The sequence below is a fragment of the Hyperolius riggenbachi genome, chromosome 7 (genome assembly GCF_040937935.1).
Source record: "Hyperolius riggenbachi isolate aHypRig1 chromosome 7, aHypRig1.pri, whole genome shotgun sequence".
In the NCBI taxonomy this organism is placed as follows: Eukaryota; Metazoa; Chordata; class Amphibia; order Anura; family Hyperoliidae; genus Hyperolius; species Hyperolius riggenbachi.
Window position 1 is genome coordinate 98,771,411 of NC_090652.1, and position 109,291 is coordinate 98,880,701.

The following is a 109,291-nucleotide window of genomic DNA, read 5'->3' on the forward strand; positions in this document are numbered from 1 at the left end:
TGTTTTTAAAACAAAAAAAGTCAACCTTCAAATAATTATGTTCAGTTATGCACTCAATACTTGGTCGGGAATCTTTTTGCAGAAATGACTGCTTCAATGCGGCGTGGCATGGAGGCAATCAGCCTGTGGCACTGCTCAGGTGTTATGGAGGCCCAGGATGCTTCGATAGCGGCCTTAAGCTCATCCAGAGTGTTGGGTCTTGCGTCTCTCAACTTTCTCTTCACAATATCCCACAGATTCTCTATGGGGTTCAGGTCAGGAGAGTTGGCAGGCCAATTGAGCACAGTAATACCATGGTCAGTAAACCATTTACCAGTGGTTTTGGCACTGTGAGCAGGTTCCAGGTCATTCTGAAAAATGAAATCTTCATCTCCATAAAGCTTTTCAGCAGATGGAAGCATGAACCCACTTTTGAACCAGAAACAGCGGCAGAAGCGCCTGACCTGGGCTACAGAGAAGCAGCACTGGACTGTTGCTCAGTACTTTTTTCGGATGAAAGCAACTTTTACATGTCATTCGGAAATCAAGGTGCCAGAGTCTGGAAGAAGGCTGGGCTGGGGAGAGGGCAATGCCAAAATGCCTGAAGTCCAGTGTCAAGTACCCACAGTCAGTGATGGTCTGGGGTGCCATGTCAGCTGCTGGTGTTGGTCCACTGTGTTTTATCAAGGGCAGGGTCAATGCAGCTAGCTATCAGGAGATTTTGGAGCACTTCATGCTTCCATCTTCTGAAAAGCTTTATGGAGATGAAGATTTCATTTTTCAGCATGACCTGGCACCTGCTCACAGTGCCAAAACCACTGGTAAATGGTTTACTGACCATGGTATTACTGTGCTCAATTGGCCTGCCAACTCTCCTGACCTGAACCCCATAGAGAATCTGTGGGATATTGTGAAGAGAAAGTTGAGAGACGCAAGACCCAACACTCTGGATGAGCTTAAGGCCGCTATCGAAGCATCCTGGGCCTCCATAACACCTGAGCAGTGCCACAGGCTGATTGCCTCCATGCCACGCCGCATTGAAGCAGTCATTTCTGCAAAAGGATTCCCGACCAAGTATTGAGTGCATAACTGAACATAATTATTTGAAGGTTGACTTTTTTTGTTTTAAAAACACTTTTCTTTTATTGGTCGGATGAAATATGCTAATTTTTTGAGATAGGAAATTTGGGTTTTCATCAGCTGTATGCCAAAATCATCAATATTAAAACAATAAAAGGCTTGAACTACTTCAGTTGTGTGTATTTTAATCTAAAATATATGAAAGTCTAATGTTTAACAGTACATTACAGAAAATAATGAACTTTATCACAATATGCTAATTTTTTGAGAAGATCCTGTATGAGATAAAGGAAGCAGTGAAGTGCTGCATAGCATATATGTGAGATAAGGGAAGCAGTGGAATTCTGCACAGCATGTATGATACATGTGGAAACAGTAATGCATGTGACATAAGGGAAGCAGTGAAGTGCTGCACAGCATTCATGTGAGATAAGGGAAGCAGTGATGTACTGCCCCTGTACTGAACTCTCAGGAAGCACAGTGTGATAAGGGAAGCAGTGAAGTGCTGCGCAGCATGCTTGTGAGATAAGAGAAGCAGTGATGTACTGCCCCTGTGCTGAACTGTCAGGAAGCACAGTGTGATAAGGGAAGCAGTGTAGAGCTGCGCAGCATGCATGTGAGATAAGAGAAGCAGTGATGTACTGCCCCTGTGCTGAACGCTCAGGAAGCACGGTGTGATAAGGGAAGCAGTGATGTACTGCCCCTGTGCTGAACTGTCAGGAAGCACGGTGTGATAAGGGAAGCAGTGATGTACTGCCCCTGTGCTGAACTGTCAGGAAGCACGGTGTGATAAGGGAAGCAGTGAAGTGCTGCGCAGCATGCATGTGAGATAAGAGAAGCAGTGATGTACTGCCCCTGTACTGAACTGTCAGGAAGCACGGTGTGATAAGGTAAGCAGTGAAGTGCTGCGCAGCATGCATGTGAGATAAGAGAAGCAGTGATGTACTGCCCCTGTGCTGAACTCTCAAGAAGCACTGTGTGATAAGGTAAGCAGTGAAGTGCTGCGCAGCATGCATGTGAGATAAGAGAAGCAGTGATGTACTGCCCCTGTGCTGAACGCTCAGGAAGCACTGTGTGATAAGGGAAGCAGTGATGTACTGCCCCTGTGCTGAACTGTCAGGAAGCTCAGTGTAATAAGGGAAGCAGAGAAGTGTTGCGCAGTGTGCATGTGAGATAAGGGAAGCAGTAAAGTGCTGCGCAGCATGCATGTTAGATAAGGGAAGCAGTGATGTACTGCCCCTGTGCTGAATTGTCAGGAAGCACGGTGTGATAAGGGAAGCAGTGAAGTGCTGCGCAGCATGCATGTGAGATAAGAGAAGCAGTGATGTACTGCCCCTGTGCTGAACTGTCAGGAAGCTCAGTGTAATAAGGGAAGCAGAGAAGTGTTGCGCAGTGTGCATGTGAGATAAGGGAAGCAGTAAAGTGCTGTGCAGCATGCATGTGAGATAAGGGAAGCAGTGATGTACTGCCCCTGCGCTGAATTGTCAGGAAGCACGGTGTGATAAGGGAAGCAGTGAAGTGCTGCGCAGCATGCATGTGAGATAAGAGAAGCAGTGATGTACTGCCCCTGTGCTGAACTCTCAGGAAGCACGGTGTGATAAGGGAAGCAGTGAAGTGTTGCGCAGCGTGCATGTGAGATAAGGGAAGCAGTAAAGTGCTGCGCAGCATGCATGTGAGATAAGGGAAGCAGTGATGTACTGCCCCTGTGCTGAATTGTCAGGAAGCGCAGCAGGTTTGTGAGATAAGGGGAGGAGTGTTCTACAATCATTGTTCCGCACAAGTAGAGCATCATACATGTGAGCAACTGTGGCTACGCTATTGATTAAGGGATTTAGAAATTCTATTTTCAAATTAAGTACTATTATAATTAATATTGCTGATACTAGTATCTCATTGGGGAGATAATTAGTATAAATACTAGTATTCACTGTAATCTTGGCATTACACAGCCATTATATATTATGAAGAATGTAGCACAAGCTGTGTGAGCTGAAATAATGTCAGGGTTAAGGAAGAATGATGGGGAGATCCTGTGGAAGGAGTCACCAAGAGCTGTACATAGAAGTCAGCAGGTGACTGAACCCATGTGTAACTAACATATTTATGTGTAGAATAACTCTATAATACACAGCTAGATGGCGCCATAGCCAAGCTACGTGCACAACTTCCTTCCTATCGTTTGTGATCATTTCAGGTGAAAATCTAGAGTGTGTACAGGTACCCTCCGATGTCAGCGGCCTCCCCTTTAGTAACAGTCCAAGCTGGAAAATGGCTGTTTTTGTGTCTGCAGGAGGGTGCCATCCACTCGTCCTCCCTCCTCCTCTCTCCATACAACACAACAGGCTACTCAGTGACTGTCTGCATGATGATGCCTCCTCAGCTGCCACCCAAAATGAGTGTTTCAAGGGACAGTTATCTCAGGTGTGAACAAAGCTTTGCTCTCTTATGCTGGGAACACACGTTACATTTTTCCATTAGATAGTTGAGTTTGATTGATAAATTCCGTCATATCCGATATTCCTTTTGATCGTTTTACTGCTGATTTCTCATAGAAGTGAATGGAAAAAGATAAGAAACAGGAGCGGAAGATAAGAGAATGAAGCGGAGAATCGAGCGGAAAAAAAACGATCGAGCGGAGAATCGAACGGGAAAAACGTATCGTGTGTACCCAACATTAAACCATTTAGCGCTAAGGTACCAAGTTCCCATTACACCTAGGTCACTATCTGCATGGGTTTTGTCTGTCTTTGTGTGTGTCTCCTATTCTGGTCTGCTCCCAAATCGCCAACACATACTGGTAGATTAGATTATTAGATTATCATCCCCCCCCCCCCTCAAAAAAAAGGGAAGCAATCTAGCCTTGCTGTTTTAGGGAAATTAGACTGAAATGTTGCTTTAGGTCCCCATTAATGATACAATTTTGCTTGTGCAATCTTACCAAATCTGTGTAGAAGAAGGGTAAAGTGAGTGCATATATTTTGAATACTGTAAGTCGAGACAGGTAATTTTGGCGGCACCCGCGATTTGGATGCCGCCATAGGCTGTAGTGTGAATTATGGCTATAGGGGCATTATTTGGCTGCCAGCAATAGTTGCAGCTCAAATTATGTCTCCCCCAAACAATTTCACTTATCAGCAGAGGAATAGTGTGGAAAATGGCTGGGAAATTATCAGGAGCAGGGCGAGCCGTCTTTTGGCTTCACCCTGTGGCTAAATTTCTCAGTGCCTTTTTTACATGCACCCACCTCAGGTAGTCCCTCATAATACATAGGAATGGTAAGCTTGTACAATCAGGATTGTATCATTAGTGGCCACCTCCAGGGGACATTCAGTGATGTGATTTGTTCAATGAACTCTGTGAAGCATGTCAGAAAATTTCAGGTGTATACAAATGTATAACGATAACAATAAGTCAGATACACAATCAATCTGTTCTTACCTGGTCTGCTTCACACTCTCTCTCACAGGTACTCTGGGCGTCCACCCATAGGTTGGCATTCAGCTGGTTAGGACAGATCCCGAAATGCCCCCTGCTCGGGCTTGGACTGACACCTTGTGACATCAGGCAGAACTGCAGAAACCAAATTATTGCCCACATTTCCCTTCACCTGCCAGTCCAGGTGCCACCCTTGTGGGTACACTGCTGTCGAATGTGAATGAAATCCTATGTGTGTATAATATGTTCATGCACGTGCCACCTTCATCCTCTGTATTTTGCTTTATATGTTAGCTGCGTGCTTGCAGACAGTATGTGACTTTTTTGCATACCTCTGTCATGTAGAATCTTGTAACAACAATTCTTGCCACGAGAAAGCCATTTGTTACATTAATGCACACTCTTGTGTAGGTGATTGCAGGTAGTCTGTGTACAGGTATGTGTCTGCTGTAGGTACAGGAGGCAGTGTGGTCACAATATAAGCATGTCTGTGCTGCATCTAACCTTTCATAGGCATGTTTCTAGAGGTTGCAGATATGTCCAGGTGATCAGGCTAGAATGCCACCCCTAGCACTGCAGACAGAGGGGGGCATGAAGGCATCTTGTGGGCACAGCCTCTAGAGAGATGATGTCTGACGTGCCCAGATTCTCCTCTCCTGTCTGTCTCTCTCTCCCGCCCCTGCTGTGGGACAGGATAACTTTCTAATAAGCGGAGTCCAGGATGGGAGGGAGCTGCAGACCCTGTGTCTGTGTAAGGAGAGGGGGTAGTGTGTCTGTTTTACAGGGAGACATGGGGACAGCCAGGAGGAGTGGCTGGCTGCTGGTGCCTAGACACAATGTGCCCAGGTGACCCAGTTCTGCAAGAGCAAGGCATCTCATGGGCAAGGCTGTGCAGCACAGGTGGGTACAGGGTGGTATTCAGACTGCAGTCTGGCACTGTTTAGTAATATGTGTCTGCTATCTGTAGTGAATAGTGTGTGTGGAGGAGACAATGCAGCGGTGTTACGTGTGGTGGGATTGTTGTGGGCACAATAGCAGGTTACCGATGGTGTGTGTGATGACCTCTGAGTAGTGTGGGTAGTGCACACCCTGGGTGGGCACACTGAGACAGCGAGGGAACCCACAGAGGAGATAGGAGAGTGTGACAGGGGTGTACTGTGCGGAGGAGACAGAGCCACTCTTGTCTGCATGGAAGTGTGGCACAGAGGTGTGCGGTGTGAGAGGGAGGAGGAGGAGGAGTGCAGCCCTGTGATAGGGGTGGGTGATGGGGAGTAACCCAATTCCACCCCTTGTCTCCTTTCATTCAGACTCAAGTGCCCTCCCTTTTCCAGACACTAAAATGAGGGGGATCAAAGGGCGCTGGCACTTAACCCCTTCCCACACATAGTCCCTTTCATTGACATCTGCCTGACAAATACTGCCCATTCCTTACTTCTTCCTCTCGGCTCAGTGCCTCCTGGGACTACAAGCTCCACAATTCACTGGGGCTGTGATCTTGGCAAGTCTGGCTTCACCCATTGAAATCTCGCAGACACTTTTTAGGCTGTGTTTTCAGGAAAGCATTGCTTAGCTACATCTATTTATTATTTTAAGTATTCACCAAGCGCTGGCATTTTGTAAAGACTACATTTAATAGTTCATGTCACTCGCTGTCCCTCAGCTGCACCCACAATCTACTGTAATTTCCTTACTACAGTCATGGGACGGTGTGCAAGGGAGTCCATCATTTTACCATGGTGGAGGGTGGTGAACCAGGGCCCTAACGTCAGAGTGAGCGTAATAACCATGAAGCCACCGCCAGGCCCAAGGTTTATATAAACCTTTTTTTATCTGTCAGTAAACTTATGCCTTCCAAAGAATTTTACTTGACAAGACACAGAACATTTATATCGAGATTTTCTCCTGGGGGATTCAAAGCACCAGAGCTGCAGCCACTAGGGAACGCTCTATAGGCAGTAGCAGTGTTAGGGAGCTTTGCCCAAGGTCTCCTTTCTGAATAGGTGCTGGCTTACTGAACAGGAAGAGCTGAGATTCGAACCCTGGTCTCCTGTGTCAGAGGCAGAGCCAGCAGTCAATCCAGCCACTACTTGAATGAGTTAAGTCCTGGACTGATAAGATTCACTGTATTTATACTTCAGCAAATATTATTACAGGTTTGGTTAATGTTAAAGATTTGAAGGGTTGTTGAGTGCACAGCTCCAGAAGTAAGGAGAGGCTTGTGAGAAGTTCTGTATGAGGAAAGTCATAACAAAAGGTCCATACACACTAGAATAAACGTAGCCAAGGCTGCCACTAAAGACCGCCTATGCCGAGACTGTTATGTAAATGGACATAAAGAAAATACAATAATTTACTTATAACTTAACAACAAAAAAATTGTGGTAGCATAGAGAAAAGGAGGGGTGCGCGCCAATAAACTATTGGTAATCTAAAATCATAGATAAGTATAGAATATTATAACTTTATTAATATCTTCAAGAAAGGTTAAAACGAGAAAAGTTACTTATAACTTAAGACAGAAAATGGAAAATAATACTGTATATAGATATAACTATAACTATAACACAATAAGGCATTTGTCGGTGGACTGACTAGTTTGAATACTTTGCTGTGCCATATGGTGCTGTAATGGGCCCTTTGTATCCTATGGAAACAATTATTACTCCCTACACTCAAAACACTTGCTCACAATAAGCTGGAACACTGTTCCCCTTAAAGTGTAACTGTCGGGCATAAAATCAAAAATCAATTATTTATTTTTATCTGGTAAACAAGTAATAAGGCTGCTAACCAGGCAATCCAAAAGTTAAAATCGCTATTACTTTTCTTGTTGATAAATTATCATTCCCCAGTTTACCTGACTCTTATTTGGTACACACAAAATTTGGTACACAAAAAGGAAGTTGCAGGGCATGCTGGGTTGTCCTTTTTTGCTTCTCTACTTTCCCTCATACTTAACCAATGCAGCCTGATTGGCTGACGCCTCTTTCCCTACTGTTTTACCCTCCCACACCTCTGTTCCTCTCTGGACAATATTTCTCATGCTGAGACAATGCACTTTCTATAGTGAAGGGCGGGCTAATCAGGCAGAGGAGAGTAGGACAGGAAATGGCATCAAGATTGGCTTCAAAATAACCACACTTAAAATGGGAAATGCTAAGAAGGATTTTCTCTTTTTTTACTGTAGAAAAATCACTAAAATCGGTACAGTTTCAGAACTGTACCTGATCCAGTTCTGTATAATGCCTGAAGAAGAAACTTAATGTTTTAAAGGCTTGCAATTACCATGTACAGTAAGTCATTAAAGGTATCACCGGAATCAATGTTGGTTTGAGTTCTGCATTTCTGCTCCACCACACAGGCCACACACTTCACTTACTTTATATTTGGAGTTATCTTTTTCTTGTTTTTCTATAATAAGCTCCCACAGTAACCGCATTAAAAGAAACCAAGACTTTTGAAAATGAAAGATCTTAGTTTAAAAAATGCAGTATTATTTTTAGTATAGCGCAGACATCTTCCACAGCGCGGTACAGTGTATGTTGTCTTGTCACTTAACTGTGCCTCAGAGGGGCTCACAATCTAATCCCTACCATAGTCATATGTCTATGCATGTATTGTGTATTATTATTATTTATTGTATGTATAAAGCACCGACATGTTATGCAGCGCTGGACAAATATACACAATGATACAAGGATGACAGACATAACAAGGCTATACAACATAGAAAAAAGTTATACAAGATACATGATAAAGGGATTATGGGCTGGTTAGGTAGTCCCAGTAATACAAGTACAGACAGGGCCGGCGCTACCATAGAGGCAAAGGGGGCAATTGTCCCAGGGCCCCAGAGCTTGTAGGGGCCCCCAGTGGCTACAAGAGGAAGAAAAAATTCAAATCGACCTTATAGTTTTTGAGAAAATAGATTTTAACGTTTCAAAGGAAAAAAAATACACATTTAAAAACCTGCCGGATTTAATGGTTAATAGCAAATCCACCTTAAATGCTAGAAACCCTAAATTTGCAGGATATGTTAAGGAGATCATTGGGAATAAGAGGAAAAAACAATTTTTCAAAAAGACCTTATAGTTTTTTGAGAAAATCGATTTTAAACTTTTGAAGGAAAAAAGTATACTTTTAAATGCGGTAAATGTCACTTTTAGTAGCAAACCTAACGGTAGTGTAATTTTACATGCATCAAAAGAAAGAGCAATACATTTCCTGACGGGGTTTCCAGGGGGTCCATACGCAGCCGCAGCGCTTTGGCCAGGGATCGCTATACAGCCGCAATATGGCTGTATGAAGATCCCTGGCATTTTTTCCTATTTTCCCAATTTTTTTTGTTTAGAGTGCGGGAATTTTTTTAAAAAAAATTATGTGGGGTCCCCCCTCCTGAAACTTTTTAACCCCTTGTCCCCCATGCAGGCTGGGGTAGCCAGAATGTGGAGCTCCGACCGATTGGGGCTTCACACCCTGACTATACCAGCTGCAAAAAAAGGTCCCTTAATGCCGATTTTTGTTCCGGGGTATCTGTTGGGGGGGCCCCCAGGTTTATTTTGCCCTGGGGCCCCATTGTTGCTTAAACCGGCCCTGAGTACAGGCTGTCACAGGAAAGGAGCACATGATCAGGTAGACTACACTAGGGAAGGGAGGACCCTGCCAGAGGCGTACAATCTAAGGCATGCAGTGTACAGTATGTATTGTAGTTTAGAGCAAACTTTTTTTTTTTTTATGGGGAAGCCAATTAACTTATCTGTATCTTTTTGTGCTTAGGCAGTTCACTGTGTTACAATTCCCTCCTTAGAACTGACTTCTATTGTACACAAATCAGTTAGTACACAAGCAAATGCTTCATGCTCTAGAACCTCAGCTTCAAGCTGAAGGCAATTCTGTCTCTAACACGATACGATTCTTTATACGATTCAATTACGATTCTATTTACGATCCGATTAAGTCCGACATGTCCGATCAGAATTCGATTCAATTCAGTTCGATTTGCCATTGCAAACAATAGCAAATCAAATTGAATCGAATCGAATCCCGATCGGACATGTCGGATTTAATCGGATCGTAAATAGAATCGTAATTGAATCGTATAAAGAATCGTATCGTGTAGATGGGGCTTTTAAACAAAGGGAACTCATGTAGGCTCATAAACCAGTCTTTTTCCTGGGGTGACAAATTGTACCACTCACACCATTAAATAAATATAGGCAAGAGAGCTACTGCCTAAAGCCAGACCATAATGGCTGCCAAGATAACTACACAAAGAGAATTGTGCTCATGCTCCTGGCACATATACTGTATAAGGCAAAAACATCAGGTGTTTAAGGATATGGTCAATTTACATGCAAACCATCAGTGACCCTCTTCACTCAAAACACATGCTTACAACAAGCTGGAACACTAATAGCAATAAAATAAAATGAGAGATGTCAAAATAGAAGAGAGTAGTTTCCCCCCAAAAAAACAAAAAAGAACCCAGCACTCGACCAGTTCCTACCTACACCAGTCAGTGCGTAAGCAAGCACTTTATGCTCTAGAACCTGAGCTTCAAACTGAAGGCAACTCTGTTTATTATTATTGATTTATTAGAGAGTAAGAAACAAACAATTTGAAGGAGCGCTTAATGATTTCAAAGGGTGGAGAGTGATGGATATGTTTTGGAAGGGGATACCAGAGGAGGATTGTGGCTTGGGAGAAGTCTTGTATACGTGAATACGAGGTAATTCTATAGGAGGACAGAAGAAGGTTGTGTGCAGAGCAGAGATTGCGGTTGGGTTAGTATCTGGAAACTAGTGAGGAGATGTACAGGGGAGAGAGGTTGTGGAGAGCTGAGAATGACCTTCCAGAGGGATAGGAAGATATCCAGGAGAGATTGAGGCCCTTTATGTCTACAGACGAAAGTATCTGTAGGAGTAAGGTATGGTCAACAGTATCAAACTCTGAGGACAGATCCAGAATGATGAGTATGAAATAATGACCTTTGGATTTGGCTATAAGGAGATCATTGGCTACTTTAGTAAGAGCTTGTTTGCCAGACTTGAACTAAACAAGAAGGGAGTTGAAAGATAAATAATTGCTTAGTTCAGCATGAATACGACATTTTAGTAATTTGGGTGCAAAGGGAAGAAGTGACACAGGGCGGTAGCTGGAGAGTGCGCAAGGATCTAGAGATTTTTCTAAAGTAGTGGTGTCACAACAGCGTTTTTAAGTGAGGACGGCAAAAAGGCCAGGGTTGACAGATAGAATAGTAGGGAATTAAGTACACGGATGAAGGATGAGGACAGTTGCAAGAGATGAGAGGGGAATAGGATTCAAAGAACAGATGCTTAACCACTTAATAGCAACGTGCCACATTAAAATGTCCTGCCCTGGACGTTTTAATGCGTCACTTGCCACATTACGCATGCACATTCCCGCCACGTGTATCCTCTAAGACTCGGAGATCAATGATTGGTGAAGGGGACGTGTTCCCGAAGCTAATCAAAGTGCCTGGAATTAATAAACATGATCCCAATCAGGGACCATGTCCTTTCATAATAATGAAAGTAAAAGATAATGTAAAAAAAAAAAAATTGAACACTTCCTGGTAACCCAGGATCGTGTTTGTAGCACTATCTTGTGGTGAGAAAGTAAAACCACAGTTAAAGAACACCTATCAACTAAATTGCTCTTCTGTAAACCCCTCATACTGTACCTATAGAGCTTTTAGCCAGCAACACTAGACATCTTTTTGTTTCTGCCCTGCTTGTACACACACACTGCTTTTTCACAGATCATACGAGAACAGCTGAGGGATTTTTAGATATGGAGAGGGATCTGAAGAGAAGGAGGCTTACTTTATTCCTGTTCTTGGATGCCCCCCTCCACATTCAGAATGAGCTATTCCTGGCTGTAACCTGTTTAATTTAGGCTGTGAGGCAGAGAGAGCAAGAGAGGCAGTAACACACAGAGCTGCAGCTGATGTTTACACACATTTGAAGTTATATTTCTGCTTGCTATCATTCTGAACAGATTCCAGTCACAGTATTACAGCCAGTGAAGATTGTTTCGGTATGCTGGATGTTCTGGACATACGGTAGTAATGACAACTGACAAGTGAAAACTGTTCTCTGTAAATGTCATATTTTGTTCACATAAAACATGAAAAGATGAAAAAAGCCTTTGTATTGCTATTTGCTAGTAATTACTGAAAATATATATGGCATTTAGAATTTGTTACCTTTGATAGTTGTCCTTTAAATAAATTAAAAAACGACTAAAATGAATCCCTTCCAAAGGCAGCAACAAAAGATACTGAGATTTGTAGCTATAGGATGTTCAGGTCTATAAAAGAGGTGAATGTGATTTAGCAATCTATACAGTGGTAGTCAGTATTCAGCTGATTGTCACGTTTATGAATCTATTAATCTGAAAGTACAGTAGGATCTCATTTATAGAAAACTTGGCTATTGTAATCTACCCCTCAAGGTCCCAGCCAATCACCATTATAAGTCTATGGGAGTAAAGTATAGTAATCTGGAATATAATAAAACTTTGAGTAAAGTAAACTTGTTTTTTGGCCCCTATGTGACGGTGACTCTGGATATAGTGAAAAGTGGGAGGCGCATGAAACCAATGATCGTCTGCATATGCTCCAATACCTCCGTGGGTGGGACTAAGAACAGGTTGAACTGCAGGATGATTGGTTGCATTTTGGAGAGAGGCTCCATGATTGGCCCAAGTGTGAGCAGGAGGTTTTGTTTACCCCACTGCAGGACATGTTCTGCGATTTGTCCAGCCTGTGATTAGACACTAATTACCTCACCTGTGAATGTTTGTGGTTTCCTAAAGAATGTACTGTTTGCGGGCCGTGGGGCCAGGGTTGGGGACTCTGCTTTAGGCGACCGTGGGAAACCCCATTAGCAGCCAGCTACGATTGAACGGCATCTCGTTTGAAGCATGTAATAGAACAATAGGAAGGACTGTGTAAATGCATATTTAAAGAAAATGGCATATTTTCATTTTCTGAATTTAGCTTGATAGTAAAATCAAAGATATTCTAAATGTAAATTCAGAAGTAGATATAACATATTTAAAGAGATCCTGTAAGGAAAAATGTGCCCCTATGGTGTATTTACCTTGGGAGGGAGAAGCCTATGGATCCTAATGAGGCTTCCCCGTCCTCCTGTGTAGCCCCAATACATTGCTCCGAGCTTCTGTGCAGGTGCAAGGCGTCCTGCTTAGTGTGTTCATGCTCCTTTAGGAAGGGATGGAAGGCTCCTGAGGATCCAGAGGCTTCCCTCTACCGAGGGTAGAGTACCAGGTTTGCTTTAAAGAGAACCTTAGGCGGTATTTAAACTTAAGAAAAAGCACAAAATGATCCAGGGTGGGGGTAGCCAGATCAGGCAGCGTCTATTACCGCCACTCTCCGCCGCTCCCACGTGCAGTTCTCCTCCACTTTCACTTCTGTGACCTCTGGGGTCACGGTGCTGCAGAAGCAGCTCTGTGCAGAGAAAAGCAGTAATTGGCATGGATGAGGTGGAGAGCCAGCGACAAGGCTCTGATAGGCGGGGAAGGGGCGTTCCTCTCCTGCAAAGGACGCTCCTCCCCCATTAATTTTGTCGACATTCTGCATGTCTGCAAATTTGGAGGGGCTAGCGGGGTGCAGGGGTACCGAGAGCCGCAAGGAGGGCATATAGAGGCATGTTCTGCAGATGGGAACATGCCTCGGTGTCCCTTTTCTACATTTAAAAACCTGACCCGGGTACACTTTAAATGTTGCATAAGTTACTATATTTTTAAATGGAGTAAAAAAGTGTTTTGGTTTTTTAGTTGCTTTCTTTTTCATATATAAGTGCACTTTTCACTTTCAGCTGCTGATGTTTTGTGAGCAGAAGAGATGGATGTTGCTTTGCTCACTGGAGCAGTCTCCAAATTTGGTGTCTATATACAGGATCTTCTCAAAAAATTAGCATATTGTGATAAAGTTCATTATTTTCTGTAATGTACTGATAAACATTAGACTTTCATATATTTTAGATTCAAATACACACAACTGAAGTAGTTCAAGCCTTTTATTGTTTTAATATTGATGTTTTTGGCATACAGCTCATGAAAACCCAAATTTCCTATCTCAAAAAATTAGCATATTTCATCCGACCAATAAAAGAAAAGTGTTTTTAAAACCAAAAAAGTCAACCTTCAAATAATTATGTTCAGTTATGCACTCAATACTTGGTCGGGAATCCTTTTGCAGAAATGACTGCTTCAATGCGGAGTGGCATGGAGGCAATCAGCCTGTGGCACTGCTCAGGTGTTATGGAGGCCCAGGATGCTTCGATAGCGGCCTTAAGCTCATCCAGAGTGTTGGGTCTTGTGTCTCAACTTTCTCTTCACAATATCCCACAGATTCTCTATGGGGTTCAGGTCAGGAGAGTTGGCAGGCCAATTGAGCACAGTAATACCATGGTCAGTAAACCATTTACCAGTGGTTTTGGCACTGTGAGCAGGTGCCAGGTCGTGCTGAAAAATGAAATCTTCATCTCCATAAAGCTTTTCAGCAGATGGAAGCATGAAGTGCTCCAAAATCTCCTGATAGCTAGCTGCATTGACCCTGCCCTTGATAAAACACAGTGGACCAACACCAGCAGCTGACATGGCACCCCAGACCATCACTGACTGTGGGTACTTGACACTGGACTTTAGGCATTTTGGCATTTCCCTCTCCCCAGTCTTCCTCCAGACTCTGGCCCCTTGATTCCCGAATGACATGTAAAAGTTGCTTTTATCAAAAAAAAAAGTACTTTGGACCACTGAGCAACAGTCCAGTGCTGCTTCTCTGTAGCCCAGGTCAGGCACTTCTACCGCTGTTTCTGGTTCAAAAGTGGGTTCATGCTTCCATCTGCTGAAAAGCTTTATGGAGATGAAGATTTCTTTTTTTTAGCACGACCTGGCACCTGCTCACAGTGCCAAAACCACTGGTAAATGGTTTACTGACCATGGTATTACTGTGCTCAATTGGCCTGCCAACTCTCCTGACCTGAACCCCATAGAGAATCTGTGGGATATTGTGAAGAGAAAGTTGAGAGACACAAGACCCAACACTCTGGATGAGCTTAAGGCCGCTATCCTGGGCCTCCATAACACCTGAGCAGTGCCACAGGCTGATTGCCTCCATGCCACTCCGCATTGAAGCAGTCATTTCTGCAAAAGGATTCCCGACCAAGTATTGAGTGCATAACTGAACATAATTATTTGAAGGTTGACTTTTTTGGTTTTAAAAACACTTTTCTTTTATTGGTCGGATGAAATATGCTAATTTTTTGAGATAGGACATTTGAGTTTTCATGAGCTGTATGCCAAAATCATCAATATTAAAACAATAAAAGGCTTGAACTACTTCAGCTGTGTGTATTTGAATCTAAAATATATGAAAGTCTAATGTTTATCAGTACATTACAGAAAATAATGAACTTTATCACAATATGCTAATTTTTTGAGAAGATCCTGTAGACATGGAACTGCAGTGTGAAGGAGAAAGAGGGTTTTCTTACCTAATCAAAACTTCCCCGTCAGACCAGCAGGTGGGGCTCTAAACAATTATCACATTTTCATTTGTGATATTTAAAGAGTAACTGTTAGCCCAAAAAATCAAATTTAAATCTCTATTGCAATGTGTTAAATAGTTTGTAAGGGAGCCAAAAAGGCAATGCTGAAGTTAAAAAGCAATCTAATTTTTTTACTGTGTGACTATCATTCAGCCTTTTCCCCAAGCTCCTAAGGAGGACGCAAGGCCGCATAACAGATACTGCAGAGCATGCCCATGTCTGCCCGACCCCCCTCTCCCCCCAGGACCAGGTGCCGATGTCTGCCCGCCCCTCTCTCCACCCCCCAGGACCAGGTGCCGATGTCTGTCCGCTCCCCCCCCCCCCAAGAGCCAATGTCTGTCCGACCCCCCAGGACCAGGTGCCGATATCTTCTCACCCCAAAAAGCTGACACGGAGAGAGAGCGGGAGCGGAGTACATCTGCACACTTCCAGCGCCGCCACCGCAGCTCAGCCGCCGAGTCACATGTGAGAGAATCACGAGCAGGAAAGTGAGAGATGCACGGCGACAGGGCAAACTTGCGGTGGCGGCGCTGGAAGTGTGTCCTGGGGGGGGAGAGGGGGTCGGGCAGACATCGGCACCTGGTCCTGGGGGGGAGAGGGGGGGTCAGGCAGACATGGGCATGCTCTGCAGTATCTGTTGCGTCCTCCTTAGGAGCTTGGGGAAAAGGGTGAATGATAGTCACACAGTAAAAAAATTAGATTGCTTTTTAACTTCAGCATTGCCTTTTTGGCTCCCTTACAAACTATTTAACACGTTGCAATAGAGATTTAAATTTGATTTTTTTGGGCTAACTCTTTAACATTTTTCTTTTTTCTAAAAAGATTAAAAAAGGGAAATAAAAAGCATTACAGGTCTCCCTTAAAGTGTATCTAGCACGTTCCTTGCTGGAGAGAATTTTAGGGAAGTAGGTCATCCGTAAAGTTGACATTTTCTGACTTTAAAAATTAAAATCAAATGATCTCTTATGATAATATGACTTCAAAGCACTCTATTTTTTTATTTTAAGAAAATATTTTAATCCATTAAGGGCTTTTCTGTCATGGGAATGCAGCAGCAGGCTTTGAAATTGCAGCTAATCTCTCGTATCGGTTCCACTTCCCTCTATTCTGCTGTCATGACAGATCTAAGATTTGTGTGCTGTTAAACATCTCTCATATTCAGACAAACACAATTTATGTCCCATTCAGTTCTTGAGCAGAGAGAGAGAAGCAGGACTCTCCTCTTCTCATCATCCATTCCTGGTAGTCTGTGGTGGGATACTGAGGAACAATAGCCTCCTCTTCCCCACTCTCTGTGTTCTGCCAATTACACACAACCATTACCGCTACAAAAACCCAGCTGTGGCCCGACATGAATATTTGGCATTGAGCCCCCCGCGGGAGAATAGAGATTGCGTTACGGCATACCACACACGTGTCCTTCACAACATTAAGATGTAAGTCAGGAGGCGCAGGCTCACTGGGGGAATTGTGGATCAAGGGTCAGGCTGAAATGGACAAATATCAGGCCTTTCACGGGACAGGCTGGTGCAGAGAACAATGGGACGAGTATTGATTGATGAGTGCCGCGTCTGGGAAGAGAGCGCTCATTTCAATAATAATCGCACATTTTATTCATGTTTACCATTCATGGGGAATGATGTGAATCCTATGAATCAATCAGGGTTATGCATTATATATAAGGCTTTGTGCACTGTGTCCTGTGATACTGCAGAGTAGGTTCAACCTGCAGCAGAGAGCTTACAATCAAATATAAAAAGCCACAAAGCAGTAGAAAATCATAATTCAGACTAAAATAAATAAATGAACCTATGAAGTGAGTGACATTTGAGTGCAGATACCACATGTTTAAGGCTAGATTCACAGTGGAACTTTGCGTTGTGTTCCCTGTTCAACAGGAGCGCAATGCAACAAAAAGTCGTACCGGTGTGTTAACATCGCATACAGTAGATACAGTGAAACATACAATGAAAAGTATGCTTCCCTGTATCTGTTAATATGTGCGTTTAGAAATAACACCTGCATGCAGTGTGTTACCATAACGCAACACATTACACCGTAATGCGAACGTCGCATAGACATCATTGCAGTGCGGTAAGCAGTGGACTGTGAACCTAGCCTAAGGTCCCATTCACACTAGAGCGTTTTGCCGGCGATTTCGGCAAAATGCTCAAGCACTAGCACTTTTTAAAGCGCTAGTGCAATAATAACCTATGGGCCTGTTTTCACTTGGGCGATTTGCATTAATCGCCCAAGTGTATCCTGCACCATTTTCAGGTGATTTCCCGGTGATTGCGTTTAGTGCTATAGAAGCGCTGATCGCGGAAAATAGCCCCAAGTGTGCATGGTTTTGTAAGTGTGAATGTTTTTCATCTGTACCCTCCTTTATAAGATGCAAATAGATCTGTTTAGGCTCCTTTTACACTTAATCAGTTGCTCTCTGTTATAACTGAAAGAAAACTGATTTTCAAAGTAATGCCCATGGTTTCCTATGGCACAGTTCACACTTAAAGTGAACCTCCGGACTAAAAATTATGCATGATAAGTAGCAGATTTGCATATGATTTGCATCTGAATTGAATGCAAAGTGTGCGGAAAATCTATTTAGGTGCTGCACGCTGAGCTGGTGGTCATTTCAGATGCAGCCTTAGTGGTATGCGCTGGCGTTCTTCTCGCTGTTCAACCAAATGTAAGTTACACATTTCTTTTGCTTAGCTGCTCCCAAGGTTTTAAATTTAGGTTAGGTCACTTGCCCGGAGGTTTGCCTCACCGTGGCGCAAGTGTCTAGTATAATACACTTTGCATGCAAACCATATTGGAAGCTAAAGTTCCTCCTAGTTTAATAAATGTTAGCACTTGTCTTGGATGCAGGGCATGCATTTTTCAGTCTGGCAGAGGCGGTGTATCCCTGTGCGATTAACCATTTAATTGCAACATGTGTTTAGGGATGCGCAGACTTTCCCCCCACCTTTCCTTAAAGGGAAGGTTCACGCAGGAGCTGTAAAAAATAGAAATCAAAATCCACTTACCTGGGGCTTCCTCCAGCCCGTGGCAGGCAGGAGGTGCCCTCGCCGCCGCTCCGCAGGCTCCCGGTGGTGATCCCGACCTGGCCAGGCCGGCTGCCAGGTCGGGCTGCTCCTGCGCTCCAAGTTGCGTGTCACTTGTGCGCGCTGACGTCATCCGACGTCCTCCGGGCTGTACTGCGCAGTACAGCCCGGAGGACGTCGGATGACGTCAGCGCGCACAAGTGACACGCAACTTGGAGCGCAGGAGCAGCCCGACCTGGCAGCCGGCCTGGCCAGGTCGGGATCACCACCGGAGACCACCGGGAGCCTGCGGAGCGGCGGCGAGGGCACCTCCTGCCTGCCACGGGCTGGAGGAAGCCCCAGGTAAGTGGATTTTGATTTCTATTTTTTTACAGCTCCTGCGTGAACCTTCCCTTTAACTTTGCAACTATGTAACTGTCAGGTTAGCTGCTCCTAGCCCCTCCTCCTGAGTTTCCTGTTTGCATGATAAATAGTAGCAGATTTGCATATGATTTGCATCTGAATTGAATGCGAAGTGTGCGGAAAATCTATTTAGGTGCTGCACGCTGAGCTGGTGGTCATTTCAGATGCAGCCTTAGTGGTATGCGCTGGCGTTCTTCTCGCTAAAAATCTCCTCAGCAGAACCGAAAAGGCTTGGTGTTTCTTTAACAGGTTCACAGCATCAGAACTTTGTTTTTCTTACCAAAGCATCATTTTTAGCTGCATTTTTAGCTAAGCTCCACCCATCAAAGAAAAAAGCCCAGGCTTTTTTTCCCCTGATGCTGTGCAGAGCATGATGGGATTTCCTCATGCTGGAACTGTCTCATGCTCCCTGTCACCTCCTTTCAACCAAAAAGATGGCTGCCATCATGAAATCAAACATTTGCCTGTTCTTTTAAAACAGTGTGGGTAAGAGATTATATTACCTATCTATTTTAATTAACATAACTAATGTAACTTAATGACATTGTTTGTTTAGGCTGGAGTTCCTCTTTAATGCGTTTTAATTGAAATCTTCCCAATGCACTACTATGGAAAAACCGCGCACTAATGCATACCAACTGTTTAAGTGTAAACGGGGCTTAAGGCTTTTAAGTGGACATATGGTGAACAAGTAATGAGTAGTAGTGTAGCTACAGAGCCATGGGCCCCAGTGCAAATTTGACACTGACCTACTCCCTCCAGCACTGTGTATAACAATTGCAGGATGCCACTCACAACACAGACGCTCGGGACAGCTACTATGTCAGAGGGAAAGGAATGGTTTGTTAATGATTATCACTAAATATGAAAGTGCATACAGGGGTGATCATTACCACTACAGCACCAAGAGCAAAGGGTGTGTACCAATTGGCCAATGACTGGTCAACCTTACTATGCTCCTACTTTCTTATTAAATACTTAACTAGCTCATGCAAAATAATCATTTTGCACGGTGGGAAGATTGGAGTGCACCCGTAGGGGGTGGTCATACATAACCACTGTTTGCTAAAGACTTTACTGTTATTATTGATTGTGCTTCCGATGCTCTTTGGGCCAGACACAATTAACATCAATAATAACAATCAACTAGGTAGACTGTTGGATCAAGTACTTATAAAGTGATGCTTCTAGCTAACTGCATTCAGTTTGTATGGCCAATTAAATGCCTTGACTGCTTTCTATTGGCCCAGAACAGGCTGACACCTTGCAGTGATGGCACTACACATATAGCTATGAAGTGTATCTACAGCCAAAGACATAGGGACAGTATAGCTTCCTATGTGGTGAAGCTGACACCCCATAAGCAGTTATTAGAAATTAATTTCACTATGTCCTTGATCCTGTTTGCTGTGCAAGTGTTCCTTCTAAAAATTATCCATTTCCTCCATTTGAAGATATCAGGAAACGGATATATCGCCTTTATCGCTTAGGCTCCTTTCACACTGTATCTATTGCAGCACACAATATAATCACATCTCAAAGTGATGCAATTATGTGTCTATAGTACATTCACCTCAGTGCATCGGGATAACGCATGTTTACAGTTGCAGTGAAGCATACCTTTTATGCACTGTATGCTTCACCATCCCACATCTAAAACGCGATGCGACTTTTCAGCACTAATTGCAACGTGCACATGGTGGAAGGAGCCCAAGTATCTCTTGTGTAATCTATCTTCTGCCTCGTATTCCTGCGAGTCCTCTGTGCTTACAGGGAACACAGCAGTCGGATGTGATAAGTCATAAAAAAAAGAACATTCCCAGATAGCAATTTTCTGAACGCTGCTGTGCAGTTATACTTACTTGCCACTTATGCGCTGGGCAGGGAAGGCGAGTTGGACAAATCTGGGAAACTCCTCACTTTTGCCTGTGGCCATTGCTGTATGCACAACACGTTTTCCTTGACTGAAAATGGAGACAAGATAATTTTGGCAGTGTTGCACCGATGACTTGGAAGCTGCCCTAGGCCATGATTTGAATTATGGCACTCAGTGCGAGCACTCTAAAAACAGCGCAGGAGATTTGGGCACAGCCGGTGCCACCATAGGCCGTAATAGGAATTATGGCTATAGCAGCGCTCAGTGACTGATTTACATAGTTACATAGTTATTTTGGTTGAAAAAAGACATACGTCCATCGAGTTCAACCAGTACAACACCAGCCTACTCCCTCACATATCCCTGTTGATCCAGAGGAAGGCGATAAAAATCCTTACAAGGCATGGTCCAATTAGCCCCTAAAGGGAAAAATTCCTTCCTGACTCCAGATGACAATCAGATAAAATCCCTGGATCAACATCATTAGGCATTACCTAGTAATTGTAGCCATGGATGTCTTTCAACGCAAGGAAAGCATCTAAGCCCCCTTTAAATGCAGGTATAGAGTTTGCCATAACGACTTCCTGTGGCAATGCATTCCACATCTTAATCACTCTAACTGTAAATAATCCTTTCCTAAATAAATGGCTAAAACGTTTTTCCTCCATGCGCAGATCATGTCCTCTAGTCCTTTGAGAAGGCCTAGGGACAAAAAGCTCATCCGCCAAGCTATTATATTGCCCTCTGATGTATTTATACATGTTAATTAGATCCCCTCTAAGGCGTCTTTTCTCTAGACTAAATAAACCCAGTTTATTAACCTTTCTTGATAAGTGAGACCTTCCATCCCACGTATCAATTTTGTTGCTCGTCTCTGCACCTGCTCTAAAACTGCAATATCTTTTTTGTAATGTGGTGCCCAGAACTGAATTCCATATTCCAGATGTGGCCTTACTAGAGAGTTAAACAGGGGCAATATTATGCTAGCATCTCGAGTTTTTATTTCCCTTTTAATGCATCCCAAAATTTTGTTAGCTTTAGCTGCAGCTGCTTGGCATTGAGTACGATTATTTAACTTGTTGTCAATGAGTACTCCTAAGTCCTTCTCCAAGTTTGATGTCCCCAACTGTATCCCATTTATTTTGTATGGTGCTAGACCATTAGTACATCCAAAATGCATGACTTTACATTTGTCAACATTGAATTTCATCTGCCATGTATGTGCCCATATAGCCATCCTATCCAGATCCTGTTGCAATATGACACTATCTTCCTGAGAGTTGATGATTCTGCACAATTTTGTATCATCTGCAAAAATAGCAACATTGCTCACTACTGCATCTACTAGGTCATTAATAAATAAATTGAAGAGCACTGGACCCAGAACAGACCCCTGTGGGACCCCACTGCTAACAGTCTCCCATTTTGAGTGCGATCCATTGACCACAACTCTTTGTTTTCTGTCCATTAGCCAGTTCCCTATCCATGAACACAGACTCTTCCCCAGTCCTTGCATTTGGGCAGCATCAGAAGACTGAGCACAAATCACTACAAGGACACTAATTCAGCCGCCAGCAATAGCTGGAAGCCGAATTACACCTTTTCCCCACTATCTATAGCGGTCTGGAGGGGGAATAGTAATTAGCGCTGCCGGGACTTGTGCAGGAGCAGCGTAAGCAGTTTATCGGCTTTCCCCTGTGCCAAAATTTCCCAGCAGCTATGTTACAGGTACACCACTCAGTGACTAATTTTGGTGCCGCCAGTAAGCAGGGCCCAAATTAGCAACTTTGTAGGTAGTCAGTAGGGGAATAGTTTTAACACCAGGCAGCTAGAGCCGGGTTAGCAGTCTTTCAGCTTAACCCTGTGCCCAAATGTAGCAGTGCCATTTTTGATTGTATGTATTTCACTGACCACAGACTTCTTTCAGCAGGTCCTAATGTAGCATTCTATAGACAGCTGTATCTAGTCCTGTCAGTTTGTTCTAACTACATTAAAAGTATATCTAAAAGCGTAACAGCAGCATTTTTGTTTGTTTTAGAAAGTTTGGAGTTGTTGTTTTTTTCCGCTAGACAGACCCGCCATCACTTCCTGTCCCCAAGGCCTGGGATTCTAGTTCTACTCAACACAACACAAAATGACCATCTAAGCTCTAAATTGAATAAGGCTTATTCTTAGTCGTCATGAAACATGAATATAAACAGTGTATGAAAGCAGGGAATTGAACAGAATTACTATTTCAAATGGCCATAGGCAATAGAAAACTGCATGTGGCAGTGCTTGCTAAAGCTATGAGTTCAGTTCCAAAGGTGATATTTATAATAACAGACATGATGGCTTTCAGAATTTGCCTTATTCAACTTGGAGTCTAGTATGTTTAAATTTAAAATCTCCTTCATCTTAGAAGTACTGCCATTGAAATGCACCTAAAGGGAAAAAATTGCCCCATATGGGTACTTACCTCAGTAGAGGATAGGCTTGGGATAATCCAGAGGCTTCTTCTGTCCCATTCGCTTCCACCAATCCAGCACTGGTACCCTCCTCAAAGCTCTTTGACAAAGGCTTGTCAGTGCACAGCTTCGAACTTCCAGAGGGTCTCAGTGCTGAAACAGTGGTCTTCAGGAGGACATGGGAAACCTCAGGAGAATTCAGAGGCAGCCCTCTACTGAGTTAAAGTGACCCTGAGACGAAGGGGACTGAAAGTTTTTTTATACATACCTGGAGGGGGTATCCTTCAGCCCCTCTGCACAGACTGCTCCCACGCCACCATCTAAATCCTTCTAGATACTCCGGTAGTAGCCCCATTCTCTGGCACCAGTCAGCGCAGGTACAGTGTGGCCAAGCGCTCTCCCCCGGCTGGGAGCATTCTGCACCCGCGCAGAATGCTTCCGGCACCAGGAGCGGGGCACATGAATGCACAGCCAAACCGTGCATGCTTATGCTTAGTACGCCCGACTGGCCGCAGAGAATGTGGTTGCTACCAGAGCATCTAAGAGGATTTAGACGCCGGCATGGTAGCGATCTGCACGGTGGGGGCTGAAGAAAGCCCCAGGTAATGTATAAAACTTTTAGCTCCACTCATCTCAGGATCACTTTAAATATGACTTTAAAGTGGATTTTTTTTAAACAGTATAGTAACAGTATAGCTGCCCCTGCCCCCAATTCCTTCCACTTCAAGGAAACCTGTTGTGAGATTAATATGGAGGTTGCAATTTTTTTTTACCTTAAAGTTGGCAATGGAAACTTCCATATTTCTCTGACTGCAGGTCTCTTTTATGAAGTCATGTGTCAGCAGTTTATACAGACCCAGCACACAATAAATACACATCAGATCTTTCCTGTTACTCAGGAATTTTCTTTATTTAGAAAAAGTATCAGGATTTCACAGTTGGTGCTTGAGCCCTATTCCACCCACAGCACCAGAGCAGGAATGTGACTGGAACTCAAAGCAGCAGCAAATATCTTACTGGATAGGCTCAGCTTCTCTCTGACCTCAAATGTATGTAGAAAGGTGCCCATACATGTGCCAACACTTACATTACTTTTTTTTCTCCTGATCAAAAGTGATTGGTTCTGGCCTATTACTGAAGAGAATGACCAAGAACAAGGTGACTCCATCATTCCAATACAAACATTTCCAACACAGTCCATCACTTCATTTTTAACTAATGAAGAATGAAAACTTTCTAGCAATTTAATCTACAATTGGGGTAACTTTAAGATGTAATACATTTGTGTATTGGCACCTTAGAAACAGCCAGCAGATTACATAGCACTGACATCACTTCTGTAGTTTAGGCTTTAGCAGTAATAAGATGACAAATTCTAGTAAGACTATTGAGGTTTCAGTGACTGCAAGAGAGTTGTAATGCAGGGCTGTGGAGTTGGAGTCAAAGCAATTTTGGGTACCTGGAGTTGGAGGTTTCATAAACTGAAGAGTGGGATGATTTTTGCACCAAATCCACAGCCCTGGTAAGTATTAGACTAAGGAGTCTGAGCCATTTTGGGCACCTGAAGTCAGTCAGTGGTTTCATAAACTGAGGAGTGGGATGATTTTTGTACCAACTCCACAGCCCTTCTGTAAGGTCCCATTTCCTGGCAGTGTTTTGGCACAAGTTCCTCAGTGTCATCTTCTAACACCACTATACTGAGTGTATGATAATTGCCACTACAGGCTCCATACAATCTGTATGAACCTATACTAGAATGATAGGATATGACATCTTATCAGTCTTGCTCAAAGAGCCACTATAAAAGTGAACCTGTAAGTGAATAATCAGAGCTGCCACTGGCTCCCATGCTCCTCATGGCTTTGCTTGGAATGTTGAGACAGTCACCTGAATATATATGCTGATCGGCACTTCTCAGATTCCTTGCTAGGAGGGAATGGGACAGTAAATAATGTGAATGTTCTCACTTGATTCAGGAGTAGGGATGGTCAATGAGATGCAAAGCATTCTAAGTACATACAGGATTATGCAAATTTTTTATACAAATTCAATTGGTCCATTTTTAAAACTATATGAATACAAAATTTGACAATCCTGTATGAACTGGAAACAACTTCCATCTCATTGACTGTTCCAGTATTTTCAGACAGTGCAAAAGAACCCTGCAGCTGCCACGTGGGTAGCTATGCACCAACATAAATATGTTCAGGCCTTTCCACATTTCTGTATTGCCAGCAAGGAATTTCTTTCATCTGTCACTGGCCCAAGATTTGTTTATTTAATAAACTTGTTTGAAAATACACATTAATGTTAAGCAGTATATGAAACTTTTTTTTTGGGGGGGGGGGGGGGGGGGTGCTCCACCTCTAAGTTTTTCAGCAGAAGAAGGTATCACTTTACTGTTGCAGTAAATTCAAGTCTTACATTAAAACAGAAAATTGTCAGTTATTATACATTGTTCGTTAATGTTAACATTGTGGCTGCATTCCTTCATGTACCCTGTTAAGTTTTCAATTACCTTTATTAAGGAAAAAAAAAAGACAGAAAAATGTGGTCGTCAACTAATTGAGTAGATTGATAATGTGTGATTGAATCTACAAGTGATCTACTAATTCTCACAATCAGTTCCATAAGCTTCCGATTGATTTTTGGAAGTTTCGCAATAGTATCGGAACATGTGCAAGAGTACTTTGAATTGTACTGGAGAGGGAAGTGAAGAACGCAGCTTTCTACAGCAGTTTCCTACAAAGTGTGTGTGCTAAATCTGATTGAGACCAAATCAAATCTGTACTAATTTCAGCACAGGAGCCGCCGTGCGAACACAGTGAATCCAGCGGAGGAGACTTGGGCGCACAGGGAGTAACTTTGGCGCCGTCAGAAGATGGAGCTGACGTTACTTTTAATACACAATAATTCGGCTTCCAGCAATAGCTGGAAGCCGGATTATATCATTCCCCCACTATCCATGGTGGCCTGGAGGGGGAATAGTATTTAACACGTCCAGGACTTGTGCAGCAGCAGGATCAGCCATATACAGGCTGTATCCTGCGCCCAAATCTCTCATACGCTCGCCGTGTGTCTCTGAGCACATACGGAAATGGACCCTAAAATATTTGTTGTAGTTTAGATAAAAGATGGATATCTTCCAGATATCAGCCTACTGCCAAAATTTCAGCTGAAATCTTGTTTATTAATATCACCACTAGTGGCATATTATTATTTATTGTATTTATAAAGCGCCAACTTATTACGCAGCACTGAATAGCTAAGGAACCCCTCCAAATCTATGCATAACAATTGATAAGGAGAACCAAAAGCTGCTGAGGATAGCTGCCATGTCAGTGATGTACGGGTATGGGTGGGGAACAGTTTGCTGATGATTACCACTATTCAAAACTCGTTTGTGATATTTTATAATTTTCTGATTTGAAAAAAAAAATAAAATAAAAAAAAATGGTGGGATAATTTAAAAACATTTCTTCTAAAGAATAATGAGTACTTAGTAGCTCCTTTCTCCAGTATCTCAAAAGCCAGCATGCACTAAAGGAAGAAGGACTTCACCAATCAGACAGGAAATAGAAGACAGAAGCAGGGCTTTATTAAGTACACCACTTAAAAGAAGTGCCATCTTAATCTCATTGCAAAATAAATTTTGGAATACTTTCCAACAAGTATATAGATTAAGAATACTGACTTCCCGATCAGCATGCTTGTTCCAGGGAAAGGACTCAAAGCATCAGCTGTAAAAGATCAGCATTAAAGCTAAGAAACTAACATTTTGATATCATCAAGATGGCAGCCCCCATATTTCTTTAATGTGAGGTGTACTTTAAAGTTTTGTCTAGTGGGGAAGTGTCATTCTCTGCTTCTTTCATATTGTGTGCTGGCCTAGAAGATAAATAGGGTAGGAAATGCTAACAATGGAAGCTCCTATATTTCTAATACAGGTTCACCTTTATACTAAAGTCCTGCCATGAGGCATCTTTTTATATATTCCACAACTACAACTCCCAGCATTCTGTGCCAGTGCTGTGTAACTTCCTGTCCACAACAGGCTGTAAAGCATGTCAGTACAGGCCATTAATCAGCTGTAGAGACAACTTTCTCACACAGACATTCTTCCAAATGACAATGAAATAAACAGGTGGATCATTTATAGGAAGGCAAAAATATAATTTACACATCACATGGAAAGAAGGGTCATGCACACCTGTTAGTGTTAATCACCTGAGCAAGTCATAATGTGGGTATACATGACCGAGCACTTGGGAGGAAAACCAAGCAAATTTAATGTAAAAATAAAAAAAATCAGCTGAAGACCAAATGTGTGAGAGGATGAATTATGACAGTGATCAGTCACAGAGTGTGAGGAGATTGGTGGAAGGGCAGCACCTCACATATCACTGTGCCAGTGGACAACACAGAATGGCAGTTGGTTTTTTTGGTCAGAATGTTATGCTGGTTAGACTCTTTTATATTGGACATGAAAGAAAGTGGTAAGGACAGCTGAAGCGAGAGGAACATGAAGGCTGACATTTTTATTCCCCTATCACCAATACCAGTTGCCTGGTAATCCTCTGCCTCTATTGCTAAAATACCTTTAGCAATAGATCCTGAACAAGCATGCAGCAGATCAGGTGTTTCTGACATTGTCATATATAACAAGATTAGCTGCATGTTGTTTCTGTTATTTAAACACTACTGCAGCCAAATAGATGGCAGCCTACATATTCTTCTCACTTCAGTTGTCCTTTAACCTCCCTGGCGTTCTATTAAGATCGCCAGGGAGGCTGCGGGAGGGTTTTTTTTAAATAAAAAAAAAACTGTTTCATGCAGCCAACTGAAAGTTGGCTGCATGAAAGCACACTAGAGGGCGCTCCGGAGGCGTTCTTCCGATCGCCTCCGGCGCCCAGAATAATCAAGGAAGGCCGCAATGAGCAGCCTTCCTTGTTTTGCTTACATCATCGCCATAGCGACGAGTGGAGTGACGTCATGGACGTCAGCCGACGTCCTGACGTCAGCTGCCTCCGATCCAGCCCTTAGCGCTGGCCGGAACTTTTGTTCCGGCTGCGCAGGGCTCGGGCGGCTGGGGGGGGACTCTCTTTCGCCGCTACTCGCGGCGGATCGCCGCAGAGCGGCGGCGATCAGGCAGCACACGCGGCTGGCAAAGTGCCGGCTGCGTGTGCTGCTTTTTATTTTGTAAAAATCGGCCCAGCAGGGCCTGAGCGGCGACCTCCGGCGGTGATGGACGGATATATTCGTCCATACCGCTGAGGAGGTTAAAGGGGCACTATAGCGAAAAACTGTAAAATTTAAAATATGTGCAAACATATACAAATAAGAAGTGCGTTTTTTCCAGAGTAAAATGAGCCATAAATTACTTTTCTCCCATGTTGCTGTCACTTACAGTAGGCAGTAGAAATCTGACAGAAGTGACTGGTTTTGAACTAGTCCATCTCTTCATAGGGGATTCTCAGCAAGGCTTTTATTCTTTATAAAGATATTCATGAAAAAGGATTTAAACAATGATGCTGGCCGGCTTCCCTGCTCCCTACACAGTTTTTTGGCAGTTGGATAGAGCAACTGCCATTCACTAAGTGCTTTTGAAAATAAATATATCCCTGAGAATCCCCTATAAAGAGATGGACTAGTCCAAAACCTGTCACTTCTCTCAGATTTCTACTAGCTACTGTAAGTGACAGCAACATAGGAGAAAAGTAATTTATGGCTCATTTTACTCTGGAAAAAATGTACTATTTATTTATGTTTGCACATATTTTAAATTTTACAGTTTTTCGCTGTAGTGCCCCTTTAAGTAAGAACTCCATACGTAATTATTCTTCACATAACAGATGACCAGGCCAACTACAGTGAGCAGCTGCACTTCCCTACATTGTGAAGGTCCCCAACAGGACTCCTGTAGGCCTCCTCCCTACAGCCGATGGGGAATGTTTTCTACAGGAACAGATGCAGTGACCCGGATTGTCATACTTCTACACATTGCTCTTTCAGAGCAGCAGCAAATAGATTTGCCAATTATGTCACATCTCCATCCCACTGTTGTGGTTTACACTACTTCTGGGTATGAATGAATCAATAGTTACCAGAACTCATGCATTACACCACAGGGGTGGGATTCCTACCAGGGTTCACACACTCTTTAAAGGACAACTGAAGGGAGAGTGATATGGAGGCTGCCATATGAATTTCCTTTTAAGCAGTACCAGTTTCCTGGCAGCCCTGCTTATCTATTTAGCTTCAGCAGTATCTGAATCACACCAGAAACAAGCATGCAGCTAATCTTGCTAGACCTGACAATGTCAGAAATACCTGATCTGCTGCATGCTTGTTCAGGGGCTATGGATAAAAGTATTAGAGGCAGAGAATCAGCAGGATAGCCAGGTAGATGGCATTGTTTAAAAGAAGATAAATATGGCAGCCTACATATCCCTCTCGTTACATTTATACTTTAAGCAAGGTTATTTACTCCCATAAAGAACTCCACTTGAAGAGTATGTGGAACCTCTAAAGCAGACCTGAACTTCTGCACCAAAAGATAAGCACCAGCATAGTAAACTTTAAATGAAAGATTTTTGTCACAGCTGATAGAAATCCTGCAATAAATCTAGTGTGTTTACTTCCTGCTTTCATGGAAGCAATCAAAGGGTTAATGGCTAAGAGATCTAGTTACAGTGGTGATTAGTCACAGATGAGGGGAAATTAGACAGGCTAAACTCTCTAAATACATACAGAGTGCATTTCTCTGTTTTCCTTCTGTCCTGTGCAAGAGTTCAGGTCCATTTTAATACAGCCATTACATGGAGCTTGTACAGGTTAGTGCACAAAAGACTGACCAAGCTGCCTGCCACAAGGGTAAGTATACAGGCAGACATATGGGTAATGCTTCCACACTGCAGCAATTGCAGGCGACACAGGCTGCAATCAAGCCGGGGAGGACACACACACCGCAAGGATGTAAGAGGCAAGCAAGGACCAGCCAGCTTCTGCCTATGAACTCCAGCTCATGGTAGGCAGGTCAGTTACTCATGCACCACCCTGTACCATGGCTCCCAGGGTGATCACACTAACGAGAAGGCTGTGCAATTCCTGAGTTATAAGCTCCCTCCGGCACATAGTTGTATGACTGTAGGTTCTTTATACACCCATGCTTCAAATGAACGGGTTTGTGTAACTCTACACTCCAGTTGCTCTGGTCACTCTTGTATTTTGCATGCATGGTTTTCTTCCTTCCACATATGAAAACACAAGCATTTCTAACCCCTTTTAAATGTATGTTGTTCCTTTGCTGGTGATAGTCAAGCTGAAATAAAAGGTGAAATGCATATAGCATCCTGCAGGTGGCAACAGAGGACATCTAATACTGTGAACGCTGTAGGCAATCAGCAATATTACTAAATGATTTGTCTACAACTATGTACAGCATAGAACTTGGAGAAAGGCCTGCACTTTGGCCTCGATTCATAAACAGCAGTGCGATAACAAAAATCTTGTCGGGAAAATACCGCACTCGGTATTTTCCCGGTCTGTGTGCTAATTCATAAACATTTCCCCAGCTGCCCTTGGAGGTCGGTAAATTACCGCAGCCCATTGAGCGGTAGAGTAGAGCAGTGTCCCGATTCCCTCTTTGCCCTGCAGAAATGAATCACACAGACGGCTCTCTCTGGCTCTCCCACTGATGACTCAGACAGATGAGTCACACAGTCTTTCCCTGCCTGCAGAAATTACTCACACAGCCGACTCTTTCCACTGATGACTCAGACAGATGAGTCACACAGTCTTTCCCTGCCTGCTGAAATGATTCACACAGACGTCTCTCCGCCTCTTTCCACAGATGAATCAAACAGACTTTCGGATCTCTGCACTTTGCATTAATCAGAGCTGTCAGAGCTGTCGGTAACTTGTTAAGACCTCACCAGAGGTGTCGGTAACTACCGCCAGGCTTACCGCATGTTGCAGGCTTTATGAATTGACATTTGTTGACAATTTACTGACATGTGTTGTCGGTAACTGCAGCCAAGTCGGTAATTTAGCTCCCTCGTCGGTAATGTCAGCTTTTCATGCGGTAACAGCCTTTATGAATTGACATTTTGCTAAGTGGTCGGTAAAGTCTGCTGTTTTCAGCATTACCGCATGAGGTAATGCTTTATGAATCGAGGCCTTAATCTCTACATACAGCAAAGTCTTTTGTTCTGTTGAGCTAGGCACCATAAAAACAGCACAGAAATGCCCTACTGACACTGCACAGGGACTAAGGGGATGTTCACACCAGCCTAAAAATAGCTGCCTATGCTATCTGGAGACGTAACAGACAGTTGCAATTTACCTCTTCAAAGACCATATCTACCCAGCTAGTTCAGATTTGAGTGGGCACCAGCAGACAGAACTGCTCAGCCAGTTTCTTCTATATCAGACTCTGAATGTAAGGCCGCTTTAGCTTCCTCTGCAGCTTATTGTAATGTTAGGCTATAGAGTAGGCAGTTTTGTTACAAGCACACTGATTGGATTCTCCAAAGCCGTTATTTCACCATGAAATTCAATGAATCAGAAACCACACCAAATCTGTCCTGTGTAGACTTAAAGGACATCCGAGGTAAAAATAAACCGATAAGAAAAAAAAAATGTATCTATCCTCAGTCTCCTAAAAATGACTTAGGGCTGTAATTACTTATCAGTGAGGGTTCTGCTACAGTCTGACTTGGCCCAACCCAGACAGAAACTGTCACTTGCATACCTAATGTTCAACTCTTTCAGGCAGAGAGAAGAAAAAAAAAAAAAAAAAAGGAACACAGCATAGTTAAGTGTGCTTGGCGCTGTCCATACACATGTCTATCTCAATGTCACATGTCACCTCGGATGTCCAAGCCTACTTTTTCTATTCAGATTTGATCCTATGGATAGGGCGGCCCTCTAAACAGATGCTCTACCATTAGCCAATTTATTTAACAAAAACTATTCAATATATTTAAAGAGCAACAGGTCTTTTTAACGTTTAATAGAAAGACAATTCTCACAAAATGGGTTTAAAATGTACACAATCTTTCCATTTTTGTTACACTTTTTCTTTAATTCACTTTGCATTTTTATTTATTTATTTTTGATGACTACAGGTCATTTTTTTTTCAGATCATAAAAGGCACATCTTGAGCACACCATATGGAAGTAGGTGACAAACTGCCACCACCCGTTTCTTTTATTGGGTTCTCCCCATAACTCAGACCCATAGTGGGGTAGGAGCTCAGGCAGTGTAGCTCTATAGTAACTAGTGATCTTACACTAGCTAAGCACAAGGTCTCATGAAGCCAGGATTACTCACCATGGTCAGAGTAGGGATAGTCCCAGATTGTTGGGAATGCAAGTCTCTGGGTCAAATCACACGGCCCATCCACTCATCTTCCAGTCATCATTACCTCTCTCAAAAAGGACCTCTGGCTTGTTCAGCAAAATATCACTGGTTACGTCAACATTTAAGTTGCCGTGCAACAGCTAAAATGTCAGGAGGGGGCGGTATTTTATCTCTCTCCACTTCTCATATGGTATGGTATGATGCAGCAGGACAACAAAACCAAATAAAAGCATAAAACAAAAACAAAAAACAAAAACTTGATGTAAACAAGATAAAAACAATATGTGAACAATGACTAAAATCATTTGATGACAAGTCTCCTTGGAATGGCTTATGATGAGTTGCAAGATATGGAGATATGGAAGGGATATGGAGGTCTGGTTTTACTTTACTGATTACCAGCAGCTTTCTGTACACGTAGATTGAGGGCCACGTCATTAGCAGAGAAGGGTGGAAAGGTAGTGGAAAAGCAGCCACAAAGCACTAACCACGTCCCACATGGCACCAAATGATCAGTTTCACAGTTTAGAGGCCAAATACAAATAAAGTATCACAAGATGACCACTGTACAAAACCCTAAACCAAAATAAGTCCCATGTGAAGCCTAACATTATCCTCATGCTGGTCACAAATTTTTAAACTGCAATCATTCAATGGCACTTTTGATAAAAAAAAAAAAAAAAAAAAAAGGATTGCATCAACACAAAACCAAACTCAAAAATTAAGGACAGTCGTGTTTTTCTATACATGCGATTATCAAAAAAGTTAGATCTAACTGAACAGATTGTGCAAGATTCTTTGCTATAAATCATAAAATGTAAAGTTATGGGGGATTAAAATAGATTTGTGGCCAGCTTAACTCCAGTCTGAAGCCCAACACTAAACGAACAGGTTCACCAAAGACAGCTGACTTAAGGTGCTTACACACGTACGAGAACTGTCACTTGCAGGGATCAGTCCACCCGAGTGGGAGGGTTAAAGAGGGGGAACAATGCCCACGGGCCTGTCCTTGGCCAGATCTCTTGGCAACGCATTGGGGAAAGTTAGGGGCCAATGAACACACCAGGCTCAAAGAGGAACTTTAGTGAAAAGGAAGGGGGGAATCAATACATTGAAAGTGAGAAGTTAAAAAATAAAGAACCCAAGAAATGATTGATAATCGCTGTGTAATTTGTTCGTATTGTTTGATCCACAATCAGCCCGGACATCATCAGCTTTACTTCTGGCCGTCATGAAAAACTACACAGAACTAACTGCCATTATTTCTAACCACACCCACTAACATTGCGATAGGCTAAAAAGCAGTCATTTCCCACAATGCCTCAAGGTTCACAGACAGGAAACTGTCAGGACCTAGGTTCTGGCATCACACTGTGGGAGGGGTTTCACCACAATATCATCCATACAGAGCCCCCAATGATCTATTTGAAAAAAAAAATTAAGATTTATTGTGGGAAAGGGAGTATCAGCTACTGATTGTGATGAAGTTCAATGCTTGGTTCCAGTTCCTCTTTAAGTCAGCTGAAATAAATACTTATGACTGACAGACAAGCAGCCAATGACCGTTCATGAACGTTCAATTTGGCTGAGCTCCTTTTCTGTGCTATGGGGAGAAAGAGGATGTGGCTCTCTGCTGCAGGCCAGAAGCTAAGACATCTGTTGAAAAATGCCACCTTAGGAAACCGCTAGTTGGCCGTGAATGGATAGAGGGAGAAGATGAGGGATGTGGGCTAATAATTGCCGCTGAATGTAGACGAGGCAAAGCTCATGCAGTAACATACAAGTACCCAGAATTCCTATGTAAAATGAAGGAGATCTCCTGGAATTATGCTTGATAGATTGTGGTAACAACAAGCAAAGCAAAAGAACAGGCCCGATTTCTCAGCAGCTTCCATATTTGTGAATTGAAAATATGCAGCTTGCGTCATAGACAGGCAGCAATGCTTTTGTGTTGGAGTATGAAACCTGAGCAAAACAAAGATGGCTGTCGCTAAGGCATAATTACACACAAGCACTCCTTTAGCTGTGTAATAGGATCGGTTACTGTACAGTGGATGCTTGTCTGGTTTCTCTAGGAAAGTCTAGTTTTCTAACTGAACTACGGTTCTGTATGGCATTATCTACAATCATAAAGCCTTATTAGCCCGATTGTCACCCAACAAGAACCAATTCAAACATACCACTCCCATGTTCTACACTGCTGGATCAAATTACTACCAGAACAGTCAAATGAAATAGAAAATGACTGGTGAGGTGCCAAGATGGTGGAATTACACCTCCACAGGTGTCCCAATGAGTGCTATTCTGTGGAAGAAAGAGTCACATAAAAGGGTGCATAAAATATGAACAGAAGCAGCACTAATCACACACAATGGTTTTCTTGTTTCTGGAAGATGCATCAAATCAAACATTCTGAGGTAGAATTCTTTTTGTTGGGTCCCAGACTTCTTTGCAATCAAAGGACGCAAGCTGCCATTTTGTACTGGAAGCCATTTTGTTCGCAGAAAGTTAACAGGATAAGATTACAGTTTAGTAAAGTTTAAAGAAGAGCTAAAAACAAAGTAAAGATCTTAGCATATAACAAAGTAATTGTCTTCCTTCATGTTTGCAGTGTTCCCAAATGGAAATTAAATTTTTTGGTTAACATAATGTCTGTAAATATGTTGTGAAGCTGTTGGGTGAATGAAGCTTGCAGAGCAGAATACTTAAAATAAAACTGGAATGGGTGACAAAATGAAAGCCACTATCTGCTAACCAATCATCTGCCAGCTAATTTTCCGTCAATTGGTTGCTATTATTTGCTAGCATGGCTCCCCCTTCATGGGTATGCATTGCATGGCAACAAATATTTCTGCTCATCACTACATAGGTACATGGCCTGGGCTGGACATACTTGGGCTGGACATGCTTCCCAACATATCTACGGACAAAATAAAAATTGGCTTTTTTTTTTTCTTTAATTAGGGCTCTAAACACTACTGCAATTTCACTATTTGCTGGGATGATTGATTTTTAGGCTGTTTTTAGCTCTTTAGCAGGCATATCTGCAAGCACTTGTTAAAGAAGAACTCTACCTAATACTAGGTGGTGATGAGGGGTATATATATCATACTAGTCTGTGGTAGCATTCATGGACAATCTTTTGAAATCAATTATTTCGGGTCCTCCCGCTCACTTTAAGATCTGTTGCCACAGAAGTCGAAGCACCATTCCATCACCCTCGTCGTCACCCTGCATTGGGTGGAGATCTTTAACAACATTTTTTTTTTAATGTAGTGATGTCAAAGTTCAGTAACACATAGCAACCAGATTCAACTTATTGCCTCACTGAATAAACAAAGTTATGTTTACAGATAAACACCACAGAAGGAACAAAATTGTGTCACCCAACAAAAACAGATTGCAGCTGTTGCCCATAAAGGTGACAGAATGGAAGTCTACCCTTAATTGGTTACCGTGGGCAACAGACAAGTTCTCCTCCATGTGTGATAGAACAGTCCCAGAGCATTTAAATAATGCACTGTTATGCCATTCCATGCAGCAGTTAGTAAAACGTTTATAGCAGAAGCCCCAGTTTTGTCCCTGTCAAAAGGGAATGTAAGAATGTTATTTACAGAATTTTACAGAATTGTTGTGCGGGCAGGCATTATTTTTATAAAAACAAAAGTGAGCTGTCCGTTAATATATATACGTATTTATAAATAAGGAAAAGGAAGGGGTGTTCTCTTTGCATGGTGCTACCCTTGGGGAAGAAGTAGTGAGGCAGGTCAATCATGCAGTGTTATCTCCTTGAAGGAATCAGGATTGGGTGTAAGGTGGAGGCAGTTCATTAGTTACAAGATGGACAACCTCCACTATGATCTCTCACTCCAGTTCTCCAAACGTGTAAAAAGGACTGGCATCCAGGCCTGTGGCTCACTCATGGAGCAAATTCCCCACATGGTTACCTCAAGTGGCTAGACACATTGTTACCAGCCTCATGCGCTTTATACCTCCATGCTAGGAGATTTTACAGTTGCTTCTTGAGCAGTTCTGAGGAGGACTTTGAGGTGGCCGAATGGATTTGGAACGTTTCAGGCTGTTGCCTTTGCTCCCACCGCCACTTCCAGCTGCCCCGCCACTGCCACCAGCCACAGAGTAGGAACGTCCGTGCATCATCACAGCATTCATTCCGTTGGCCATGGAGAAGGACTTGAGGTGGCTCTTGATTGCCACAGGCAGTGGAAGCTTATCAATAAGGTGTACAGGGGTGCAGGAGACAATGGATCGGCAGCACAAATCCTGAAGGCTGAATACTGGAAGAGAAAAACACAAGGCAGTTTAAGGTGATTTTATATAAGGATATACAGTGGAGGAAATTATTTGACCCCTCACTGATTTTGTAAGTTTGTCCAATGACAAAGAAATGAAGTCTCAGAACAGTATCATTTCAATGGTAGGTTTCTTTTAACAGTGGCAGATAGCGCATCAAAAGGAAAATCGAAAAAATAACCTTAAATAAAAGATAGCAACTGATTTGCATTTCATTGAGTGAAATAAGTTTTTGAACCCCTACTAACCATTAAGAGTTCTGGCTCCCACAGAGTGGTTAGACACTTCTTCTCAATTAGTCACCCTCATTAAGGACACCTATCAAAACTAGTCACCTGTATAAAAGACACCTGTCCACAGAATCAATCAATCAAGCAGACTCCAAACTCTCCAACATGGGAAAGACCAAAGAGCTGTCCAAGGATGTCAGAGACAAAATTGTAGACCTGCACAAGGCTGGAATGGGCTACAAAACCATTAGCAAGAAGCTGGGAGAGAAGATGACAACTGTTGGTGCGATTGTTTGAAAATGGAAGGAGCACAAAATGACCATCAATCAACCTCGCTCTGGGGCTCCACGCAAGATCTCACCTCGTGGGGTGTCAATGGTTCTGAGAAAGGTGAAAAAGCATCCTAGAACTACACGGGAGGAGTTAGTGAATGACCTCAAATTAGCAGGGACCACAGTCACCAAGAAAACCATTGGAAACACATTACACCGCAATGGATTAAAATTCTGCAGGGCTCGCAAGGTCCCCCTGCTCAAGAAGGCACATGTGCAGGCCCGTCTAAAGTTTGCCAATGAACAACTGAATGATTCTGTGAGTGACTGGGAGAAGGTGCTGTGGTCTGATGAGACCAAAATAGAGCTCTTTGGCATTAACTCAACTCGCTGTGTTTGGAGGAAGAAAAATGCTGCCTATGACCCCCAAAACACCGTCCCCACCGTCAAGCATCGGGGTGGAAACATTTTGCTTTGGGGGTGTTTTTCTGCTAAGGGCACAGGACAACTTAATCGCATTAACGGGAAAATGGACGGAGCCATGTATCGTGAAATCCTGAACGACAACCTCCTTCCCTCTGCCAGGAAACTGAAAATGGGCCGTGGATGGGTGTTCCAGCACGACAATGACCCAAAACATACAGCAAAGGCAACAAAGGAGTGGCTCAAGAAGAAGCACATTAAGGTCATGGAGTGGCCTAGTCTGTCTCCGGACCTTAATCCAATAGAAAACCTATGGAGGGAGCTCAAGCTCAGAGTTGCACAGAGACAGCCTCGAAAACTTAGGGATTTAGAGATGATCTGCAAAGAGGAGTGGACCAACATTCCTCCTAAAATGTGTGCAAACTTGGTCATCAATTACAAGAAACGTTTGACCTCTGTGCTTGCAAACAAGGGTTTTTCCACTAAGTATTAAGTCTTTTATTGTTAGAGGGTTCAAAAACTTATTTCACTCAATGAAATGCAAATCAGTTGCTATCTTTTACTTAAGGTTATTTTTTCGATTTTCCTTTTGATGTGCTATCTGCCACTGTTAAAATAAACCTACCATTGAAATGATACTGTTCTGAGACTTCATTTCTTTGTCATTAGACAAACTTACAAAATCAGTGAGGGGTCAAATAATTATTTCCTCCACTGTATTATAATCATCTACCTCCAATTAGGGATGATCAATGAGATGCATAGAATATCAAGTTGATGCAGTATTATGCAAATTTTGTATGCAAATTAATGCAGCTTGAAAATGAAGCAATCAAATCCTGTTGAGGTAAAATTCGATTGGCCAATTGTCAAGCTGCATATATTTGCATACTATTGCATCAACTCGAAGTTATTTGCATCTCAATGACCATCCCTATGCCATCTGAATCACTGAGGCTCAACCTATAGGATCAATTTCCTTTATGCTCTGTTTATAGAGCTTCGTTGCATCGCAGAATAATTCTGCATGTCAACTCCATGCCCATACAATTCTATGGGGCTGTTCACAGTGCTCTGCTTAAAGGGGAACTGAAGAGAGAGGCATATGGAGGCTGCCGTGTTTATTTCCTTTTAAGCAATACCAGTTGCCTGGCAGCCCTGTTGATCCTATGCCTCTAATACTATTAGCCATAGCCCCTGAACAAGCATGCAGCAGATCATGGGTTTCTGACTTTAAAGTCAGATCTGACAAGACTAGCTGCATGCTTGTTTCTGGTGTTATTCAGATACTACTGCAGAGAAATAGACCAGCAGGGCTGCCAGGCAACCGGTATTGATTAAAAGGAAATAAATGTGGCAGCCTCCGTATACCTCTTACTTCAGTTCCCCTTTAATGGATCATAGTATTGTAACTCGCTGCATGCAGGCTCTAAATTAACCTCCTTGCCGGTTATCCAGAGCTCAGCTCGGGGTAACCTGCGTAGGAGGACTTCTCAGTCCCGGCTGAGCCGATTTTCAAAAAAAATTTTCCCCTACACACGCGATCGCCGCCGCTTGCCGCCGATTCGCCGCTACCCAGGAATATATTGGGGTGCTTAGGATGTAAGGAACAGGAACATATTCTTTCATTTTTCTGCCTGTGTTCCATGTAGGTCTGCTAGAAGGGAGCGGTTGCCGTTGATTGCTTGGGGCAAGGAAGTGGGTATTGTCTTGACCATATGAGGTGCTTTGAGTTTCTGCTAATGGGATTATCTGCCTGGCTTTTTGAACTCAGGAGACGGCCCATTGTCTCAATACACAAAGCAAGCCTAGTCAGGAAAAGTCTAAAACATGTCAGCTTGTGGTGAAGAAACCCTATTTCACTGTGAGGAAATTAAATTATTGGTGGAGTTGAAAAGCCTCACTTAATCTCTTGATGTATAGACATTGTAACCTGGGGAAATTGGGCTAAGGAAGTCTTTTGTTGGGTGTGGGTACTATAGTGGATGTTGGATCTCTGAATATCCAATTATGACTGAGGATGTAATTAAATCTAGTCTCCCCCCCCCCCCCCCGTCCACACAGGCTTACAGCCTCGAGGTGAATATTTCATTATAAAAACCGGGGACAGCTACCTCAAATGAGTTCTCTTCTGACGGTAGCTGCGGCTGGTCTCCTGGCCCAAGCTAGTGGACTCCTGGTCTAACCAGAATTGTGTCCGTCCACAAAAGTCCAAGATTCTTCTATCTGGATTCCTGTATTTTGGTAAGCAAAATCGCTTTGTGTGTTATCTTTGTAACTCTTAATTTTGTAACTTTTTTACTTTGGTTTTTTTTTGTAATCTTTTGTATATATTCTGTTCTGCATTGTTCCATGTTTTTCTGGAATATTCAATTATTATTTAATAAGCTTGACTTCTGCCGTACTAAACTAACACTCATAGCCTAGAAGAGATTGAAGTGCAACTGTGTATAGTCCATGCCTATTTGTACGCTTGAGCAACACTACCATATGAAATTGTAATTGCATTGTGTGTGGGGGCGTTTGTCATACGTTGGCCTAAAGCGCGCAGCTGACCAAACGTACGAAAAACACCAGTGCGAGTAGCGACAGCAGAGTGGCTAACAGTATCGTTCGGAACGACTGTTAGTGGTTTTGCTTCATTACAGTGTAAGATTGCAACTGTGTGTGGGTGCATGGCGTTCTCTTATTCGGCCTAAGCGCAAAGCTGACCCAAATACAAAAACGCAGATTGCGTGTTTAGCCCTCGACAGCTGAGGGGACGTGTCTAGCGAACCGCTAGTGGTGGCAGTGAGAAGTGTTCTGGGGGGTCACAGCCTTGTTTGTAGCTTAAATAAGGCTGCTCCCCGCGTGATCTGGTCAAACCCGCAGTCGGGAACCGCATACGCAGGCGTGCCGCGGGTCGGTTCCTGACACCTCTGACGTCCCGACGTCCATGACACCGGTGACGTCATCCCATGGCGACCGGGGAAGCCCAGCAGGAAATCCCGTTCTGAACGGGATTTCCTGCTTACTCTGATCGCCGAAGGCGATCGGAGTGGATAGGGGGATGCCGCTTGTCAGCGGCTATCATGCAGCGAGCCCTGGGCTCGCTACATGATTTAAAAAAATAAAATTATTTTTTTTTTTAAAAAAAGTGCTGCGCTGCCCCCTTGCCGCCAGAATTGTAATGGCAAGGGGGTTAATAACCATGTCCAGTCTCCATTGCAGTTTACACGCATCGTTTTTGACGACTCACCAGTCGGCCGGCCGACATGCGTATTATTGGACGCATTCCCTACTGCAATTAGCGCTGTTGCGGACCGCAACAGCGCTCGCTAATGGCAGTAGGGAATGCGTCCAATAATACGCATGGCGGGCGGGCGGCCGGCCGACTGGTGAGTCGTCAAAAACGAAACTAAGTGACAGCAGGGGACCAGAGGATTCCAGAGTGGCTCCGACGGCACAGGACTGCTGCAGGGGGCTGGTAATAGCCCCAGGTAAGTGAAACTCTTTACCCCCCCCCCCCCCCCCCCCCCCCCCCGTTCAGTTAAGGTTCCCTTTAAAAATACAATCCAGATAATAGACAAATAGATGAATAGTCAACAGCAGCTATTATAGATAACACCATAAATCAAATGCTTTGTTCAGGCCACAATGTTGAGGCATATTCAGTTTGTCTGTTCACCAAGATTTACATTTTAAAAATAAGGATGATGGTGACCCATCTCAGATTGGGAACTAGATTCCCAATCAGTGATTATTCCACCCATGGCCTCCCTATGTAGGCCAGACCTCAAGGCTGATAAGCACCAGCTTGTTCGGAGTTGGCTGTAACAGAACTCTGTACCATGTATGGGCACCTTTAGGCAATTTTTCATTTTTTTCTCGATTAGATAATTTAGTTCGATTATTCCGTTAGATCGAATTTAAAGATTTTTCCAGCATGTCCGGGAAAAAAAAAAAAGACGAAATAATCGTTCGAATTTCTTGATCGGAAAAAAAAAAAAATTAATTCGATCACTTAGATCATACATGTCAAACTCTGGCCCGCAGGCCAAATTTGGCCCTCAGAGCCAATAAATTTGGCCCTCAAGTGGTTTCCCCACTTAGCATTATGTTTGGCCCACTCTAGACCGCCAGGGAAGCTATATAAGAGGTGAAGCTCTAGAACACCAGGGAGGCCATATGGGGAGGTAGGGAGAAAGCACTAAACACTAGGGAACTGTATAGGAGAGGCTGGGGGACTCTAGACACCAGGGAACTGTATAGGGGAGGGAGGACCTCTAGACACCAAAGAACTTTATAAGGGAGGAAGGCGGCCAGTAGATATTGAGGTTGGCCCGCAACTAGGCCCCACAGTGTACAATTTTGGCCCGTGACTAGGTCCCAGTGTACAATTTTGGCCTACTTTGTATTTGACTTTGACACCCCTGATTTAGATCGAATAAACAGAAAATCGAATTTTTTTTATTGTATCGTGTATGGGCACCATAAGATTCATACCACGCATCCAGGGCCTGCACAGAAGCGGCTAACGCACAAGAATGATGATCCTATTGATCACAGTAAAGACCCTGAGCTATACTGTGCTCTCATACTCTGTTGGCAATTACTGATCTGCTCTTTACCAAGAATGTTCATTTGTAACAAAACATCGTACTCTCTGCACACAGGAGACACTCACCCCTGTTTGGCCTCCATATCTTCTCCATCCCGTGCCTCATGAGGACTATTCTAGAGAGTTCTGTAAAGGACTCTGTCACATTGAAGTTGCACAAAGGGCTGACCTCAAAAAACGTCATTCCGTTCTTCTCAGCATAGGCCCGAGCCTGCTCGGTGGGCACCTGCCGCTTGAAGGCCAAATGCAGCCTATTCCCCACCAATATACGGGGGACCCCTGGTGCATGCTGCAGAGAGAAATAACAGAAGGGTTAATCAATGTGCATATAAAAATAAGGAGGCTTACAATTAAAACGCTTGTGGAGAGATAAAAAAACAAACTTATTGCAGCCCTAAAGTGTACCTGAAATGAATGGGAAGAAATGATGTATACCTGCCTGGGGCTTCCACCAGCCCCTGTACTAAGTTTGCCCCCTTGCAGTCATCCTGGTCCTCTCTATTGTGCCACTGTCCGTCCTTTAAAGCCAACGAATCAGCTGAATCGCAGACTACCACTCATGCTTGGTCCTGGCCATGCGCACCACCTGAGTGCCACAGGAGCACGATAAAGGAAGTGCACAGCCCAGAACAGTGCATGCGCAGGGTCCTGCAACCCAGCCGATTGCGGACTTCATAGGAGCCCAACAGAGGAGACAGAGGACTGCAAGGAAGCTGACAGACTACAGGGGGCTGGAAGAAGCCCCTGCAAGTTAAAAATCCTTTCCTCCCTTTTGACTAAGGTTTACTTTAACACTTAGTTGTTATTGAAATACAATATTTTGCAAATGAGTTATAGACATCTGCAGATTAGGAAAGCTAGGAAATGGCATGTTAAGGAAGCAGACAGCAAAGCAGAAAAGGGTGGAGTTTGCCGGAGAAACTTATTGCACTGGACAGAGAGAGCATCATCACCATTGCCTTGGTGTGTAAGAGAACGCTATGGTACTTTACCTCATCTATCTCTTTTATCCATCGGTCGATTCCATCAAAGGACCACCGGTTAGTGATGTCATACACTAGGAGGATCCCCTGCAGGACACAAAGCAACAGTTATGGCAAGGAGTAGAAATGGGTTCATCAAATATACATGAAGTATATGTATATATGTTGCTGGTAATTTGATGAATCTGTTGGTATGCAATGCATAGTAACCAGTTATACTACAAAATAACTAATATAAGTAGTAAATGTGATAAAAGATGTGCAATTCATTATTTTACATAACAGATGCCCTGGAGTAAGTTTGTGATGTGGGTTTAGATAAGCTTTACCGGGTCTGAGACCGCTAAAGTGAGAATCTACGCTGCATCTGCGGCTCTCTAAGCCTGATGTGGTGTAGTTTCTACACCACGGCTTTCCACAGTCCAAAACCGATCCCCGTTTGCCGCTGTAGCAGACTTGGCTGTTACCCTGCTATGGGGTAAGGAGCCAGTTTCATTGGCTTTTGCCTTCGTTTTAGCCTTCGATTCGTTCAGTAAACGAATCGAGTGTTGAAAACGTATGTGAAAATAGTCATAATCTCATTATAGTTTCGATTAATCGAACATGTTTGATATTATCTCTATTTATCCATCTAATCGAGCCATTGGTAGGCTTGATGGCTGTTCAGATCGATTATATGTTCGTTTATGTTAGTCCGTCCCTGTAAAAAGGGATTTTCGTTTCGTTTCTTTGCAGCCTTCGATAATTGGAAAAACGAAACCATCAGAATCGAAAAAAAAAACGAAACCATGGGTGGTGATATTAACCGTACGTTCGATTATTTCGGGAACGAAAAGGACAAAAGGCACAATCGAAACGAAGGCTAAAACGAAGGCAAAAACTAAACGTGTATTCCCAGCATAACAGAGGAGGATTTTTATCCAGCTCTCTTCTATCACTGATAAGATAGCAGAGAAGCTGCTGGCTTATGTAAATAAAACACACACTGGAGTGTGCATAGAGGAACAGATCAGCACGGAAGAGTTGGCAGCCTTCCAGACACAGGCCGACAAGTCTGACAGGGGAAAGATACATTGATTTATTACAGAGATGGTTATAGTACAAAGTGCTGCAGTGAGCCAGAACAGATTAGAATAGGTTTAGGAACTTGTAGAATGGTAGAAAAAAACGTTGTAATTTTTGTTACAGAGTCACTTTAAGTGGCCAGAGAAATGCTGTCCTTATTGAGTTAACAGTTCACAAAAAATGCTTAACATCACTGACTGTTCTAGAAACTACCAGAACTTGTAGTGTTCCCCATTTACTTCATTTTCTGTATTTATGTAGCACCAAAATAACATGAAATTATTTTACAGAATACACTGAAGACCTAAGAAGTTACACTATGTGCCTCACAGGAGCTCCCAATCTAAGATCTCTACCATACTAAAAGCCAAACATACCACCACAGTGTGGTTCTTCCCAGTATTAGCTGACAGACACTAGGGGGCTCTGCTGTTAAACAAATTTGACTAGAGCTAAGAGACACTAATGTTATTAAAGGACCACCATCATGAAAAATTTAAAATTCGTGTAAACATATACAAATAAGAAGTCTTTTTCTTTCAGAGTAAAATGAACCATAAATCACTGTTCTATGTTGCGGTCACATACAGTAGGTAGTAGACCTAGAACATTTCACTGTTGATTAATTTGAGAGAGGACCTTAACCTCTTGGCGACCGCGTCACGCCGATGGGCGTGGCCGCGGCGGCAGCCCCAGGGCCAGCTAACGCCAATTGGCGTAAAGTCCTTAGGGCTCGCAGTGCAGGAGATCGTGTGCAGGCTGCGCGCGCATCTCCTGTTACTGGGCGGAGCAGAGCTCCGCCTTCAGTCTCCGAGCGGCGGTTGCCGCTCGGGAGACTGTTAAACGACGGAATCACCATCTAATTACATTGTACAGCGCTGTGATCTGCAGCAGCGCTGTACTGGGGACAGCCGTGTGACCTGGCTGTCCCCATGGGACACTAGAGAGCGATCGGCTCTCATAGGCAGAAGCCTATGACAGCCGATCGTCGTTATTGGCTGGCTGTGGGGTGGGAGGGAGGGAAAAGGGGGGGGGGGGGGAAAGCACATTTAAAAAAAAAAAAAAAACACCACAATATTTACAACAAATAAACAAACACTGGAAAGGGGGGGGGGGCGATTAGACCCAACCAACAGAGAGCTCTGTTGGTGGGGAGAAAAGGGGGGAGGAATCGCTGGTGTGCTGTGTTGTGCGGCCCTGCAGCTTGGCCTTAAAGTTGCAGTGGCCTTTTTTAACAAAAATAGCCTGGTCTTTAAAGGGGTAAAGCCCATGGTCCTCAAGAGGTTAAAATTCAACTTTAGGTGAATGGTGTGCTCTACTGGAAAGGAGGGGGGGGGGGGGGGGGCTGGTGCAACGACAAAAAAAAAAAAAGCCAGGTTGACAAATAGAATTGTACATCATGGTCCATTTGCAATTTCTCTTTGTCTCCTGAGTTTTCTCCTAGGTGATATTATCATGACTTGTAAATAAAGAGACTTTTAAACCACCAGCAAGCAAAAAAAAAAAAAAAAAAAAAAACCATTATGTCCATGGAGAAAAAAAACTTAGGAGATAAAGTTGATTGCACATGGGTCTATACTTCTAATCCATGGCAAACAATACAAAAGGACATAAAAATCAAAAATGGAGTCTAATATAACCGTTTTTGATAGGCCAACTCCCCCTAACAAGACAGTCTGAAATAGCTGTGTCTAAACGCATTACCAGTTTAGGACTCTGAAAGCAACAAGGCTATAGCATTACAAGATGATAGCATCCAAGAACGATTACATGGACACTAAATGTTCTTTATGACATCCATTTGGCATGGCAGACAAGGAGAAAGGGGCAGATTGACCCAGTCTGACTTTGTAGTATCTTATAACAAACAGCACTGTACTGGGAACTTTTCCATAGGCTGCCTCATCAGCCACCTGGGCTTCAGTGTGGGGTCTGGACCCAATCTGGCTGGAAAACAATGGGAAAAGGTTAGTGTCAGTATCATATTTACCTGAGCTCCTCTTGAATAAGACCGAAAGATAGTGCAAAACCTCCCCTGGCCAGAGGTATCCCTGTAGAGACAAACCCAACAAGTCAGATGTATGGAACATTACGGCAATGCATTTATTCTGGTCATTTCAATTCCAACTGTCTTATTATTGACACTAATAATTTTTTTTTTGTATTATACATTTGTGAAACTGGAAGGGGGGAAACAGCCACCACAAATAACAGGAACCTGAAGTCATAAGTGTTTGAAGCCTAACATTTATTTAATTTTAAGCAAGACAAACTGAGTGGCTGCCCTGAAGATCTATTGCATATACCCATATATACTTGCATATAAGCCAACCCATGTATAAGCCCGAGATACTCCTTTTCCCTCAGAAACAAGGAAAAAGTGATTGACTCACACATAAGCCCCCTCTACAGTAGCCAGATGCGCCAAAGGATCATACAGCTGTGTCTCAAAGAAGCCACTAGATGGCGTCAGACATGAGGCACAGCAATTACCACACAGGAAGAATCCCGATCATTGCACCACTGACACATTGCTTGCATGCTCAGCTCAGCTCCATAAGCCAGGGGACACAGGTAGTCTTGAGCAGCACACACACGGCACACCATGTTGCAGGGGATGGAGGCCACAGACACAGCAGGACGCAAGCTGGTAAGAGCAGGATCACTAGTGCAAGATCCTTATGCTCCTCTGCCATTAACAAAACCTGCTCCACTATCTGTTTTGCTCCACTGATTCGCATATAAGCCGAGGGGGTAACTTTTCAGCACATTTTTATGCTGAAAAATTAGGCTTATACACGAGTACATACAGTATATTTTGATACTTTTAGCTGTAGACGCTGAACAAGCATGGAGAGCAGATGTTTGACACAGATCTGACAAGACTATACACGCTTGTTTCAGGTGTGCGATTCATACACTTCCAATGCCAAAATGACCAGCAGGACTGGTATGGTTAAAAAGGAAATAAATATGGCAGCCTCCATATACTTCTCAGCTCAGGTTCACTATAAATGTGATCCTAAGCCACCAAGCTCTATTAGTACAAGAATGGCCTCAATAAAATGTAACCTTAGACTTTAGCATGCCAACAAGCATCCATAGCCATCTACAGACAAACAAACTGTAAGATGCTTTCCTTTGTCATAGATGTGGGATGCTTGGGCAAAAAATAAAAATAGGTCCTGGTGCATTAGGCTTTTGGCAAAGAGTTCTTGTTCAGATATTGAAATAACTTTTTGCAGCAGATGGTCAGCTGAAGCAACCAATATCATCTGACCAAACTAATGTCTATGGGTACATTAAAATGTCTAATGACCATGGGTACCGTAAAATGGATTCACCGATAACAATGGTACTTATCAGTCACCAAGCTTGGGGACTTTGCTCGCATGCTGGGAATACACCATGAGATTTTTGGCAGATAGACTGTTCGATACATAATTCCTGACAGGTCTGATTTTCTATCATTTTTCTGATGGATTTCTCATAGAAGTGCATGGAAATCGATCAGAAAAACAATTGGAAAATCGATCAGAAAATTGATCGGACAGAAAATCTGCTGAAAAATCTCACTGTGTATTCCCAGCATTTGGGCTCGTAAACATGCCCAACTGATGTAACCCGTCAAAGATCAGATCCCCTTAGGCGACATTGCTGGCCTGGCCACATACATGCATGTCAGCTGCGTAGCCAATGACGCGGCATTAACAATGAGATCGGCGGGGAATCAGGATTGCTGGGGTTGAGTAGAACGGTCCGCCGGATTGCTCGCGGGTTGTGCGTCAGGTGTTGTAAACACGCTCAATTGTCGGCTGAGGTGCGGCAGCCTCAGCCGAGATAAATCAGGCAGGTGTACGAGACTTTAGAACATTAGGTACTTTTTGTTCAAAACATAACCAGGTGGATTCAGAAGGAAAATATGAATACTGACAGCAGGGCTAATACTGTGGGAACAGCAGTGGCCTTCCTGCCTTACCGCCCATTACATTCATTTTCCATAGTGTAGTGGATGCAGCCTATATCCCCTCCCCAGGCAATGACTAACTTTCTGACTGCAGCAGAGGAAATCTCAGCAGAGGCTGTTCTTCTTGCGCCAACTGAAGAGATTCGGCATGCCCAGGAATCTGCTGGCCAGCTTCTATACTGCCACTATAGAATCCATCCTCTGCTCCTCAATCATCGTCTGGTACATGGGCGCAACGGCCAGCGATAAATACAAACTGCAGAGAGTCATAACGGACGCAGAAAGGATCATCGGGTCTCCTCTTCCACCCCTGGAACTCCTCCACTCTGCTAGGATGAGGAAGAGTGCCACTGTGATCTCCCGTGACCCCTCCCATCCAGGCAGTTGCTACTTCAAGCTTCTCCCACTGGGCCGCCGCTACAGGACTATACCATGCAAAACCACCAGACGGAAGACCACCTTCTTCCCCAAAGCAGTTCGGCTGCTGAACTCCAATCTCCCCCTGTCAGGCCTGCCTTTTGGCGTGCCCTAGCGGGGCCTTCCAGACAGTTCTCGCCGCTGCTGCCTTGGTTCTCACTGCCCAGGGCAGCATGGGGGGCCACCATCATCATCACTATTAAAGTTAACATCATCGTCATTTATCATTTATTGTTATTATCATCATTACTATTATTATTGAACTGTCCCTGCACGGCAGGAAGAACACTAACTGTTGACCGGGGTCCGCACTACTGAGGGTCAGACCTATACCATTACTGTAATTCCAACTGTTGTGTTGTGCGTCGTCTTCCTATACTATGCCTATGCCATGTGTACCACAAATAATTCCGAGTATAGCCCTGCTGTATTTGGCGAAAATAAAAACGGATTCTGATTCTGAGCTCTTTTCACAAAGCCAGCCAGAGCTCTTCATAGGACTACCACTAGGTGGCGCACAAAGCCTGGCTAGTAGTAGTAGTCAGCTTTGTGACAGATGCACTGAAGATACAGACAAGCAATGGAGAGGGGAGCAGGCTGCATTCACTGTACTAAGGAAAACAAATCTTATGGGAGGTAAGACAGGTAAGGCTGTGCTGTGTGCAAAGTACTAGCTGTGCGATTTGTTTTTTACATTTCGTTTTTTAATGGGCTGTAATCTAGAGAAGGGACGAACACCAAATTTCCTTGAATCCGAATCCAAAGAGATTTTGGATTTTCTCAAATCTTTCGATTCCTGAATCCTGTACATGAGAATTGTGTGATGCGTGTAAGAATAGTAGTTAGATTTAGAATCTAAGTTTTACTACTACTGTTCCACGCTTCACACAATTCTTATGTACAGGATTTGTTAGATTCAAGAATCGAAAGATTCAAGAAAATAGAGAATTTTTGGATTCGGATTTAAAGAAATTTGGGATTTGTCCCATACTACTACATAGGCATCATTATTCAACATTGTGAGCATGCAACGCCATCATCCCTATGGATGAGATAATCCCTCCTCCCTGTAAAATAAATGCCTCACTACAGTAGACTAGCAAAGCTGTAGGGTGTCAAAGGATGCTATTAATTTTCTGAAGACCTATAAACCCAGTGAGACATATTAAGAGAATTCTGTGCATCTTTAACACTACGCCTTAAACGGTTGCCATGGTTTTCAGTCAGTTTCCCAAGTTACCACCGCTGCAGACTGAAGATGAGAATACTGTATAAAAATGGTTGTCCCCTGTCACTAGATTCTAGCTACCAGTCTAGTTTTTTTCTAGTTGTGGCAGTACATTGTTTTCTTGCAGCGCCTGCTAATAATCCCCCATGTGTAATGTGTGATCCAGATTCTGGGACAGACTGTCCTTCCTTACCAAAGCTCAAGCTTCACACGCCGGCCGTCCAGCAGGATTGTAGTGGTTTTGTAATCAATGCCTGAAAAGGAAAGAATAGAAATATAAAACTTTCAAACAGAACATACAGGTCATTAATTCCCCCACCAACTGGCCAATGGGGCCACAGCATACGTGCAACATTGTGATTGGTGAAGAGTTGTAAACTAAATGCATAAATGTACATGGAGACATTTTGGCCGATTCCTGTCCCCTGCAAGATCCACTCCTGGGGATGCTCTGCAGTAGCTGGAAATATGCAGATCACCTCTCATCATTAATGATTTATGAAGCGCCAACATATTCCATAGCGTTGTACAAAGTAAGAAACAAACATGGAGTACATTATACAGAAAATGGGGTACCAGTCTATAGTGCTGTGACAGCGCTCCTCTTCTTTTCTACAATTTAAACATAGAAAAAACAATCGCACATAGTGCATTACTGTGAATCACAAAGTACAGTTCCCCACACGTGCATAAGTGCTCAATTGTGCATCACTCGTGGTCTCTACAGCCCCTCCACACTAGCAGCTCACCAGATTGACACCACCTCACAGTCCAGGTGGGTCTAGCGCTTAGCCTATAGAGCGGCCAACTCCAATGACACTTCCACGATAGTTTAGTTCACAATTGGATGATCCATATTTAATGACAAGTTCCACATGAAAAACATATAAGAACACACATAGCATAAAACCGTTGGGCTAAAAGTTATGGCCTGCGCAATATCAGCGCACTCACTTGTGTAGGAAGATAACAGGCATTTCAGGCATTGCAGCCTAGCAATAAAGCTTCTCTGCTGGCGGTGTCGGCGTCCCGAACTTCCCCGCTCCTCGTGGCAGCCTGTCTCCTGACCTTCCAGATCCCAGTGACGTCAACGCTCCTGGTCACGCCCGACGCGTTTCGTCCAATGGACTCATCAGCCCCTGATGAGTCCATTGGACGAAACGCGTCGGGCGTGACCAGGAGCGTTGACGTCACTGGGATCTGGAAGGTCAGGAGACAGGCTGCCACGAGGAGCGGGGAAGTTCGGGACGCCGACACCGCCAGCAGAGAAGCTTTATTGCTAGGCTGCAATGCCTGAAATGCCTGTTATCTTCCTACACAAGTGAGTGCGCTGATATTGCGCAGGCCATAACTTTTAGCCCAACGGTTTTATGCTATGTGTGTTCTTATATGTTTTTCATGTGGAACTTGTCATTAAATATGGATCATCCAATTGTGAACTAAACTATCGTGGAAGTGTCATTGGAGTTGGCCGCTCTATAGGCTAAGCGCTAGACCCACCTGGACTGTGAGGTGGTGTCAATCTGGTGAGCTGCTAGTGTGGAGGGGCTGTAGAGACCACGAGTGATGCACAATTGAGCACTTATGCACGTGTGGGGAACTGTACTTTGTGATTCACAGTAATGCACTATGTGCGATTGTTTTTTCTATGTTTAAATTGTAGAAAAGAAGAGGAGCGCTGTCACAGCACTATAGACTGATATTCAAGGACTTGTGATAGCGAACACTCGATTGAAGCATATGCTATTGCACCCGTTTGTACTTTGGCAGGCGCAGTTTGTGTTTATTATAGGAGAAAATGGGGTACACCTAATACAGACACCGGTACACAATACAGAACTGGTAATTACAGTGACAAGAGTAACATGATGAATAAAATGTATAACACATTTCAAGACGCAAAATTAATAAATTCCAAGACACAAAAAAGGGGGAGAGAGCCCTGCCCTTGTGATCTTACAATCTAAAGGAATTTGTCCCCTTCCTTACACAAAAGGCTAGTGAAATGCTTTTACATGCTCTAAATCATATCCAGTCTGGATTACTGTAACACCCTACTCTGGGCTACAAAAAAAAAAAACAAGAAAAACAAAAACAAAAAACAGGCTGGCATCTCTCCAGTCCCTGCTTTGATGGGGCCCCCAATGTTCACACCTTTTCCGAACTCCTTGTGACCCTCACAGCCTAAAGGGCCCATCTTGCAAGAGTCATAAAATAAGTGTGTACCTGGTAATCTTCACATCCACAACAAGTGTAGCCACAAAGGCACCTGATCTGAAGGAAGGACTCCCTTATCAGAAGTAGTTGGGGCCCTCTTACAGCTCTGAGCACCAGATTTACAGCTGATGAGCCTATAGACCCCTAAGCTCTGACACCCGAAACCCCACCCCTTAATACAGGCCACACACACACACACACACACACACTTAAGGCTCATACACACATCAGACCATAGTCTTTTGAAAATGAAAGATCACAGACCAATTTTACCCCCTTCCATGTAGTATGAGAGCCATACCTACACAGTCTATTCTATGGAGCTGAACTCCCCATCAGACAGAAATCTTTGCAAGATGCTGCACACACAGATGCTGTAGACATTCAAAAGATCAGTATCTGCAAAAGATCTGTTCCTGCAAAATGCATTCATAGTCTATGATATCTGCAGATCATCATACACACCTTGTTTAACAGACCATTCATCTGCAGATCAGATCCACCAGGATGGATTTTCAGATCTGCAGATGATTGTCTGATCTGCAGATGAATGTCAGTTAAACAAGGTGTGTATGATGATCTGCAGATCTCATAGACTATGAATGCAATGTGCAGGAACGGATCATTGGCAGGAACAGATCTTTTGCAGATACTGATCTTTTGAATGTCTACACTACAGCATCTGTGTCCGTACACATTCAAAAGATCATTATCTGCAAAAGATCTCTTCCTGCAATAGATCCATTCCTGCAAAATGCATTCATAGTCTATGAGATCTGCAGATCATCATACACACCTTGTTTAACAGGCAATCATCTGCAGATCAGATCCTCCAGGATGGATTTTCAGATCTGCAGATGATTGCCAGATATGCAGATGAAGTCTGTTAAACAAGGTGTGTATGAGGACCTGCAGATCTCATAGACTATGAATGCATTTTGCAGGAATGGATCTTTTGCAGGAACAGATCTTTTGCAGATAATGATCTTTTGAATGTGTACGGGCATCTTTAGAGCATCTTGCAAAGATTTTATCTGAAAAGGAGTTCAGCTCCATAGAAAAGACTGTGAAGGTGTGGCTCTCATACTACATTGAAGGGGGTAAAATTGGTCTGATCTTTCACTTTCAAAAGACTATGGTCTGATGTGTGTATGTGGCCTTAGGCTCCCTGCACACTGCAAATCCGTTTTCTGATTCCGATTCCGTTTTTCAATTTTGATTTTCCCTGAATACATTCAACAGAAAAACGGATCAAAAAATGCAGCATGCAGTAAAGATTAAAATCGGAATCAGGAGGTAAAAAACGATTAAAAAGCGGAATCGGAAATGCATGCAGTGTGCAAGAGGCCTTAAGGTGCCCATACATGGTAAGATTTTTCATTTTTTCGTTCGATAATTTAGTTTTATTATTCCGTTAGATCAAATATAAAGATTTTTCCAGCATGTCCAATTATTTTTTTTTGAAAAAAACAACGATATCGTTCGAATTTCTTGATCGAGAAAAAAAATATATATTTTCAACTTTCATTCGATTTGATTATTTAGATCGAATAAAAACGGGAAAAATCTAAAGTTTTTATTGTATCGTGTATGGGCTCCAATAGTTAGATGTGCCAGCTATAGGTGCCCCAGTATAGGTTAGCCAGCTATAGGTGCCCCTAGTATAGGTAGCTAGGCATAGTTACCCCCAGTATAGGTTATCCAGGCATAAGTGCTGCCAGTATAGGTTACCCAAGTATAGGTATCGGCTGTATAGGTTAGCCAACTATAGGTGCCTCTAGTATAGGTAGCTAGGCATAGTTACCCTCAGTATAGGTTATCCAGGCATAGGTGCTGCCAGTATAAAATAGCCAAATATAGGTATCTGCTGTATAGGTTAGCCAGCCATAGGCTCCCCAGTATAGGTTAGCCAGCTATGGGTGTCCACTCCGCTCCCCTTTCTTCTCTCTGCAGAGCGCGAAGGAGTAAACAGTGACTCTCCGGCTCCCGACGGTCCAGCGATTATGTCCATTCAGCAGCGTCAACGCGTCCATCGCTGTCTCCACAGCTACAGTGGGGAGCGGTGAGGGTACTTTGCAGCAGCCAAAGAACCACCCTTTAATCCTTGGGCTGCCTGTAGGCACATGCCTACAGTGCCTTATGGTAAATCCAGCCCTGCTGGGCACCCCTGCAGGAGCTGCTCCCCTGTAGTTAGGCCCCTAATTCAAGCTGTCATTTTCCCACTGCAAATCACAAATGCCTTAGCCACCTGAATTGTTGCCAAGGGTAACTTTCTAGTGGCTACAGATCAGCTTGTTAGTTAGAGGAAAGGGAGAGCATTGTCATCTTCCTTAAGCACTCCGCTTACATCTCCCAGCCAGGATTACCAAGCGGATTTCATTCTATTTACATTATTGATGGCTGAAGACCTGACGAAGGGCTCTTGAAAGACGCACACTTTCCAGCTATTAATAAATGGCAGGCTTTCCTGTTTTCCGTTGTACTTGTGCATTCAGCTTCCTTACATTATGGTCATCATCAATTATTTAACGAGTACAAACAGTATCTGAGAGCGTGGGGAGGTTACACGTTGTGGGCAGCTTCTTATCAATCAATGGATGTGATACAGGAGCTGGGCTCTATCACCAGCTACACATTTATGGAGATGTAATCCGCACTGAAAGCTGTAAAATCCTGAATTACAGTTTTGCTTTGGCAGGCTTTCACCATCAAATATTCACTGCACAAGTTTACCTTGATGTCATTTATTGGCTTTATCTACAGTGATTCATCCCTTTCTCACTCCTGTAATTACCATTCCTGTCCCCTTAGGGCCATGGCACCTGATAGATTTTTAGTAGCAGCAGTTTAGTCTAAGCATCTGCTACTAAATGTTGTCCAATGCAATTGCCAAGAACTAGGACACCAGAGCAAGTGGTTGCTGTGTGACATAGTGCTCAGACGCATTACATTAGTAGCAGCTGCTTAGCATTTTATGATCAATACTCTATCATCTGAGCGCCAGTTCCCACAGAAAATGCAGAAACAGTTTCTATGTAAAGCTGCATTTTACCTGAGGGTGGATAGGTTTCCAAATAGAAACCTATGGTGGGAATGTATCTGCTCCAGAGGCGAACCAAACGAGAAAACAGAGCGAAGACTAAACTGTCAGCTCTGCACAAAACCGAATAGACCAGTCGGGAGTAGGAACTGAGCCTTAGGCTGGGTTCCCACTTGCAGCTGGACCACATACGGCCAGCAGGAGTAGACAGTGTAGTGTTCACTCTGATGGTCCCTTGTGGTCTGGCTGCAGCCTAGGGTGGATGCGTTTCAACCATATACAAGTCTGTGAAAACTCGACACACGTTCACCCCATGCTCTTTTTACACCTGACCCGCTGCGTTGGGCATGCGTCTGTTAGTGCGCGTTATTTCCCCAAATGTAATAGAAAACCTGTTTGTTACAATCCCAACACGCTGGCATCTGCCACCCCCCCCCCCAAAAAAAAACAGCAAATAGGTTTTCTATTACATTTGGGGGAAAAACCACGCACTAACGCAAACACATGCCAAACGCATGGTAAAAAGAAGCCTTATTGCATCAAATCCAATGGCTCTCTTTTATGCTGAGCATAGAGGAGTCTACCCGGCGGCTCAATTAGCGTTCCTTATCTTCCGCTCGATTCCCCGCTATTGTCCGCCCACAGGGATCGAGCGGGGTATCGATCCGGCAGGTCATCGGACCTGTCGGAAATAATCGAGCCATCAGCGGCTCGATTGATAAGGGCGCATCGGCCCGTGTATGCCCAGCATTATAGACTGACAAATGTGAACGGATCTATTTGAACTATATATCACTCCACACACCCACCACTCTACAGATAAGATGAATTTGGTTATTCTCAGGATCCTTATTTGATGCTCAGGCCTTTTCCCATGCAGCCCCTACTCTATGGAACTCATTTCCAGAACCAGTGTGAGAGGCTCCTTCTATGGACAGCTTTAAGGATAACCCGAGCCAAAGCCCAGGTTTTAAATAACCAATTATCTTTAATAGAGAGAGAAGCCTCTGGCTCTTAGATGCTGAGTGCGGCCAACCTCCGCATCAGGACCCTGCATGGCCGTGCAATAGCCGTGTGAGCCCAGTAGCATGGAGACCTTGGCTCCAGCTTACTGAGTATGTGCAGACGGGCCCACGCCTCTACTGCACGGCCACAATACAGGGACATGTTGCGCTGCCCAGATGTGATTAACGACCATGCAGGGGGGGGGGGGGGTTGATTAGCGAGGGGAGAAATTAAAGAATTAAAATACAGAGGAGAGCCTCAATAGCAGGAGTAGGGAACCTATCGCTGGGAGCCAGATCTGGCTCACATACAAATCAGTAGGGGTTGATTCACCAAGCTACACTGCTCAAGCAGCATAGCTTTGTGTGGCAGCGCAAATAATATTTTCAAAGTAGTCATGCTACTATTGTAGCATGTACTACTAACTTACTTGCGCTACCCCAAAATCAACAGCTGCTTCAATTGTTCCACTCGGGACCCTGTCAGGTCCAGTGGACTTTGTAGGATGAGATCCCCGCACTTTGATTGGCCCACTAGGCTGCCTGTCACTTGACAGGCAGCATATTGGGCCAAAGTTCAGGGATCTCGTCCTACAAAGTAAATCAACCCCCAAGACAGCTAGCTAATTGTACAAGCTGTTAGTCGGCATTTCTCCTGTCTGGCTCTCGGGGAAATTGCGGATGTTGCTGAAACCCAAGAGAGGCTGAAGACGTGTCTGACACTTCTGCTGCCCAGAGGATCAACTGTATACACATCATCACGGCAACATGGCCTTCTGCTACGCATGCGCACTGTCCCAGTTTAAAACATTTTGTATGGCTCTCACAGAATTACATTTTAAAATATGTGGCGTTTATGGCTCTCTATGTGGCGTTTAAAGCCCATGCAATCCTACGGCAGTGTGCTCACTGCCATGAACGCTGCTTTTTGCAGTTAGCGTTAACCGCGTTACATGCAGCGTTTTGCCGGCGATTCTGAAGCAATCGATTAGCATGTATAGAACTGCTAATTACGATCGCTCCCAAAACGCTACTTCCAGTGATTTTCGCGTTTAATGCGGAAAATCAAAATCACTCCAGCAAAACGCTAGTGGTAATCGCAAGCGTTTTGCAATTCTAGGTGCGAACGGGACCAAAACGGGAACGGGACCAAAAAGGTACCTGCCCCTGCTCGACAGGATCCAGAGGCTTCCCTCTCTTCTGGTAAGTATATTATTTTGTACCTGAGCTTTGGCCCTGAGGTGAAAAAACTGATAAGATAAACTAAAAATGACTTTAATTGATATCCCACGGTTTTATTTCATACTAGTGACCTTAGCCCATTTAAAAATGGGCTAGGTCTGTCAGTAATCCGCCGTGCGCATGCACACCGCCAGCGCGCGAGCACACACACACTTACACACACACACCCCTTCTGGCCCCGTCCTCCGGTTCTCGGCAGGGTCTCTGCGCCTTGCTAAAAAGCACTGACACGTGGACAGATGCAAGGACACTTGCCTATTATTAAGTAGGATTTAAACATTTACCAAGTAGATTGAATGTTTTATGGTCTCTGCTCAATGGCAGCCTAGTAGGTGTCCCAGAGTTAAAATACATGAACTATTGACTTTAGTCTATCTCTCCCTTCCCTCAGAAGATGTATTCTGCCAGGAAAAAACTTTTATGGGTGCAATTTGCTCATAAGTGAGGTTTACTATATTCCCAAGGACAAGGCAGAAGCTGTCACTTGCATGCCTGAAAATTAACTTGTTCAGACAGCAAAATAAAAACAGCCTGTTATTAGTGTTTAGCACTGTACATACACCTTTATCTTGTCATGTCACATGTTGCCTTAGATTCACTTTAAGAAAAGACTAAAAACACATCTCTTCTCCAAAGCCTTTGAGACTGCAGAATGCAGGGCCAAAGCTCTTTAATTCCCCAAGAAGAAAAGTGCTATAAAAATACTATTTTGATATGCTATTTCACAATGCAATACAACAGGAAATTTTTTTTTATAAATTAAGTTTTCCGGTCAAGTGGGAACACAGCCTTAGTAGCTACAACTAGTAGTGACATTATACATTAGATGTGGTATAAACAACGGATACCGGATATTGATCGTTTACTGAGATGTGCATAGCGGTTTCCAGGTACGGTAGACGTCTCATGCAATATTGTACAGATAGTGGCCTTTTGTGCTGCTCCATGCACTACAATGCTATAGGAAATGCCAATCATGCACCTTGCTTATATTGGGCAGCACAGAGACAATAGCTGCAGCACGTACATATGTAATCGGCACGGGAGACTTGGGCGCAGGATACAGCCGGTATATGGCTGGTCCTGCTGCTGCACAAGTTCCGGCCGTTTTAAATACTATTTCTCCTCCAGGCCGCCATGGATGGTGGGGAATGAAATAATTCGGCTTCCAGCAAAAGCTGGAAGCCGAATTATTGTGTTTATAAGTAACTTCACTTCAGCAAAGAGTCCTTTGTCTACATTTTCATTCTGTACTAGGCTACTACTATACTAGTAATCAGAAAGGTAGAGCGCGCTCTCAGTCTATAATAGTGACAGAGGGGCTGTGACACCCAGTCCTCCTTACGGGAATAACAGTTCAGTCCCTCACACAAGGCAACTTCACCGTCTGGTGCAAAGTCCTCTTCTCTCGTCACATATGACCATCACAGGAATATGTAAAAAAACAGGAGAAATCACATAGCGTACTTCTGTCAGCAATTCAGTGCCTCCACCACCACCCTAGAGTGATACTGCTGTGACAGGTGTAAAAATGACACATCCAAATATCCACTCCGTGCTGGGTCACTCCCCCTATGTGCCCGCACTCACCCTAAAAGCCTCCTCAATCCGGAGGTAAGACTTACAAATGTTGGGGGATCTCTTGTACTTTTCTTCTGGCACTAGGACTCAAAGGAGACTTCCATAGTGTAAAACCATCTCAGTTTAATAAAAAAGTTTAAAATCGCACTTACAATTTCCTTCACCATAAACAAGCATGAATGATTCAGTGGGTGTTAGCTCCCGGGTAGCCGTTCACACCCATCCGACTTCAGATCACACTGTCTGCTGGGCTCATTCAGGCATCTATTCCGCGTTCTCTACTGCCGGTCACGTGGATTGTTAGCTCCGCCCTACGCGTTTCGTCATAACGTATGACTCATCAGGTGAGTCATACGTTATGACGAAACGCGTAGGGCGGAGCTAACAATCCACGTGACCGGCAGTAGAGAACGCGGAGGAACGCGGAATAGATGCCCGAATGAGCCCAGCAGACAGTGAGATCTGAAGTCGGATGGGTGTGAACGGCTACCCGGGAGCTAACACCCACTGAATCATTCATGCTTGTTTATGGTGAAGGAAATTGTAAGTGCGATTTTAAACTTTTTTATTAAACTGAGATGGTTTTACACTATGGAAGTCTCCTTTGAGTCCTAGTGCCAGAAGAAAAGTACAAGAGATCCCACAACATTTGTAAGTCTTACCTCCGGATTGAGGAGGCTTTTAGGGTGAGTGCGGGCACATAGGGGGAGTGACCCAGCACGGAGTGGATATTTGGATGTGTCATTTTTACACCTGTCACAGCAGTATCACTCTAGGGTGGTGGTGGAGGCACTGAATTGCTGACAGAAGTACGCTATGTGATTTCTCCTGTTTTTTTTACATATTCCTGTGATGGTCATATGTGACGAGAGAAGAGGACTTTGCACCAGACGGTGAAGTTGCCTTGTGTGAGGGACTGAACTGTTATTCCCGTAAGGAGGACTGGGTGTCACAGCCCCTCTGTCACTATTATAGACTGAGAGCGCGCTCTACCTTTCTGATTACTCGATTTGCAGTGTTGCAGCGTTGCTATAGTACGCGATCCACAGATTAGTGATATTGTAATTTGTCCTGAGCGCATGCACTTTTTTTACTACTATACTAGGCTGTATCAGTTAATTTAATGTGCTTTTAGGGCGTTGGGGGAAATTCTTACCACTGACCACCCCCTCCCTCCAACCCCATGATGGGAGGAAAAACTTTACAAGATGCCCCTGCACCATGGATGCACCCAGGTTTAGTATTTTTTCCCCTGATTTTAGTCCTCTAAACCTAGGTGCATCTTATGGTCCAAAAAATATGGTATATTTTCTGCTAGTAGAGAGAGTTTAAAGCATTCCAAGAATTTACAGAACGAGTTCTGCCGACTAAGATCCAAAGCATTGCACTTATCTCAAATGAGATAACTACTGAATCTGCAAATGGGTTAAAGACTTATCTGGCCTCACTCGCTGTTATGTATTTGCTTCTAGGGGGCTCTGCACCCCTCTGCTGGTAGTCATTTCAGATGCTGCCTGATCAGGAACGCTGCCAATTGTTTCCCATGTTTGATGTATATCATTGTCTGTATCATTATGTACCCCTTGTGGGTTTTCTTACTTTGTACAGCGCCACAGAATATGTTGGTGCTTTATAAATCAATAATAACAAATTAATAATAATAATAATAATAATAATAATAATAATAAAGATATGGTACTGTGAGAGCATTAAGAGCTTTTCTATAATAAGATGGAACAATTTCCCCGAGCCATTAGGGGCTGAGATGGTATTTCCAATCCAGCAGACAGCCCTCCCTGCAGACCTCTGAGATGTAATCCTATCCTCCAACCCAGAGGAGAGGATCCTCCAAGTCTAACCAGCTCTGCCACAGAAAACCTGCATACAGTACCCTATTAGCCATCATAGAACTAAACACGTCAAACCAGGCTGCCCTCCATCAAGCCATACAGGAAACCAAGCACGGGATAAAGGGATAAAATAACTACACAAATAGAGCATAGATTACACTTTCGGAACCATTTTCCCTTTAGCGTCCTTAAAGGACAACTGAAGTGACAGGGATATTGAGGTTGCCATATTTATTTCCTTTTAAACAATACCAGTTGCTTGGCTATCCTGCTGATCCTCTGCCTCTAATACTTTTAGCCACAGACCCTGAACAAGCATGCAGCATATCAGGCGTTTCTGACATTTAGCTGCATGCTTGTTTCAGGTGTGATTCAGTCACTACTACAGCCAAATAGAACAGGAGCACTGCCAGGCAACTGGTATTGTTTAAAAGGAAATAAATATGGCAGCCTCCATTTACCTCTCACTTCAGTTGCCCTTTAACCTTCTGCCGCCCGCGTCACGCCAGCAGGCGTGGCCGCGGCGGCAGCCCCAGGACCGCCTAACGCCAATTGGCATAAAGTCCTGGGGCTCTGTTTTGCATGAGATCGCGCGCATCTCATGCTCGGAGGGCGGAGCTCTGCCCCGCCTTCAGTCTCCGAGCGGCTATTGCCGCTCAGGAGACTGTTAGACGGCGATCACGCCATCTATTTACTAGGTGCAGCGCTGCGATGAGCAGCAGCGCTGCACTGGGGACAGCCGTGTGACACGGCTGTCCCCATGGGGGACAAGAGAGCGATCGGCTCTCATAGGCAGAAGCCTATGACAGCCGATCGCCATAATTGGCTGGCTGTGGGGAGGGAGGGAGGGTAGAAATTTAAAGTAACAGGGTTTTTTTTAAAACAAAACAAAACAATAATATTTATTAAAAAAAAAATAAACATGGGGGGAGCGATCAGACCCCACCAACAGAGAGCTCTGTTGGTGGGGAGAAAAGGGGGGGGGGGGAAATCACTTGTGTGCTGAGTTGTGCGGCCCTGCAGCTTGGCCTTAAAGCTGCAGTGGCCACTTTAGCTAAAAGCTTTAGCTAAAAATTGCCTGGTCACTAGGGGGGGTTAGCCCTGCAGTCCTCAAGTGGTTAATGCAAACTCCTAGTGAAGGTTATAAAATGTTTCACAAATGAGTTTTCAATGGATAATTTACTGATAAAAAGGAAGTGGGCATCACTACACCACACCCCCAGGCCCTGGATCTTATGCTGGGTACACACTGAGATTTTATGGTTGATTTACTGTCAGATTGATTATTTCCAACATATCCGATTTGCTTTCCGATCGATCTCCGAGCATTTTCCGATTGATTTCCATTAACTGTAATAGGAAATCGATCAGAAAATGCTCGGAAAGCAAATCGGACATGTTGGAAATAATCCATCTGACAGTAAATCGACCATAAAATTTCAGTGTGTACCCAGCATCATATGTTTCTAGTCTGTGGTCCCCCGTCCCGCTCCCCCTCTAGCTACTTGTGCAAAAGTTGTTAAAACGTGATGTAGGCAGCGAGTGGGGAAGCCTTCCTTCTTTGCATTCCACCGCTCGCTTGACTTCTTGCAATTCCACCCTCTACACTTCGGAGGGCAGCATTGCAGGAAGTGACGCGGCGAGCAGAGTAAGTAAAGAAGTATAAGCTTCTCCGCTCGCTGTCTACATTACATTTTAACAACTTAACTGGAGGGGGAGCGACCCCCCCCCTTCTGCCAACCGCTAACTCCCCCCCCATCCTTGCTGCTACCCCCACCAGCATGGCAGCTCCCTCCCCACCCACAGGCTGGGACACAGAAAACTGATCCGTTTCTGTGTCCAAAGAAGCAGTTTTTGCATAGATTTTCACTACCCCTCCGTGTATCAGGGATCGATCCGGGTCATTGAAAATCCTGCAAATCTGGACTGTCCGTTCGGGTTTTCAAACGGATCCCCCTGAACGCAGACGGATCCTTTGGAGTGAAGGAGGTTGCTATTTTTGACATTGGTATCCGCGGCTCCGTTTTTGGTCAGGGGAAAAAAAACGGAGCCATGGATACATTTTTAAAACAAGTGTGAACCTACTCTAAGCACAAACTGGTAGGATTTGCAGACTCAGCAACAGTTGCATTAAAGCCGGCTCCAGATGTGAGCGGTCAGTTAATGTGCAGGAATTATCTAATCTCCATCTTCAGGCTGTCGGCAGATTCACAAATAACAGTGCTAAGCAGTTTCTGTATCAGCTCTGGAAAGGGCAGACAAAGATGAGCATGGCCTGCCTGGATTCAGAGGTGTCCACTGCAGCCTAGTGACCCTCCGATCAGCATTGTTCATAGCTGCCAGTATGCTTTGCATGGACACTTGTCTGTAATGGCTAGAGCTGTATCTCCATATCTTAGTTAACCTAGCCATACATTATGCATATTAGTGGCTGATAGATCATAGATAAATCTTTCTCTGGCCGAATTTGACTGGAGAGCAATCTGTTAGCTGCCATAAACCAGAGGCAGATTCCGTTTAGCAATCAGCCTCGTACCGCCGCCTCCTCCCGGTGTACAGGTACCTCCTGGTGCCCCTGCATTAATACTTTACCTCTTTGCCGATGTGTCTGGACTCCTCTTCCAGATTTGCGCCCCACATGGTTGCCGATGCAATGCATGTTTGTCATTCACGATCAACACCCCCAAATACCGCCGCGCACCCAATGGCCCGACATCTTGAAAGTCCGATCAATACATGCAACCAATTTCGGGCTGAAAATGGTTGAATCGCCGATTGGGCATGCTTTTGGCAGCACTGATATAATTATCGAATCGGATAGTCGATTGGCCACTAAATCTATAGATGTATGGTCACCTTTAGAGGTCCAGTTTAGTTAGTACACTTAATAGAGCTGATAAATGTACATGCCAAAGTAAACTTTCACTTTAAAAACCGGATTGAGCAACTTTCTATTGAAAATGTTCTTCCCAATGACTACAGACTGCTCAGCCTGAAGTCTAATACTAAGCAAGGTTTCTGCACACTGGCCTGGAGCTGCTACATGAGATGCCCACTTCTACCTAGACAAGAAGTGGAAGCTAAAGATCAGATGGCACTTTTTTTGTCTTCTTTATTGGAGGACACCTATTTCATGGGGTGAGACTGGCTGCATACAGGATTGGCACATTCTCTGTGCAAATTGTTTGCAAAGGCAATGCTCTCTCAGGCACTTCAGGGTCCTCAATGTCACAGCAGACTTCCTCATAGCTTCAAGCCCACATTTATAAATATTTTGATTACAATGTTATTAGAGGGTAACTTTTAGATCTGTGCCTTAAAGAGACTCCGTAACAAAAATTGCATCCTGTTTTTTATCATCCTACAAGTTCAAAAAGCTATTCTAATGTGTTCTGGCTTACTGCAGCACTTTATACTATTACTGTCTCTGTAATAAATCAACTTATCTCTCTCTTGTCAGACTTGTCAGCCTGTGTCTGGAAGGCTGTCAAGTTCTTCAGTGTTGTGGTTCTGCTATGAACTCCCCCTTCCAGGACCCTGTATGCACACTGCCTGTGTGTTATTTAGGATTAGAGCAGCTTCTCTCTTCTCTCTTATCTTTTACAAGCTGGATAAATCGTCCTCTGAGCTGGCTGGGCTTTCACATACTGAAGAATTACAGACAAGGGCAAAGCTGTTTGCAGGAAGAAACAAGCAGCCTGAAACTTCAGTGCATGAGAACAGGGGGAAAGAAACACACAAATAATCTCTTGAGATTCTATAGGAAGGCTGTATACAGCCTGCTTGTGTATGGATGTATTTTCTATGTGTGGACATACTGTACATCAACCTACTTCCTGTTTTGGTGGCCATTTTGTTTGTTTATAAACAAACTTTTTAAAACTGGTTTTTAACCACTTTTAATGCGGCGAGGAGCGGCAAAATTGTGTCAGAGGGTAATAGGAGATGTCCCCTAACGCACTGGTATATTTACTTTTGTGTGATTTTAACAATACAGATTCTCTTTAAGATGGGCTTTAAAGTGTACCTGAGATGTGAATGAATAATGGGTGTATTTATACTTACCTGAGTCTTCCTTTAGCCTCATGAGGTGCGTGGTCTCATTGTCCTCTCTGTTATGCCCTCTTACAGAACGCTCACGTCTGCGGGAGTGCAACGGGAGTGTGCATGTGCAGAAGGCTGGCCAGACTCAAGAGGGAAGGTAACAAGAGAGCCAAGCGGTCAGCGAGTGAGCTGAAGACAGCCCCATGTAAGTATAAATACACCCATTATTAACATCTCAGGTTTCCTTTAACCCTTACATGGCAGCAGACATTTGCAGGTGTGCGGTGTTTCTGCATCCATATGCCCCAGACATCTTAAGGCATTTTAGTACAAAACTACTTCCACCTTCATCTATAGGCGTTTTTATCTCTCCACATTAATGTACCACAGATGTCTAAAATGCAAGTTTTGGCTCGGTGCCAATTTACACTACTTGAAATATGAAAATTAATTTGAAGCGGAATTGAAATATGATCGAAAAAAAAAAAAACCTCACTTACCTGGATCTTCTACCAGCCCCCTGCAGCCTCCCTGTGCCCGTGCAGTCTCTACCCAATACTCCGGTCCCCTGCCACAGCTCTGTTTCTTGACTGCAAGTCACCGTCCACACTATCCCTGGCCACGCCTGTCCTTGTTCCACTCGCCCTGGAGTAGGAGATTTTCTGCATGTGCGCAGGACGCTCCCGGCAACAGGAGCGTGAATGAGGACGTGTGCGGCCAGGGCTGTGCAGGCGCAGTGGCCGTCGACTTAATTCGAAGCTGCTGCGGGGAACCGGAGGATCGTTCAGACGCCGTGGGCACAGGGAGGCTGCAGGGGGCTGGCAGAAGCCCCAGGTAAGTGAAAGGTTTTTGTTTTTTTTATTAAATCCTACTTCAGTTCCGCTTTAAGTTTATTCAGAATCATGCAAATCTATGCAGCTTGCAGAAGGACCAATCAAATTCTTTCACTGCAAGATTCAAATTTTCACAGCGATTTCAGCCTTTACAAGCACCATTAGCTGTCATAATCAACTGGTCCATTTTACAATAGATTTTTTATAATGTGGTCTTGCCCAAATCTACATGGACCATACACAATTCAAACATTGCTGCCACTGGTGTATAGCTTTCAAAAAAAAAAAAAAAAAAAGCTGGGAGAATAAGGGTTAAAAATTATTATTATGTGTCAATACTGAAGAACACACTGCAACCATAATAATGTGGAGGTAACAGCACAGGGATTGCTCATTCAGGCAGGATGTTATTTAAGACTACCGTAATTAGGAAAAGATGTTCTTGCCTCACCCTCCCTGTGGTGAATATGGTTCTTGATACCGGCTCTTCTGCATCCAGCAACCACCAGCACACCAGAGGGTGTGATCCGGGCCAGCTAATGGAGGCTGTATTGGATGCATACCCTAGAAAGCCCAGATCTGACTCATGTCCCACAAGGAAGGCAAAGTTATTTTACAGAAAGGGTGGAGAGGAATGTCATGATACAGCATTATGGTTTATAATGCATTATACACAGTCTGAAGTAAGACTTATTACAACAAATATTTTTTCCCCAATGATGACGACTGCCAACAGCTGCAGAAGTCAGGGCTTATTTCGTTGGGATAATGGAGGGGAGCAGGGGAGTAACTTCTCTCAAGTATAAAGAGCTTTAGTACTGCCTGTGTCCCCCCTGGTAAAATTCCCTTCACTCCCTGTCATGGTGACACTCCAAAGCTTTTTTTGTAACAACTCTCTGCCTTCCTTTTATGGAACAGATTCACCAGAGTCACCCAGAACAGGAAAGACTGAGTTGGAACTAATCGACATGCTTTTCATACCCCTGGGACAAAAAACTGGTTACAAAAACAAACAAAATACTATGGGGGAGGGGGAATCCGACTGTCTCCTTAAGAACACACAGGTTTGCTTTACGGACTAAAGGGGATCAAAAATCGATTCTTCGATTGCCAATAAGATTGACCAATCGACCGATTTGCGGCCGATTTCGATAGATCTGGCAGGCAGGAAAATCTAGGTCGATCTGTTGAGATTGCTTATCAGTTTGCACTGGACCTAATGGTAATCTGATGCCATCAGATCGATTTTCAATAGATTTCAAACTGAAATCTATTGGAAATCAGTTCCTAGTAAAAAATGTTCCTAAACACATCAGGTAGATCAGAAATCTATCTGATGATCTATCTGCTGCTAATCTAACAAGTGTATGGCCACCTTTACACCAAACCGAACCCATCAAAGACCTCACTTCTGATCTGCTGGACTCCATCATAGATCCTTAAGGTGGCCATACACATAGATTTTCAGCAGATTTGACCATCAGATAGATTTCTGGCAGATGCCTCTGAAGTTGAATCTGACAGGAATCTATCTGATGTGTGCCACACACTACACTAGGAACAGATTTCCAATAGATTTCAGAATGAAATCTATTGAAAATCGATCTAAATGCATTATTGGACCATTGGATCCAATGCAACTCTATGGGCCATCGATCTGCTGCCAGCAGCAGAACGACCTAGATCTTCCATTGTGTCAGACAGATCAAATCGATCGAAATTGATCAAAATTCGGCTGCAAAACTATCGAATGGGGAATTTGATAGAATCGATTTCTGATCGATCGATTCTACAGAATTTTTCTGGATTCTATACAATCGATTGCTATTGTAGACAGAGTGGTAGAGCACTCCCCTTGGTTCAAACTGCGATGTGCCTCGGCTATTCTGGCAACACTCCAGAATCTTGATAGCAGAAAGAAAGCGAAACCGGCACCATCAATGTATTTATGCTCTTTTTAATCGGATACAAACATGCTGACAGCCAAAGTGCGACGTTTCGAGGAGACACCCTCTTTTTCAAGCTAAGCTGTGCATGACCAAACAAACAATGGCAGAACAATCCTATTTATACACAACATGGTCTAAAGGCAGCCTATCAGCGTTACGCTAAATCATTGACCAATAGGATCAGGTCCTACTTAGTGGACCTGAGGGAAAACCACAGGGCTGCCTACCTGATAGGGTCGTTTGAAGTGGAGTCAAACCACCTCCCAAACACAAGCCAGTCCCAGGTGGAGGCGAACGGCTACTCTTTGCTGGGCAGAGCCATGCGGAAGCGCACTCCCGCCAGGCCACGCCCACTGGCGGACCTAGGAGGAAACACCCCGCACTACGTAGAGGAGAGGGCGGCTACAAGCCGTCCGCTCCCCTTCCGCCAAGCAACGTGTGAGGTATGCGGAGAACTCCGCTCATACGTCGCACTGATGTAAATAGAGAGCCTGTGGTGTCCGCCCCCCTCTGGGTAGAAGAGCGTGTGTCTGTTTCCTAGCAACAGCACCGCTCATGCGCAGAGTGCCTTATGTGTGTGTGTGTGTGTATCGCTGTACACACTAGATCGTCATAACAGTTCATATGCTATTGAAAATCATGCGGATATAATAGCAACTAATGGTCATAGCATTACAGTATCTACATAGATAAACCAAAGTAGACATGACATAAAGAATAAAACAAGAGAAAATAAGAAATGATGAAAATAAATTAAGTGAATAAATACAATAAAAAATAAAACATAAATAATAAAAATTAAAAAAGTAAAAAATAATAGATGATGAGAGGAAGTCATGAGGGGAGGAGGAGGGTGGAGACAAGATGGAGGAAAAAATTCTAGAGAGCATCTGATGGGACAGGGATGGGATGGAGGGAAGGAGAGACGAAAAGGAGGCAGCATCTCAGGATACCCACTGGTAAATGATAAAAAATGAATGTCACAGAATGTACCATAAATCTATACGCACATATCAATGGGGCTGTACACCATGGGGCAATATCTATCAAATAAACGGTATGAGATCAAGTTCTCTGTTTAGACCTCTCGGCTCCATGGTGTCCAGTCTCTTTATCCAGTGGGCCTCCCTCCATAGTGAATACATTAGCCATCCACACACTGGCAGAAAATTTAGGATAAATGGCTACTATACCTGTGACACGGCCTATGTGATATATGCCCTCAAGTGCCCATGTGGGTTGTTATATGTGGCTGGGACAGACTACACAGAAGTTTAAAAAAAGATTGTCTTCGCATAAACATGCCATAAGGGAGAAATTAGTAGATCAGGCTGTCCCATATCATTTTGTGGCAGCCAATCATCACGTTAGCCAACTTAGGTTTCAGATTATAGAACAGGTACGTCCCCCAAGGAGGGGCGGAGATAGGCCCACTGGATAAAGAGACTGGACACCATGGAGCCGAGAGGTCTAAACAGAGAACTTGATCTCATACCGTTTATTTGATAGATATTGCCCCATGGTGTACAGCCCCATTGATATGTGCGTATAGATTTATGGTACATTCTGTGACATTCATTTTTTATCATTTACCAGTGGGTATCCTGAGATGCTGCCTCCTTTTCGTCTCTCCTTCCCTCCATCCCATCCCTGTCCCATCAGATGCTCTCTAGAATTTTTTCCTCCATCTTGTCTCCACCCTCCTCCTCCCCTCATGACTTCCTCTCATCATCATCTATTATTTTTATTTTTTACTTTTTTAATTTTTATTATTTATGTTTTATTTTTTATTGTATTTATTCACTTAATTTATTTTCATCATTTCTTATTTTCTCTTGTTTTATTCTTTATGTCATGTCTACTTTGGTTTATCTATGTAGATACTGTAATGCTATGACCATTAGTTGCTATTATATCCGCATGATTTTCAATAGCATATGAACTGTTATGACGATCTAGTGTGTACAGCGATACACACACACACACACACATAAGGCACTCTGCGCATGAGCGGTGCTGTTGCTAGGAAACAGACACACGCTCTTCTACCCAGAGGGGGGCGGACACCACAGGCTCTCTATTTACATCAGTGCGATGTATGAGCGGAGTTCTCCGCATACCTCACACGTTGCTGGGCGGAAGGGGAGCGGACGGCTTGTAGCCGCCCTCTCCTCTACGTAGTGCGGGGTGTTTCCTCCTAGGTCTGCCAGTGGGCGTGGCCTGGCGGGAGTGCGCTTCCGCATGGCTCTGCCCAGCAAAGAGTAGCCGTTCGCCTCCACCTGGGACTGGCTTGTGTTTGGGAGGTGGTTTGACTCCACTTCAAACGACCCTATCAGGTAGGCAGCCCTGTGGTTTTCCCTCAGGTCCACTAGGTAGGACCTGATCCTATTGGTCAATGATTTAGCGTAACGCTGATAGGCTGCCTTTAGACCATGTTGTGTATAAATAGGATTGTTCTGCCATTGTTTGTTTGGTCATGCACAGCTTAGCTTGAAAAAGAGGGTGTCTCCTCGAAACGTCGCACTTTGGCTGTCAGCATGTTTGTATCCGATTAAAAAGAGCATAAATACATTGATGGTGCCGGCTTCGCTTTCTTTCTGCTATACAATCGATTGCTGAAATCGACCAGTGCATTCCCTTTAGGAATATTGTACCATGGGGAATTAAAGTGGCAAGTAGAAAAGCAGATTGCTCACCCAAGTGTATGGTGACTGAGGCACCTTGTCTCGGGAGTTTTCTGAAACTTGGATAAGCAATGTATGCTGTTCAGACAGGCATCATTTTCCATTATACCCAATTGCTAACGAAGAGTTGGTGGGCACCTGAAAGGACCTAGAATGTATATTTCAGGTGGACCAAAGCCCCATGCACAGGCATGACTAAAGGCGGTCACTATCTGTTACCTCAGCCGATAGTCAGAGGTGTGTACAGTAGCACCTGACCAGCAAACGATCCAGCCGGCGAATCAACTTAGCCGAGTGATTGCCAACTTCACTGTGCACACCACTCCCCCTCCCGTCACATAATGTAATGCAAGTGCCGCTCTGCCGCCCCACAGCATCCCCGCATGGCAACAGAGCGCCTCTTCTACTATACAGCTGACTTCACATCTGTACAGCTCGGCCCAGCAATGTCATCCAGGGGATTGGGTTTCCATTTCTGACAGGCAACATCAGTCAAAGGTGTGTATGCACCTTAAGTTACAAGTGTGTACAGACCTTAAGGGCCAGTCTCCACATCCAGGTAGTGGATGTGAGGCGATCGCCGCACATCTCCCTGCAGGTACTTTCGGTTGCCATCTGTACAACCGGATGCGGCATCATGCAGCTTCCTGTCGGTGGCTATGGGGAAGTGGATGCGTGCTGCGGAAAACTGCAGCATGCTATCCATAAGTTCCCCCACGTCACATCGTGCCAGATCGTGTAGGTCAATTCGCGCCAATGGAAATTACTCCTGTGACGTGAATTGGTTGCAGTTTCTTTGCGGTGCCGTTTCCTCATAGCATCGCTTTTAGTGGAAACGGGCCCTAATGCTGGGAATACACTCTTTGTTTCGGTCGCTCAATTCTCCACTCGATTGTTTTTGCCGCTCGATTCTGCAGTCGATTCTCTTATTTTCCGCTCGTTTTTCTTAGCTTTTTCCATTCACTGCTATCAGGAATCGAGCGGCGAAACGATCGCACGCGAGATCGGACAGGTCGGAAATTATCTATCGAGCCATCTAAATGGCTCAAAAACTAACCGTGTATTCCCAGCATAAGCCTTTTTTGCACAATACAAAGCAGTGATTAGAATCACTTTCCACTGACATTCTTAAGGTGGCCATACACCAGTCGATTTGCCATCAGATTTGACCAACAGATAGATTCCTCTCTGATAGAATCTTATCAGAGAGGGATCGTATGGCTGCCTTTACTGCAAACAGATTGTGAATAGATTTCAGCATGAAACCGTTCACAATCCGTGGTGGTGGTGCCGCTGCTGCCCCCCCCCCCCCCCCTGCCAGCTATTATTATTATTATTATTATTATTATTTAGTATTTATATAGCGCCGACATATTACGCAGCGCTGTACAGTATATATATATATATATTGTCTTGTCACTAACTGTCCCTCAAAGGAGCTCACAATCTAATCCCTACCATTGCCATATGTCTATATTATGTAGTGTAAGTACTGTAGTCTAGGGCCAATTTTTAGGGGGGGCAATTAACTTATCTGTATGTTTTTGGAATGTGGGAGGAAACCGGAGTGCCCGGAGGAAACCCACGCAGACACGGAGAGAACATACAAACTCTTTGCAGATAGTGCCCTGGCTGGGATTCGAACCAGGGACCCAGCGCTGCAAGGCGAGAGAGCTAACCACTACGCCACCGTGCTGCCCGCTATACATTACTTGCTCTGGCCGGCGCAACTCCCCCAGTCTCCGCTGTCTTCTTCTCCGCGCTGGTCTCCGGTCCAGCTGGCTTGCTTCACTGAACTTCCTGTCCAGGGGAAGTTTAAACAGTAGCGGGCGCACACAGTAGCGGGCGCTGTGCTGTTTAAACTTCCTGTCGGGACAGGAAGTTCAGTGAAGCGGCAGCACTGGAGCGGAGAAGAAGACAGCGGAGACCAGGGGAGTCGCGCCGGCCAGAACAGGTAAAGCATCTCCACTGTATTGCGTCGGTCGTCGGGCATTCGAACACCGCTATCGACGCACTCGCGACCCGCCAGAGATCGAGGAAAATCTTCCGCATGGATGGATCGACAGGAACGATTGATTTCGGACGGAAATTGATCGTTCTGTCAGCGTTTGCGCGATGATTTCACAGCAGATTCGATCAAAGTGATCGAATCTGCTGCATTTCGGCGGGAAAATCGTTAGGTGTATGGGCCCCTTTAGAGGTTAACACCTTCAGGCTAAAAAATGTGAGGTATTCCTGTTGTGCATGTAGTGCTGATATCACCATCTCTCAAAGGGCACAAAAGAAATGTAAAAGATGGTGGATGGGAGGGTAGCATGGGAAAAAATAACAGTAGAAGCATATGTTAGTAGGTATAATCATTCTAAGGTTTAGATAACGTCATACATCTAGCGATTCTGATACAATCAACAAATCGATCAGTTTATTAAGGAATCGACTTCAGTAGAAAGTTGATCGACTAGTGGCCCACACACTACAGGTGATATCTTATGCGATTTACCTTCACTAATTGATCTGAAAGATGTATCCATGCTCTGAATACAAAAATGTATTCAATCGAATGACGAACAGCAGCCGATTCCTGTGCGATCGACCGATATCTTGCATCCTGCTTGATCGCTTAAGCTGGTCGAATTGACATAGCAGCCACTTTTCATCAACTGGGCACACTGGAACACACTCAATTCCCTCTCAATTCTATAAAATGATCAAATCGAGTGGTCGATTGTACAGCCAAATCGCTAGATGTATGACCACCTTAAATGTTTCCATCTGGAGTACAGTGGCCTTGCTATATGCTGGGCTACACTCCTTACCTAATCTCCACATTGAGATTGAAAAAGAAAAGGAGGAAAGAGAAACTGCACAACACAGTGGCGTATCTAGTAATTATACGGTATGTCAAAGATAAGCATTTCCAACCGAGAGAACAATTGGATGATGTGACAGTGGCACGGTTTTAAATCATAATCAATATACATTCATAATTGCATTCAATTTAAATGCAGAGCTTAAAGTTCCTTCAGTACATCAGTCGACACTATAAAATTCCATTCAACGGGGACAATGAAATCCCCTGAGGAATGGTGTGTTCTGACGTTACATAACAGCTCACACGCTGGGACAGCCTGCAGCATTGCCTGCTTATCATTTATTCATACTAAAGAGCCTGCATCTTAAACAGCATATGGCAGATTAAATGAATCTTAAAGGTACACTCCAGTCACATCTGAAAATCTGGCCATAACCACGTGTCAGCCTGGGGCTTTTGTCCTTTATTCATTAACAGCTGGAGTGCACTAGGAACCAAACTACTCTGCTCCTGGACACTTGGTATTTTTGGGACTACATCAGTTACTTAAAGCTGGTATACAGAATATGCAATTTTCACTTCAGACCCCATTTACGATTTGGGAAAAAGATCGAATCAGGCAAAAAATAAAAAATAAATAAACCGCCTACTGATTGCCAGCGACCGATCCGAAGGTCAACAACTATCCTTCTCGAACTGCAATGCTGGAAAGTATCTATCAAAATACTGTCTATGGTCGCATGTGCATGTCCTTTAGATCAATATGCAAACAGGAGGAGAAAAAAAAAAAGAAAAAAAAAAAAGGGATAAATGTGTGTCAGTACAAAAATCTAATCCCAACTCTGACTCCTCAGTTTATGAAAACACGACTCCGACTCCGGGTACCCAAAATGGCTCTGACTCCTCCACTCCGACTCCTTAGTCTAATACTTAACAGGCCTGTGGATTTTGTACAAAAATTATCCGACTCCCGACTCAGACTCCTCAGTTTATGAAATAAACGACTCCAACTCCGGGTGCCCAAAATCGCCCCATCTCTGACTACTCAACTCCAACTCTGCCTCCACAGCCCTGGATCTGATCACTCACTTGAATTGGATCTGAAGTAAAAATTGAATGGCGTTTACCAGCCTGAGGCTATGGGCCTATTATCAGCATTTTGCACAAAATCGCAAAGCGGCTGTGATTTGATTAAGTGCGGCATTTTCCAGAGTGCCAGTGATTTGGTTCTGCAACGACTGATGCGATCGTTCCCAAAATGCTGCTTGTAACGATACGAGTGGAACCACACCCATAGTGTTCAACTGGTGTAGCGCTTTGCAGATCGCAAGCAATGCAAAATCGCTCCCAGTAGGTCCCAGGCCTGAAGGTTCTCCAGGCACGGAAAGAGAGAACATTAGTAATTCTGCAAACCTGGCTGGAATTTTTCAAGGAAAGATTTCACGGCTGGTGTATTAACAAGTCCATCACTAAATCAAAAAGGTACTCATACACATCGGTTTTCAATAGACTCCCTGCAGTAATCTGTTGCAAACTGATGTGCTCTGTATTCCAAATGGATTCCAATCAAAGAGGAATCGATCATTTTGGCACATTGGGTGGCAGTATATGGCCAGCATTAGGCTCAGTGTAATTGTGGCCTTCAAACCCCCCAATGCTGAGCCACCAGGGACAGAGATATTTCTTTGCTCCAGCATTAGCAAGGTTTCAGCCAAACACCGGTACCCAAAACAAACATCCCCTGCAAAAAAACTCCCTTGGCACCAGCAAGGTCATATGAAAGAATCTGCAGATACACAATCGCTAAAACCAACCTTTTGGGAAGTTAATATTTCCAATCACTTTCCTGATCAGCAATCCATGAGATAGGAATGGCAAATAAACACATTTATACAATGGTTCTTTTATAGAATCTTTTCTTCCCAAGTACAGTTTAGTACTCGCTACATTACTCAATCCTTGGAAACTGCCGATGATCCATGATTTGTATACAAAAGATGTTTAGCAATGGGATGTGAATGACAGCAGTAGGCCACAAGAAGAATGGCAATGATGGGATAATTTAACGATGCAGGGGGAGGTGCCGTTGACTTTAGCAGACACATCCTTTAAAGATCTGTACACACTGCTGACAATGAATTATCTGATGAAGTGATCTGTCACTTAAAATGCCTGATCACCATCGTAGATTGTTCAGTCATCGTTCAATTCAGCTGTTTGTTCTATAGACACACCAGCACATAAAGTGTTGTTGACGCTACACGTGGCAACGTCACCTGATACAGGCGCATGGAAGAGAAGGAGATTATTTGCTGCGGCGTGACAGGTAAGCCTTCAACACTGCACACAGGGTGACACGAACCTGGCGGGAAACCGGCCTGGGGTCCACCAGTCATTAGGAAATTGAACACCGTAACAGCCGCACACCCGATTGAGCCTCCTTGCGGCTGAGATTTTCCAGCATGCCCCAGATCAATACTTGTCAAATTTAAAAAGGCAGTTTCAGAGCAACAAAAAAACAAAACAAAAACATAACACGGAAGTCAGACCGGGTGCAATTATAAGATGGCAGGGATGTTACTGGTTTGATTTTCTTCACAAGAATTGGACACAGGTTCACCATCTCCTTCTGGTCATCTCTAAAGTAATCTGGGTGTCACTCCAAAAAGTGTGAATAGGATCTGTGGCCAATCATCCTCTTCATTAGCTACCCCTCCCTTCACCAACTGATGCTGTGCTGATGAGCACCTTTGAGAGGTTAGGTGGAGGGATTTGGCATGTCTAATTTGTATTTAGTGCTAAAAGGCCATGTCTGGAGGGTCCTATACAGAGGCAGGCAAGCTAACATATAATTAGACCATCACCAGGTAATTCAACTGAGCATGTGTGTTCTGTTCAGCATAAATTATGCTTTAAGCTTCTATGGCCTAGTCTCTAGTTTGGTCCGTCATTTGTGACACAGACAAAAGGCCACACATAGAGCTGAGGCAGATGTAGCAAAGACTGGAAGATCATCATAGACAGACACACACACCTCACTAATGAGAAAAATCTGTGCTACGGAAGTTCCAGGTAATCAGGTAACCCTTATGGAAGAAAGGGCGCTGCCATAGACACCTATGATAAAAGCGGCGGAAAAGGTTAATTTGGAAGGGGGTTTCTCTTAGCATTAGGAACCACCAGGGGAGGATTCTGTGTGATAGTAGGGTTAGGTTTAGCTGTAGTAAAATATCTTTAAACCTCCACAATATTTTACTATGGACCATAGTCCAGCAGTAGAATATCGTCAATTGCAGCGATATTCTACTAGCGGCAATCCCTCGCACCTTTTTTCCAGGCGCCTTAATTGCATGCATGCAATCCCGGAGGTCCTGTACCATGAAGATATCCATACAATGATAAATAACAGAATAATGCGCTATATAGGAGAAGGGGCTGATGATTAATTCAAGGAATATTTCTAATTGAAATTGAGGTGCAGAGCTACTTTTATGCCACATGCCAATCATTTCTGAAGTGCAATATAGATGCACTCATTCCTTTCTCTATGTGCAACCTTAAAGCACGTCTACCTTTTATTTGTAACTAATCAATCTTTTAGTTTTACCTCTATTATTTGGGCACATCGGGAGCCCATCTATGAATGAATGAGCACCCAAGTCCTCCCTACCCTTCACTAGATAAAATGTGTCCCCTCCCCCCTTTTAAAAATCCCACCTATTGTAGAGAATCTTAACCTTCAGGGGTGTACAGACTCACCATCTGTCTAGGCAGCCATGGAAGCGCATAATTGGGAGTTGCTGTGAATCAGCACTGTCACACTTCCCCCAACCCTATGCGCTGCATCCTAGGAGCCCCATGTCATACAGTGCCACACCCCCTCCAATACAAACCCAGTGTTTGCAGATAACCGTGAGTGTGTGTAATAATGTACCAGCTCTAAGATGATGCAGGCTGCAGTTAGAAAATGGCAATTGTCAAGCTGTCATGCTAATCTATTGGTTTCATTACTTTTATTTTAGTTACATGGCTAAGAAGCATGCAGTTAGTGAAATTGGATCGGGATCTGATCTGTGCAGTTCTTGGTCGGGTACTGAAAGTAGAGGATCAACAACGCCAGTATTCGTTCCCTGAATATTTCTCAAACTTCAGTTTTGCAAGCTGAGGATATGCATATTATTAGACCAATTATGGAATCAATGGGCTTGGGGGATCAGTTTTGGTTTTAATGGTTTTTAATTCATTGTTGGTAAATAATTACTTTTCTAAGGCACTGCTGTAATATTAAGGGGCCCATACACTGGTCGATTTCAGCCATCGATCGATTGATCAATTCTATAGAGACAGAATACAGAATAAATTAGAGACAGAATACAGATACAGAAATTGATTCTATCAAATTCCCTATTCGATCGATTTGCAGCCGATTTCGATCGATTTGATCTGACAGGATGGAAAATCTAGGTCGATCTGCTGCTGGCAGCAGATCGATGGCCCATAGAGTTGCATTGGATCTAATGGTCCAATAATGCATTTAGATCGATTTCCAATAGATTTCCTAGTGTGTGGCACACATCAGATTCCTCTCACATTCCACTTGACAGGCATCTGCCAGAAATCGATCTGATGGTCGAATCTGCTGCAAACCTATAAGTGTATGGCCACCTTTAGACTTTGATTTGCACCAGCTTATCAGCTAGAGGAACTACTTTTTCTTGTTTTGAGGATATTACAGTATAGACTTTGGGTCGAAGACCTTAGTTCCTTTTTATTATTAGTGATTCAGGATAAAGGATAAAATTCCCAGCTGATGTGACTGAGTAATTTTCCGGCTCATGCTTGGGTGTAACACATTTGTCTCCATTCAGCTGTCTGTAACTATAACTTACAGTTTTGTCACTAGGTCATAAATTGTGAAGTTCCAAGGCTGTGGTACTGTATTGCTACACTGGTAGGATGGATATTAGAACACAGCACTATTTACTACACTGGTAAAAAGAAATTGAAGTACCCCTGAATCAGGGAAAACATTATTTGAAGGCAATGGTGGGGTGGATTACATATTCTAGAGTGTGCTGACACTGCTCAGGGGGTCCTCACCCCCTCCCATCCTCTTACCACTGTAGTCGCCCAGAAGTTCTTCCCAGAAGTGCAGAGCTTATGAACTGCGCAGGCACATGCTTCGAACTGCAGTGAATGAGTGCATGCTCTCGGGGTTCAGGACTCGATTGCACGGGGCTGCTCTGAGGACAATACACAGCACCACCACTCTCAGGAGTAGGTAAAAGGCATCTTTCATGGGGGGGGGGGGGGGGGGAATTGGCTGGAATCTGTTAACAAGATCTGTTCTCTTAAACCGTTTTTGGAGGGAGGGTACATTAAGCTTTTGGACTTGCTCATACGCCAGGGGTGGACTAAGTATTTGGAGCGTAGAAGCCGGCCTGTGCAATCCAGGAGCAAGCTTCACCGCCATCCATGATTGTGCAATTAGAGCAATGACAGCCTCTCTCCTAGGATTTCTTCTGCCCTGGCTTAGTACTTATGGTTCCCCTGAACATAATCAGTTAATTAGTGGCAGTTCATATGATATGTACAATCAGTACATCTTTCCATTTATACACCATCAGAGGACTGGCAGTAGTGCCAACACAGCATGTTGTGTGGGTTTGGCTATACATATAGCAATAACTTTTAAATAAAAAAAAAAACAGCTGAGCTCGAGTCGGCTGGCCAAATATTTAGTTTGGCTGGATTTCATCTGACAGATTCTCTTGGCAGACTGACAGAGATCTGAGGGTTTCAGTTCTATAAACACTCGCACAAAGACACCCCCCCCCATCACTACTGTAAAAAATGGTTTTGTCAAAATAGACCTGGAAACACATCTACTCACCGTTACTGTAGGAGTATGGAGACTCCGATGCTCCGTCCTGTAAGCTCTCCAGGATCTCACCCTTCCCAACATCGCTGTCCCCCACCAGCAGGAATTTCAGGAGGTAATCGTAGCTCTTCACAGGGCTGCCCTGAGTGCCCATCCTCCTTGTCAGAAGGCAAACGGCATTTCAGGCCCCTCCAGGTGCCGCTAAGCCAGATGCGGTTTGTCGGTGATAGCCAGAATGTGAAGGAAGACTACAGATGGGATGGGTATGATCTTCTACAGCCTCATTTAAATATCCCTAGGAGACCGGGTGGAAAGATAGCCCTGCAAAATAAAACAAAAGCACAACTTTCACTGAGAAGAATAGGTGGTGTTTTGACAGTAACCTTCCACACCCACATATTGCAATATCCTGCACATTCCTAGCCAAAACTGTCAGTAAGCATCCAATCTAAATAACACTGCATCACAATAATAAGCATGAGTAAAAACTGAAGCTATTAACGCATTTCATAGAATTGTACAATAACAGGGCCACTGACCACATATTAAACAGCACAAAGGGGCATCAAACCTCTGGAAGCACCAGGAAAAGGCCAATGAACAGCTTTGGCTAGAGACCATTGTCAAATGGTTAACGTTGTTTAGCTGTTAACTTCTTCAAAACGCAGAAAAACCGCAAAATAAAACACACACAAGTTGGAAAAAGGTCACAGAGTGTTAGATGGTCTCAGTGAAGGAAATTGTAAGGTCCCATAGCGACAGCTGGAAAAACCGTATTATAGCGAGTATATGAATTCCGGCATGTATTTAATCATCTCACCATGAAAGGTTATGAGCAGGTCCAGAAAAATCAGAAAAGTCTATGCAAATGCTGCAAAGAAAAAAGTGCTCAGTAAAAAATAAAAATAGTAAAAGAAATGGTGACTACGGGTAATTTTTTGGTGTCTTTTCTGCCAACCCTCACAGCAATTTATGTTTCTGGCTCAGATAAGCACCTACTGGAACCTAGGTTGCATTAACCAGTTCCTAAATTCTACATGACCAGGTCCACCAATGTGACAAAAGGATTACAGCCTCCCTCTAAGGCACAGATGGGACAAGCCAGAAGATTATGGACCATTTTCTCCTCAAACACGGACAATTTCAGCAAAAATACGCTGGCCCCACACACCCCCTCAGTATGAAGCCAGTATTTCCCATCCTGCTGATGGACGTAGTAGGAGAAAAAGGAGATCCTCCTGAGAGTCCGATCACTCCTACTGAACATTAAAATACTTCTATAAGGTCAGCCAAATAAAGCCATGACTAATACATAATCTTGTCCCTGCGTACTGTGGTGTAGCAAAAAGGATCCATTTAACATAACCTGACCTAAAGGATCCCTGAGTGGTAGGCTGCTGTTCGCTTGTCCATCCACACTGTCCTCATCCCCTGGTCATAAAGCACAGCACAGGATAAAAGCCTATTCTTCCCACACAGCATTAGCATACTGATGAAGGGAGAGGTATAGTGTCCTTTCTCCAATGGTGACGCAGCTTGCGATTTTGATCCCTCCTCACATGGGGGGCGGATTATGGAGCTATTTGCATGAAGAGCAAAACACAGGCAGATGGTTCTGCATTTTAACCACTGCAGGGCTGGAATGAAAGCTACCGTGATGCAGATGTTAGTGTCATTAGATGCTCTTTGGCAAGAAAGGAGTTACTTAAGGATGGGGCATATGCATTCTCCCTGCAACCATATAATAACCTGGAAGGCATTCAAAGCCCAGAAGATGAGAGTCAATCGATAGTGACTCATCTTAATTCATGCCTGTGCTTAGTGTATGCAGAGAAGGGGGATCTCCACATGCCTCCTGCTGACATGGAGGGGGGTTGGGGGGAGCACTTTCTCCAGCTGCTCCACAGGACAAAGCAAGACTATAACAAGGGAAAGCTTACCTCTACTTGCTATATGTCCGATGTAAAGAATGCTTGCAAACACAAGGTGACTCTCAGGCAACCTTTCTTTCAAGCAACCTACCATTCCAGTCGATATCCTGATTGGTGATCAATTGGTTGTAAACACCTAAACAATTTACACAGATGAGCAATGGCTCTTCCTATCAGTCCTTTGTTCCAAGCAAGTTCCTGTGTCATTGTGTTACAAGGTCAGTCCGTGTGACTGCATACCGTGTGACTGGCAGAATCAGCTGATCAGTACCAGCACATGAAAACATTTGGACCTATTCACACTTAAAAATAGCAAACTGTAGCGTTTAGCGCTACCGTTTTGCGCGGGTGATTTTACCCCGATTAGCGCAGTGAAATCGCTGGACACTCTCGCGAATCGACAATCAGCACTTGTTTAACCTCCTGAGCGTTACGCCGCTCAGGAGGATTTGCCCATTTGTGTCCCCATGCAAAGTTAGCTAGCTAGTACAAGTGTCCGGCACCCCCTAATCCCCTCCCCCGTTTATACATTACCCAGCCTGGATCCAGCGATCGGCGCAGACTCCCCGCACAGCTCCGATCTTCACTATGGGGAGGATCGCACATGACGTCATGAAGTCATGCGCAAACCCGATCCTCCCCATAGATAGACCAGAGCTGTGCGGGGAGGCTACGCGATCGCTGGATTCTGGCTGGGTAATGTATTAACGGGGGGGGGGGGGGGGGGGGTAAATCGCAGGCAATCGGGGGGAGCTGGACACTTGTACTAGCTAGCCTGGTGCTAGCTAAAGGTTTTACAGGCATGGGATCACATTAATTATGCATGGGGGACTCCTGAGGCCAGCAAGCGGTATGCCTGACAAAGTGTCGGGCATACCGCTAAGGAGTTTAAGCATTGTACCACAATTGCTCGAGAATCACAGTAAAATGCTGCAGGTAATACGTTTTGTGATTGCTGTTAATCTTGAAACATCCGAGATCGGGGGCAATCGTGGCAGTGAGATCACTGCCATAGTGTTATAATTGCACTAGCGCTTCAGCGATTAGCAGGAATCGCCCGCTAATCGCCATAGTGTGAATGGGCCCTTATTTTGCACTTTTCTCCTGGTGGATTCAAAGCGATTGAGCTGCAGACACTAGAGTGCGCTCAGTAGGCAGTAGCAGTGTTAGGGAGTCTAGCCCAAGGACTCCATATTGAATAGGTGATGGTTTACTCAACAGGAAGAGCCGAGATTTTAACCTAGGTCTCCTGTGTCGGCGCAGAGCCCTTAATCACATCACTATCCCTAATCACTCAGTGACTGATCAAGGTCCGTTCCTAATTGGCTAGCGAAAAAAATTCCCTTACAGTAAACAGACAACCCAATAATTTTAAAAGAATTGACAACCAATATTCACTTGTCCTAATTGAGAGTTGTGCAGAGCGGAATATATTTTGAAGCGCCGAGTTACCTGTGGTTGCAGTATTAGGGTATTATGTCACTATAACAGAGCAATAGATAATAGCTTTGTTCTCTCTCATGGCGAATCTGTGCTCCCTCGGCCCTCCGCCTCCCCCGGTTTGCTACAGAGCCTGCAGGCTAACTATGCAACTGCACAGCGATGTCGTCCGAGGGATCAAGTCCCGATCCCCATCAGAGCAACATCTATCTAGCCATCTGTACGGGCCTTCAGGCAGAAGCACACTACCTTACTAATGTGTTCAAAGGTGGGAGGAACTAGTGACTCCTACCAGCAGGACTGGTTGTCTTATCTGCCTCCAACTCCACTGACCTTAAGGCCCCTTTTCCACTAGCAATCGCTATCGTTCGCGCTGAACGCTAGCGATTGCGATTCAGAAAAAGTAAAAATACCTTTAACTACTTCAGCGCTCAGTCGTTTTCACTTTATGCATCCGAGCAATGTTCACCTCCCATTCATTAGCCTATAACTTTATCACTACTTATCACAAAGAACTGATCTAGATCTTGTTTTTTCCACCACCAATTAGGCTTTCTTTGGGGGGTACATTTTGGTAAGAGCCACTTTACTGTAAATGCATTTTAACAGGAAGAATAAGAAAAAAAAAAGCGGAAAATTATTTCGCAGTTTTCGACCATTATAGTTTTAAAATAATACATGCCTCCATAATTAAAACCCACGTATTGTATTTGCACATTGGTCCCGGTTATAACACCATTTAAATTATGTCCCTATCACAATGTATGGCGACAATATTTTATTTGGAAATAAAAGTGCATTTTTTTCCGTTCTGCATCCATCACTATGTACAAGCTTATTAAAAAAAAAAAAAATCATATTTACATAGATATTTAAAAAGTTTAGACCCTTAGGTAAATATTAATGTGTTTTTTTTCTTATTGTAATTTTTTTTTATTATTCTACATCTTATTTGGGTATTTTTGTGAGGGTGGGTTATAAAAAGTAATTTTTTTTAAATGTAAATATAGGTTTGTTTTTTTTGTATGTAGCTGTAGTTTTACTTTTTGGCCACAAGATGGCAGCCATGAGTTTTATTTACATGACATCACTTCTAAGCGTAACACGTACGCTTAAAGGGACGTAGGGAGACGTAAGAGTCAGAAAAAGTGAAGCTTCCAAGCTTTTCTGCGGGGGAGAGGAATCAGTGAGCTTGCACCATAGCCCGATTCACTGATTGCCTGGCTGACGAACCGCGGGCCGGGAACGCGCTTGCACACGCGCGATCGGCCGCGGGAGCACGCGCACATGACCTCCTGGACGCAGCTAGTACGTCCAGTAGGCGAAAGTAGTTAAATGAGTACTATAGGGGGTAGGGGAAAAAAAAGTTGAACTTACCTGGGGATTCTAGCGGTCCTCCGCAGATGTCCTGTGCCCGCGTAGCCACTCAACGATGCTCCGGTCCCTGCCTCCAGTTCACTTCTGGAATTTTTGACTTTAAAGTTGCTCCCGCTGATGTCACCTGGAGTGTATTGAGCAGGCCCAGTAGGTCTGTGCCTGCGCAGTACGCTCCTGGTGACATCAGCGGAATTTCTGACTTTAAAGTCGGAAATTCCAGAAGTGAACCACAGCATCGGTGACTGGCTGCAGGATGTCAGTAGGGGACCATTAGAAGCCCCAGGTAAGTCCACCATTTTTCCCCCTACAGCAGTCCTTTAATTCAATATCCTAGTTGCTTAAACAGCCCAAATGTACCAATTTTCTACTTGAATCAATGTCCCCAAATAAATATGAGTCCTCAGGCTCAATGCTTGATATTCAAACTGCTGAAACAACTTGGAACGTTTTTTTTTTGTTTGTTTGGTTTTTTTTAAACAAAGTGGACAGTCTACATATTCCTGTCACTTAAAAAACATACCAATATGGTGTCCCTGTATTCCCACCTCAGCACATGCTGCAGTCACATCCACAAATATAATGGGCTTGGTGCTCACAACAGTTGGTAGTGTTTATCTTAATACAGCGCTGGGCAAACTACGGCCCGCGGGCCAGATCATGCCCACTAGCGCTGTGAATCTGGCCCGCCACTGGGCGGCCGGATTCCTCTCCTCCCTCCCTGCAGAGCTGCGAGCAGGCAATAAGAGAACTCACATAATCCAGCGTCGGGTCTCCATGGCCACAGTGGTGTCACATGACACGCCATCAGGATGTGCCAGCTTGTAACACATTGTCACGTGCTGGTGGTGTGTCACGTGGCGCCACTGTTCCCATGGAGACACGATGCTGGAAACGGCGATTAGGCGACTTGACCCTCTTATTGCCCTCTCATAACTCTGCAGAGAGGTGGGAGGGAGATTTAACCTCCAGAGAACCAGTGTTGTAATATTACAACATCACATTTAAGCTACAAAAATAAACCCTCCCCCATTTTCTTATTTTTAAACCCTCATGTACATTACTAATAGGTCCTCTTGTTCAGTTCTGCAATACTATTGGATGGTTGAATGTGTAAAAAGGCCTGTTTATCTGGCTATGAAGTCATACAAACCGGGTGCTTATTTGGAGGGGGGGGGGGGGGGGGAGAGGGATTTTGGAAAAAAAGGAATGCAGCCCGTGGTCCGCGGCACAGGCCGCTCGAACTTTGTCCAGGCCTGTCCTAGTACAAATAGGCAGTGGCCATGAAAACTGATTACAGCTTCACACAGGACCAGCACTGATGAGATAATCAGCACCTGTATGGTCAGTCTTTTGTCTTATTTAAACAAAAAAAAAAAAAACACCTTGTGTGTCCCATTTCTGGAACCCTCAAGAAAGTAAGATTTTCCCTACAATAGTAATGCTGTCTCTTCCCATAAAACTTTTTCCTTTACCTTTGCAGTGGTGATTTTTCTTTGCCGTTGGCGAAATTCAAACAAATGCCAGTATTTAGCTCCACAATGGCAACGCACTGCAACTGGCAATATTGTTACTGTGGTAAGAATGATAGTAAAGTAGCACCTCATTCAGCTTTTTTCTTCACCTAAAGCAAATTCTGTTTCAGATGAGTAAAACCTTTAACCGTAATTATTTCACTGGCACAAAAATTGACATTTTATCATTTCATATCTTTATAATCGAACATTTTGGATTTTATAGGGCAGGAAGACAACAAAACCAAAGCACACCATGGACTATGCAGAGGCCTGTAACACAATGAGAGAATTGTTTATCTTTACAATGAGTGAGTTGGAAATCAGGAATGTATAGGCTCTGGGAAAACACACTGAACTGGTTCCTAATCATGTCAGCATTCAGTGACTCTTCCTCTCCATCCCAGCACCCCTCACTTCCCACTCACACAGCGCCTCAGGCCAAAACCATAACAGATCCCGTTACATTATCAGGCCTGCTGCAACCTAAACTAAAATCAGCATGAATCCTAATTATGAGCTCAACAGCAATGCAGCAGCACTGAGGCTGGGTGCTCTGCTGCATAGTTCACATAACAGTGTTGCATTTCTATTTGAACATTATTGGTGTAGAGGAGCGTGTGAAAGTTGAATGACCCTATTAAAGGGGCTTATACACCTAATGATTTTCCCGCCTATATACCAGGGCTGTGGAGTCGGTCCAAAAATCAACCGACTCCAACTCCTCGGTTTAGGATTTCACCGACTCAGACTCCTCGACTCCGACTCCTCTAATTTGCATATTACAATTTTGTTGATTAAAAGTATGTAACATGAAATTTGTCTCTTAACTGCCAACGCTTAGGAATTTTACAAGACAACTGAAGTGAGAAGGATATGTAGACTACTATATTTATTCCCTTTAGACTAAAACTAGTCCTTGGTAAGAGTACTTGTAAAAGGTACAAACCGGAACAAAGAACATTTATCAGGCCCTAGGCAATGTAAGTGTGGGTACATGTAAGAATGATGTGCAGGTACTCTGCAGGGGAATGAGGAGATTCTTCCTCTATTACACATTCTTCATGCACAATCTGAACAAGGTTTATGGGTGACAGACAACACCTCTGTGTTCAATGTGCACAGCATTCTCAGTGGATTCCTTGCAGCTCTGTGGAGAGTGCATATGTATATTTCTACTGTGTAACAAAGTAAACCTGAGACAGATGAAATTAAAGTTTTATACATACCTGGGGCTTCCTCCAGCCTCCTTCAGGATAATCGGTCCTTCGTTGTCCTCCTCCACCACCTGCATCTTCTGCTATGAGTCCAGGTACTTGAGCCAGTCGGGCGTAGTGCGCATGCACACACTCCACCGCCAGGAGCATACTACACCTGTGCAGCACTATTGCGCAGGTGCAGAATGTTCCTGGCTGTGGGAGCGGCATGCGGCCGGACAGCGCTGACTGGCTGAATTACCAGGACTCATAGCAGAAGATCCAGGTGGTGGAGGACAGCGAGGGACTGATTAGCCTGAAGGGGGCTGGAGGAAGCCCCAGGTATGTATAAAACTTTACTTTTCATCCGTCTCAGGTACCCTTTAATTCGTAGTCACCAAACCAAATTTTAACAACATATCAAATTATTTGATTTCATCAGCAAAGGGAGTGCATACATTTGCATAAATCAGCATCAATGCAGAATTATTTCCATCTCATTGACCATCTCTATTAGCGACACAGCTACACATCAGGCTTTATTCTTACAGCATAGATGTTATTTAGTATATATAAGAGATTCCTGTGTACACATCATATATACAGTCACAATCAGATCTGTATATCTGACCTTAAAAATACGGGGACTGCTTTATTGAAGCAGCACAAGTAACTAATTTTGATTGGTTTATTTCATTTTTGTGAACTAAGCACAGCTATTACTGTATATATACATTATTTGTAATGACTATTATCTGAGAAATAGAACATTTTATCATATTTTCTATTTTAATTACAGTTACAAATACATTAGGAGTCGGAGTCGGTGCATTTTTTCCCAACTCCGACTCCAGGCACCCAAAATTGCCCGACTCCACGACTCCACAGCCCTGCTATATATAGCAGATTCGATCACTGTGATCGAATCTGCTAAGAAATCGTTACGCAAACGTTGACCGATCAATTTCCGACCAAAATCAATCGTTCCCGTCGATTCCCGTAGTTCCTGTCCGTGCGGAAAATTTCTCTCGATCGTCAGTAGGTCGGGAGTGCGTCGATAGCGGCGTTCAAATGCCCGACGACCGACGTAATACATTACCTGTTCCGCTGCTGCTCCTCCGCTGGGCTCCGAGTCCGGCAGGCTTCACTTCTTCCTGTCCCGGCAGGAATTTAAACAGTAGAGCGCCCTTTACTGTTTAAACTTCCCCAGACAAGAAGTACAGTGAAGCTGGAGCCGAGTGCGGAGAAGACAGCGGAGACCGGGGGACTCATGCCGGCCGGATCAGGTAATGTATGCGGGCGGGTGGCGGCAGCTCCACAGATTGTGATCGGTTTCATGCTGAAATCGATTCACAATCTGTTTGCAGTGAAGGCAGTTATACGATCCCTCTCTGATCAGATTCGATCAGAGAGGGATCTATCCGTTGGTCGGTCTGATGGCAAATCGACCAGTGTATGGCCACCTTAAGAGATATTGTACTCATCTTTGGCAGAAAGGCTGCACTTTATGTAGCTTCACAACCACATCAGTTCTAGATGCTAGACCTGAACGATAAATCAAATTCAAACCGAAATCGGAATTTAAACAAAATCGCAATCACCAAGATCATGATTTCAGACTTCAACTTCTCCCGACAGTGTTGGACATACCTTCTGCATGAGTCCAATGATGGCAGTCCTCTCTCGCGGTTTGCCAGCTCTTGTGCACGGAACACTTCCTGGTTCCTGTGTGTCACATGACATACAGGAAGTATGCCGTGCATTAGAGCCTGCAGGAGAAGTGGATAGACTGGCATCGCTGGACTCGTGCTGGAAGGTATGTCCAGCACTGCCGCAGCTTGGGGGACAGAGAGGGCACAGAGAGGGACAGAGAGGGGGCACAGAGAGGGACACAGACAAAGAGGACAGAAAGACAGAGGGCACAAAGAGACGGGGACAGAGAGACACAGAGGGGGCACAAAGCTTGATTGCTGTCACAAATGGGGCTTCCCCTCTGCTCTAAAAGATAAGCAACATCATAACAATCTTTAAAGAAAAACATTTGTTACAGTTGAAACAAATCCTGCAATAAATCTGCAGTGTGTCTTTCATGGAAGCAGACATAGGGTTAACATCCTGTGTTTACAAATTGGCTTCTCTGCTGAGGTAGTCAGCTGACACAGCTGAGTTATCAAATTAAAACTAAAAGCTTCAGGTTCACTTTAAAGAAAACCTGTAACGACAGAAAGCTCCCCTGGGGGGTACTCACCTTGGGTGGGGGAAGCCTCCGGATCCTGTCGAGGCTTCCCCCGTCCTCCTGTGTCCCACAACGGTCTTGCTCTGGCCCTCTGAACAGCTGGGGGTGTAAATATTTACCTTCCCGGCTCCAGTGCAGACGCAGTATCGGCTCTCCGCTCGGAGATAGGCAGAAATAGCCAATCGATGTCGGCTCGCTCTACTGCGCAGGCAAAAGTCTCCTGCGTAGTAGAGCGGACCAGACAGAGATCGACTATTTTCGCCTGTCTCCGTGCTGAGAGCTGCAACAGCGCCCCTGCTGGAGTCAGGGAAAGTAAATATAACAAGCCTTGTCAAGCGTGGATTGCAGGAGACTTTGGGGGAGCCAGCGATGGATTGACTGCGGCTACAGCGGAGGGGTAAGCCTCATTGGGACCCGGTGGCTACCCCCTACTGAGGTGAGTACCCCCCCCCCCGCCCAGGGAACTTTTGTAACAGAGTCTCTTTAAAAACACCACCACTTTACTGCAGTGAGATCCAACCTTCTAGTAAGATAAATAGCTTTGTGCACTTCTAGCTCATTTTTTCACTAGAAGAACAACAAAAAACAAGCAAACAAAAAGACAATAGTGACCACATCAAAAGAATGTAAAACTGGACTGTTCTCTGTCCAGTGACCTACAGTATGAAACAATGCATAGCCAACATAGCAGCTATCACTATGCAAATGCACCAAACTAACACACCCTCCTGACCAAATCCATGAGTCAGTTCAGTTTCTGCCTTGTAATGTGTACTAATGGGCATATTCTTGCTGTATGCCACCGTGATGTCACTTTAATAACCAAAACTTCCAAGCAGGCAGCTTAACCTCAGAAAATTGCCTCCTTTCACAACATGCCAAGTACCGCTACAAAAATGTCTTTATTTTGAGTAAAATCAGAAAGCCAGTTTCTTGCCATGAATAAGAACCACTGCTCCCAAGTTTCTGCTACCAGCTGCTTAAACCGTACCCGGACATGTGACACGATGAGACAAACCTGGGCACATATGATATTAGGCCTAGTTAGAACTTGCTTGTCTTTACAAGTTATTATTTGCTCCATGCATAAACACTCTGAATTGCAGCTCGTTTACACTAGGAAATCGCAAAACGCTAGCGATTACCGCTAGCGTTTTGCAAGAGCGATTTTTCCGAAATAAACACAGGGAAAAAAAAAATCACTGGATGAAGTAGCATTTTGGGAGCGATCGCGATTAGCGGTTCTATACATGCTAATCGCGATAGATCCAGAATTGCCAGCAAACCGCTGCAGGTAACGCCTTTGCAATTAGCGATAATCGCAAGACGCCTGCGATCGCACCAGTGAGAACACTGCCATTGGGTAGAATAGGAGTAGAGTTTTGTAAAAACCAGGGCTGTGGAGTCGGTACAAAAATCCACAGACTCCGACTCCTTAGTTTAGGATTCCACCGACTCCGACTCCTCTAATTTGCATATTACAATCTTGTTGATTGAAAGAATGTAACATGAAATTTGTCTCTTAACTGCCAACGCTTAGGAATTTTAAAAGACAACTGAAGTGAGAAGGATATGTAGACTGCCATATTTATTCCCTTTAAGCTACTCCTTGGTACTTGTAAAAGGAACAGACCAGAGCAAAGAACATCTATCAGGCCCTAGGCAATGTAACTGTGGGTACATGTAAGAATGATGTGCAGGTACTCTGCAGGGGAATGAGAAGATTCTTCCTTTATTACACATTCTTCATGCACAATCTGAACCAGGTTTATGGGTGATTGACAACACCTCTGTGTTCAATGTGCACAACATTCTCAGTGGATTCCCTGCAGCTCTGTGGGGAGTGCATATGTAGAGTATAGTACTACTGTGCAACAAAGTAAACCTGAGACAGATGAAATTAAAGTTTTATACATACCTGGGGCTTCCTCCAGCCCCCTTCAGGCTAATCAGTCCCTTGTTGTCCTCCGCCACCTGGATCTTCTGCTATGAGTCCAGGTACTTGAGCCAGTCAGGCGTAGTGCGCATGCACACACTCCGCCACCGGGAGCGTACTACACCTGTGCAGCACTATTGCGCAGGTGCAGAATGTTCCTGGCTGTGGAAGCGGCATGCGGCCGGACTGCGCTGACTGGCTGAATTACCAGGACTCATAGCAGAAGATCCAGGTGGTGGAGGACAGCGATGGACTGATTAGCCTGAATGGGGCTGGAGGAAGCCCCAGGTATGTATAAATTTTTCTCTTTTCATCCGTCTTAGGTACCCTTTAATTCGTAGTCACCAAACCAAATTTTAAACATATCAAATTATTTGATTTCATAAGCAAAGGGAGTGCATACATTTGCATAAATCAGCATCAATGCAGAATTATTTCCATCTCATTGACCATCTCTATTAGTGACACGGCTGCACATCAGGCTTTATTCTTACAGCATAGATGTTATTTAGTATATATGTTACGGCCAGGACCCGAAGTGTGGCCACTTCTAGTCTGGCCGGCCACTTCGGGTTCTGGCCGGCCACTATGTGAAGTGGCCGCAGCGCAGCGGCCAATGTGAGAAATGTAATGTTTACGCCGTCTCGCTGCGGCCAAATTGATGACAAAACTTGCTTAATTTAATGAAATATAGCCGGCGGCAATGTAATAGAAGAACCTGCCGGCTTTCGCACTGCCTCTCCCCGATCCCCCACCCTCCTCTCCCCGCCTCCCATACAATACGTAGCAGCCAGCGGGGACATGCAGCTGGAGAGTCGTTCGTCGCAGCAGGGCAGCAGAGTGGGGGAGGCTGCAGACATCGCTTCTTCCAGCACCCGCACTGCAGGAACGGCAGGATTCCCCTGCCGCGACGAACGACTCTCCGGCTGCATGTCCCTGCCGGCTGCTACGTATTGTATGGGAGGCGGGGAGAGGAGGGAGGGGGGATCGGGGAGAGGCAGTGCGAAAGCCGGCGGCTTCATCTATTACATTGCCGCCGGCTATATTTCATTAAATTAAGCAAGTTTTGTCATCAATTTGGCCGCAGCGAGACGGCGTAAACAAAACATTTCTCACATTGGCCGCTGCGCTGCGGCCACTTCGCATATTGGCCGGCCAGAACCCGAAGTGGCCGGCCAGAACTAGAAGTGGCCACACTGCGGGTCCTGGCCGTAACATATATAAGAGATTCCTGTGTACACATCATATATACAGTACAGTCACAATCCAATACGAGGACTGCTTTATTGAAGCAGCACAAGTAACTAATTTTGATTGGTTTATTTCATGTTTGTGGACTAAGCACAGCTATTACTGTATGTATAAATTATTTATGATGATTATCTGAGAAATAACTATCATATTTTCTATTTGAATTACAGTTTAAATGCATTAGGAGTCGGAGCATTTTTTCCCCGACTTCAGGCACCCAAAATTGCTCTGACTCCACAGCCCTGGTAAAAATGCTAGCGTTTTGCGGGAATTCCCGCTTATAAGTGAACGAGGCCTTAGGCCTTTTTTCCCCCCATACCCTTTGCTGTGCACATTTCAGCAATGCTCATAACGTTTGGCACGCAAAAACATTGGAGGTACATAGACAGCACTGTCTGAGGTTCCATCTCGTGTTGCGCAGTACTGAGTTATCGCTGGTCCACAATGCGTGCTGTGCAATTCAGTCACTGAATGGAATCGGCAGAGTAGTGGAGACCAATGTAGGTGCTGTTTGCTGATGTATAAATGCAGGCAGATTGAGTGGCGTCCCGGGTACAGGTTACCCCGTACACAAATAAAAGGGGCAAAGCTGGGACCCTGGTTGCTCGGCCTGTGCAGGGGTGGGATTGCCTGCGGGGCATGCACTGTTGGGGAGTCGCAGAGACGGGTTTGAGAGACAGTGACTTAGTAGCACCTTCCTTGTACGTTTAGCACTTTTTGTTCCCCCTGGGGAAGGTCCCCATTTATAGAGGGACCGAAACATGTCAGGTTGTTAATGTAGGGGTGTGTATTTTGTATGCATCAGTGCAGTGAGAAGAGTGAATTTATCCCTTGCAATGTAAGCTGAGGATATCATACATTAGTATCACCTTCCACGGTTTTCTCACCAAACTAGTATGTGTTAGCAGCGCTACTGCGCTTTTATCTTTCATAAAAAGTTAAGTTTTCTTTGTAACTTTTTTTTCCTCTTTCAACGCTGATCTGTGTTTAAATAAATCAGGTGTGTGTTCTGTTTTAGGAAGAAGTTCCTTTTGAATTGATTAATTTCTGTAAGTAGCAGTAGGGTATTGTACCGTGTTAGCCATCAGTAAAAGCAAGAAGTTTTAAAATCAGGATGATACCATTTATTGGCTAACTAAAAATGAATAAAAATAAGCAAGCTTTCGGCCTTGCAGCCTTCGTCGAGCTTATATCCTGTTAGTTTGCAGGCTGGTGGTACAGACAGCTTTATACATGCAACATCTATAATTTCTGTAAGGAATCAATCGCTCTGGAACATTGGGTGGAAATCTGTGTATGGTCAGCTTTACTCTATTGTATTTTCTGTAGCAGGATGCCTCCAATTCATCCTCCGTTTCTACAGGACAGACCAGGCCGCACTGCAGTGAGCTGTGCATTTGTACGGTGATTACTTCAGAAGCCATCATGTGTACAAGGCTTTATGATATACAATAATAATAATTTCCAAGCTGCCTGCCGTGTCAGTCCGCCGACAGTGCGTACACACGCATTACGCGTTAGTGCGCCTGTAACGCTCAGCAATGTAACACAAGTGGGCTGTTCACACAGCCCACGTTGCGTTACATGTAACGCTGCACGTTCTGTGCAAAGTGCAGCATGCTACGGCGTTGGAGCGGCTATAGCCGCGTTAGACTGTTTGCACATGCGCAGTGGGGCGGAGAGGAGGCGGGGAGAGCCAGCTACAGTAGCCGCGCACATGGCTACTTAATATTCACTGCACTGGCGGGCTCTGATTGGCCGGCGGGACCACGTGATGCGGAGTGTCTCGCTCCGCATCACGTGGTCCCGCTGGCCAATCAGCGCCACTCTGGGAGACATTATAGGACTCGAGCCGCCTAACGCGGCTCACTCTACCGTCGGCTCTTGCAGCACCATACGTTGTGTTAGGTGCACGTTATGCGACCTTAACGTGCCACCTAATGCAACGTCTTGGTGTGCAAGAAGCCTAAATGTAAACACAAGCGGAAATAATCCGCTTTGTTTACATTTGTACAATGCTGCTAACAGTAGCAGCGTTGTACTAAATCAGCGTTCCCCGGCTAATCAGCGGCCGGGGATCGCTGTCACATGACAGGCAGGAGCCTGTTAGAGGCTGCACAGGACAGATCCGTTCCTGTGCAGCCTCCGATCTCCGGGGAACGGAGGGAGGAGAGGGAGAATCCTGCGGTGGAGGGGGCTTTGAGGTCCCCCCCCCCCCCCCCCGCCAGCCACACGCAGGCAGGAGCGATCAGACCCCCCCCCCCCCCCCAGCACATCATCCCCCTGGTGGGAAAAAAAGGGGGGCGATCTGGTCGCTCTGCCTGGTGTTTGATCTGTGCTGGGAGCTGTAGAGCCCACCCACCACAGATCAGCGAGATCAGCGCTGGTCCTTAAGGGGGGGGGGGGGGGGGGGTAAAGGCTGGGTCATCAAGTGGTTAAGGCATTAAGCAGGCCATACACTTGCCATTTTATTTATTTTTTTCAGATATCCGGCTAAATGCTTTTCAAAGATTTCATGCTGAAATTGATTGAAAATCTGTGTGTAGTGTGTGGAGGGATCTAATAAGATAGATCCCACTCTGATCAGATAATGATGGAAGAGGGATCTGTTGTCCATGTCTGCCAGTGTATAGTCACCTTTACAGACCTCTCGTACTTGGTGTCCTCATGTACAGTACATCTTGCATACGGCACTGATTTTGCTCTGAAATGGGCATGTGCGAGTTCCCGAACAACACATGCGAGAAAAATAGCAAGTTTTTTGTTTCTTTTGTACACAAGTGCTTTATACTACGCATGCACGGTTCACAACTCCTGCATGCTCAGTTCTGAACTGCTTGTACTCTGCAACTTCCTCAGGACTATATGACAGAGGGTGACAGTGGCTCATGACAAGGATAGGTAATGGGGAACTGGAAGAATCCCCGAAGAAAGAGAAGCAGGAAGAGTGGAAGCAGAAGGTAATCTAGCTCACCATGGGCTTAAAGCACACATTTTCACTTCAAGGGTACTATAAAGCACACTGAAAACAGCCAAAAAGCATTGTTTATACCGTATGTCCAAATCCAGAGCTTTCCAAATGTAAATCATCTATCCGCATGTTCTAGTACATGTAGCACATGACTAGACATACTAACAACCTCCCACAATAGAACCTTGAAGTAGTGGACCACCTCCACGCCAATACACAGCAACTAATAACAACCCTGAGATTAGTTATGTCTGTACAGAAATCAGACTGTCACCTGAAAGCATCTCAAATTATCATCATTTGGTTGACACCAGTCGGTCTATATGCAGAGTAGTCATCTATGGGTTGGTAAAAGAAGAAAAAAAGAAAAAAAAAAAAAAAAAAGACAACTCGTCTGTACAGCACACAGCCTGAACCGTTGCCCCAGGGATCAAGCCCCAATGCCTGAAGGTGACGATCTTTGTGTCTGTATGCACGGTACACACCATGCGTTTTCCCGCTCGATCGAGATCGATTCGACTATTTCCGACGTGCTTTTAGGGATTCGATCGTTCCGGCCATTCGATTTGCATGTTAAGTATGCAAAATCAACATCAGGAACAATCACAGCCAGAATCGAGCATGCGGAAATACGATTCCGATTGACCGGCGGATCGAGCGGGAAAACGCATGGTGTGTACCCAGCATTAGACATCCCTGCCCAATCAATAGGTTGGCCCTGGGTTTAGCAATATGTTCCAGGGCTTGCCAGTAACTGTTTGTTCCCACTTTTTATCATCTATATGCAGATAATATCAGCATTCCTGAAATAACAGAAATACAGACTTGAGCCTCCCACCTACTAAGAATGCTTTTGCAGTGCTAGCCAATAACCAGTGATAAGCATAACGCTACACCAATGGAATCCCTATGAGGATGGTCCCAATAGCGGAGTTGTGATTGCTAAACACTGCTCGCAGCATTTTGTGAGCGCTCACATTAGAGGCTACAGTAGTTAAATCGCGATCGCTTATGGAATCATGGAGAAATTGCAGCACTTCCACGATGTGGCAAATCGTGGGTGATTTGCGATTGCTGCAGTGTAACTGTGGTAGCTCCCAGGAATTAAAGTTTACATGAGACGTTTACCACTACACCATGTATACTTACCTGGGGGTTCCTCCAGCCGCATACTCGCTGCTGGCTCCCTTGCCTTCATCCCGGGCTGCCCAGTTGTCCTGCGGTAAGCCTAGTAGCTCCCTGACACTCCCTTACCATGAAAGGCCTGTAGCACCCTGGCACCCCTTACCATGAAAGGCCAGTAGCACCCTGGCACCCCTTGCTGTGAAAAGCCTGTAGCACCCTGGCACCCCCCTTACCAGGAAAGGTTTGTAGCACCCTGGCACTCCCTTACCGTGAAAAGCCTGTAGCACCCTGGCACCCCCCTTACCAGGAAAGGTTTGTAGCACTCTGGCACCCCCTTACCATGAAAGGCCTGTAGCACCATGGCACCCCCTTACCATGAAAGGCCTGTTGCACCCTGGCACCCCCTTACCATGAAAGGCCTGTAGCACCCTGGCACCCCCTTACCATGAAAGGCCTGTAGCACCCTGGCATCTCTTGCTATGAGAAACCTGTAGCACCCTGGCATCCCTTGCTATGAAAGGCCTGTAACACCCTGGCATCCCTTGCTATGAAAGGCCTGTAACACCCTGGCATCCCTTACTATGAAAGGCCTGTAACACCCTGGCACCTCATTGCTATGAAAGGCCTGTAACACCCTGGCACCCCATTGCTATGAAAGGAAGGCAGCGAGCAGCACTGCCTTCTCTACATGTAACATAATCCCCGGATATAGAGTGAGGCCACAGGCTCAGCACAAAGCCGCCCTGGCAGGATGCAGATGACCGGATGCAGTGCAGTACACATAGGCGGAACTCACCTCTTACCGGTGCGGGCACAGAGCCTGACACGCAGCTTAGTCTACTCCAGTCCCTTTCTACACAAGTCCACACAGCCCGAGGCGGCTACACTACTCGGGGGCTCCAGAGACCACCGCTGCTGCAGCTACAGGCGGCCTACACACACTCTGCAGTCCAAGCTTTACCGCGTCCAATACACCCCCTGTGAAATTCCGGACACTGCGCATGCTCAGAACAACAGGACACCCGTCACTAGAGGAACTTCCACCCGTTCCTGAACCATCGCCCAATCACAGGCAGCCGCCTCCGAGCCGCAACCCCTTCTTTTGCCTAACACACAAGTGAAAGTGCCTATTGGCGCGCTGTGTCACGCCCACTGAGCTTCTTGGCTACGCCTCCATGCTGCTAAACTTCCAAGCAGTGACTGTAGCTGTTGAATGTATGATCGGATTGACCCAGAAAAAAATAATCGCTAAAATCTTTTCCTGAAGAGACAAAGATGGAAACAAAAGATTCTTTTTTTTAGTGGGAAACAGAAACTCCGACTAGTTTTTATTGCTGTCTCACTTTCCTCTCTGGGACCACCAGTTTTCTAATGCTGCAAAGCTCCACAGGAAAAATCACAGGACAAAGGTGGCCACATGCCCAGGGCAGTTTCAAGGCTAAATTGCACCTAGGGTGAAAGTGTAAACATGTCACACATGCCGCTCCCCCCCACACACGGGAACATTATTTGCAATGTGGTATTGAGCCCCCCAATATAGGTAGCCAGGTATAGGTGGCCCCAAGTATAGATGATAGAGGGGGGAGCCACTGGCACACTGGGACTCAGCTGCAGGGAAAGGGGACTCCTTCCTCTTCTCAGCTCCTAGTCTACTGCAAAGTTATAGCACAACCTTGTAGAAACAACTTAGTGCTCACCTTCTGGGCTCCAAGCGAAGTTCACTTGCTGCCAGGCTCCTCTGCAGCGCTGCTCACTACTTCCTGATTATCAGAAGTTGTGAGCAGAGGCGGCCTTAGAGTATGCGGGGCCTGTGGCAAGTGTCATATGCGGGGCCTAGAGCCATAAGAGTAGGCCATATACCGTACCACCACACTCACGGGCTTGTCCACCTCTAATGCAGTATGCTTTATTATTGCTTAAAAACTTGTTAAATCGGACCCAAACCAAACATTTTTTTAATTCAAAATATTTAGTTGACACATACAAAGATAAATAAACACTCCTTCAAGCCTATGAGCATTTCAGTGCATACTTTTCACCCTTCTCTTTTCATAACTAGGGTTATACAGGTGGCAGCCATTAGCAAATCCTCCTTTGCCGGACACCATCTACTCCACCAACTTGCCGGATTCTGTCCCGGCAATATGAAAGGAAGGGAGGGGTTCCTCCAATAAATGTAAAATATTTTATATTTGTCATCATGCAGCTGAAAAAAGGCTGCTATTTATTATTATTATAATTTAAAAAATAGATTTTATTTCTGAAATCTTGTATTTTTAATTTGGGTCCACTTTCAAGACCACTATGCCAACCAATATAAGAACAATTACGATACGTAATGTAATCAAAAGGCCGATGGTACTACCATTAGCCGTTTGATTACATTACGTATTGTAATTATTCTTATATTGGTTTTGTGGTCTTTAACCAACTGGGATGGGTGCTAGGCTGAATGGGAAGTCCAAAGTTTGTATTTCATTCCAGACACATTCCCTAGCCTACCGGCCTAGCACCCATCCCCAGCTCCTCAACCAGCCTTGTAACAATTCCCAGCTTCTCAGCCAGCTTAGAACCCATTGCTTGCTTCTCATCCAACCTAGCACCAATCCCCAGCTCTCCAAAGCAGCCTAGCACCCATCTCCTCTGCCAGCCTAGTACCCATCACCAGCTCTCCAGTCAGCCTAGTACCCAATCCAAACTCTCCAGTCAGCCTAATACCCAATCCCAGCTCCCCAGCCAGCGGAGTACCCATCACCAGCTCTTCAGCCAGCTTAGAACCCATCCCTTGCTCCCCAGGCAGCCTAGTAACAATCTTCAGCTCTCCAAGCCAGCCTAACAGCCATCCTTAGCCAGTCTGGTACATTCCTTAAGCTCCCCAGCCAGCCTGTTCCTATCCCAACTCCCCAACCAGCCTCTACCTATCCCTAGCTCCCCATGAAACCTAGCACCAATCCCCAGCCAGTCTGGGGGCTCCAGCCTGAGCGCCCCCCCCCCCCAACCCCAGTCCATGCTCAACTGACCTAAATATGCCCCTGGGGCCCTCAGACTGAGGCTCTTGCACGCTACCTTACTCTGACATTTGGGAAGCTTCAAGGTGCATAGGTGAGTTGGCCTTTGAAATCCTACAAATCCCTAAGCAAGCACATTTTTCTCTTGGGTATATCACAATGGTACATGCTAGGCTGGCTTCAGCATGTAGCATTGTAGTGTGTTGTGTTGGTGGTATAATGGTTAGGATAGCAGCCTACCACGCGGTAGGCCTGGGTTCAATTCCTGGCCAATGCATGTGAGTTGGCTTTTGAAATCCTACAAATCCCTAAGCAAGCTCATTTTTCTCTTGGATATATCATAATGGTACATGCTAGGCTGGCTTCAGCATGTAGTGTTGGTGGTGGTATAGTGGTGAAGAGAGTTGCCTACCAAGCACTAAGACCTGGATTCAACTCCAGGCCACGGTATGTAAGCTGGCTTTTGAAATCCGACAAGACCCTCCTCTTCTGGAGGAGGAGGAGGGAGTGAGGGAGGATTACACTTCCTGATGTTGTAAAGTAGTGTAGGCCTGCAATTGAATCTCGAATGAGATTTCTGACCTTAAAACACTGCTTTGTGTCAAATCTAGATTTTTTCTGGCACTTTTGATGTCTATTCCACTCATCTATGTCTTCCTCCAGGTATTAGACCCCTTGAAACATCTTTTCCATCATTTTCAAGCCAGTATAATTTTTTCTAAATATTCAAGTTTGCCTCTCCATTGAAGTCTATTGCGGTAGGTTCGCGAACCTAAAATCGGAGGTTCAGGCCATCTCTAGAGGGAACCTAAACAGAGGGATATGGATGTTTCCTTTTAAACAATACCAGTTGCCTGGCAGTCCCGCTGATCTCTTTGCTGCAGTAGTGGCTGAATCACACACCTGAAACAAGCATGCAGCTAATCCAGTCTGACTTCAGTCAGAGCACCTGATCTGCATGCTTGTTGAGGGGCTGTCGCTAAAAGTATTAGAAAAACAGGATCAGCAGGAGAGTCAGGCAACTGGTATTATTTTAAAAGCAAAAATACATATCCATCTCAGTTTAGGTTCCCTTTAAAAAAAAAAAAGGGAATTTGATTTGATTCTTCACTGGTATAAATATATATATATAAGAAAAAGAAAAAACTTAAAAATTTTCCTTTACAACCAATAGTTTTTCTTGAATTGCTGTAAAATTAAAACTTTTTATTGTATAATGTGTTGGCACCTTAAGGGAGCAGGCATGTATTGGCAGCAGGTCTCATGCCCACTGCTTCCCCTGTTCTCCATTTCCTTGTAAATGCCCCTGTATGTCGTGAACTACTGTGCAAGGGCTGGCCTGCTCTGCATGAGCACTATGAGTAATTACATAGTGCGCAGAGTTCCCCCAGCCACAGGATAGCGATCAAGGATGCATGCACTGAGCCAGTACTTGTAGCAGCAGTGCACAACGTTATGAGGGATTAGTGGGCATGAGAACTGCTGCCCATACATGCTGCTCCCTCCCTTTGTACAAATGACTTTTCCCCGGATATCCTTTAATAATAATATTTTAAATATAATAATAAAATAATATCACAAGTGGGGTAAAGGATCTATACTTACCTAGGGCTTCTTCAGAGGCAGCCTTGGGGGGTGGGGGCGCAAGTGGGGTGATTCTCAGGCCCCGCACCTGAAGGCTGCCCCCGCATGTCATGCCTGCCATACTATGGAGGTAACAGTAAAAAAGGGCGCAGGAGGCTAGTGGACAAATCGGGCGCCACCATAATAAATATCGTTTACTGGGCGCCGAACGGGAAAAAAGGGCGCCCGAGAATAATAAAGTTTTCCAAGGGCGCCCGAAGATTTTTAATGTTTTATAACTGCTTGTGATGATTTACGTTTCCTATTTCAATAAAACATTATTTTAAATGTTATCCCTTACTGTTTGTAAAACATTATTATTCACAAAATAAAGCGATCAGTACGTAACGTAATTTGTAATATATTTTATCCCTTAAGGTGACCATACACTGGTCGATGTGCCATTAGATCGACCAGCTGACAGATCCCTATCTGATCGAATCTGATCAGAGAGGGATCGTATGGCCACCTTTACTGCAAACAGATTGTGAATCGATTTCAGCCTGAAACCGATTCACCATCTGCTGAGCTGTTCTGCCGCCTGTCTCCCAACCCCCGTATACATTACCTGAGGCTGGCTCCCGGGCGTCTTCTCCGCGCTTCACCGCACCGCTGTTCTCGCTCCATCCCGGCCCTTCCTGTGTTACTCCGTGACCAGGAAGTTCAAATAGAGCGCCCTCTATTTCAACTTCCTGGTCACCGGAGTGACACAGGAAGTATAGCGTACACTGGGACATGCGGAAATGCGGTGCAGCGAGGAGAAGAGGACCCCGGAGCCAGCTTCAGGTAATGTATACATGCGTCGCATCGGGCCCGAATCGTACGCCGCAAGCGACGCGCTCCTACCGCCGGGCGATCGAGGGTAATTTCCCGCACGGCGCGATCGACGGACCGATCCGATTTCGGGAGGAAATCGGATCGGCGGGTGCGTTTAGCGCAAGCGATTGGCAGCAGATTCGATCCCAGGATCGAATCTGCTGTCGAAACGGACGGGAATCGGCCCAGTGTATGGGGGCCTTTACTGTTTCTAAAACATTATTCTACACAATACAGTGATCACTAAGGAGGGTCTTAGGTTAAGGCACCACCAGGGGGGTCTTAGGTTTAGGCACCATCAGGGGGGTCTTAGGTTTAGGCACCATCAGGGGAGTCTTAGGTTTAGGCACCACCAGGGGGGTCTTAGGTTTAGGCACCACCAGGGGGATCTTAGGTTTAGGCACCACCAGGGGGATCTTAGGTTTAGGCACCACCAGGGGGTCTAGGGGTTAGGGGTGGGTACAGGGAGGGTTACTTACAAAACATTTTTTAAACTTTATTATACATTTCACTTTTTAAACGGAAGATTAACGTTTTCACAATTGCCGATTTCATGAACATTATTTCATGATTTATAACTTTATAAAAACGAATATTTAAACGAAATATAGTACATTATATTTTTAAACGTTATCCATGTTTATCGTTTAAAACCCCGCGCCCTTTTTTCCCACCGCCCCTTTTTAACGTACGCCAATTTGGTAGTGGTGAAAGGAAAGGTCTACAGAAGTCTAGCTGTTTGTGTTCTGAGCAGTATGTCATTTACAAATACTCAGATCTTCCTATTTTTTTTATGCAGCTTATATTTTGCACCGACCTCCCTTTTATTGCTTGGGTTTCTGTCTTCAGCATATTTTACTATACTATGTACTATGCAGTTTGCATTTTTGTAATGAATTTCTGCACTGACATGAAGCTTTCCATATGTCAGATTAAGGTAATGTGCAATGTTCAGGCTGGAGTCCCCAGACTGGCTGGGGATTGGTGCTAGGTTTCATGGGGAGCTAGGGATAGGTAGATGCTGGCTGGAGTGTACCAGACTGGCTAAGGATGGCTGTTAGGCTGGCTGGGGAGCTGGAGATGGGTGCTAGGCTGTCTTGGAGAGCTGAAGATTGTTACTAGGCTGGCTGGGGAGCAAGGGATGGGTTCTAAGCTGGCTGAAGAGCTGGGGGTGGGTACTCCACTGGCCGGTGGAAGCTGGGCACTCTCCTGACTGGAGAGCTGGTGATGGGTACTATGCTAGCTGGGGATATGGGTGCTAGGCTGGCTGGAGAGCTGGGGATGGGTACTAGGCTGGCTGAGGAGCTGGGGATGGGTGCTAGGCTGCCTTGGAGAGCTGGGGATTGGTGCTAGGTTGGATGAGAAGCAAGGAATGGGTTTGAAGCTGGGGATGGTTACAAGGCTGGTTGAGGAGCTGGGGATGGGTGCTAGGCTGGTAGGCTAGGGAGTGACTGGATAGAAATACAAACTTTGGACTTCCCATCCAGCCTAGCACCCATCCCAGGCCAGCCTAGAACCCATCAGTTGGTTAAAGGCCACAAAACCAATATAAGGATAATTACAATGGCGAATGGTAGTACCATCAGCCTTTTTATTACAGTACGTATCATAATTGTTCTTATATTGGTTGGCTTTGTGGCCTTTAACAAGTTTTTAAACGATAATAAGGCACACTGCATTGAAGGTGGACAAGCTCGCGAGTGTGGTGGTACGGTATATGGCCTACACAAAACTCTAGGCCTCGTATATGACACTCGCCCCAGGCCCTGTGTATTCTAAGGCCACCTCTGGGTTTCTTCCAGCTCCCTATAGTCTGTCACCTCCTTTGGTGCCGGTCTGTTCCCCTCTGCTCTCCCACGGTCAGCCCCATTAGTCTCTGCCTACTGAGTTTTTGCAGCCCTGGCCATGCAGCTCCTCAATCAAGCTCCCGGCAGCAGTGCAATGTAATGCAGCAGTGCAAAAGGTTTGTAAAGCAACCAAAGAGGCACGTGGCTAGGGCTGCACATGTGCAGCTGTCCCCAACTGGCTCAGTCAGGGACTTTACTGGGGTTGGCAGCAGAACGGAGAAGACTGGGTGGATACAGAGGAGCTGAAGGACTGCAGGGATCTGAAGAAGACCCAGGTAAGTACAGTATATATCCTTTGACCTCACTTGTCTCACGTAAACTCGAAGGCTAATTTCAGAGTGGCATTGTGATGTAACGGAGGCATTTTAATGCACAGAAATGCACTACAATTGTAACTCTAAGCAACATTCAGAATACATCTGGTGTAATGAGACCCAACGGACTACAGTATCACAATGCAGTACATTACTGCATAACACGCATGAACAGTGGCAGTGAGGCATACTTTTCATTGACTGTATGCTCACATTTCATGCTGCATTGTACTCCTTTTCTACAGAGAATGCTACGCAGCTCCCACTGAGAACTTAACCTAAACGTTTTTATGACTTTTTCCCACTATTTCAAACTAATAAAACAAGTTATGTCTAGAACAGGGCTTTGCAGTAAGGGCTTCTCTACATATTTTTTCCTTCCCCTTCTTCTGCCCTTAATCCAACGGTAAAGCTGGGTGCCGAAGCTTCCATTATGCAAATTGCAGCATCACACTGGGCACACACATTTCTGTTCATTGCCGCAAACTGTGGCTTTTAAAATGAGCATCTACGACAGTGCCCTTCGATCCAAGATATATTCTATCTACCCCTCCGCACTCATTTTTACGGCATCGCCAGTACACACGCTAAATTCCCTTCCAAGATGGTCCCGAATGGCTATCTCTGCCGATTGTCATGTAGCATGTTTACGTGGCTCCACCCACCCTTATTATATTTGCAAAGTCCATTTAAAGGGTATTTGAAGTGAACCTAACCTGCAAAAAAGTAATGGTGGATTTTCCTATAACCTGGTATAGTCCAACATCTGCGGACTCCAGTGTCCCATTTTCTGCTTTTCCAGGTTTCATTATTTGACAGCCAGGAAGTTGAATTAGTATGGAACAGCCCACAGCTGAATATGTACAAACAAACAGAATTAATGACCCTTTGAACTTTTCAGCATAATTTCCTCAGCAAGATACAAGCATTTTGCCCTCTATTTACTATTCAGGCCATTGGTTAAATTTGATTTTCTGTTTTACTGCTTAATTTGCACAGACCCAACTAGTTTAACACTTGCTGTACAGGAAACCAAAATGGATTTCAGACAATTTTTTAGTATGACTAGTGCTATAAATGTACCTTTTTCATGCCACGTCAGTTCAGGTACCCTTTAAGGTGGAACTAGTATTTTTCAGTGCCCACAAAGCAGTAGCAATGTATACAGGTAGTGACAGAGGTTCAGACAGTTGGGTTTGTCTTTTAAAGAGAACCTGAGGTGGGTTTGAAGAATATTATCTGCATACAGAGGCTGGATCTGCCTATACAGCCCAGCCTCTGTTGCTATCCCAAACCCCACTAAGGTCCCCCCTGCACTCTGCAATCCCTCATAAATCACAGCCGCGCTGCTGACAAACAGCTTGTCAGAGCTGGCTGTGTTTATCTCTATAGTGTCAGTCTGCTGCTCTCCCCGCCTCCTGCAGAACTCCGGTCCCCGCCTGCATCCCTTCCCTCCCTGCTGATTGGAGGAAAGGGACGGGGCAGGGACCGGAGCTATGCAGGAGGCGGGGGAGCAGCTGAGACTGACACTACAGATGTAAACACAGCCTCACAGCACGGCTGTGATTTATGAGGGATTGCAGAGTGCAGCGGGACCTTAGTGGGGTTTGGGATAACAACAGAGGCTGGGCTGTATAGGCAGATCCAGCCTCTGTATGCAGATAACATTCTTTAAACACCTCGGGTTCTCTTTAAATAAATAGCATCACTGTATATAGTGATGGGTAAAATAAATCAGATCACAAATAGGATATAAGGCTAATCAGCGCTGCGTAATATGTTGGCACTTTATACAATAAATAAATCACAAAAACTGGGAAAATTTATACTGACAAGATGATGATACAATCCTTACATCAGCTGTGCATTTAGATCACCAACACCAATGCAGATATTTAGGCTATTTGATAATAAAAAATAAAAAAAAGCACTTTAACCATACACAGATTGTCAGCAGCAGATTATGAAAATAACTTTACTGACAACCTCACCCTGTTTTTTTACTTTCCTCCATTAGTATACAGAAGAATGTAAGCTTACCCCGGTTAAGTGCTCTTCCCGTTTCTTATGACTGATCCACATTAGTTAGGGCAATAGTTATGTTGTACAGAACCCTTGTATATTGCTCCCATGTATTTTGTAGTGGTACAGAAGATGATGTTATACAAATCAGTAGTAATTTAAAGGACTACTGTAGGGGGAAAAAAAAAAAAAAAAGGTTGAAGTTACCCGGGGCTTCTAATGGTCCCCCGCATACGTTCTGTGCCCACAAGGCCACTCACCGATGCTCCGGTTCATTTCTGGAATTCCCGACTTTAAAGTTGGAAAACCACTGCGCCTGCGCTGCTGTGTCCTTGCCCCCACTGACATCACGAGAAGCGTACTGCGCAGACCGTACGGGGCCTGAGCAATACACTCCTGGTGAAGTCAGCGGTAGCGAGGGCATGGCCGTGCAGACGCAGTGGTTTTCCAACTTTAAAGTTGGAAATTCCAGAAGTGAGATGGGGACCGGAGCATTGATGAATGGCTGCACAGGCGCAGAACGTCTGCGGGGGACCATTAGAAGCCCCATGTAAGTTCAACTCTTTTTTTCCCCCCTACAGTAGTCCTTTAAGTTTAAATTTGTTAGAAATTGTAATACACCATGCCCCTTGTAGGTTCTACTGCTCAATGCATTGCAAGGCTATGTAGTTAGTGAATCATCCTACCAGTCAAAGAAAAATTTACAGCCATTCTCAAATTATTATTTTACTAAATTGAAGGAGTACTGTAGGGGGAAAAAAAGGAGTTAAACTTACCCGGGGCCTCTAATGGTCCCCCTCAGACGCCCTGTGCCCGCGCAGCCACTCACTGATGCTCCAGTCCCCGCCTCCAGTTCACTTCTGGAATTTCCGATTTTAAAGTCGGAAAACCATGGCACCTGTGTGGCCGTGTCACTCCCGCTGACCTCACCAGGAGCGTACTGTGCAGGCGCAGACCGTACTGGACCTGCGAAATACACTCCTGGTAACATCAGCAGGAGCGAGGGCTCGGCCGCGCAGGTGCAGTGATTTTCAGCCCGCGGGTATTTTTCACCTTATGGACGAGAGGAATTTTCACATTTCAGTGTTCCTCCCATTCATTCCCCAATAACTTTATCACTACTTATCACAACAAAATGATCTATAGCTTGATTTTTTTCACCACCAATTAGGCTTTCTTTGGGTGGTACATTATGCTAAGAATTATTTTATTCTAAATGCATTATAATGGGAATAATAAGAAAAAAAAATTGAAAAATTCATTAAGTTTTCAGCAATTATAGTTTTAAAATAATTCATAATACCATAATTAAAATCCACACATAGTTGCTATCCGGATATCTCCCAGTAAACCTGTGCGGGGGTCAATCTTACCTGACTGACGTCTTCCTCGTCCATCCCTCGGCACCTCCCACAATGCGCTCCACGCGCGTCACATGATTACAAACACTTCCTCCTTCAACCCGGGAGGATGAAGTGTTTGTAATCACGCGACCGCTGCATGGACCGCATCGTGGGAGGCGCCGAGGGACGGACCGAAGAAGTCAGACAGGTAAGTAAACCCCCCCCTCCGCCCAGGTAACAGAGATATCCAGATAGAACTATCAGGATGTCTCCCGGATCTGGATTTAAGCAGCTCTGTCCCTAGTATAATGTATGGTGACAATATTTTATTTGGAAATAAAGGTGAATTTTTGAGTTTTACATCCATCACAAATTTTTAGCCCATTTAGTATTTGGCCACAAGATGTCCCCGCTGAGCAAAATTCTATGTAGTGTACAAGTATGCTACATAGGGAACAATGTATTGCTACATTGTAACTAGGGAAGTGATGCGTTGGAAGCCTGCGATCACAGTGCCGGCAGGGAGATTAATGAATGGGAACAGCGCAGCAGCTCTATGTAAGGATAAACACTGTTTTTGAATAAAAACAGTGTTTATTCTCTGCAGTAAAGTATGGATTGGCACAGGGGACTTTTGTACCGTGCAGCCAGTCTCCTCCAGCTCCTAGTAACAGCGCAATCGCGGGCATCTGCCTGCACAATCGCCTGCAAACCTCCCAAACTGCAGGGACGGGACTAGCGCATTCCTGCGGCTCCAGCAGCTGCCGCTGCGGAAGTGAAGCTCATGTCTGCGCGGCATAAATGGTTAAAGTCGGAAATTCCAGAAGTGAACTGGAGGCGGAGACCGGCGCATCGGTGACTGGCTGCACAGGGCGTCTGCGGGGGACCATTAGAAGCCCCAGGTAAGTTCAACTCTTTTTCCCCCTACAGTACTCCTTTAAGTGTGCCATTGAATATATCAGTGGCAGAATTGTTCTAGTAGGGATAAAATCTGCTAGGGAAGAAAGAAAACAAATGTATGGTTGTCTTACATTGATGCGGCTGTAAAACTAAGCAACATAAACTGAAAATAAGGTAGGTAATTAGAAGTTACTCAAGTTAAAAAATTGAATGGCTAAATCACCAAAGATTGGATTAAATGTAAAAAGGGGAAGCAGAAGACAAGAAACAGAGCTGAGATTTCTTATGGGACAGGAAAGCTTTGTATTGCACTTAATGAAGCCCAGGTGGAAAGAAAAGCATGCACAGCACAACAGGGGACAACTGGCAAATGTACCAAGAGGATGGCGAGGAAGCCCTTGGCATACATGGGCTCTAGGTAAGTATAAATTCTAAATAGAGCAGCATGGTGGCGCAGTGGTTAGCGCTCTCGCCTTGCAACTCTGGATTCCAGGTTCGAATCCCAGCCAGGACAACATCTGCAAGGAGTTTGTATGTTCTCCCTGTGTCTGTGTGGGTTTCTTCCAGGCATTCAGGTTTCCTCCCACATTCCAAAAGCATAGATAAGTTAATTGGCTTCCCCCTATATTGGCCCTATAATTGGCCATAGACATATGACTATGGTAGGATTAGATTGAGCCCCTCTGAGAGACAGTTAGTGACAAGACAATATACTCTGTACAGCGCTACGGAAGATGTCAGCGCTATATAAATACTAAATAATAATAATTTTTGGCCCTTTATTAGCTAAGGTTTCCTTTTTAATGTTTTATTTTTTTCTAGTTAATGGCACAATCTTACTGTGTCCCAAAGTTAAAATGTATGAACTATTCTGCTTTTATCATCTATCCGTTGCACTCTGAAGTTGTTCTCTAACAGGCAAGAGTTTTATGGCTGTAATTACTTATCAGTGAGTATTATGCTATAGATTGGGTCCTGACTGGAGATAAACAGTCAATTGCATATCTGAATGTTAACTCAGGCAGGAAAAAAAAAAAAAAAAACACACCTAGAGTACACTTTAAGGAACCGATAGCCAAACTTGAACAGTCATGGGGAGAAACTTGCTCCTGACACTCATGCTGGGTACACACTATGATTGATTATTTCCAACATGTCTGATTTGCTTTCCGATCGATTTCCAAGCATTTTCCGATCTACTTCCTATTAAAGTTAACGGAAATCGATCAGAAAATGCTCGGAAATCGATCGGAAAGCAAATCGAACATGTTGGAAATAATCGATCTAACAGTAAATCGGCCAGAAAATCTCATAGTGTGTACCCAGCATCAGAAGCAATGCTCATTTGCATACATTTCTATTGTATCTCTCTCTGTACAAATTAACAAGCTGACACATCATTGCATTCCAGCGGTTCTGGAGGTGTGTTTAGCTTCTAAGGGTACAATGATTAATTTGCATATATTCAGCAGTGATGCACTGGGAGACATCTCAAGCTCACTCCAACCTGAATTATCGCAAATTCTTTCTGTTTTAAGAAAGCAAACTTGTTTTTCTTAACATCTTAGTAAGGGGGCTTTTAGGAC

At 44.4% G+C, this 109,291-nt stretch overlaps 3 protein-coding genes across 12 annotated transcripts in view; 1 reads left to right on the forward strand and 2 right to left on the reverse strand.

Moving 5' to 3' along the window:
* WFIKKN1 (WAP, follistatin/kazal, immunoglobulin, kunitz and netrin domain containing 1) overlaps positions 1 to 5,140 on the reverse strand; it is a 19,458-nt gene extending 14,318 nt beyond the window's left edge. Inside the window, exon 1 of the mRNA XM_068244427.1 lies at positions 4,498 to 5,140. Coding sequence (XP_068100528.1) covers positions 4,498 to 4,656 — 159 coding nt within the window. The 5' untranslated portion in view covers positions 4,657 to 5,140. The remainder of the gene's footprint in view (positions 1 to 4,497) is intronic.
* Positions 1 to 11,650, forward strand: part of METTL26 (methyltransferase like 26) — a 52,794-nt gene extending 41,144 nt beyond the window's left edge. For 4 of the 8 annotated variants that reach the window (XR_011022709.1, XR_011022708.1, XR_011022712.1 and 1 more), the window contains one exon: positions 11,515 to 11,650. Coding sequence is in view for 1 of the 8 variants with exons in the window: in XM_068244428.1 (XP_068100529.1) it covers positions 11,515 to 11,595 (81 nt within the window). In the remaining 7 variants the exon portion in view is untranslated. Of the gene's footprint in view, positions 1 to 3,611; positions 3,754 to 4,525; positions 4,690 to 11,514 lie in introns of all 8 variants that reach the window. The other 4 variants (XR_011022711.1, XR_011022715.1, XR_011022710.1 and 1 more) reach the window with 2 other exon arrangements.
* Positions 11,651 to 32,902: 21,252 nt separating this feature from the next.
* Positions 32,903 to 96,934, reverse strand: RAB40C (RAB40C, member RAS oncogene family). Of its 3 annotated transcripts, none has more exons than XM_068244433.1 (7): positions 96,636 to 96,934; positions 78,871 to 79,179; positions 49,915 to 49,975; positions 46,100 to 46,160; positions 43,054 to 43,131; positions 42,128 to 42,350; positions 32,903 to 36,520 (listed from the first exon to the last, which is right to left on the reverse strand). In XM_068244433.1, the coding sequence occupies exons 2-7, from the start codon at positions 79,010 to 79,012 to the stop codon at positions 36,225 to 36,227; spliced, it is 861 nt and encodes a 286-aa protein (XP_068100534.1). In that variant the 5' UTR covers positions 79,013 to 79,179; positions 96,636 to 96,934; the 3' UTR covers positions 32,903 to 36,224. The 3 variants fall into 3 exon arrangements, with proteins under 3 accessions (XP_068100534.1, XP_068100532.1, XP_068100533.1); XM_068244431.1 differs by having other exon boundaries at positions 96,629 to 96,934; XM_068244432.1 differs by lacking the exon at positions 96,636 to 96,934 and adding an exon at positions 80,230 to 80,326.
* Between the last annotated feature and the right edge of the window lie 12,357 nt (positions 96,935 to 109,291).

Bases quoted from the DNA above. Each gene is read 5' to 3' on its own strand.
- RAB40C (XM_068244433.1), bottom strand. From the start codon at position 79,012: ATGGGCACTCAGGGCAGCCCTGTGAAGAGCTACGATTACCTCCTGAAA. The intron at 46,161-49,914 runs GTAAGGAAGGAC...TTGTCTCTACAG, and splicing joins CGTGTGAAGCTTGAGCTTTG to GGATACCTCTGGCCAGGGGA. The intron at 42,351-43,053 runs GTAAAGTACCAT...TTCTCTCTGCAG, and splicing joins GGATAAAAGAGATAGATGAG to CATGCACCAGGGGTCCCCCG.